This window comes from Xenopus tropicalis, chromosome 6 (genome assembly GCF_000004195.4).
Source record: "Xenopus tropicalis strain Nigerian chromosome 6, UCB_Xtro_10.0, whole genome shotgun sequence".
In the NCBI taxonomy this organism is placed as follows: domain Eukaryota; kingdom Metazoa; phylum Chordata; class Amphibia; order Anura; family Pipidae; genus Xenopus; species Xenopus tropicalis.
In genome coordinates, this window is record NC_030682.2 from 66,938,660 (window position 1) to 67,082,838 (window position 144,179).

A 144,179-nucleotide genomic window follows, 5' to 3' on the forward strand; every position below is an offset into this window, starting at 1 on the left:
CCACAGTCAAATGTAAAAAGATTTGGAGAGCAGCACAAGCATCATAAAAGTACATGGAGGTGCCAAATAAGGGATAAGAATGCCTATTGGTAGCACACTATCAGCTTAGAGGAGGCTTTATTTGGTAGTAAATCTTGTTTTTATTCAACCAAAACTTGCCACTAAGTAAGGAATTCAAAAATAACTACCTGGTTTAGGGGCACTGAGAGCAACATGCAAGGGGTTGGTGAGTAACATGTTACTCACGAGCCACTGGTTGGAGATCACTGGCATAGGTGAACTGTGAAATAGGAGGTTGGGGGATGAAGAGAAATGGTTGGGTGATTGGAACTAATGGGCACTTCCCCACACCACACAGACATGACTTGTATGGTGAGTTACTTAACTCAAAGTAAGTGTGTGTTGATAGGTGATTTTAATAAAAGTTAAGTTTTAAATTTTGGGAACACTAGAATACTTTATAGGGGCAGAAAACATCATATGTACTTGTCTGCTTAAAATATAGGGGGTCAGAATGTTTATTTTTTGTGGACGTCCCTTATTTGTGAAATTACAGTTTCATTAATACATATTTCTTCAGACTTCATATTGTGGTCTAATAATTTGGAATGTTTGGTACCTTTAATTCTGAAGTACACTAGGAAAAAGAACATGCAGGTAAGTAAATATAATATTAAAAACATTTGATTTAGGAGCAGTCTGCAGTTTTTCATTTAACTCATTTAACTTTCATTCAACTAATGAAATAAAGTTACTGAAATTTAGATGGTGATGTGAAAAGCAGTGAGTACATAGAGGTTAATTCACTCAACCATAGATACAAGGTAGAAAAATGAGTTGGACCATAAATATGCCACTTGCTAGCTGATATTATGAGCTGTGAGTTATGGAAATTGTGATTTGTCGAATACTTGTACTGCAATCAAGATACATTTAGTGAGCCAAATGATTACATTGCCAGTTGATAGATTGTCCTGCTCTGCTGCACCAGCAATTTTTCATTTTTCTAATAGAGTTTCAATGAAAATTAGCAGCTAAAAAGAATTGGAAGTCTGAATTCTTCATTTGTTCAAGATATTTTATAGCAGTAGCTGAGTCATACCTATAATGCATATTAACTATTATAACAGCAGCAATGCGTAAATGTACACAGCAATGTGTTTCTGCATAATGCAGCAATTTATGAAGAGCAGATATTTTTGATCTGGCAATGAACAAAAAGATCACAAGTATTTAAGAAAGTTTCAGTGCTAATCATTTTTAGAATTTATTTCCTACTCTATACCAGCTGATATGAGTATACCTAGCATTTCACCACTTCCTTTTTCATCTGCTAAAAATGTTTACTTGGGCATAGCTAGAAAAACAGTTCTTATAAATAATGTACATTTTATAGTAGGCCCTCAAAATGTCTTAATGTACTCTTTCCACTGAAATCGAAATAGATATATCAGGTGGACAGTTAGAAATTAAATGTCTTATCTTGAAGGCTATGCCTCTGGAAAGTTCTGTCACAAACAGATCACAGATTGCTCAAGCAGTTACAGATACATTAATCTTTTTTAGCTTTAGTGAGTCAGGTCTCAAGATACTAGAGCTTTAACCTCCTGGGAACCAAAAGATTCTGATATATCTACCCCACCTATGGTACTGCTGCATAGTGAATCTATCTATCTATTATTCAATGCAGTAAATATTAATGACAAGCTTTAAATGTATGCCCTTGTTTTCTATGCATGAAAATACAATAGATGTTCAAACCCCCTTAACCCCATACCCATGGCATAATATTAATACAGTATATACTGCTGTTAGGCTGATTTGTGTATATCTCTATATCCTAAAGATTCATATAAGAACATGAAAGTTAAATATACAGCTGATATTTCCTACATGCTTTTGGGACGCTCTCTATTAAATCTCTCTGACACACGGGTGCACGAAAAGTTCACCTAGGCACATGGCAAAGGTGGCAGCAGAAAATACATGCAGTTCTCATTTTTCAGCTAAATTGCATCCAAAAACAATATGTTAAATTGTCTGCACATGCACTTTGTGTCCCTATATCATGTGAAATGTGCATCACGCCAGGGTGAAAACTGATTCAGCAAATGCAGTCAAATGAGTCAGTTGTTAGTAGAGAGCGTGCCCATACTCTGAAATGGAGCTTGTAGAAAAAAAAACAGAATTTATAGTATACAAAGATTACTGCAGGTTAAATTAACCTTCTGATGGGTAACTACAAGGATTAAGTGTCTATGCTAGTAAATCAGCCTTTCTGTCTGCCACCAAAACAGTAAAGTTATCGCACCAACACATATATACTGAAACTAAAGACTGTAAAAATCAAAACATATAAATGTCTTTGAAATGTTTTTGCTCAAAGAAAAACATTATAAATTAGAATGCCAAAGTCTTAATTTGACATTACACCACTAAAAACACGGCACAGTGTTTTATGAACTAAAATTGCCCCCTTAACATAATTTTGGTCTTGTTTCCTAACTTGCACCAGTGTGGTAACCCATAGCAACCAACTGGCAATTTATTTTGATCAGTCTACTACAATTTAAACAGGTTATATATGGGCCATTATAAGCTGGCAACTCGGCTACCCAAGATAGATTCCGCATGTTATTTGCCCATGTATAAGGCAAATATTACGGTCTGCCTAAACAATAACTTGGGCTGCTAAAGTGATCTTCCCCTTAGGGATCTGCCAAGGCACCTATTACAATATGAAAGTTTGCTAAAATATCTCATCAGTCTGATTAAGTTCATCACCTGGATGGCAAAATCCAACAATTTAGAACAGGAAATTAAAGATGACTGCTTGCTTTGGGTAACTGGACTGGTACAGTTTAGTACTCATGTTAATAAATTAGCCCGAACATTTATCTGCAATAGGGCATAAGGAGTAAGGTAACCACATAATATCATATTATAATTGGAAAAAAAAAAGATTTAAATTTTTAAAAAAATGCTTTATATGTTTTTGCGATCAAACTAATAAAGTTAAAATCTTGCAGAAATATCTGGGGTTATATTAAATGCAACCACATGTCCTTGAGCACAAGGGGAAAACATAACACGTATGAATTTCTTTTGAACAGTTTTACAGTGTATTACATTTGTCTATGGTTAGTCACACATAGGGGCACATTTACTAATCCCCGAATCCGAATCACGAATGGGAAAAAATCGTATTGGAAACGAAAATTTCGGAAGATTGCATATATCACGAAAATGCTTACGAAAAAATCGTATTAGTCCCGATAATATCGTATTGGGGATCCGAAAGTCCCGAAATTTTCGTACCGAACAATTGTAAACAGCGGTAAAACCTTTCCGATTTTTTCGTGCAAACGTCCGAAAAAGTCGTGCGCCGTCCGAAAAAGTCGTGCGCCGTACGAAAAAGTCGTGCGCCGTACAAAAAAGTAGTGCGGACGCTCGAAAAAATCGGCGAAAATACGCTCGGAGCGTTCGTGCTTTTGTAAATGTGCCCCTAAGGAGTTGATTTATTAGTTACTGGATTATTCCAATGTTTTTCCAGACTACAGAATTTTTCATAAAATGTTTTTTTTAACATTCACTGGTTTTCAAAAAATACAAATTTTGCTACCTGAAACCTACTAAGAGTTTAATTCATTCAAAAAGTGCAAATAACAAATTTCTATGTTGAAAGTTACTAAATCATAATGCATAATAATTAATTGTTCCATAACACTGGGGAATTTTACCTCAGTGACCCAGAGAAATCTTCCTGAAAAATGTGCATTAGTTTCTGTACCTGCTACATACACCACATAAAGACAAGTGACAATATTAAAATTTGGTGGCTGGCAATTATGTATTTCTATGAAAATTATAGAGGTCATTTACTATGACTGCATACACAAGTGCTAGACACTAACTGGCACAAAAGCATGCTCTTTGGTGCTTACTGCATCCATGGTCTGGAAATCCAAAGGGCACAAGGCAGTCATTTCTTGTTGCCTGCCATAGCCAGTACTCTCCTTACTGCCGTGCCCTCAAGAATACAGGGCTGCCAAATGCAGACAGCACTATATTAATGGGGCACAAGAAAGACCCATGCCAATTTAGAAAGGTGAATGTTTGGTGGTTTGTGCCCTTAAAACATTTTGTACTTTTTAAATGTCTATGGGGCTGATTTACTAACCCACGAATCCGACCCGAATTGGAAAAGTTCCGACTTGAAAACGAACATTTTGCGACTTTTTCGTATGTTTTGCGATTTTTTCGGATTCTGTACGAATTTTTCGGATCCAATACGATTTTTGCGTAAAAACGCGAGTTTTTCGTATCCATTACGAAAGTTGCGTAAAAAGTTGCGCATTTTTCGTAGCGTTAAAACTTACGCGAAAAGTTGCGCATTTCTCGTAGCGTTAAAACTTAACGCTACGAAAAATGCGCAACTTTTCGCGTAAGTTTTAACGCTACGCAAAATGCGCAACTTTTTACGCAACTTTCGTAATGGATAGGAAAACTCGCATTTTTACGCAAAAATCGTATTGGATCCGAAAAATTCGTAAAGAATCCGAAAAAATCGCAAAACATACGAAAAAATCGCAAAGTACCGATCATTACGAAAAAAACGCAATCGGACTCCATTCGACCCGTTCGTGGGTAAGTAAATCAACCCCTATGTATCAGTATAGTATCAGTATAGTGCAGGGTTTTCTGATCAGCTTAGGTAGAGCCAGGAGTGTGGATTCACAATGTTACTATTAATTAAGAAACTATGCTATTACTAACTTATGCCAATTGCTAGTAAGGTTCAAGGTGTGAAACAGTGGCTTTCTTTGATATTTAGGGTCCTATTTAACAAAAGACATTGGAGCACTAAAATTAGTCAAAGCTGTAAAAATTCATCTTTGACAGAAATAATTATTTCCTAATAATATAAAATCCAGCTTGTTCACGGTTTGTTCTATTTTTAAAGAACCTCCATTTCAGTTTTAGACACAATTTAAATGGAATTACTCTACCAGCTCAGGCTTGACAAATTTCCATTATATTCTGGTAGAGGATGAGGAAATTCTTTTTCACAAAGTGACAGCAGAAATCATCAGTAATTTTCTAACTAATAATAATTTGACCAAGTTATTTCTGTTGTGTCCATATGAGCTGACTGAAGATTTCCTTATGCAGCTGTACACAGATTAAGACAATGGTTAAATTTTTCTAACAGGAGAAAAGCTGTTTTGCAAAAGAAGAGTGCTGGCGAAGATGAGTGTAACAACAATAGAAACTAATTTGTTTTTTCTGCATCTTGGCAAACTACTTATAGGCCTCGGTGAACAAGAAGCAACAATAAAAAATGAAAATCATATGACCTTGAATGGTTTCCCAATCCAGTGAGTTCCCTGCTTCCATTGCACTTAAGTGATCTACATGGACTGTGCTGAATATTCATTCTGATAGCAAATAAAGCAGTGAACCCAAGTGCTTACAAATAAACATAAACATTAACTTAAAGAGAAGGAAGGTAAAAACTAACAGAAAAGGGGCACTAAGTCCTCTATCAAAAGAAACACAAGATTTCTTGTCTTCTTTTGTGTATACATGTACTTTGGTATCTGACTTTCTCTCTCAGAAAAATCCTTCATTTCCGGGGCCAGAGTCTGCACAGCTCTCTCCTCTTTACCTTCTCCTGCTCCCCCTTCCCATAAGAATTTATAAGAACTCACTCCCACTTCCTTTAGAATGTGTGATGTATGCTACCAACAGCTAGAGCTGCAGCAGGAAGCTACAGAGACCAAGCTAGAATGGCAGCTGCTATCTTAAACAAACGGGGGGAGCTTATAGGGTTGTTTACTCAGGTATACTAAAGCTTTCTGCAGAAAAAATATAGCGTTCTAGGTGGCACTAATGTAGCTAATCTATTGGCAGTAAAATGCCAAAATGACTTTCCTTCTCCTTTAAACTTACATTTTAATATTAGAGGTTTAGTTACATCAAAATTCCAGTTCCAGTGGTATGTAACTTTGTTAAAGGAACAGTAACACCAAAAAATCAAAGTGTATAAAAGGAACTACAGTATAATGTACTGTTGCCCTGCACTGGAGCAACTGGTGTATTTGCTTTAGAAACATTACTATAGTTTAGTAAATGAAACTGCTGTGTAGCCATGGGGGCAGCCATTTAAAATAGAAAAGACACAGGTTACATAGCAGATAACAGATAAGTTCTGTACAATACAATGGTGTTTTATCTGTTATCTGCTATGTAACCTGTGCCTTTTCTCCTTTTTCCAGCTTGAATGGCTGCCCCCATGGCTACACAGCAACTTTTTATAGAAACTATAGAAGTGTTTCTGAAGCAAATGTGCAAATTTTACCAGTGCAGGGCAACAGTGCATTGTATTATGATTACTTAAAAACATTTTCATTTTTTGGTGTTACTGTTCCTTTAACTGTTCTATCATACAGTTTGTACTAATTTTACTATCATGCCCACCAAAAAATGTTAAAAAGGATAATGCTTTCTTTGTTATTAATAAATATGATTTTATTTGTAAATGCAATTGTGACTTAAAGGAGTAAGTTTTTATGCCTTACTCTTCTTTGGGTCTCACTCTTAAAACAATCTAGCAAAAGTCAACTCTACTTTAGATTATCAGCTTCTGCTACATTAATTAATAGCAATTACATTTGCTTTCATTATGTAAAATACCGATGATCTGTTCTTTTTTTACCATTCTACCCATTCTTTTTACATACAGTAAAGGAAATAATTTTTCACCATGAGGTCAATGAATATTACATACTATTTGCCTAAATTTTTAATCACAGATAATCTATAGATGTTTTTGCATTTCTTAAGAAAATCAGGGAAATTGAAACTATTCCATGGCTGCTCCTTGCGAGGCACATAATAAGATTACCAGTGCACAGATAATCCCTCAGCAAATGCATTTCTGCTCATAACAAATAGGGAAGGGATAGGGTTGTATGCTGGTAATCTAATTAGCTACCTCAAAGGACAAAATGTGGAGCAGCTTCAGTTTTTCTGTTTGCCCTGTTTAGCTCTAGAAATGCAGCAAGCTGAACCTTTGCATATGACCTATGCCTAGATTCCAATAGTGTTAGCTATGCCTACCAGGACCAAAGAAATGACACCTTGCCATGGTTTTTAATTTTAGTGAGGCTCGCTTGATTGCAGCAATTCTTATATGTATGTATATATGTGTATATTTATATGTACATTTTTTTTTATAAAGCAATACGTATGTACACAGGACAGTAAAGCAGAACAATAAATTAATACAACAAATAGTGGGTCATTACAATAATAGATATAAATAAATAAATACAAACTACAATAATAAATACAAATAAACAAAACAAAGTACAGTTGCATTAAAGATTCCACAGAGCTAAGTGTCAAAGAGACAAGAGGAAGGAGGTCTTTGCCCTGTAGAGCTTACAATTTAAGTGCAATCTAAGTACTTTCTTATAAGGTATAACCAAAGCAGCTCCCGCCATGAGGCAAAAAGTCACCTCTGGTAACTTTAAAGGGGAAGGAAAGGCTAAGTCACTTGGCGGTGCTAAAATGTTAAGCACCCCCAAGTGACTTGAATCGCTTACCTCGTACCCCGGGCTGGTGCCCCTATTAGGAGAAAACCGCACCAGCCCGGGCACCTGGGGCGATTAGCTTCCTCCTTCCGCCTTCCTTTCCCCTAGACTCCGAGTCCAGTGCATGCGCAGTAGAGTGAAAAAGCCGACTTCTCTGTTAAAGTTCGGCTTTTCACTCTACTGCGCATGCGCACGCAGCGAGAGAGGAAGGAGGAAGCGATCGCTGCTACCCCGGGCTGGTGCTGTTTTCTCCGTACAGGGGCACCAGCCCGGGGTAGAAGGTAAGCAATCTAAGTCACTTGGGGGTGCCTAACATTTTGGCACCCCCAAGTGACTTAGCCTTTCCTTCTTCTTTAAGAGCCAAATTTTAGTTTTTAAAAAAGAAAATTTGTCTCTGCTAGTGGACTAGCACTAGCGATGCAGCCCCCTCTGGACCCGCTCAGACGCTAAAGTTGTAAGCGTGGAGTGGGAGAGAGGGGTCAGCATAGGTGGCACCAGGCCCAAAATCGCCACTGGGTATAACTTTTTTCTCTTTTGGAGGTCTTCGTACTTTCTTGGAAGTGAAGAGCATAGGATATGACCCCTGAGCAGGGCCACCCTCAGGGGGGCACAGTTGTCCCAGGCCGGATGATCATTGCTTTAAAGGGGGCCTGTGCTTAAAAACTGTATCACGGCCGGGCCCCCTTTAAAGCAATGATCATCTGGGTCTGGGACAACTCTCCCCCCTGAGGGTGCCCCTGCTCAGGGGTCATATCCTATGTTCTTCACTTCCAAGAATTACGGCCCTTGGGTCATTGGTGGTCAGCGAGGATTTGATTGGTTGCGCCCCATGTGTGACGTCAGTACGTACAGGATGCAACCTTATAAAAACTGGATGCAGCAGCAAGCCGGAGGACATAAGAAGAGGACACAATCGAAAGAAGCAGATGCAGCAGGCAGGTGTTGGGTGGAGCAAGGGGAACCGCAGGAACCATGGGGAGCTGTAGGACGCTGCGGCGGAGCTGGAGGATATTGGGGAGGATGCTGGGGGGAGCTGGAGGATGTTGGGGAGGATGCTGGGGGAAGCTGGAGGATGCTAGGGGGGAGCTGGAGGATGCTAGGGGGGAGCTGGAGGATGCTGGGGGAAGCTGGAGGATGTTGGGGAGGATGCTGGGGGAGCTGGAGGATGCTGGGAGGGAGCTGGAGGATGCTAGGGTGGATGCTGGGGAGGACGCTGGGAGGATGCTGGAGGATGTTGGGGAGGATGCTGGAAGATATTGGGGAGAATGCTGGGGGAAGCTGAAGGATGCAGGGAGGGAACTGGAGGATGTTGGGGAGGATGCTAGGGAGGAGCTGGGGAATGCTGGGAGGGAGCTGAAGGATGTTGGGGAGGATGGTTGGGAGGATCCCAGAAAAAAATTTTTGTGAGGGGCCCCGAGATTTCTGATGGTGGCCCTGACCGAGTGACTATATACTAATTGACAAATTCACCACTGATTATATAACTGGATATAAGGAGTTTAAGGAGCTGAGTTTTTCAGCACGAAAAATGTGTGTGAGTCGATATATGCTGTGTGCGCCCGTGTCCGCGCGGGGTGGGGCGGGACTTGATACTTAGTATGGCAGCTTCGATAAGAGAACAAAGAGCAGGATGCCAGGATGGCACAAAGCAGGATGGCTGTGGTTATCAGTTCCCCACTTTTAGAGGACCTGGCTGGATGAGAAGCCCAGGTGAGCTGAGAATATATAGCCAGGAAGAATGTAGTGCCCTCAGTGGTTATATTCCATCAGTTTAGAGTGTGCATTCCGCCCATTACAGATTTTTTAGCCTCGCCAAACTTGCCTGACAGTTAAAAAAAATAAAAGGTAAAACAATGAAAACTATGAGCAAACGTTTCTCAGCCCCATCCAGAAGCCTGCTACTCTAAAGGGTCTTTACCTAGAACTTCTGACAAGCAGCAGTTGAGAACACTGCTCTGATTGGTGGGAGATTCAGTGCTTTGCTCACAGTAGCTGCTTACCAGAAGTTCTAGGCATCGGGCACAGCCTTCCAGATGGGAGTGAGTAAAATTATTTTAGGCTCCATCCACCTTTCCCTAATCACCTTTCCCTAATCTGCAGCTGCCAACATTCTATATTTATGAAGAGTTCACAGGGGGTCACGCTGAGTGTCCTTTATGAATTATTTGATTATTGAAACTTAGCAGTAGCTGCTGCATTTCCCACCATAGGCTTATACTCGAGTCAAGTTTTTCCAGTTTTTTTGGTAAAATTAGGTACCTCGGCTTATATTCGGATCGGCTTAAACTCGAGTATATACGGTACATGTCTAAGCTTTGGCACTTCTGACTATTGAGCCCATGGGACATGATGCCCCTGACTTATCAGCAAGGTCATCATGCTAAAATTTTAACTTCACCCCATATTTAAATTGTATATTTTATTCAGCCTCAAAAAAAGTTATGATTTAGAATGTCTCCACAGTACTTGGGAGTTCTATAAATAGTGGTGTGGCTAATGACACTTTTTTCACTTTTTTTCAGCTAAGTGTGGGATTCTTGTATAGATTCCATGAGGCTTGGTTGATTTGGTATATTTTTACATACTCCGTAGCTGGTTCATGTGAAGCAGATGATTAGATTACCAGTGCACAGATAATCCCAAATGGACTAACAAAGAGGGAAAGGAAAGGGTTGTATACTGATAATCTAATTATCTACCTCACAAGAACAAAGCCAGGAGTAGCTTCATTTTTCTCTTTGCCCTATTTAGCAAACAACAGGCAAAATGTATGTTTAGCACCAAGCCTATTTTTTGCACTTATGATAAGCAAGTGGGATACTGCCCGTTTGTACAACAGACCATTTTAATTGATCTTTGCTAAATATCACAGGAACAAGCAACAATTTTTTTTAAAAGTGCATTTATGTTTTAATTAAATTCCTCCTGATATAGTAAAATACATTCCCCACCTGAAACTGTACCAGCCACTGCGATTAAAACCTTAAGGATAAAACAAATTATTTTTAATGTGCCCTGAATGTAACTTTAAAATTTAACCTTAGAGTTTAGTAAAATAATTGTTTGAGCTTGTTATTCTAGATGCCATAAAGGGTACGATAAAGTATTATCCATTTCTGTATGATGCTTAACCCCTGGTATATTACTTATGTACTAGTGACTCATCATAATTTCAAGTATCACACCTCATTAGTGTGCTTTTCCATGTGGCAAGATTCTTTATGAATCCTCCTGACACACTGCTGCCTCTAAACTTTTTTTGCTACTTAAACAAAACCACTTAGTATCTTTATTACAAGGCTATTACAAATATTCAGTCTCAAATGAAGGTTTTAATTTTCCCGTTCATTTATGCATTAGACTGGTGATAGGGAAATAAAACACACACCAAGCACTTATCTTTGGAGAATATGTTAATAGGGGAATACAGTAAGATTTAAAGATGATGGCATGAAACGTAAATTAGGATTGAATGGGAACAATTCAAAGAGGATGTTTAAACTATGCAATCAAACAGCACAATCAAGCATTTCTGAGAACTCTGAATCAGTTGCTAACTGAAAATGTGAAGTAGTTTCAGAATAGTCTCAGTTTTAATCAATCAAGGCTTCTATCATAGGGAAAGGCAATCTTTAACTTTTTTCAAACCTACAATTCCAAGCAGCCAAGATGCGGAGAGTTTAGCGATGCTGAAAGTTTAGCTATCACATGAGTGTAAAATAATGTTCATCCTTGTTTTATAACCCTTTTAATGATACAATCTGTTGGGGTTCTAGACTCTATTTATCATGCTGTATAAAAAGTGGAGTGAAGCATTACCAGTGATGTTGCCCAGGGCAACCAGTCAGCAATTAGATTTCAACAAAGCATCTGATTGGCTGCTATAAGCAACATAGCAGTAATGTTTCACTTCACTTTTTACATAGCAAGACAAATATACCCCTACAATAACTATTCAATTGGAAGTTTACATAGTTCTAAACACAGGTATAGAAAGAAAATTCTTCAGAAAAGAAGAATTAGTCTTTTAGCAGGTTGTGGTTAATGATGCAAACATCTGATAGTGATACTTTTAATCTCTTTTATATTGTATATAAAGTCAAACACATTGGAGACACCACTACATATGGTCCACCTCCTAATTGAGTTCAAGGTCACACTGTCACTTTAAATTCACTGCAATTTTCTTGTAAAGATTGGCTGAATTACTGGTGATTTATTAGAAATTTAACCAAGGGTTATTTTGTTTGCAAACAGACATTTTAATCCTGTAATACTGTTTCACATTTGAGTTAGGCATTTCAGTCCATAAATGACCCAGTGTAGAACCACAAGAAAGAGAAACTATTAAACAATTATTTTCTTTTGCAAATGCCCATAGATTTGCCACACAATTTAATACTAAATAAGTGAGTGCATTTATTTCTCCTTGAGTGAATACAAACATTTAGGAACAAACCCTTTAATGCACTTCATATGAAATAAAAAATGCTGTAGCTATTGCACGTCTTAGGAATTCTATATCATAAGAGAGAAGAGGTATATTAGAGGTGAGATCCATTATATCCATTAAAGGGTTTAAATGCACACAATTATTTAGTATTAAAATTGTGTGGCAAATCTATGGGCTCTATAGGCTCCACATTGTGCCTTAAGATATTGATTAGGATAAGTTTTAGTTTAGTTAATATACTGTTTTACTGTACAGAACTGCATGCTCTGTAGTGCTATACAGGTATGGGATCCATACCTGTTTAATATAATGTTTACATGATTTTTTAGTACATTGAGGGGCATATTTACATGATTTTTTAGTACATTGAGGGGCATATTTACTAAAATGTCTGACATTTACAAAAAAATCTGAACTGAAAAAGTCAATAGAAAAAAAAACTCGAAAAAGTCGCAAATTTTAGTGCAAAAATCCTAATTGGAAAAATCTTACAGTTAGTAAATGGCCCCCTTAATGTATGGAGATCCGGAAAACCCCAGGTCCCAAGCATTCTGCATAACTGGTCCCATACCTGTACGTACATACAATTGCCTCCTCGTATACACCTGCTATATACCTGCTAAAATAGATTATTGCTAAATACCACATGTGACAACATAGAGCAAAATTCATTGGGATTTTTTTAAAGGAACAAAACAAAACCTTTGTTCCTTTGAAGATGCTTCCCTCCCATCTTTTTTATTTTGGTTATTCAAAATCCATGCACTTGGCTGCTGTCAGGTACCTGAGCTTGTAAGTCCCTAAGTTTGCCCAGGAGCAGTAACCCATAGCAACCAATAAAATATTTACTTTTAAACAGGTGACTAGTATAATAAATGCTCCCTGCTGATTGGTTGCTATGGGTTACTGCTCCTGGGCAGACATAGTGGCTTTTATTACATAACACACACTAAATAATATTTATAATACAAGGTTGATAACAAATCAATTCACATTCACATGACATTGAAGTAGAAGTCTGTGTGTTCTAAATTAGAATTGATTAATCATCAGTCCTGTAGCTTCAGCTTCTATAGAATAAACTTTCAGCTAATGTTTTACTTAATTATTACAGGTTTGGGACCTGTTATACAGAATGCTCGGGACCTGGGGTTTTCCAGATAAGGGATCTTTCTGTAATTTGGATCTCCATAGCTTAAGTCTGCTAAAAATAATTTAAATATTGAATAAACCTAATAGGCTTGTTTTGCCTCCAATAAGGATTCATTATATCTTAGTTGGGATCAAGTACAAGGTACATGTATCGGACCCCTTATCCGGAAACCCGTTATCCAGAAAGCTCCGAATTACGGAATGCCCGTCTCCCATAGACTCCATTTTAATCAAATAATTCAGAATTTTAAAACTGATTTCCTTTTTCTATGTAGAAATAAAACAGAACCTTGTAATTGATTCCAACTAAGATATAATTAATCCTTATTGGATGCAAAACAATCCTATTGGGTTTAATTAATGTTTTATTGATTTTTTATTAGACTTAAGGTATTGAGATCCAAATTACGGAAAGACCCCTTATCCTGGATAATGGGTCCTATACCTGTACTGTTTTATAATTACAAAGAAAAAGGAAATCATTTTTAAAAATTAGAATTATTTGTTTATAAATTATAAGTCCATGAGTCCAGAGTTCCGTAATTCAGAACTTTCTGGATAAGGGGTTTCCGGATAAGGTATCCTATACCTGTACCCCACTAAGCTTAGCTTTTCCACAGCAGCCAGAGCATACTGAGCATGAGCATGTATTAAGTACTTAATACATCTTGTTCAGAGTACAATAAAGCCCTACACGTTGTTACGCATTTTGTACCCCATCTGGTCACTTAATCATAATGTCCAGATGGGGGTACTAAAAGGTAGGGCTTTGTTGTACTCTGAATAAGATGTATTAAGTTCTTAATAAATAGTGACTTTAAGCCGCACATCCCTAATTCAGTCTGGTTTTGTGCTAGCTTGTTTCTCTCTAAGAAGATACTATGGCTACTCCCTTGTGGGGACTAGTGCACCTGGACCCTTCGTTCCAAGCGGTAAGTTTTATCTAAAATGGGATTGAACTTGAAAAACAGATGATCTCTCCAACCATGACAGCTTGAAGTTGCAAATCAACTAATGATATGAGTAAAAGGAATAAAAACAAGACTTGTATGTAAATGGAACCTATATTCAATTACTCTGTCATTAAAACGCTTTCTGAAAGTGTTTGACACTTTCTGAGAGTGGCTACTATATAGCACTCCCCAGTCTTTCACACAAAAGATAGAAATCCACAGGCTGGCATCTTTCACTAATTGCTGAACCTGTTGTGCTGAGGTTTCAATAATTTAATACTTCTAAAATGGTGTAGAAAGCATGTATGGCATAGGGTTGTGGCAATAATGCATTTAACTAATTTATGTTGAACTCCCTAGGAGCATAATGTCTTAACTGTGATCTCTGGGTGGATAAAGTTCGGCAACTACAGCACAAGCTTCAGTCATTGAGGAAGGTGGGCTAGAGATCCATAATTTAATTTACAAATGAAGATGCCCCCCAGGCTCTATAAAACTTTTAAAACTGACCAGATAAAAAGAAAAAGAGGCAACCCTTTAGACGCTGACCTTTCACTTGAAGCATAACAAATCAAATGATTCTTCACAGTGAGGTTGTGGAATACCCTGCTGGGTGATGTTGTGATGGTAAATTCTATTAATGCCTTAAAGAATTCTTTGGATGACTTCTTAAACAAGCATAATATGCAAGGCTATAATTGTATGTATATCTTTATTTATAAAGTGCTACTTATGTATGCAGCGCTGTACAGTAGAATTATCTCAAGATCTAAAGTTAGCTTAGAATAGGTATGTGTATATAGTTCTATATATATGCTCTGGGTTCATTTGTTGGGAATAAATTTGATGGACTATATTAATGGACTCAATTGCACAATTTCTGCCCATCTTACAGCAATACTGGAGGTACTGGAAACATGTGAAGTAAAACATGAAAACTTGAAATGTATAAAAAAATGGCATTTAAAATTATTTTGAAAATTATTATAAATTCTTTTCAATATAGTCACCAAGATGTAACTGCAATACTGTACTGTTGAACAGTGGTGCACAGCACAAGGTATAGCATACAAATGTAACACCTAATTGTAACCTACTGCATGCTGATGTAATGTGTTATATTTTGTTTGGTATATTCCAATGATGTAGCCAATTACTTGTACTATTTCTCTGTAACCAACTGGCATTGGTTAGACATGTTCCTTGATATCAGAAAAGCAAACAGCTTCTTCAAGATCATTTAACCGCTGAGCAAACTGTTTTGCAAACCTCTTTCTCTAAGCCACACAATGAGAGGATCATAGAAAAACTCAATTACATGAAAACTGTGAGGGTGTTGCATTGATCTCACCTCCTCTAAAGAAGAAATAGCTAGGGCAGAAAGGTGATTTTATAACACATATAGAGAAGCAAATTTACATTTGTTTTCACTAGGCTTTAGAGGATATTGCTGGTACACACAGCAAAAAGAGGATTTCTTATACAATGTCAATACCATTAACTTTTGAAGACAATAATAAAGCAGCAGGATATTACTCGAATATAAATATTACCAAAATGCAACTGCCAGTAACAGGCTAACAGTAACATTTGAATAGCATTGTACAAGTCCATTGTTAAAGAAACAGAAATATTTTGGCTAATATATTTTTCAGAATTACACAGAGCAGGGAAATATGGACACATAGTGACAATGTTAACTCTCAGTAGAAAATAATAGGAAACTTAGTCACACTTACCAAAGGATTCTCTTCAGGTAGCACAACAAATTTTGTGCAATTTCATAGAGACATCAGAAATGATAGTCTAAGGAGCTATGCCCACAGAAGCACAGTCACATTATTTCTTTTAAGGTTAGGTGCTCTGTGAGGTTTGATTGCTTTTTGTCCTTGTGGAGTGCTGTTGCTTAGCCAGTTAATTCTCAGTTCTGGGAGGTGTAACTTCTTTCCAAGTCGCTGTCTGCCTTGTGAACCGTGAAACAAAATAGCTGAGAGTACTGAGGCAAGAAAATATTTATCCCTTGGATTCTGTGTTCATATTGTTAGGCACTAACAAAGAGTCCAGTGCCGAACTGATTTGCCATCCTTATTCCTCTCTTCCTCTCCTTTTTTTGATTCAAACATAAATTGCTATTTATATGGCACATTATCCTTCATTGCCCTCTTGTGGTCAATAGAAAGAATATCAGAACAGTTTACTCTGATACTCTGCATAGAATAATTTTAATTTCCTTATCTTGGGTGAGTAACATAAAATGTAATGCTTGTGACAATGATTTTCAAGTGGTTGATGTAAAACCACTGGGGGCATAAGCCATTGGCATCATAAGACCTCCATTAAGGTCTGCAGACAGATTGGATGTTAAACAGACACAACTTACACAGATGTACCTCAGTAAAGAGAAACTAGGGATTTGGAGACCGATGCATAGTTGTAACATTTTCCGATTTAAATGACCCCAGGACTGCAGGCACAAATGGGTATAACAAGAGTAAAAGTAAATACAGGTATAGAATCCTTTATTTGGAAAGCCATTATCCAGAAAGTTCCAAATTTCCTTTTTCCCTGTAATAATAAAACAGCACCTTGTGCTTGATCCCTACTAAGATATTAATTCATTTTGGGAGCAAAACAATCCAAATGGGTTTATTTAATGTTAAAATTATTTTTTAGTAGACTTAAGGTATGGAGATTTGAATTACAAAAAGACCCCTTATCTGGAAAACTCCAAGCATTCTGGATAACAGGTATGATACCTGCACTTGATCATAGATACAATGAAGAATAACTCACATAAAACAAAGAACAGGGAAGGGAAAAGGTGATCATTTTGTACAAAGTACTTCAAATTAATTGTACCGCACATGTGACCAGATAGTACATACAGCGGTATGAAAACTACCCCCATTTAAATCAATTTAGGATTCAGGATTGGTATTTTAAGTAAGTTTATTGAAATAAGAGATAAAAGATAACAATAGTCAAAATTCACCCAATGGCAGGCTTGATTTAGATTTCAATGCAAGGCAATACATGAACATTTCATTAACAGCAGATGACAGTAGACTGTATTTGTGATACTAAACCAGTGGTTCTGGGTGTTGGTCACAGGGACATTAAGGAGTGATTTGCATGTCTCTGATCATGATTCAATAAGTGAGAGTCAAAGCTTCTCATTTTTTGTTTTACAGTAGTGTTTTGTAGGTAGCATGAGATCTGTGAACCACTTTTAATGGTTTTACAGTTATTTGTAAATGTAATTGCCATTAAAAGCTAGGGTTATTTATACATTTCTGCTCTTTGGCTCTTAAAACAGGAGTTAGTTCTTCTCTTGTACATGTAACTCCTAAGAACTTCCAAGAACTTCCAGTGAATCCAATTGCCAAGTCTATCCCTGAGCCACTGCTCCTTTCAGGAAAAAATAATTTATGAACCGAAAGACAGTTAAATAAGGCTTAAAAAAGGATAGTTACAATAGCACTAACCCCCAAAAGCTAAAGCACTAAAGGGTTGCTACAGTCATGTGAAAAACCAAGCACATCTAATATAAAGTTTTTTTTCTTTTTTAACATATGTGGACATACCAACATTTGATCTTCATTCAAACAAACATAAAGATAAAGGTGACATAATTCAACAACAAAAAAGGGAATAATTGCAATAATTAAATTAAAAAACAAGAGATAAGCACTTACTGTAGAAAACATAAGTACACCCATGACTCTAATGCCTGGTATTGCCCCATTTGGCAAACCCCTCATGTGTTTCTTGTAACTTTCTACTCTTGCTTACATTAACTCTCACTTCTCCATGCAGATTTTTTCAGCTCTGTGATGTTTAATTATTTTCTTGCATGCACAGCCTGTGTTAAATCCCACCAGCATCTTAATGGGAGTTAGGTGCAGGCTTTGATTTGGCCATCCCAGAACCCTTAGTTTCTTTTTTTCAGTCTTCAGATAATTTCCAACAGATTATATTACATTATACTTAAGCACCCTCTGGTACAATAAAGAATTCATGGATTGGATTCTATGATGGTGAGCTGCTCAGGCCCTGATACAGCAAAGAAGTCCAAAGCCTTACCATATCTACCAATAAGTTTTACAGGTACAGGCTCTTCTGGTGAAAGGTTCTAGGAATGGTGATATAACACACTTCAACAAAAAAGCACAACTCAGACTAAATATCTAAAGGTTTAAATAAGATAGGCTCCTTCAAGAACCTCTCTAACAATGTTCTAATAATTTGCTCATTCTAATTTTTGGTATCTGAGCTAATTATTCAACCATCTACATCCCCAGTCTGCCCGTCAAGTGACACTGGGCTTTAAAAAGTAGCAACCCTATTTACATAACTACAAAATGGAAAGAGTGAGTGATATTTTGAGCTCAAGCAGTCATAAACGAAAGCCTGCTTGAGTTAAAGGACAAGGAAAGTCAAAATCAATTAAGCACACTATTCAATAGTACTACTATCGCTATGTAGAAACAACTCTTTTCAGTGAACAGCGCCGCCATCTTTAATAGGGATGGCCACTTCCTTTACCTTACTGCACATGCATCTGTCCCCTACAATAACAGCAGCAGCCCCCCCCCCGACCTGCAGGCAACGTCTGTCCCACACAATAACACCCCACCGACCCCCCCCCCTGCTGCTCAAGCACTTGCAGGCTGTGTCTGTCAGCACCCCCCCCCCCCCCCCACCTGCTGGCTGAACATTTCTCGGTCTCCCCTGCGTGCTCCCTTCAGCACAAGCCGGCTGCGTCCTCTCGCATGCAGACAGCGCGTCGTCATGGCAACAGGTGTGCACCTGCTTGTGCTGAAGGGGAGCGCGTTAGCTTGTGTTGAAGGGGGGCGCCTGCTTGTGCTGAATAGGGTCGTTTGCGCATGCGCTGCCTACAGTCCTGGTCATCATGTCCTTGCAGGAGTGATGCATTATGGGAATCCTCTTTACCCAGCTAGGCGTTTTTTTTTCCTGTTTGGCTTCTGATCATCTGAATGATTGCAATTTGGGGAGACTTAAGGGCACTATTGAGACAACTGAAGGTAAGCCTGCAGCTTGAGATTAACTCTTTGGTAGCCTTTCCTTCTCCTTTAAAGAGCCCTTGCGGGGTTTCAGGCAAAAATACCTCATTAGTTATGTTTTTTTTCCTTGAGTGGGCTTTCTTAAATAATAAAGAGTTTGGCACTTAAAAGCTACCTCAACTAACAAGGTATTTTTGCCTGAAACTTTCCATTTAGATTGCTCGAGTAATCAAAAATCTGGCCCTAATAGTGATTGGTAGTAAGGCGGTGATTTTTTTTTGAAAGCTAAGGTACACTTGCAAGCCTATAGCCAGTGTCAAGATAGCCTAGGCTTCTTAGCATTTATGTGTAAAATTCAGTACTTATGATTTTACTTTACTTAAGCTTCTAATTCTACTTTCAATGGAATTCCGGAGTGCCTGCCTATCTTGATAACCTGTTTCCTAAAATGGCTCCCTGATGCTGAGGGTCTGGGGCATGAGCACCTGGACCAACCTTGTACAACGGGTAAGCTTTCTTCTACTGCCACTCCTTAGATCTATATATCCTATGAAGACTTATTACTATAGCCAGTGTCGCACAAGGCTCACGGATTTTACAACTCCCCTCTGGGAAACTTAGTGATTCTTTAGTGCTCCCAGGCCCAGATTGGCAATCTGTCTGTTCAAGCAAATGCCCAAAGGGCCATTCTATTTTTTTATGTTAGTGGGCCACTTGTCTACCATCTGTGGATAAGGGGATTGAATTGCCACAGATTGAACACATCTGAGTTGGGGCGGAAGAGTGGCAATTAAAGACTTCACTCTGCACTCATTTCCCAGCCCCTAGACAGTGAGTGGGGGAATGAGGTGCCCCTAGGGCACGATCACCCAGGGGCCCGTAGATAGCAGCAGACAAGTGGAAACTACATGCACTTCCACCTACCCCCAGCGACGCCCCGGACCCATGCATCTTGCATATTCCAGGTTAGTGTAAACACATGCAAAAGACACAATCACACACTTTTAACACTAATACACACGTACATTTACACTTAGATACCCAAGCATAGATTTTTAGGGGATTTGGGGTTTCACACATTCACACCATACTTGCACACAACATATATTTTAACAAGTGTACACATGCTCTTACACACCTATGCAATTTTGTAACTTTTTTAGGTGCTTTGTGGGTTTTCTTGCCTGAAAAAATGTTTTATTGCCATGGAAAATAGTGTATTTGCTAATTGCGCTGCACAGTACCTTTTGTATGTTAATTTGGTTGTTATATTACATTTTTGGTGGTTTTGGTGCATTTTTAGTCATTTTATTGTGTTTTTAGCCATTTTATTGCATTTTCAATTCTGCATAGGTGCTGTTTGCTTGTTTCTGTGTGTAAAACTTATTTGGCCAAGGCAAAATATTAAAACTATAATTATACTAGGCAGAAAAAAAAATTGATTTCAGTGGTTCTACTGGATTTTAGTTATTATATTGCATTCAACACTGTTCTTGTCTTTTTCCGCATTGTTGTTTTTGGCCCATGGAAATTATGTCTGCTATAAATACATCTGAGAGCCTTTGTATGATCTGTATTTACCAGTTTGGTAAATCTATGCATATTGGGTTTCAAACTGTTCTGTAGACCCCCAACATTCATATTTAAGATGTTTTATGTTGGTGCGTTACGATAACGCTGGTATATTTGGCATATAATAGGGTAAGATGCAAGTAAATTTTTAGAAATCTGATAAAAACTGCTACATATAGCAGAGCTTTATAGTGTGGTAGTTTGCAGTAGAAAGACATACCTATTTTGGTGTGTACTTTTGGAAAATATATTGTTTTCTAGGGTCTCTGTACTGTTAAGGGGTCTTATGGCACAAAATATAGGGCATGCTTATATTGCAGCAGCTTGAGTGTCTGTAGACATAGGGGCACATTTACTAATCCACGAACGTCCGCAAAGCGTCCGAATGCGTTTTTTTGTAATGATCGGTATTTTGCGATTTTTTCGTAAATTGTCGCGACTTTTTCGTAGCCATTACGACTTGCTCCTATGGGAGGCTTCCAAAATCATGCAAAGTCTGAAAGGTTTGCCCGCCGTTTACGAGCGCTCAATACGAAAAAGTCGCGACAATATACGAGCAAATCGTTACAGCTACGAAAAAGTAGCGACAATTTGCGCAAGTCGTAACGGCGATGGAAAAAACGCAAAAAATACGAAAAAGTCGAAAAATGTTCGTTTCCAATTCGAATTTTTCCCATTCGGATTCGTGGATTAGTAAATCAGCCCCATAGTTTGGTAAATCTATGCATACTGGGAATCAAAATGTTCAGCCATACAAAGACATATTTGTTTAACGGAAATGTAATATTTGGTGACGATTTTTTGCCAGGGTGCCACAGTCATGTTACGAGTGATCTGATAAACTTCAGTCCCACTTTACTGCTGTGCTGCAAGTTAAATTGATGTCATCCTCCCTACCTGCAACTGATCAGCAGAAGCATGGGAAGGTATGTATGTATATCTTTATTTATAAAGCGCTACTTATGTATGCAGCGCTGTACAGTAGAATTCATTAATACAGACAGGGGGTTAAAGATAATGGATAAATACAAAGTACAACAATAAATACAAATAAATACAAGGTGCAGTTGCAATAAGAGTCAGAAACACAAGATGAAGGAGGTCCCTGCCCCGTAGAGCTTACAATCTATATGGGAGGGGTAACTAACAGACACAAATGGGCAAATGTAGGTGCTGTAGGTCACAGTGGGTGACCTTACAGTATAAGTGCCAGTTCCCAGATCAGGTGCTGGGCGAGTGCTCCAAAAGGTAGTCGCAAGATACACAATGCACTGAGATGGCCTACACACCAATATCACAGCAAAAAATATATATTTGTTGGTCCAAGAATAAAATTTTAAATGGTAGAGTGAATTATTTGCTACCTACACGGTTTAATTTAGAAATAAAAAGTATACCATAAAAATCACGGCAGTATACCTTTAATATTTTCAGAACGCCTTGGTCAGCACACAGCCTGACAAACGAGCATCCTTTATGCTTACCTATGTGGTTTTGCTAACAGCATTCAAACTATGAAATAGGCAACGAAATGTTTCACTCTAGTAAACGAGCTATACGTTCACCATGAATGAATTAACTATAGTAGAGAACGATGATTTCTCATGTACTGCCTCACTTCCCGTTTACTTCCGGAAAATGTCTGCCAATCTTAACTTACCATGTATGGCACGTGATCCAAGCCGGTCCGGCCTCGGCCATGTGATTCCGTGGTTGTGGTGTAATTTTTGTTTTGGCTGGTAAACATGGGCTCTCAAAAGCGCTTTCTGGAATCGGCAGCCTTGGCTTTGAAAGACTCCTGCCCAGAGATGTCTCGCTATCTGCTGTAAGTTACTTTGTTAATGTGTGCAGACGCCATGCGCTTCAGTAGTAACCTCTTCGGCGTGGTATTCCGTAAATAAAATGTACACTATAATCAGTGTGTAGGCGGTAGTATATAGATTGGTAGCGTTTGGTTACCACCGTAAATGCTGGCTTGGCTGCTTGATATTTTATATGTGTTTTGGTCATTGGCATTATCAGGCTTTAAGCTCCTCGTTACACAGTATGTAAGTAATGTATATTTGGGTTCTATGACTTTCTAATGGTGGGAATTTAACATTAATCTGGGTGCAAATTATAGGCAATGGGAGACTGGTCTGTTACTGTGGGTGACCAGGTAAGGGTAAAACATAGAGCTGACATGACTGGGCTAAGCAGGGATTCTAAAGTAGCAGTCCTTGCAATGACTGTGGATGGGATAATAAAGAGCACAGTTCTGAGATTAACTGACCCCTTGCATTGTGCACACCTCAGATTCAGGCTGTAAAGCCCTGTATTGTGTAAACATGTAATCCCCTGTACTGTAGGAGCAGTGCCAGCATTGTCACTGTATGTACTGCCAGTCCTATGCTGCCTATGTGTATGGCACACACAGGCAGCGTAGGGCAGGCATAGTATGGCACACAGGCAGGGTAGGGCAGGCAGAGTATGGCACACACAGGCAGTACTCTGCCTGCCCTACACTGCCTGTGTGTGCCATACTCTGCCTGCCCTACACTGCCTGTGTGTGCCATACTCTGCCTGCCCTACGCTGCCTGTGTGTGCCATATTCTGCCTGCCCTATGCTGCCTGTGGGAGGCAAACCTGCCAGGGATTTGTTCTGGGAGTTTGTTAGCATTTGGAAATTCATTATATGGTCCCTAAGGTGTGTAATTATATGCTGTGCTATCAAAAAGTGAGGAGGAGGCATATGGATTTAAGGGTATGTCTTGACATAATATAATTCTTTCACATATGAATGAAGGGTGATAACCCTTCATTCATTCATGAGCACCAACCATTTGGGTTCTTGCTGCGCTGCCACCATAAATGTGAGTATGGTCTTAAAAGCACTTGTGATAACATGGGTGTGGTTTCAGAAAAGGGGAGTGGTCAAAACTGACTTCCATTATCAGCCCTTCACAATGTAGGCCAGAAAAATTCCGGCCCTCGGTGCCACAGAAGTTGGACAGCCCTGGTCTTCGGTATAGTATGGTGCCATCCAGTAAATATTGAAAGAAGCACAAAATGGTGAAAAGATGCTAGTGTGTATGTACATTACTAAGTTAAACGCTTATTTTAAAAGAATTCTGAATGTTTTACAGGCTTTTTGTTTTAAACTGTAATTTGGGTTATTTTACATTTTTATGTTTTTCTTTTCTTTTTCCAGATCCATACGGATTAATTCCGAAAGTAAGTATAATAAGGTGTGAAAATTTTAAAAAAAGAAAAAACTAGAATGCAAATATCCCACACAATTTTTATCTTTGTAGCTGATTTTTATCATAACCATACCTAGTCTATTGAGGTCAATGGAGTCCTGGTTATTAAAGGAGAAGGAAAGGCAAAGTCACTTGGGGGTGCCAAAATGTTAGGCACCCCCAAGTGACTCAAATCGCCTACCTTGTACCCCGAGCTGGTGCCCCTGTTCAGAGAGAACAGCACCAGCCCGGGGTACCTGCAGCGCTTCCTCCTTCCTGCTTCGCTCGCGCGTGCATGCGCTTGCTGAAAATACCGCCCTATGCCTCCTACATGTGCCTGCACCCAAATGAATGGAATACGCTCGGGTGCAGGCACATGTAGCCCAAATCCGCATAAAAACACGAGATAATAAGTCTGACGCTTTTATGCATATTTCGGCACAGTTAGGAGGCGTATAGCGGTATTTTTGGCAAGCTTTTTTCTGCTTGCCGAAAATACACGCCACGTCTGACACCAGCCTTAAGGTTGATGGCAGACGAGGTGTAGGGCGGATATTTTCGGCAAGCGGAAAAGTGCTTGCCGAAAATACCGCCATACGCCTCCTACATGTGCCTGCACCCGAATGAATGGAATACGCTCGAGTGCAGGCACATGTAGCTGAAATACGCATAAAAACACAAGACTTTGCATTCTCTCGCGTTTTTATGCGTATTTCGGCTACATGTGCCTGCACCTTAAGGCTGATGTCAGACGTGGCGTATATTTTCGGCAAGTGGAAAAACATTTGCCATATGCCTCCTACCTGTGCCTGCACCCGAATGAATGTGATATGCTTGGGTGCAGGCACATGTAGCCAATATCCGCATAAAAACGTGAGAGAATGCAAAGTCTCACATTTTTATGCGGATATTGGCTACATGTACCTGCACCTGAGCGTATCTCATTCATTCGGGTGCAGGCACAGGTAGAAGGCGAATGGCAGTATTTCCGGCAAGTGTTTTTTCCTCTTGCCGAAAATATACGCCACGTCTGACATCAGCCTGAATTTGTATCTTTTTAATCTGTAGTGCAGGAGATCAAAGGGAAATGAGGGACTTTTCAGTAAGAATCCGGGACTGTGGATTGAGCTGTCAAAAGGGGACTATCCCGTGAAAATCGGGACAGTTGGGAGGCATGTTATAGGGTTATTTAAAGGGGACCTGTCACCCGAAGAAATAATTCCAATTTCTTTTCTATTGTGTTTGTTAAGCAAAATTAACTTCACATACTATATAAATGATATAAATCATGTTTCCTTCAGTCTTGGAAATATACAATCACAGCCAGCAGGCAGCTGCCATTTTGTGGGCACTGTTATTAAGGCAAGCTTTGTATCACCCTAAAATGTGTATGTGCCAGAATGGGTGACATGATGCCCTTGCCCATGCACTGGCTACACAATTAGATGGTGAGAAGGGAGGGGGAATGTGAGTGCTGAATGGAAAGAGGCATAGAGGCGGGGCAGGCAGTATATGATTGACAGCTGGGATTTTAAATGCATTTATAATAGGTTTGAATGTGTTACTATAAAAATGAATTTTGGTTTCATGTTTAATTTGAAAAGGGCTTTTATTATACAGCTTTTTGTGTCTGGGTGACAGGTCCATTTTAAATAGCAACTAATCAGCAGGTGGCATTTACTGGTCACCTGTTTGGAAGCAAACATCTTATTGATTGCTATGCACAATGACAAATTTGGTGCACTTTATTATACAGTATATGGGGGTATAAAGTATTTTGAAGAAAAATAAGTGAATGCATTATATTTTTTTTCATGCAGAAAATAATGGCTCCATAGAAAATATATGCCCATTCTGTTTCCAGCTCTTCATGCCTGATAATTATAAAGTTCGCTTAAAACCAAAACTGAAAATATCTCCATCCATTGAAAGACTTTTAAAAAAAGAAGCAAAGAACCACCGACTCACCTTGAAGCAAACAAGACTTCTGAGGAAATATAAACTTGCAAAGAGCATGCTGGTAAGACTTATTTTGGTAAAGGCTTGCTAAATGTTTCATGGTGATCTTAAAAGGAGATAGATAAGGGTACTGCATATGCAGACAATGTTCAGTATAATACTGTTTATGCTTTGTATTTATGTATACATTACCCAAAGTATAGAACAACATTTTCTATATATTTCAGTTCAGTTTTCAGGTCATTTAATCACATAAAACAAATATTTCATAATGCACATACAGGTATAGGACATGTAATCTAGACTTTTGGGTTATTGGATATGGAATCTTTATGAAATCTGTAATTTGGATCACCATACCTTGTCTGTTAAAAAATAAACTAATACATTTCAACATTAAATAAAAGTTGTATTGCCTTCAGTAAGGATTAATGATTTTGCTGTTCAAAGTACTGTTATTATTGCAGAGGAAAAGGAAGTAATTTATAAAAATCGAATTTGATTTAAATTTAGTCTGTGGGAGGTTGCCTGCCAGTAATCTGAGCCTTCTGGATAACTAATCCCATGCCTATACTGCAAATCATTTTTATACGTTATATGTTTAAGGTAAACTGACAGGGAATTCAGGTTTAAATTTAACTAGACACAGTTCTGCCCATTCGTTAGCTGATATAACCTAGCATTTATGTGTGTCCTTGTCGCAAATGAGACATTGTGCAAAAGGATGGATTTAACTTAAAATGGCAATTTTTTATTGGGGGTACATGCATTTTAAAAATATCTTTTTGATAAAACGACTTTATATAAAAGTGTTCTACACGTGGGTTGTTTTTTGTTATATATCTTTATATAGACCTGCAATGTTCACAGGAATAAGGGATGGTTTTGTAAGCAGCAGCTCATTATGTAAGTATCTGCCTCCCAGTAGCTTCATTTTCCCTGTTTGCCCTGTGTAACTTAAGAAATAACAAAAAAAACACATTTTGTTTTTATAGGCAGAGGTATGTTCAGTACAAAAAAAAGTGTATACTGCCTCTATAATACCATATTGATCTTATTTTTATATCTTTGTAGTGTTGGTGATGATCAACATGTTTTATGTGCTTTGAGTTGCTACCGAGATGCTGAGTTTATCAAACTATAATCAGATAGTGAGGCTGCATCAGTCAAAAAGCAAAACCACTACTGCAGAAGCTGATTAATAATCAACTCTGATTCAGGTGGAAAAGGATCATATATTACCATGCTTTTTAAATGTGAATTAAAACTAAATAGCCTTGTGGCAAATGCATTTTGAAGGTTTTTGTTTTTTTGTTAAAGGGGTACATTATCCAGATCCTTCCTCTAAAGGTAGCATATATTAAAGTTTTTATCTAATTAAAGTATTCCCATATGATAGAGAAATAAGTTTCTGCAGTTGAAAAAACTATAATGAAGGCATTGAACCTAAATAAAATCTGTTCTCTTCAATGTCCAGGCTAAAACATGAATTGGGCATGCTTTAACTTTTCCCCAAGGAAGCTGTAATTTTGATGGGCAAATGTTTGCTTATTTGACATTCAAACATGTAACTATTGGGTAACTTTCAGTCACAGACCAGGATCATTTGACTGTTCTGGTGGAATTTAAAGTGTAGCTACATTAAGAGATACAGCTGAACAGAGCTCTGTTTGAATTATGTACTGGACTGCGTCTGTATTATGATAAAGATCCATATTCCATATGAAGTAAAGACTGGGTTTTAGACAGGCATGAAGCCAGAAGCCTCTTCATCCTGCTTTTGTCACTCTTGGTGACAGGAGTGAATCAGCTTATTTCTGTGCTTGTTTCTAGCTTCTGTACTGTGCAATCACCTGCTGTAAGGAGCATCTGATAAAAGGAGTGCATATTCCCCTTTCCTAGCTGCTTTACTAACTTGCAAACTTTTTACACAGTGATGCACTCCTGTTAGGAGATGCTCCCATCAGATCAACCTGCACAATATGGAAGCAAGTTATGAGCATGACAAAGAGCTGATTCTCTTTTCTCATAAGATCTCATAAGATATTCCTGCAGTGGTACAGATCAGCGAGTGACTGCATGGTAAGAAAGATAGTAACTAGTAGGGCTGCACTGAATCAAAATTTTATGATCCAGCAGAACCTCAAATCCTTTGCAAAAGATTCAGCCGAATACCAAACCAAATCTGAATCCTAATTTGTATATGCAAATTAGGATACAAAAAGGTTAGAGGCAACTGCTCAAAAAATGTTGTGCAAACTGTTGTGAAAAATGTTCAACTTCCATGTTTATTTGACAAAAAGTCATGTGATTTTAAGGACTGGGGCATGCATTCGGCTGAATCCTGCTGAAAAAGGACTAAGCTTGGCTGAATCCCGAGCCCAAACCTGGATTTGGTGCATCCCTAGTAACGAGCATGAAAGAATTTTTGTATCCATGTCATCTCCCTTGCACCAGTTCAGATGTGATGGTGGACCTTTCATTTAAAAAAAAAAAAAAAAGTGTTGGACTGACAGAAATAATTAAACTACAAATGATAAAAAATGTGGAGGGCCTAAACAGAAAGATTAGTAATAAAAAGTAACAATAACATTGTAGCTTCACAGAGTAATAGTATTTTCGCAAGCTTTGAAAGCTGGAAAAAGTCAGAAGGAGGCAAATAATTCAAAACCTTTAGGCTGATGCCACACGAGGCGTAGGGCTGAAATTTTCGGCAAGCGGAAAAGCGATTGCCGAAAATTCAGCCCTACGCCTGCTACTTGTGCCTGCACCCGAATGAATGGGATACGCTCGGGTGCAGGCACATGTAGCCAATATATACGCATGAAAACGCGAGAGAATGCAAAGTCTCGCGTTTTCATGCGTATATCGGCTACATGTGCCTGCACCCGAGCGTATCCCATTCATTCGGGTGCAGGCACAAGTAGCAGGCGTAGGGCTGAATTTTCGGCAAGCGCTTTTCCGCTTGCCGAAAATTTCAGCCCTACGCCTCGTGTGGCATCAACCTTAACTCCTTTAAGAAAAGTGTTCTGGCAACCACAAGAGCTAAATAGGGATTTTTTGAGGAGAGGGTGCTCATCACCATAAGGCTTTGGATTTTTTTTTAATTTCACCTGTTTTGTTTCTTGAACTTGCTGTTTTATCAACCCTCCAATTTATCAAATTGGCTCTTTAAAAAATAAAGCCTAATTTAAATGGTTTCTCAGATTTTAAAAAAATAAATAAATAAATAAAATCTATTTATCCAGCTTTCATTAAGCAATTTACTGCCCTCTGATACCAAGAGTCCCACACCCTTTTGATTTGTTTTTTTATTTGAGAATATCATTACTTTTAACAGTAATGCCCTTTTCATTTTTACTTTTAGCTTGCCTGATTGCTTTTTTTATGTAATTAATTAGGGCCTTGTTGGATGGCTGTTGGATAATGGATGAGGTGGCAGTATGCATTAGCTCTGTAGCCCTGTTTGCATTAGGACTTAATTAAAATTCATTTTTATAGGTGTACCCAATTTTTAATCAGTATATTGTGAAATATAATGCAATATGGAGGAATATTAATCATCTATTAAAGTGAGTGGGGGTGAACACATCTGCTCTCCTAGATATTCTTGGAACTATAACTGAATGGCTGATTCAGTGATGTTTAGCTATGTCTATAACCATATTATGAGCTAGAGGGGATGTTGCCTTCATTCCACAAATCCTATGTCTATACTATTATGTCTAGCAGTATGCCGTCCTGTAATTTTTGTTGAACAGCGCAACAATGGGAATATTGCTGTGGGTGATTGCTGTTTGTGGGGTCCCCCTGAGCAATATTATTTACTTTGTCACAGGGGCAATAAGTGCCATACCTCTATGATTTTTACATAGTATTCATGGCCAGCCCTGCATTTTATAGCACATGTATAAAAAAAATGCCTCCAGCTATTGCCTCTGTAATGTGTCTATCCTGCATCCTATTCCTTTAAATGCGCCAGCAGTATGCTTGAACTTTAGGTTGTTTAATCGCCAACAGTTTAGATTCTATTATACAGAAAGTGTGTATGTGTTTTTTTTTTATCAGTTGTAGTTGTATTTCATCTGAAGTTTATTTGCGTCCAACAGTGTCATGGCCCCCATAACTGCTTCTGTTCCCAGGATGGTGCAGTTACTTCCAGCACTTAATATACCACAAGCCCTGTGTTACTTGCCTTCCTCTGTAAATCTGTCCTAGTGCTGCTAGCAGTATGTCTATCCAGTAGCTGCACTGCTTGTCCACACCAAGAACCCTGGCCCTTTTAGATTTCTTACAGTGTATGCAGCACTGCGAATGGCCATCCAGCATTTTGCAATTTCTTTTTTTAGCTTCAGTATATTATGTCTGTATTTTCTATTTTCAACTCTGTTTGGCTTATTTGTTGGTATACTTTTTTTTTGTAATACATTTGACTTTAACAATCTTTCCACATGAGTTACTGGTTTGGTTTGTTATGTAATCACTGATATGCAAAAATAATGTCAATATGCATGCCGCCTTTGATCAATTTTAATTTGCCTAACAACTGTAGAGTGGGATTTCTCTAACATCAAGCACTTCCTCACTTCCATGTGAGGGTCAGGGACATTCAAAGTCACATAGGCCTGGAGGAAAGTGTTGTTACATCATATTTCATAGCAATGAATTAATAGTGCAAGTAACGCACACAGTTCAGATGTTATTGATTTATAGTTTATGTGCCCTTTACACATTATTTGCAGTTAATGCATTTTGCGTGGAAGTTTGGTTGACTTGTATGCCCTTCCATTTGACTGTATACTACATGGAGTGAGGAATGTACCATTGTCTGACCTTTGCTCTCATAAAAACTGCTAACTAGATTATTAAAATTCTGTATTACCTGTTTTTTTCTTTCTGTACTTTACAGGTACTTTGAAAAATAAGGATGCTTATATATGTAGTTAAAATAAGGAACATAAGGTTAGCAATGTGGACAAAGCCAGTTTATCACAGCCTTTCCTATGCACTACACTGGTCTAGACTGAGGGTCGAGGTTCTATACCAACCCCCCCTCCCCAAAAAAAGTCTGTTTGCAGACACCTTTGTAAATTAGTCTTTTAAATGACATAAAAATGGAGCAAAAATAATATTTTAAACAAAATTTTTCTAACATTTTAAAAATGGTGTAGGGCTCAGTGAAACACTTCCCCCTGTATCCGATCAATTCATCAGCTCTGTTTTGTTTCACACAATTGCCAATTAATACCTCTTGTAGGTGTACCATTGTGGGCTCATTAGCATATTAATGGAGATTAGGAGCCTGTCAGAGGACAAGGATCTGTGTAACACGCATATGTTAATAAAATGTTTTACCTCACATTTGCATTATTTTGCTAGTTGTAGCTTAAATAATGAGGCAATTATAGCATTTTGAGTGATTATATTGTATAAATCCATATTTAAAGGAGAAGCAAAGCCTCTAGACTCTCAGATTTTTAGTTTTGGTACTAGTACACGGCTCCACCCTAACATGGCTGACACTTGTCCCAAAGCATGCACACTAGAGGCCAAACTGTGAACTGCGCTATTGCACATGTTTCTAGTTGAAATCCATGATAATAATGGAAATCACATGGCCAAAGATGATGGTGTGGCTTTACAGTTCTGGGTGTATAATGGGCCACAGTTATGTTGGTGAAAGTGTAACTGATGTGGTTGAGGAGTGAGGATGTAGATGGATTTACTTCCCCTTTAAAGGAGAAGGAAAGGCAAAGTCACTTGGGGGTGCCAAAATGTTAGGCACCCCAAAGTGACTTTAATCGCTTACCTTGTACCCCGGGAGGTGCCCCTGTTAGGAGAAAATAGCGCCAGCCCGGGGTTCCTGTAGCAAGCGCTTCCTGCTTCGTTTTCCGGCAAATGCCAGTGGTCGGCGCATGCGCAGTAGAGTGAAAAGCCGACTTTTCTGTTAAAGTTCGGCTTTTCACTCTACTGCACATGCGTGCGCGAGTGAAGCAGGAAGGAGAAAGTGCTGCAGCTACCCTGGGCTGGTGCTGTTCTCTCTCACGCGTTAATACTTTAGCGTTTTTTTTCGCAGCAATTTTAACACACAAAAGCGTGCAATAAAACTTATCAACCTCTAGTGAATCAACCCTATGGTGCTGTATTCATCAACTGAGAGATGAGAAATTGTTGATAAAACATTGTTCTCCCACATCGGCCTATAAAAGAGGCAGGGAATCTCTAAAAGGAAGACTCATTAGTACAAGGCTGGGACAGCTGGGAGTCACCTGATAGCAGACTGACAAAATAACACACAAAATGTTTGTAAAGTGCTGTTTAAAATGTTGTGTGAAAGAATCTAAAAAGTGTCATTTTAAAATACTAATTCACAAATGTGGAGATATAGGTTTGTAAATAAGGTGGTAAATCGCCAAATCTATCTCCACTTTTATTTTGTATCATTATCACCACTTTTGTGAATTCTCCCCTATGGGTTCTTACTAAGTTCTGGATGCAAGTTTGGCAGAACTTCGCAGTATGCAAGGAAAAAAACATGAATTTCAGGAGGAGTATCATTCCTATATTTGAGCAAGAGGATTAACCTAATAACTTTCCTTCTCCTTTTAAGAGTGCAAAGAAAAAAAAAAGAAAAAAGTCATGTGCATTATATTGGGAAATTTAGAATTACATTTTCTTTCATTGTATATTTATTTTCTGGATGAAAGACCCTTTTAACTAGTAACCCCCACATATGCTCTATATACAGTTGTCAATGGTGGTCCACTATTGAGTTTTTCTAAATAAAATATATTTTATAGAAGTGCAATATTATGTGTATTTAACTGTATCCATACATAAAAAAAGAAAACAAAAATAAGCCAATAATTTACCTAAAAACAGGGGGCAAACAATAATAATTCAGATTAACCTATTAGTAATTATACTGTCCCATTTTCAGATCTACCAGGCCTCTCTGTATAAAAGTATACCAACATTTGAGATGCAAAGAAAAAACAAAACAGAAAAACCTTTTGCAAGATTAAAGGGAAAGTAAACCCTTCGGAAATTTTTTCCTTTGCTGATCTGTCTCGCAGTTCTTCCACAGGATTGCCGACTCAAGGAAAAATACAGATCACTGCCACAGGCTATGGAAAAAAAAAAAAAATAACAGAACCTAGCACAATATTGCTAACACTCAGTACAAACACCAGGGTGTTACAACACAATTCTGTGTGAGTGTTAACAATATTGTGCTGTAATGGGAACATTTCACTCGTCTAAAATTATCAATGGTTAGGATTGATGACTGAATGAGCTTTTCCCCTATCTAGTATTGACGAAGGGGTGTGGCATACCAAGTAATATAAATGTTAGGCATTGCAGACGAGTATGACAATCTGCGAAGTGAACTAAATTCGCTGCTCTTATTTTCATCCACCATGGCAACCTTTGCATCGGTATGCAACCTTATTCTTTCTTTGTAAACTCTGTTGTCCAGTTTATTTACTTATAACATGTTTTTGTTTCTAGGAATGAATTATGATTGGATCTTTTGATTTACAATGGATGTTTTTCTAATAGAGTAAAATATGTTTATATTTTAAAAAATATTTTTTTTTCATTATAAAGCAGAGTAACAATAATCAAACTGTATTAAATAGGAGTAATAGCAGAGTTACAAAAATAAGACAATGTTTTGTAATACTTGTAATGTTTTATTGACTGGATAAACGAGATAACCACCTAAAAATGTTTTGCATTAAGAAAGGAAATGTAATTTTAAAGCAATTTCCCAATTCACATTAATTTAAAGAAAAAATAAGTGGTTTAAAGTTTTTTGTAAATGTTAATTCTAACTGCAAGCAGTATTTCTTAATCTGTTTCTGTTCTGACAATTGAAACAATCTATCAGATGTCATTAAATCCAGGTATGCTACATTGGTTTGAGATTGAATCAGAGACCAGACTGCTATGAATGTAAACGTCAAAGCCAATACTGCTTTTTTTTATTGCAGTCACATTTACAAATAACTTTAAAACTGATTTGAATTAAAAGGTTTTTTTTTGGTAGAAGTCCCTCTGCAGTGCCAGTAGCTCCAATAATTAAAGTACAGGTATGGGATCAGGTATCTGAAAACCCATTATCCAGAAAGCTCTGTATTACAGGAAGGCCATCTTCATAGACTCCATTTTAATCCTATCATTCTAATTTTTAAAATTAATTTTCTTTTTCTCTGTAATACTAAAACAGTACCTTGTACTTGACCCAGACTAAGATATCATTAGTTCTGGTACTTGTCTTTTCAAGTTCCAGACTTTTGTGAAATGGTACAGTCAAACAGTTAGATAAAAGTAGAATACGGTTTAAATACTGGTTAGAAATTAAGGAACTCGGCATTTTGGTTGCTGCCATCAATTAATAACTATGTCTGCTTGTTCATGTTTTTGAACAAGCAGAATATCCAAGGCTATTGTGATACTAATATCTACAGTTAGTATTAGTGATTGTATATACAGTTTATGTATGCAAGTGTATAGATTGGTAGGTGTGGGTTGTGTGTGCTGGGTTTACTTGGATGGGTTGAACTTGATGGACTATGGTCTTTTTTCAACCCTATGTAACTATGTAACATGTAAAATAGCAGTTATCACATTAAGTCTGAGGGTGGCTTTTGGCCCATTTGTTTCCAAAAGAAATACCACCGATACATTATCAGGAAGGGTTTAACATCTAAGTGTTGCACATTCCTTTACTGTGACTGAGCAACCCCAAAGTTTTGTCTGTGCGCAATATTATTGTATTTAAGAGATGTGTGTCATCCAAATGCTTCCTACAGATTAATGCTAGCCTAATGCAGTAAAAATTCACTTGTATTTCCAGATGGTTACCTGTAGTACGTGTAGCAAAGTCTCTAAGTATGCTGGTGAAAGCAGACATCTTCTTGCAAATGGCCCGGGTACCCCAAAGACCTTACGAGTGAATGCATCCACAGATTTAAGAATAAGGACACCTGGTTCAAGCAGAAAAACAAACCTTTCTCACAGTGAAGAGAAGCTGAGTTCAAAAGGCAAAAGTCCTGTTTTAACACCAAGGTACAAAATGAATTTATTTAGACTTTTCTAAGGTTTTGATCTATTTTGCCCCAAATTAATTAAATTTTTGCAGATATTGAATATAAACTCACATAATGTTATGGCTGGAGTTTCACTAGAAATTCATGTAAAGTCTAGTATTTACGTTGCTACATTCTGACATCAGAACACATGATTATTAGTTATTTACTATGTAACTAGTTTCAGAAACTTCATGTCACCCAGACACTTTTCTTGAGACCTCTCAAATATGCTGTGACTATAATTGTTGTGTAAAACCCCCAAAAAAACAGTTGCTAATTTGCTTAGATTACTTCCAACCACAGGATGTTAACCATCAAGGCAAACTTGCCCTAAATAGACCTTATACACAAATGAATATATCACAATAGATAACCCAAGAGGCTTTGTTCTGCGCTCAGATGATTTTTTTTTTTTTTATGTATAAAAGGTGTACAGAAAAAAATGTTGACGACTTTTACAATCAAACTGTATTCTGTCTGGTTATTTTGTAGATCCTGTGTGTCGGCACAGTCCTCTCCAGCCACCCCTGCAAAGTCTTCAAAAAAGGGGAAATTTCAATTTTCAAAGTTAAAAATGCTCCTTAGTCAAGAAGAGAGAGAACCAAGTAAAAAGGGCAATTTGCAAAACTTTCTGTCATCTCTTGCATGAAGCTGAATGATTTCCATGCTTTTCACAAAGCAATAAACAAGAAGTGAGCTATTCTGTCAAAAACCAGTTTGGGTTGTACAGCTGTCAAAATATTTATTAAAAAGTTGTACTTTTTTTACATCATTGTTTTGTACTTTTAAATCTTCTCCCAACATTAACTTCAGTAGTTTGCCTTTAAAGTGCATATAAAGAAGATTGAAAATAATTAAGGAAATTATATATATTGTAAGAGTCAGATTACCAAATGGGTGCAGTTGTCTCAGCGTCTAGCAGTGACTCCCTTTACCAGTGGTGCAGTAGCATTCTTACTTATAAATAAGCAGCATCCTAATTTCCAATACTGACAAGTGAAATCCCATCTAGAAGCTCAGTCAACTGCAAAAAAATAAATCTTTTTTTTTTTTTGCCCAGGACATTACTGTCAATGCCTGATAGGAATACCATTAAAGGGGAAGTATACCCTTTTCAAGATGAGTTTAGTAAATAGTGCTTTTGCTGAACATACATTTTGCCTATTGTTTTAATCAAGCAGTGAAATAGCTTAATTAGATTAAACAAATAGCACAAGCTCTATTCATTACTGGTCCGTACAATACATATTTTATAAAAGCTGCTGAAAATGTGCAAGCTTTAAGAAAGAAATATAATTACATTCTGTGATAGTAAAATATTTTAAATATTCAAAAGAATAGTTTGACTTTACAATGGCTTTCTACATGTGACAGCATGCAAAGAAAAAAAGAAGTCCTACCTTTAAGACAGGATTAAGTATACAATGATCTACACAGAGATAAGGAAATATTTAGGGACTAACACTATGGCTGAAACATTCTACTTACAAAAATAGGAGCATGCAAACTGCATAGACCAGGGGTCCCAGGACCGGAACTAGCGATAGGCAGAAGAGGCACTTGCATATATCATTGACATTGCCCCCGCCGCTGGTCTTTGCACGGCACCCCACCCCCGTGATGGCAATGCACATGTGGCAGTACAGATTTTCTGCAACCAAAACATGCCTCTAAGCCAGAAATTCAAAAATAATTAGTTTCTTTGAGACCACAGGGAGCAACATCCAAGGGGTTGGTGAGCAACACATTGCTCCCAAGCCATTGATGGGGACCACTGGCATAGACTATTGACAGTAGTATTATTTACCCTCTAGGTAACAATTAAGCCTGTAGCTAGCCAGCTAGCATTTTACCAGTTTGTTTTACATGCCATTTTGTGATCTTAAAGTTACGTTGTGTTTTCAGCCCAAATTTAAAAAAATTCTGATGAGTTACCCCCTCAAAAAAATGACCCAGTGAGAAAGATTTTTTATGAGTGCAAAGCTCGTTCTAGCTGTTCCCTTGAAACTGCTGTTGTAAATGCCAATTTAGAAAAAGTTTTCCCTTTTCTTTAAAGGACAAAGGAAAGTCACTTGGGGGTGCCAAAATGTTAGGCACCCCCAAGTGACTTAAATTGCCTACTTTTTACCCCGGGCTGGTGCCCCTGTTCAGAGAGAACAGCACCAGCCCGGGGTAGCTGCAGCGCTTCCTCCTTCCTGCCTCGTGTGCGCGAGCATGCGCAGTAGAGTGAAAAAGCAAAACGTTAACAGAGAAGACAGCTTTTCACTCTAATGCGCATGCGCCTGCCCAGGGATTTCGCCGGCAAAACGAAGCAGGAAGGAGGAAACGCTTGTTGTACTGTGAGAAATGTGTTAGTTTGAGGTCTAACCAGTACAGTCTAGGCCTGTTAAAATAGAAGAACAACGCATGCAAAATACATGTAGTATACATACTGATAAATAACCAGCTTAAGCCTGCTGACAGACTGTTAGAAAGTTAATCTTTCAGCAAAACAGTTATGTCAGACCCAAGGCCAAGTAACCTTGGAGTTGCTCAAAAAGCGAAAGGTAATTGTTCTGCAGTGGTCCAGTCGTTTCCTTGATCTCATTTCAGCTTAAGTGTGTGGCATTATTTGAAAAATAGGCTGCACAAATGTCAGCTGAAAAAATTAACTAATGCAATATCAGTCCTGAGCAGTTTTGTGTCCGGTTTGCATAGGGTTTCTGAAGTATGTGGCATGTAAAGACCCCAAAATAAAAATATTGCATATGAATTGTCATGGTGGTTATTTCAGATAGTGAAAAGCAAGACTGTATTTTATGTTTTTGAAAACTAACCATTTTTGATTTGACATAATGTTTAAATATGTCTTTTTGTTTCAAACTACCCCAAGTTGTCATTATGATGATATCATATCATAAACACATCTACAACATTATAAAATGCAACTTATATTAGGCATTCTTATTGAAAACTCTGTAATTGATATTGGTAAGTGTCCAGGAAGTCAGTGCACTTAGAGGCACTTGATTCTGCAGCAATATGAGCAAAGATGGAAAGATACCCAACTCAAAGGATGGCATCCTGGCCAAGGCAAACTTACACTTAATTAGTTAATTTTTATTTTGTTTATTTTGTCTTTGTAATTTAATAATAAACTAAATAATAAACTAAATAATTGAAAAAACAACAACTAAATAATTGGTTGGTAGTTTATTGAATAGGTTCCAACATTCACGCTACTTAAAATTAGGTGTTACGATGTAGTTCTTTCACCAGTTCTATAAAATAAAACTCCTTCATACAAAATAACCAAAAAAAACTGGTATCAATACTCAGAAGTCAAAGATAACTGTGTTGGTCTTACAGTTGTGGACCAACCATTAAAAGGTTTATGAGAAAAAACTCCTATTCAACTGACAATGTGCAATCAATGTAACAACACAGTTTCAACATCATCATCATCAATGTAAGTCTTCATTGTATTCATTTACAGGAACATGAAACAGTACTACAAATATCTAAACAATACTGAATGTGGCTCATGTCAGATGATCTGAAATGAATCTTGAATTTTTGATCCACAAGGTAGTTTAACTTGGATTGTGACAACAGCTGTGTGCAAAGGTATTGGCTACATCAAAATGGCAGTTCTCATGAATGGTTTGGTTGACCAATGTGATGTTTATATAGCAGTATGAACACATTACTGGCACATACAACCTAAACATGAATACATTAGAGACTCATTTATTAGGGGTTTAATTTTCTCATTCTCAACCAAAAATAGCTTTTCTCTTAAGGGTCAAAGTTTTACTATATATCATTTTTTTAACCTCTTCTCAACAACGTCTTTCATTTGTTTAAATTAAGATTTTTCCTATTTCTCCCCTCTTTTGAGAATGTATTTACTGTTAAAGGGGTGGTTCACATTAAAATGAACTTTAAGTATGATGTATTAATATTCTAAGGCTGACTGTAACTGTGTTTCATTTTTTTAGGGTTTTTACCTTATTTACCTTTTTGTCCAGCAACTCTCCAGTTTGGAATTTCAGCAACTATCTGGTGAGAGGCTGGAAGATGAATAGGAAAGGGCCAGAATAGAAAGATAAGTAATAAAAAGTAACAATAATAATAAAAGTGTAGCTTCACAGAGCAGAGCTTTTTTAGCTGCTGGGGCCCATCTGACAATTCAAGACCTATAAAAGATACAGATGAAGACCACTTAAAAAGTTGCTAAGAATAGTCCATTCTATAAAAAACGAACTTAACTTACAGGTGAATGACTGCTGTAAAACCTGGTCAGCTCTTTTAAAATTAAAAGGTTTTTTTATGCCCGAGAAAATAAACTCAATAAATATTAAATACAAAAGGCTTAAAAACCTATTTGAGCACTTAATTGGATTTTTGGTGGTTGAAATATTATCATGTTATTGCTTTGAAAGTATGTCAAATGAAACTGGAGTTCAATTTCTAATCATATGGACTTTGACTTTCTTATGACTATATTAGTAGCGTTCCTTTTATGGTCCTCATTCAGACTGGGTCTGGTTTACTTGAAAGAATGCTGTATTGGGCAAGAATCTATGGCTCTGTACCCACATGCTTTTCAACCTTTGTCATGCAGAGTCTTGTAGTGTATTCCACTATACAGCAATGCAGGTTTAATTGATTTCATTGTACACTGTGGGTTTGTGTCCACAGGAGCAGACACCAGTGCTGAATGTAGGAAAATTGTTCATAACCATTTTTTTTTTATTTGCTTTAAGCATTGGTGTCTGCTTCAATTAAGAGCCCAATGACTATTATGCTAGCATTAAATACAATAACAATGTAGCCTGGAATCAAATCTTTACTGCGTCTAGCACAGAACATGATAAACCACAACTGCCCTGTTTTGCCCCAACCATTTGATACTAAATCCATTTCATTGTTATGCTGTCTGCAGTAAAGCAAAACTATTGAACTAGTTGCATCAGTTGCAGAGTACAAACATCATCAATTCAAACACAGATATTATGAAGCAAAACATAAAACTCATTCACGCTTGGTTAAATTGCAGTTGCAAATTTCATAATAACTTGGCCCCAAATTACACTACAACCTATTCATCTACAAACACAGAACTGCAAGATTATATAATCCATTACTGCCATTAGTAGTCTATGACTCAACAGTTTTTAACAAAGTACACATCTTTATATATACACTATATGGGTTGCAATGTGTTTTATTTTAGTGGGTGAGCTTTAGCTTTTAGGGAACTGTATGAAAATGGAAATTTCAGGAGCTAAACTACAATGTAAGTGTCCTTACACAGTTCCATATGCATCTAAATGTTGAATCTATAGACTCAAACTATTTGTTAACAAAGTAGATCTGTTCATATACAAATAGTGTTTGACTAACATTTTGACAGAATTTAACCTAAAACAAGTAGTAGTGTGGATTAAAGAAACAGTTTCCAAGATGCTTACAATGTGTTTAACAAACCACCACAAACCAGGTGCTGTATTCAGTCAACATAGGTAGCCAGTAAGTACATTCCCCAAATAACACTTGTAATTTGATGATAACTAAGAATTCAAAGAAAGATTTTCCAATTAAAGGGGCAGACTATCACTTATTCAGCATATTCAATGAATAGGACTTTGGCTGAACTTTTTTGTTTGTTGTCTTAACCATAAAAATGCATGTTTTTTCTTTTTTGCTATTCTTGAGCTAAACAGGGAACCTGTGGTTACAGCACAGTATATCACCCCTTGTTTTGTTAGCAGGAGTCCAGTATGCAGAAGAATTATCTGTGCAATGGTAATCTAACCTCTCAAATTGTTGTTTATTCAAATACTATTTACAGTTTTTACATCTATGCTGATAAATTGTTTCATTAAGGAATTGTTGAGTGGTACTGGGTTTCTTCAGTATTGGAGCTGATATGCCATCGCTTCCCTGCCTTTAATAAAAGCATTTAGAAAATGTTATAGATCATTTATCAGACACAGATTTGTTTTTTTTAAAATTTACCTCATTTAGTGCTTATTTAAGAGACTAGGGCTCATTTAATAATAGGTAAACTAATATGTGCATTACTGCACATTAGGTAATGAAAGCAGAGATCTGATTGGTTGTTACGGATAAATGCATTTTATCATCTTTGTTAGTGACTGAAGGAATGGGCAAAAAGCAAGAGTAAGGAGGTGAACTACAAAGTAAAGGGAATTGTAGTGCCATTGTAGTAATTATTTACTTTGTTTTCTTGTGTGCCTTTCACTTGCTTTCCCTTCTTCAGAATCTACCTGATGGTTTATTTTAAAAACACTGAAACACATGTTATTACATACAATTCAGTGTCAGGTGCCTTTCATGTAGGTTTCAAGACAAGCAGTAACCCTAAAACACGTTAGAAATTATTTATTTAATTTCCTGCTACACTGTCAACAATATACAAAAATAATAATAATCGACTTATTTAATCCAAGACCAAAGCAGCCATCAGAAAATAGGACCTAGGTCCATTTGGTCAATCATCACTATAAATATCTCCACTGTAGGGCAAACGGACATGACTTCCTGTGACATTGGGAAGGCGAGACAGATCAGGTAGGCTCTGCAGACGTAGTCGAAGTTCTTTCCTTACTTGGGATACTCTTGCCAACTTACGTTTGTATTCCTGTGTAAAAGGAATAAGGGAATGTTAATAAAGTTCAGTGAGATGTAATATATTTCAACACAAATAGTTCACATTATAGGTTAGACTTAATATTGGACATAAAGTACTTTTGCTAGACAGACATTTTTGGGGGTTGTGGGGTTAAACAGTTTAATTTTGATCAAGTAATATCCTAACCAAACATAAAATAATTTCTATAAAAAATATATCCAACATGAATTTTTTTTCCAAATGTATTTAAATCAGCAGTATGAAACAAAGGCGTGTTTACATGAATTACTGTGATCTTTAAGACTACACTACTGCCCCACAACATGGCTTATATGACTGCATCTCCTCCTAACTGGTCATTTGGATTAAATTTCACATGGTAGGATTTTGTATCCAGATTATTACAGATTATGAATGGGGTTTGAAAGTGACAGGCACTGCCAAGTTGTTTCCTAAATTAACATACTGTTAATGTATAATGCTGAAGATTAGGGATGACTTGTTTTTGAAAAAGTTCCTAACTTAGTAGAGAAGTAAAGCCTACATTTTCCCACACCGTGTATAAATTGGGCATATCTCCCCCACCTAAATGCCATCATTTGTACTGCATATCATATATCCCCCTCCCTTTGCAGCACCATCACTTTTTCCTAAAAAAAATAGCAGCTTTCACCCAGCAGCCATTATTCCTCTGACACATCATCAGTGAGAGTCCATCTGCAAACAGCACATGTGCTATAAAGTTTTGATTGAGCACTGTAATAGTTAAGCTGAGCTCAGGAGAGAAGGTTAGGGGAAAAATATGAGCAAATAGCTAGAACATAGTTTCTATAGGAACTAGCAATGCCATCTCTTTGTTGGCTGCTACACTGGAGGACGTAAGAAAAACTGAGCATGCCCAGTAGCCAACAACCAAAGCAAATTCCTGAGGGAGGGGGCCGAGTAAGTTAAAGGAGGAGAAAAAAATCTAAATAAAGGGGATGCTGCAGCCTTACTATAGACATTTGGCAGAGAGGCAGGTATTAAAAGATTTCAAAGAGGCTTTTTACTGATTAAATTTTTGTGTGTGGGGTTTACATGTCCTTTAAGCATTGTGCCATTGTTTATCCTACATGCATGTAAAATGCTGGCACTTGCTGCTGATAAATATATATTTGTGTGTATGTTTATTTGTTTCTCTATGTATGCATGTAGCAGCTAAACTTGATGTTGGAAAATGCTCATGTTAATTGGAAAAAATTATACATCAATGGTCTTGGTTAAATGAGGCAGCATTCTGTGAGTGATCTGTCAACTATATTTTGTTTTATAATTAGGTATATTCTTACTGGAATCTATGTGAAACGCCAGATTATAAGTTGTTTTGTGCCCTGAATACACATTAGCTTAAGGTTTGCTTTAGATTTAGTTTACCACTTGTTCCCGTAAAAGGGAAACTATTATTATGGTAAAAAAACCTGGTTAACTCTAGTGACTATTTAATTTATCCTTTTCTCAAATACTCTCCTTACAGCTGGCTAAATACTGAATATTTGAAAGAATTTAAAAATGTGCTTGCAGTCACTGATTTCACCTGGCCTAACAAGCTACTTTTAGCATAAATAATCTGTTTTAAATACCAATCAGTATGATTACTTGCAGCAGTAAAGAAAAGTTAGGCTGGAGGGCTTCATTCATTTACTATGTCATAACTCACATTTAAGTAAGAAACAATATCCTCTTCAGTTTGGTATGATGTTTTAAACTACAACTCTGTTTTCCAAAAAGTTTGGACACTGTGTAAAATGTTAATAAAAAGAGAATGGGATGATTTGCAAATAATTTAAACCATATTTTTAATTGTAAATAGTACAAAGACAACAAATCAGATGCTGAAACTGTAAAATTTTGTTTTCTGAAAAATATATGCTCGTTTTCAATTTGATGCCAGCAACATGGTTGAAAAAAAATTATTTTCCACTGTGTTGTACTACCTCTTTCTTTTAACAACATTCTGTAACTATTTGGGAACTGAGGGGACTTGTTGCTAAGTTGCCTGATATAGGATTTTAGCTGCTCAACTGTTTGGGGTCTCCATTTCATAATGCGCCAAATGTTATGAATAGGTGTGGATTGCAGGAAGGCCAGTTTAGCACCCAGAATTTTTTTCTTACTACAGAGCCATGCTGTTGTAATAATTGTAAAAAGCAGATTGACAAACGTTGCTCTAAAACCTGTATACATTTGTATATCGTTCAGCATTAATGGTACCTTCATAGATGTGCAAACTACACGTCACATGCACTAATGCACCCCCATACCATCAAGTATGCTGGCTTTGAACTGTGCACTGAACAAGCTGCATGGTCCTTTTCCAAAAACAGTCTGAACTTTTGAGACAGTTTTCTACTTTACCTCGGTCCATCTGAAACGAACTTGGGCCCAGAGATGGCAAAGGTGTTTCTGGATCACGTTAATATATGGTTTATTCATTGCATAGCAGAGTTTTAACTGGTATTTGTGGATACAGAAACAAACAGTGGTTTCCCAAATTCTTTGCAATTTTATGTTGAGGAAACTTTACGCTTCAATTGCTGAATTGTGTAACCCTATACATCTTTACTTTCGAGAGACCCAGCCTTTCTGGGATGCTTTTTAGAATAGCAAAACATATAGCAGGCAGGCACTCCGGAAAATCCAAAAAGTTGTAGAAATCAGCAGCCAATAAGGGAATTAGTATAGGCTATAGCCTATGATTAAGTACCCTATGGTACGAAACGCATAAGGCTTCCCTGTACTTTTACATATGGACTAAATAAACTTTATACCTTTTTATACTAATTCCCTTATTGGCTGCTGATTTCTACAACTTTTTGGATTTTCCGGAGTGCCTGCCTGCTATATGTTTTGCTGTTCCCATGATGGCTCCTTCAAGCTGAAAGGTCTGGGGCATGAGCACCCGGACCTATCCCTATCACGGGTAAGATTTACCTTGTACACAAAGATTTGTGATCACTCCTTCTATTGTATATGCTTTTTAGAATAACAAAAATGTTGCCGGTGTCTTGTTGCCCCATATTGCCCCAACTTTTTTGAGACATGTTGATTGCATTAAACTCAAAATGAGCATATACTGTATATATATTTTAGAGAACAATTCTATCAGAATCAGACATTTCTGATTCTGATTTATGTCCTCATACTGCTTGCAATTAAATATAGAGTTCAAATAATTTACAAATCTAATTCTTTTTTATTTACATTATTATTTGTACAGAAGTACATATATAAATTTAGTTTGCCAACACAACTGCACTATGGAACTGGGCAAAGAGAATTATATTTGTGTGCAACTCTTCTTAAGATTAGCAAGCTTGCATATGGTGTTTATCAGAGGAAAGGTCAAAATAACAATTTAACATCAAAAATACTACATGGTTATTTTCTCTCACAGAAATGCCTAACCAGTGGGCCCTGGCTGTTCTTACAACATTTACCCAAATAAAGGGGTGAAATAAGGCATTTTAAGCAGCTTATTGGCCCAAAGCTTGGGTTCCACCACTAAACCAGTTACCACACACACAACTGGATATCAGTGCTAGGTACATACAAGGGTAGAGCGAAACAATGCAGGACATGAAAAGTAACTACAGTTAGGTCAGATTTCAAATGCAATATCAACAGCAAGACATATTAACAAGGAACACAAACTCTAGTGAAAGTATGGATAACAACGAAGGAAAGGCACTGAGCCAGTATATTCCCAATAGATTAGTTTCAACTGTGCAAGCTAGAACACTCTTCTACACTGTAGAATGTGTTACCATACCTGAGTAAACAGCCCTAGAAGCTCTGTTTGTTTAATGTAGCAGCTGCCCTATTAGATTGGTGTGACATAACTTCCCTCTTCTGCCTGATTCTCTCCTAGCTTTGGGCTTAAATTTCAGCAGGGAGAGGGAGAGAGAAGCAAACTGAGCAGGCTCAAGCCCATGCCCTAGAGCAGGGATCCCCAACCTTTTTTACCTGTGAGCCACATTTAAGTGTAGAAAGAGTTGGGGAGCAACACGAGCATGAAACATGTACCTGGGGGCGCCAAATAAGGACTGTTATTGGCTATTTGGCAGCCCCTATGTGGACTGCCAGCCTATAGGAGACTCTGTTTGGCAGTACAACTGGTTTTTATGCCTCCAAAACTTGCCCCCAAGCCAAGAATTAAAAAATAAGCACTTGCTTTGAGGCCACTGGGAGCAACATCCAAAGGGTTGGAGAGCAACATGTTGCTCACGAGCCACTGGTTGGGGACCACTGCCCTAGAGGAAGAACTCTGAAGCCCATGTGTACACAACAGAAGCAAAGAAATGCCATGTTTATTTTCACAGGGGACTAAGAACAACAGGACTGTGAGTGTAAATTGGTATATTTACATAGACCTTTCAGATAATGCTTACTTGTTTTAACTATTCCTTCTACCTTAAGAAATGCTGATATCGTATTCCCTATAAATACAAATTATTCATGGTATTTTGGTTTTGCCATGCTATTTTAACACAGTGTTTTCTTTCTTTTGGTGATATTTTAATCAATACCTATAGCAATGTATTTATTAACCCTGTTTACAAGGGTCTTGCCTCATATTTGAAAATAAAATATATTAATATGTGATTTTTTTTTGGGGGGGGGGCATTTTCTATACATTGCAGACCTACATTGCAGATCCGCAGCATAAAGAATTTTGACTTTATATGTCTATAACTGCTGCTTTACTATATATTGGTTATGAGAAAAAACAGGTTGAGTATGATACAGTAAGTCTGCAGCTGCCTTGCATTCTTATTGACTGTGAATATAAGTACTTATTTGTATGTATGTATGTATTTGAGTATGTATATTTTTGCACATGTACCTGTATGCAGGAGTAGATATACTAAAGAATGTGTGCCATGTTTATTTGTGAATATATCTGCATTCATCTTAAAAAAACAAAAACAATCATCCCTAAGCTACCTCAAAAAAACAAAAAAACATCTAAGGCTCTAAAACCTCTAAGCTTACACAGCTGGCATTTTTGGTGATGCTGGTCTGGGGTTGCAAAAACATTACATTATTAAAATGGCTATGGAATAGTATACTGGGTTCTTCAATAAATATGCTCCAATATATTCCAATGCTTCTGCACATGTGAATATTGAAATTATTTGTTGGTGCTGTGTGCATTAGTGTCATATGCCTTAACTTAAGTGTGAATTTGCATGTGTAAGTAAACTGGTACAAGAGGGTATGTGGTAAACAAAGACCTTAGGGTTGATTCACTAAAGGTTGAAAAGTTTTATTGCACGTTTTTATGCGTTAAAATTGACGCAAAGAAAAACCCTGCGCGATTCGCTAAAGTATTATCGCGTGTGTTAAGTCGCATATCGCATGCGTTAAATTTCGCAATACCGTATGCGTTAATTTTAACATTGCGTTCATTTGCGCGCAGAAATAATACTAACACATGATTCACAAACACTTAGACGCGCTAAATATTGCATTTGTCTGTGCGAAAAATAACACCTACTTGAGACAGGCAGTAATTATAGAAAAGTACAGTTAATGAGCTTTTGGCAATAAAATATGGACTTTGCAGTGTTATTTATTCAAGTATGTGTTGGCCCTAGAGTGATGCATCCTCCAGTTTAAAGGGAAATTATCATTTTCTTAAATGTAGTTTTACGAAAGTAATGCCGTGTATGGCCTAACATGGCGTGCGTTTTTTCGCATGCGGCGACTATTTGTGCGCAATGTGTTCATTAGCACGTGTTCCGTCAAATACCACACGAAAATAGTCTTAGCGACTTAAATAATGCACACAGTATCGCGTCTAAATTAACGCAAGAATCCTTTTAGTGAATCGTACGTTAAGACGCAAAAAATGCATGCTATAAATAGTGCTCGAAATATCGACCTTTAGTGAATCAACCATCATGTGTGGCTACGCAGATGATAGAGGTAGCATACCCATAGTTCCGGTAAAAAATTAGGGAAGGAGGTAGGACAAGAGCAGTATAGTAACATATGAAGAACAGGATACCAGAACAATAAGATGTAAAAAATATTTTGCACAGCATCCATGTAGACAAGAATTTCCAGAAAGAAGCTAAATTTGCTGCAATATAAAATAGTTTTGGTTTAGAATGTTATTTCTTTTTTGAACTATACAACAGAAATACATTTTAAAACCTTAATCAACTCATGCATAAAAAAATGTAGGCTCAAAGGCAAGAATGCTAAAGTACTGGTTCTTCTTTAGGTCACACTCTTCAAAACACAGCCACTAACTGGTGGGCAAAAGGCAATGAACCAGCTGAAAGCAGATTCATATGTGCCAGTCCAATTACAAGACACATAAATGTGTTCTGCCTACCCTAATACGCTGATGAGACTACTTCTTCACCCCTGCAGCCATGCTGTGAGTGCGCATACAGTTGATCCAATATTGTCACCCACTGACAAACTGTCAGCCAGAAACAGCCACCTCAGACCAGATGTAATAGACCTGGCCCTTGCAGCAAACACAATTATTATTGCCCCTAGCACTATACCTTACAAAATATAGCCAGCTCTTCCCATTCTTTATACATTAGCATAAGACTGTTACTTGCTCAGTAAGAGTATTATCAAAGCTAGCCAGGTTCGGGATTAGATAATATGCGCAGATGTATTGCCATTGTAGGAAACCCCTCATGAGATCTTTTTTATTTAATTGCAGCACACCAGCTTATGCTTTCCTGTGTAGATAAGCTTGTATATTCAGATTACTACATCTTTGCCATTTGTGTACTAAGGTGGAGAGCTGACTGTCAATTTACCAGTGTCTGGCAAGTGGTCAAATATCTTAACCCATAAATTTTTCGTAGACCACCAGCTTAACATCAGCAAATAAGGAACCAAGTTGTTATTACAGAGCTTCTTTCTATGATTCACAAAGATGAATACAAAAATAAGCAGATCAGGTTAGAGATCCCCTAAAATTATCAGATATAACAGGGATCATATATATATTGACAGTTATGAACTAATCAGTCTACAACCATATTATCCAAAAGATTGCCTTTACTAGGATCTTTACTATATAGACTCTAAATTTTAGAGTATTTATATTGTTAGTGTGTGTGTAATTGCATCATTGCCTCCTTATCTATCTCTCTCTCTGTCTATATTTCTGTGAAGGTCACATATTCACTAGTGCATTAAACAGCTCTTTATACTTAACAATTTCTACTAGAAATCAATTGTCATACAATTGTATGGTTCCTCATCTACATTACATGCAAATAGATTTCCACATGACCATTTACATCTGATTTCGAAATAAAAATTATCTACTATTTATATCTCAAATCATATTATGGGCAAAAAGAGTTACTTTTATGGACCCCTGAATAAAGTGACTGCTGCTTTCTGTTACACATACTGATTTTAACTTTGGCCAAAAGCTCTATCTTGGGTCTCTTTTGACAACAAAAACTGAATTTAAACTAAGTAACTCTTATCTTCTTACGCTTTTTTTTTTTTAAACTGTTTCGAAACTAAACGTGCACTCCTGCTACACAGATAGCAACTGGTCATTTTGTAAAGTACTACAATTACCCAATCCAAGGCCTGATTTAACTCTAACTGAAAATTTGTGGCACTTTATAAAAATTGGGGTGCCTAAGTATTACTTTATTAAGATTTAGAGCAAATCTGACTAAAACTGTTCTTCCCAAACAGCGGGGTTAACAGCCTTGGGAGCCCCACAGTAGTGTCTGGGGGTGCGCATCTTGGAGGTCAGTTAGGGTGAGATTAAGAGACAATGATACACTAACCTAAAGCTCAATTAGATATATATTTGGGGTGAACACATAATTGTTGTCTAGATATTCTATGATAAAATTACAGATATTACAGTAATGGTTTCATATACCTGCAACCATTTATCACCTATACAAAAGTCAAAAAGCCATAGGGCTACAATAACAAGCCGAAATAAAAAATCATGTTCAATCATGCAGTAACCCATAGCAACCAATCAGCAGGTAGTATTTACTGGTTATTTGTTCAAAAGCAAGCACCTTATTGGTTGCTATGGGTTAGTGTACCTAGGCTAATTAAATGTCTTTTATGACATAAGGGGGTGAAAGCAGTTGTTAGTTTTAGTGCAAAAGAATCTTATATTGTGGGAACTGAATACGGATACTTGTTCTTTTTCTCTATCAATGTGTTCCCAATAGTGTTCTTGACGCCTGGCCAACAGGAGTATATCATTATTATTATAAACATTATTTTCCTAGACACACATTTAGGACCAACACCACCAAAAGAAAAAAAAATGGACGGGGGTTATACATTTCAATGGTAAAAACCTGTACTTCAGAAACACAACTATAGTTTAGATGCTGTGTGTAGCCAAGCAGGCAACCATATTAGTTGAATTTGGGCAGTAAAGCCAAAATTATATATGAAACAACATATACTCCTTGTAGAATGCAATGGCTTTAGTTTACAGTTGAGGCCAAATACTATTCCTGGCTCACTGCAGAATGAATATAGGACATTGGTTGTCAAGAAATCATTAATTTGAAGGAGGTAGATTAAAAGATACAAGCTTTAAACACACAAACAAAAATTATTTTCACCTTATGTTTATTACTGGTCATTTAACTACCAGCGATTCTATGAATACAAGTTTTTTAAGTGGTAGTTCATGTTGAAATGTACTATATTGTAGACTGAGTTTTTCTTAGCAACTTTCTAGTTGGTCTTTTAAGCTTGTACTTTAAATGCCATTTGGTTTTTGATTCCAGAAGTCAAAAAAACTATTGCTTTTTGAGACTGCAATGTTATTTTGAAAACCCTAGCAACCAGATACTTACTGAAATACTAAACTAGAGAGCTACTGAACAAAAATAAAGAATTCAAAACAAAAAAAACAAAAACAAAAAAAAATAAAGAGTACAAACTGTCTCAGAATATTACTATCTACATCATGCTAAGGGTGATAGAAGACATTAGAATCACTGCAATTAAATTACGTTACTTTCTGAGATTCAGCTTAATAATGGGGAAAATGCCTTCTTTTGCATTTTCCCCACAATTAAGCCGAATCACCACAAGTCATGATTTTGCATTTCGTCCACAGTACCACAGATTTAGCTGCAGGCAACAAATCTTAGTGTGCCATTACCCTAAGGGCTCTGGCACATGGGGAGATTTGTCGCCCGCGATTTTTTTACCGGCGCTTTGGCGACAAGACGAATGACAAAACGGCAATGGAACCCCAATGGAAATCGCCAGCGCCAAAACATACAAGGCTATTTCTGGTCGCCTGTTGCTTGAAATCACACACAGACCCTTTTCTGAGCGACTTGAAGAAAATAGCCTTGCCATTCACAAGCACTGAAATAGAGTACAGCGTAGTACACGAGGAGATTAGTGGCTACGATTCGCCGCCTACGTCTTGTCGTACGTAATGACGCACGTGGTTTGGGCGGGGATTTTGAGCAGGTTTTCCCTCCGCGCCAAGTCATGAGGAGCCATTCCGTGCGAAAACACGCCAACGACAACACACTGAGGAAAGCACTCCTATTTCCACAATGCCATTTGTTAAACTCCATTTTGATACTGAGCGCCTCATCGATCTCGTGCAGGAACGTCCAGCATTATATCTAACTGACTTGCCCATATATCACAACAAACAAAATAGAAATAATCTTTCTATTAATTTTTAGGTGAACTACTCACTTTAAGTAAATAGGAACTGTGTGTTGCTGCTTCAGGAGAGAAACAGGAAAAGGGTATAGAATTAGGGAACCTCCCTCATTGCATATCTTTTTTATATTTGTAATTGAGTGGTCAGTGTAATACGGTTTCTTTTTAATGGAACCAATTTAATGTTATCTGTTGACTTGAAGCAGTGGTCTCTGTGGCCAAAGAATCATAAAAAAAAACAAACTGCAGTTTTATAATTAGACATAATTATATTTTATTTTGAGCATACAAAAAATGAGAGGGGGATTGATCAATGCACATTCCCTGATCCCATTTCATAAGTAAATTATCTATGCTAGTGCATGTATTTACAAAAAACGGGTTTTTAGTTACAAAATTATGATCATAAGATTGGTAAACCACCATACCACGTCAAGATAAACCCTGTATGGTGGTCCTATCTATTTACTGCTGGTCATATTTTTCAAAGGCTGGCACTCCCATGCACTGTTGCCATTTTTGACCTGGGGACTGCTTTGAGTCAGAGGGCTTAGTCCACCCCCGTGAGGGGGTAAATACATGCACTAGCATAGATAATTCACTTATGAAACAGGGGACCAGGGAATGTGCATTGATCATTCCCCTCTCTTTTTGTATTCTTGTAGTTAATTTGGCCAGATCAGTTGCACTTCCATTGTATTTGTATACTCTATCCCCTTCTGTGTATCTATATTTTATTTTGATTAACATTACTGGATCCCAGCAATGCTGTACTGAATGTAGAAAGTCTGATCTGCACTTTGAGGTTATTTGAGAAGTTATTGCTTCATTTTTCTGGAGGTTAGAGAAATAGAAAAAGAAAAAATGTAAAATAATTTACGTAAACTACAAATATACCATAATCTATAAATGAAATGCCCCTCATGCAAAGTTATATGGTTTAGCTGGAACAGATCAATTTTATATATGCTATACAAAACTACAGACTAAAATGATTTAAAAAGAGGAAGCGGCAGCCTCTTTCACTTTTGGATCTGACAAAAAGGCACTGGCTGATGACATTTTTAGTATGGTTGGTCTGTCAGTTGCCCTTCCATGGTGGTCATACATTTTGAGGTGATCAGACAATATAATCAAAATCACTCAAACAAACAAAATTCATGCGTGTACGGTCACATGGTCATATGGTGTATGCAAATAATTTATATTACTCCCAGCTCTAACACATTGCATAAATATTTACTTAAAAACAAGAGACAATACAGGCATTGTAGGTTTAATATTTATTATGCTGTAGCAGGGCTGGTGCGATATTGAAGATGACACCATTTTTGCGGATATGTCCATCACCACCTGCAACACAAGCTAGACAAAAGGTTAAAAGCACCTGCTATATGGCTCTTATACCATTTGACTGACCCTCAAAATAAGGACAAAACTGGTGGGTCAGAAAGTTACTGCTTGGTAAAAAATTGTTCCTGCAGCTCTCACATATTACCCCAGTAAAAACATGTTGTATAAATGTATACAAAACATGTGTATGTATGTGTATATATATTCTATATATCTATATCTATATATTATATATCTATATATATATATATATATCTATATATATATACATACATATACATACACACACACGTAAAGGATCTTGGCAGCATTTTGCATCAGAATTAATAATTAATCCTTAAGAATAGCTTCTGTGACAAATGCAACTTCACTTGTTAAAATCGTAAATTGCAAATAACCCCAAAGCTTAAATCAACAGCAGCCTAAAGCATACTAGGCATGTGCAGTGTCACACTCAAAACATGGCCTGACATGATCAAAATATGTAGTCCTGCTGTGGACATCTTTGAATGCATGGATCATTGCAATGATAGGACTGCTAAATCTCTGGACTAGTGCTGTAAGTTCAGGCTAGTGCAGTATACAAAATACACCATTTATAGCCACATCCATTTTCCAAACATTACTCACCTGCCAAGAACCTGTGTCTCACAAAAAATACTCTAGGGGAATACGGTATTTTAGATAAAACATGCAAAAGTTTACGCACATCCAGCTGCTGTTCTTTCTCATCAAGGACCTCTTTTTGACTTCGCAAAAAGTCTGACAGCATTCGGGTTAGTTGTTTCCGATCATCTATCTCTGCAGCCAACCTGCCGTTATAGTCTGCTAACAACATACAGGCATCATCTACCATCTTTGAAAGCCGATCACCAGAGTTCTTATCTAAAAAATACAAAAAACAAAAACATTAACCAGACAGTCTGTAAAAATTATAAGGATGTATGAAATCCATAATTTTTGGATTAGGCCAAATACCAAATCCTTCAAAAAAAGATGGATGTATACTGAACCGTACCTAAATTTGCATATTCAAATTTTGTGCTAAAGAATCTTTGGAAAACAAATTCATAAAAAATATCAGGGATTCTGCTGAATCCCGAACAAAATCTTGGATTCGGCCTATTTCTAAAATAACCTTCTCAGTGAATAATTGCAATTGATTCACCAACCGGTAATCTTGTCAAGAAGAGACACATCTTGGACCTCTACTGGTAATGAGCTTATTCTCTGATGCACTGCTGCATCCCCAGAAGCAGCGTTTTCAAGTTCTTGCAATGCACGGATGAGATCCGATGTCTATGAAAAAAAGAACACAAGGTCATTCCTAAAAATTCTAAAGAATCAAGCACAAATCAACAGACAGCTACAAGGACAAAGGTAGGTAGATGACACGAATCATGTTCTTTGAATAAAGTTTCTTCAAAAACAGGTTTTAGATGTGCATTGATGTAACACTGAAGTGGGTTTTGCCCACAATAAATTGTAATTTTTTAAATGTTCTCTTATTTATATACTATTGACACAACTCTGCTGTGTTTTACGGAAAATAAACATTACTCTCATCAGTCTCATCAAACAGTTTTTTTTGGATTTGGTCGAACCCCCACATCCATCCCAAAGGATTTGGGCAAATACGGAACTGGATATGCTAATTGGGACCCGGAAGGTGTAAATGTCGGCGAAAATGTTTTCACTTACGTGTTTCCACAGACATTTAACCCTTCCGAATCTGAACCCTGCCAAAAAAGGCCAAATCCTGGCCGAATACCGAACCAAATCCTGGATTCCGTGCATCCCTAGTCCCTGAGCCTATCACATTCAAACACACTATGGTCAACCTTTTCCAAATATTCAATTATGATAGAGCATCTAATTAAAGCAACTGTTGAGTGCTTTTTAAATTTTAGACAAGTGATTAGACAGGGGCTAAAATAATGTATTATAATGGCAAATTATTATTCCATAGAATATATATAGTAAATATAGGACATTCATGGAAACAAGTTTATTCAAATTTAAATTTTTTTTTAAAAAATAGAAATATTAGAGTTTTAGTAAATCTGCCTCCAAGTTTGTCCAGAAGCAGTAACCCATAACAACCAGTCAGCAGGAAGCATTTACTGGTCACCTGTTTATAAGGAAACATCTTATTGGTTGCTATGGGTTACTGCTCCTGGGCATACTTTGTGCCTTTTATTCCATATGGGTGCTTCTTTATAGTTAATTATCAGGTTAACATTCAAAATCCTTCCTTCATGTTCAAAACAAGATTTTGGTACTATACAGTCATTCGGCTATAAAAGATATGAGAACACACCTCTGATCTATGCTGGCGATGTTTAGAATAAGCGAAAAAAACTTTTGAAAAAGCAAAAAATTTTTGTGTTGTGCCCTAAAATCAAAACCTTTATTGTAAATTTAAGTTAAAATCAACAGCAATTATCACAGTAAATACATAAAATCAATCAACTATGGATATAGTTGATAGCGTTCCAATTAGCTAACTGATTCAAATGCAGCAAGGAGTGGCAAGGGAGGACGACTAATTAATTAGTGGGTGGGTAATAAACACTATATACAAAAGAATGCAGAGGTGTAGGGGTCCTCAAAATTCATTCCGGATAGTAACCCAAATTACTCACTATAGTAGATGATTTCAGTCGCTTATTAAATAATTAATTCATTTACAAACTCACTGTTAAAGAGTTAATTCACCTGGTTACAGTGATTAATTACTCACTTAATGGATAGTTCATCCATTCATTAGCTCACTCATGAAGGGTTAATTTGCCCAGTCTTAATCACGGACAACAATTTATTCCTTATTGGGCATTTCCCTCCTTCTTAGATGAATAAATAAGTGAATGATCGTGAATAGATAGATAGATTAAGTATGTATGTAAACGATTAAGTAAATAAATAAATGAATTAATTAATAGCCAATATCAAGTGAATGGGTAGCAATAGGTTCCCGCCTCAGCTGTGCGCAGCTTCGGCATTACAATCAATAACTTAATTTGTATTTATTGTTATACTTTGTATTTATCTATTATCTTATTAACCCCCTGTTTGTATTAATGTATTCTACTGTACAGCACTTTATAAATAAAAATATACATACATATACATAGACAATACTACCGTCTGCCCCTCACTGCTTTAAATTCCCATCGCGTCCACTACGTTCGTGACTAGCTCTGAATTCTCATTACACCGTTTAGTACCTTAGAGGTCACCACACAACCCTCCAAAACCCCTCGTTCCACCTCAACACGCGGCTACATAGGTCGCGTTACCACCCGGACAGATCAGTCCTTTCCCCTAGTGGGTCCAGACCCACTTGCCCCCCTTTTCCACCCTCACAGGCTGCACCTGCCCTACGCGTTTCGTCATGCTACTCGTGACTTCTTCAGGGGCTATCAATGGTTGGTGCTTGGGAAATGTTTGCTATATTTACCCTGTACAAGATGACGTTATGCTTTGCTCACTAGCGCCATCTATTGGTTGCAAACGGAAATTGCAGCCTGGCAAGGGGAACAAAATGAGATTAAAAGAGATACTTTTGTTACATATAGCAGCAATCTGAATGAGTCAAAATCTATTCTGTTATATAAGTATCACATCTATGCTGCACAGTTTGTCAGTTTCTGGAAATGAATGGAGTAAAGGTGAATCCCTCATTTAGACCCAAAGGAGAACGAGACTTGAGTCTATAAATCCATTCATACTCCTTTTTTAATAATAATTTGTCGCCTTGTCTTACACCTAGGGGCACATTTACTAAGACACGAATCGAATCCGAATTGGGAAAATTCCGATTGGAAAACGAACATTTTGTGACTTTTTCGTATTTTTTGCGAATTTTCGGCGCCTTTACGACTTTGCGGAAATTGTCGCGACTTTTTCGTTACCAATACGATTTGCGCAAAAAAACACGAGTTTTTCGTAGCCATTACGATGCGCTCGTATCTTGTCGCAACTTTTTCGTATTGAGCGCTCGTAAGCGGTGGGCGAAACTTTCAGACTTAGCATGATTTTGGAAGCCTCCCATAGGACTCAATGGCACCCTGCAGCTCCAACCTGGCCCAAGAAAAGTCACCATACTGAAGCTTGAATGAATCCGAATCTTTCGTACTCGGCGCGAAAGCTGCAAAAAAGTCGCAACTTTTCGCGCAAGTATTAACGCTACGAAAAAATCGCCAGAACATTCGGAATGGCAACGAAAAAGTCGAGACAATTAGCCGAAAAATCGCAAAATACCTATCATCACGAAAAAAACGCAATCGGACGAATTCGGCCAGTTCGTGAGTAAGTAAATGGGCCCCCTAGTTTTACTTTTTCAATCCCGAAAAATACAATAGCTCAGACATCTGAATTATGGAAGTCACGGATGTGTCTTGCTAATGGGGTATTTTTATTGTTATGATAGTCCCAATATGTTAAAGGATTCTCTTACGTAGCTCCCTGAATGTTTTACCCACATAGATCATAGGGCATCGACACATCCCAACATAAATGACCCCTGGTGTACGGCAATTGATAAATTGTCTGATCTCATAAACAACAGAGGAACCCGGTCTTTGAAAGTATTTCCTTGGTTCCATATATTGGCACGCTAAGCAGTTATAGCATTTGAACGAGCCCACAGTTGGAGTAAGAAAGTGAGTGGGAATATTACGTTGTTCATTAAAGTGACTGTGAACCAGCATGTCCGCCAGACTGGCAGATTTTCTGGCCACCATAACTGGCTTATCTGGTAGTACCATAAATCACGATCACCTCTTAGTACATCCCAATATTTACTCATGATATTCTTGATAGTGGCCCATTGATTTCCGAGTGTTGCTGTCCCTTGGCTGATTCCGTCACGTCAAACAGCAGTGTTTGGCGATCTGAGTTTAATGCCCTTTGATAAGCTCTCTTTAGGCATCTTCTGGGATACCCCCTCTGTAAGAATCTGTCACGTAAATCAAGGGCTTTAATTTTAAAATCTTCAATATCTGAGCAGTTTCTCCGCAGTCTTAGATATTGGCCTACGGGTATCCCTTTTTTCAGAGGTGTAGGGTGAAAGCTAGTAAAGTGCAAAAGGCTATTAGTTGCAGTGGGCTTCCGGTAAACCGTAGTGGCAATGGAGCCCTCTTTAGTTCTTTCTAACTCTAAATCCAGAAAAGGCAATTTAACATTGCCGAACTCACTTGTGAACTGTAGGCCTATATCATTGTGATTTAAGAAAGACATCATACTCTGGAAGTCCTCCTTAGTTCCCTGCCAAATAATCAGGATGTCGTCGATATATCTCTTCCACAGTTTCATGTGTTGGAGATAAGGATTACTTAGGGTATTAAAGGGACAATAACACCAAAAAATGAAAGTGTATAAAAGTAATTACTATGTAATGTAATGCTGCCCTGTACTGGTACAACTTGTGTGTTTTCCTTAGAAAGACTACTATAGTTTATATAATAAAGCTTCTGTGTAGCCACGGGGGCAGCCATTTACAGGAGAAAAGGCCCAGGTTACTTAGCAGATAACAGATAAAACCCCATTATATTCTACAAAGCGTATCTGTTATCTGCTATGTGCCTGTGCCTTTTCTCCTTTTTCGCGTTTCTGTTGCAAACTTACCAGTTTTACCAGCGCAGGGCAACTGTACATTATATTTTAATTACTTTTAAACACTTTCATTTTTTGGTGTTACTGTTCCTTTAAGAGCTGTTGTGCGTTCCCACCACCCCAGAAACAAGTTGGCATAGCTGGGGGCACACGAACTTCCCATGGCGGTTCCCCTCGTCTGATGATACACTTTACAGTCAAACTGGAAATAATTGTGTGTCAGAATGAAGTGCAGAAGACCAATCACAAACACAGCTTTTTTCTCCCCATATCTGTCAACTAGAAAGGATTAAGCTGCTCGAAGCCCCTTTTCATGCGGGATGCTGGTGCTTCTACATCTATGCTCACCAAATGACACATGGGGTCCATTTGTATCCCCTGTATTTTCTGAATTATATCCTTTGTGTCTTTCAAATATTAGGGTAGAGTGAGAACAATGGGGGCTAGGCACAGATCTACAAATTTACTAACGTTCTCCGTGAGCGATCCATTGCCTGAGACTATAGGACGCGCCCTCATTTTTTTGGTTTGCTTTTGAATTTTTGGAAGGCAATAGAATGTGGCTATAGTTGGATGTTGATTGTACATAAATGTGAAATCTTGTTTGGATATGATTCCCTCATATTTTCCTTCCTCCAATAATACCCTAAGTGTGTCTAAATAACATAACGTGGGATCTCTTTTCAGGATTTCATAACTGTTTTTATCCATTAGGAGGTCCAAAACCATGTTTTTATAGTCAGTTTTGTCCATCAAAACGACGTTACCTCCTTTATCAGCAGGCTTAATTTCAATGCTATCACAACTCCTTAATTCATCTAGTGCCTTTATGAGATCAGGGTTCAGATTTCCTGCTGGATTTTTGGTTTTTATTTTTTCAATTTTAGTCGTTACCAGATTTACGAATGCATCAATATGTGAATATGCCGTTATGTTTGGCGTAAACTCACTTTGTTTTTTGTAGGAGCCTATACTCTTATCATTGACTCCCTCTCCCCCACTTTGTAAGTCTTCTAGAATCCGTAAAGTGGATATGTCATCGGCTGTAAGACCCATTTTCCTCATTTCTTGCTCATCTTTATTTCTAAAAAACTTATGTAGTGCTAGTCTACGGGCGAACAAATTGATATCTTTTACCCATTCAAATTTGTTAAGGTTCCTGTTAGGAACAAAGTTAAGACCTTTTTGCAGCAATTCAACATGAGAGCTGTTTAGTTTAAAGGAAGAGATATTAATTATTTGTAACTGCTGTACAGATTGATTCCCCTGTGCAACCTGTGCCTTTGGTGCGGAAATCCTTACCTGCTCCTCCTGCCACTGGTCCGGCGGTAGCCCCAAGTGGCCCTGTCTCTTAATTTTGGGCTGGATTCCTTTATAACTGTCTCCTCCGGGGGTTCCCCTAAAAAAGACAATTCCTTCCTCCTTGGTTTTCTCTTATCTGCTTTCAAAATTGATCTAGGTCCCCTTTCGTCACTATCACTAGTTCTGTGTCTATCTTCATCTGAAGAGGATTCATAATCAGAAACCATACCTTGGTGTCTCTGAGAGACCTTCCTTGAGAATTTGGTGTAAACATTACCTTTCTCATAGTCAGTTGTATCTCTCATGAACTTTTTATGCTTACGTTCTCTAATATATTTACGGAAGTTCTCAATAGGTGACTTAAGTTTTAGCTCGAGGGACTCAAAGGCAGGATTTTCCCAAAGGGATTGTACCTCCTTAATTGCCTTTTCTAAATTTTGATTTGATGTCTCCAGGATATCTATTTCATGCTCCAAAATACCCATCCAATCAAGGGATGTTTAGAATATACTGGCTACCTAATTCACATATTCACCAAAAATTTGCTTCTAGTATGATAAGATATTAGGGGGAGATTCTTGAAACTCCGATGTCTAACAATCCAGTTTATGTATTAATGTTTTATTTAAATAAACCTCTCCTGCTTCTTTTCAACACCCGAACCGTTCCTCTTAAATGCAGCAAAACTACTATATGATGGAAGTTACAAACTTTCCCTACAGTCAAAGACTGGCTGTTAAAAATATGGGAACTATACCGTTTTGAGGAATCATCTATGATTACAGCTTCCCATATAGCTAAATTCACCACTAGGTGGATCAGATGGGCTCTTTTTAAGGATTCAGTTACTTACCATACAGAAATCAATGATACCTGGACCCACTGGCCACCTACTGGTCTACTAGTTAACAACCTTTATAGTCACCCTCCCCCCCCCACCTCCATTTCTTTTCATTTCCTCTTCTTCCTCCCCATCCCCACTAATTAATTGTTTTTCAGTGTATAAACAATAATACTGTTTAAATTGGTTGTTGGTTCCTGTGAGTTGATAGACTAGAACAAATGATTTCCCTTGTTACTACAGCCACGGATCTAAAAAATGTGGGTAGGTATAAAATAATTTGACAAGGTATAAAATATAAATAAAAACAGAAGGCAATGATTTGAAAATCATGTGAGCCCTGTATTTAACTGGGAATAGTACAAAGACAACATATATCAAATGTGAAAACTGAGAAATTTTGTTTTCTGAAAAATATATGTACATTTTGAAACTGATGTCAGCAACACATTTTTCAAAGAAGTTGGTTTAATCACCACTTGTTTTAAGTGTTTGGGACCAAAGAGACCAACTGCTGTAATCTTTAAAAAGTGTTAAATGAAGAATGTTGTCCCATTCTTGCTGATATAGGATTTTAGCTGCTCAACAGTTCTGGGACTCCTTTATTGTATTTTTCATTTTACAATCCCCAAAAGCTTTTATGGGTGGCAGGTAATGACTGCAGGCAGGCCAGTTTTGCACCTGGATTCATTTACTATGAAGCCATACTGAAGTAATATGTGCAGAACGCTAAGCAGGACTTCTCTGAAAAAGGCATTGTCTGGATTGTAGCATATGTTGCTCCAAAATCTGTATACGTTGTGTATTGTTCAACACTAATGGTGCTTTTCCAGATGTGCAAGCTATACATGCCATGTGCACTAATGTATCGCCATACCATCACGGATGCTGGCTTTAGAACTGTGTGCTCATAACAAGCTGGATGTTCCTTTTCCTCTTAAGCCTGAAGGACACAGTGTCAATGGCTATATCCAAAGCTATTGTGATACTAATATCTACAATTAGTACTGATGTTGGTATATATAGTTTATGTATGTTAGTGTATATATGTGTATATAGTAGTGTATATATATAGGTCAGTATGGGTCTATGTGGATTATGCTGGTGTTCACTTGGAAGGGTTGAACTTGATAAGAATTGATGATCTTTTTCCACCTAACTTAACTATGTAACTAAATTAATATACCTGTGGAGGTTCCTCAGGTGAGTTTTTTTCAGAACAATCATCATCATCCTCTTCATCCTCCTCCTCCTCCTCTGCAACCTTAACTTCTTGATAGGGGCGCTTCTTTGGTTTCTTCTCACCATCTGATAAAGAAAAATTGTTTATGGTAAAGAATCATACTGTAACATGCACTATGTGGCAAGGGACTAATGTGTATCGGAGAGATGTTTTTTTAAACTTGGCATGTAGTCATTCCAGTGGCTCAACCAGTTCTATAAAAACTAAATTAAACTGTGTGAGAATTTGGGATACAGAGGGATTGTATTCATGCAGCTGGTAATACAGACCAGATTTGTTTTAGTACCTATTAGAAGTTTTTTTTATATAGAGCTTTTTATGCATCTTTTTCTTATCTGAAAGATCAAGATCAAGGAAAAACAAATGTTCATTGAACACGTAAGGTACAAAGGTACTTCTTTGAGGTGGTGTGGTTAAAACGAACCAGCAATTTTGAATGAACATCACACTCGCTGTGCTGGTCAATTTTTCTGCTAGACTGTCGTGAGAGTGCCGACTCTCTAGGCTGTGCACAGAGTTTAATTATTGGAGGAGGTAAGGGTGTGGTGGTGGAACTTTTTGTCGAAAAGTCTGTATCTTGTTCCTGTGTCTACATGTGGGAGTGGATACAGTGGCACAATGGTGTGTAGTTCTACACTGAAAATGGAAAATGCAAAACATAAATATCCAAACCTGTCACAGACCAGTACATGTAATGAAGCAGGAGATGGTCACCTTTACAAATATGCCAACAGCGACCAATCAGTAATTAGTTTAAAGGTTCCTACGTACTAAGCATGAACATTACATCTCATCTAGCCTTCTCTAGTGGGACATGATGCAGCTTTTCATGCAACATGCAAAGAAGGTGAACTGGAAAGACAACCCAATCTTGTATTACCTGGATTATTTTCCAGCCACTCAAAAGCAAGAGAACATTGTTTTGATGTGTTTTTATAAGACTAAGAGCAGTGGCCTTGCCTACTACATGATTATTCCACAAAGTGAGTGAGTAGCTTGGGTTGTCTTAAGCTGGGTATGAGTTGAGTAATGAAAGAAACAAGTGGCTCTCTGCACAGCAGTCTGTATTCAGATCAGCAGAAACACTGACTATCAGTTAAGAAAAATTGTATTGCAATAGTGGCCGTTTGTTTAGTACCTACCCCTCTAAATAATCTGAATTACCAAGCAAGCTCTGTTTCATTGTACTGTACTTATTTTAGTTCCAATGATCACTCAAAAAGTGAGCTTTTTCAAGTGCTAAGTAACTTATGAAGTTCACTGGGAGATTCCTATTCAAATTAATAAAGGGGCAATTTTGAGCCTGCTCATGCCTAGCATGTAATAAAACAATGCAAAGTTAAAATGTTCAATATCTTCACATATACATTGGTAATATATATAAAAAAAAAAACCTTTACATGACTTGACAGTATCCCTTAGTTACATAGTTATGTACGTCTTATGACACTAACACTCAAATACCCAAACTGGTCATTGGATGAATTTGCAAGTCTGTAATTGCCACTGCCAGATAAAGGAAATTGTGAATCAAATGAAAATTATTCCACCCTACAAAACTACTGTGCACTGCTAAGCAACTCAAAGCCAATTTTTGGCAAAAAGCAAAGACAAGAAAGGATCACCTAACACCTACAGTAAGATAATGTAGGGAAATACTTACATAAAGCTATCTTAAGCTGTTCCAGCACATCGTTTTCATACACAGCCCTTTCTTCCCAAATAGATAGGACTCTTCCCAAGTGCTTCTTGCAACTTTCATCTGTCTCACTGCCAAATACATATATACACATATTATTTCATAAGAAAATTTTAATTGCACATAATTTGCATTTTTTGGAACTGCTCAAAGGTGGCATTTAACCTTTGTTTAGATATGGCTTCTTTATTGTTATTACATACACAATCCTGGTAATAAAATGATAAGCTGCTATATATTAGAGTACAAAACATTGTGCAGTATGAACAAGCTAGGATAAACTTACTAATTTGAATTGACAAGATCTATATTTGGCCATGATTGAAATATAGAGAATAGATCATTTCTTTTATGTGTGTGTTTTGCCATATAGGAATAAATATGGGAACTATAAGCAAACTGATAATCAAAATTTCATGACTGACATTATAATTAAAGACTTATTTTTAAAGTATAGATTTACATTTATATCTAAATAGGGTGCTGTACAAAGGGTTATAGTATGTATGTATGTATGTATGAAAAATAAAAGTTTCTTGAGAATGTACTTTACAAACCTATTTTGATATAAACAGATCATGTGCTATAGTTAATAAATAACTGCACAATAGAGAACATCATGAGGGTTAATAAAATTCTAGTTTTTAGTCATGTTTTATGTGCACAGTACACTTCTACTTTATCATATATTTAGCAATATATTAAAATGCTATATAGGAATAAATGTGGGAACTATAGACAAACTGATAATCAAAATTTCATAACTGAAATTATAAGTGAAGACATTTATTTTTAAAGTACATGTATGGGATCCCTTATCCGGAAAGTTCAGAATTACAGAATGGCCATCTCCCGTAGACTCCATTATAAGCAAATAATTTGAATTTTTTAAAATGATTTCCTTTTTCTCTGTAATTATAAAACAGTACCTTGTACGTAATCCTAACTAAGATATAATTAATCCTTATTGGAGGCAAAACAAGCCTATTGGGTTTATTCAACATTTAAATGATTTTTAGCAGACTTAAGTTATGGAGATCCAAATTACAGAAAGAGACCTTATCTGGAATACCCTGGGTCCCAAGCATTCTGGATAACAGGTCCCATACCTGTATAGATTAACATTTATATCTAAATTGGGTGCTGCACAAAGGAAGGGGGGGATATTGTATGTTGTATGTATGTAATAGTATGTATGTATGTATGTATGTATGAAAAATAAAAGTTTCTTGAGAATGTACTTTACAAACCTATTTTGATATAAACAGATCATGTGCTATAGTTAATAAATAACTGCACAATAGAGAATAACATGAGGGTTAATGAAATTCTAGTTTTTAGACATGTTTTATGTGCACCGTGCACTTCTACTTTATCATATATTTTCTGATATTTTAATAAAAAAAAAACCTTTGTAGAAGAAGAGGAAGAAAAAAAAGTTCTGGTTGGTAAAAAATATATCATTAAGTAGGGCTAAAAATATACTTTTATTTGTAATGGGATTCTAATAATTAACGGCTAAAGGGACAAAGATAATCTATTCTTTTAAAAGCATAAAGAAAAGGTTAATTACTGGGGGTGATAATTTATTAGTAATCCTCTTCCCAGTAAATATGATTGCTAACCTCAGACCCCAGCCCAGTAATCCCCTTCTCTGAAACATGCACTGGCATGGGGTAATATTCGACTGTGCACTACTTTCTGTCATGTCCAAGGCATCCCTTTCAGCAGCACTGGGCCAAATAACCTGAATAGGTTCTTGGGACAAGACGGTGTGGAACTAGTTCCCCAGACTGGTGTGTTTGGTGTGTCGCTTACTAACAGGCTGGTGGCTGGTTGAATCAACTTGCTTTCATTTCAACTAAAAAGGGATAAGTATTCTTTACTAACTTTATCAAAACCATTGTGTTTTTTTACTGTTGGGTTTTATTTATTTTTTTTCATAAGTAATTGTTGTTTTTGGAGCTAATTTACAAAGTTTGTGGGATCCATAGGCTTACAGCAGGTTACATTCCCTTGTAATTACCCTCAGCTTGAGGAGGGTGGGGTTTGATTAGTTCACCTTTACAGACTGCATAAATAGAACCACAGGCAGTCCAGTGGAGCTTGCTCTGGTGGTAGGTGCTCTGTAAGTGTTTGCTCTTTAAGTGGGACTCTGTAAGTGGAGTTATAAACTCAGGGAGTTAAACACTAAGGGAGTTAAAAACAAGGTAAAACAAGGTATTTACTACAAGTCCTTACACCTATTTTTGTTTAACTGTTCTTGTAACTGGGAGAATGAGTGGTAGCAACATTGAAGGTCTGACACAGTGCACAGCCTGCCACATGTATGCAGTTGTGGAACAACAGTTCCAAAGTGCATACCTCTGTTGTGGATGTGAGCGAATTGCCACTTTAGAGGCTCGCGTTAGAGTCCTAGAGGAACACGTCGCAACACTGCGTTCAATCAACAATCTTGAGAGGGGTCTCTTGTTAACTGAACAAGAACTAGTGGGGTCAGATAGTAGGGGGGGAGGGGAGCAGCAAAAGGATGATAGGGCAGTAAGCTGGGTGACAGTTAGAAAATCTAGTGTGGGGAAAAGGAAAAGGGAGGCTGCTCCAGGGTTTGCGCATCCCAACAGATTTGCCAGATTGTGTGAAGAAGATGGGAGTGTGAACTCTGGATTGGCGGTTCTAGGTGAGGCTGATCTCTCTAACAGCCGGGAGACCAGTTTCACTAGTAGTGATGGGGAGGAGAGCAGAGCTAGGCCTAAACAGATGGTGGTTATAGGGGATTCGATCATTAGGAAAGTGGACAGGGTAATCTGTCGAGCGGATCGCTTCAACCGGACAGTTTGCTGTCTTCCTGGTGCCAGGGTTCGGCATGTGGTTGATCGGGTTGACACATTATTGGGAGGGGCTGGGCATGACCCGGCTGTCTTGGTACATATCGGTACTAACGACAAAATGAACGGTAGGTGGGGGACTTTAAAGAGTGAGTTCAGGGATCTAGGCTCTAAGATTAGGCAAAGGTCCTCCAATGTCATTTTTTCGGAAATTCTGCCGGTGCCACGTGCAAGTTTAGGGAGACAGCGGGAGCTTAGGGAGCTAAATGCGTGGCTAAAGTCTTGGTGTAGGAAGGAAGGGTTTGGGTTCCTAGAGCACTGGGCTGACTTTTCCTTGGGGTACAATCTATACAGCCCTGACGGATTGCACCTCAATGGAAGGGGGTCTGCTGTGCTAGGGGAGAGAATGGTTAAGAGGTTGGAGGAGTGTTTAAACTAGACAAGGGGGGGGTGGGTGAGCTAGAATTCCATGGGAAAATTAGTGTAGACGGGGTAGGGGGACTAGCAAAGGGTTGTGGGGGAGGAGTGAGGGGGGCATATAGTTTATCAGATAAGGAGCTTCCGTTACAAGGAAAGCAGTCTCATAATTGCCTTAGCTCTAATTCTCCCTTAGCTAATGTAAACATCAGAGGGAGAAGTAATAATCTCCGCTGCATGCTGGCTAATGCGCGTAGCTTGTCGGGTAAATTAGGGGAGCTGCAAGCTATTGCATGTATTGAAAATTATGATTTAATAGGTATCACTGAGACCTGGTGGGATGATAAATGCGACTGGGCTGTGAATTTAAATGGTTATACACTTTTTAGGAGGGACAGAGAGATTAAAAAGGGTGGAGGGGTTTGTCTTTACGTAAAGTCAGACTTAAAGCCATGTAATAAAGACATTACCAATGAAAACGTCGAATCTCTTTGGGTAGAAATTTCAGTAGGGCTGAAGGTCACAAAGAAAATGATCATTGGTGTATGTTATAAACCACCCCGTATAGATGAGGGGGATGAGGCCCAGCTATTGTTGCAAATGGAGGAGGCTTCAAAACTGGGTCAAGTTGTTGTTATGGGGGACTTTAATTATCCGGACATTGACTGGAGTAATGGGGTGGCTAAGTCAGAAAAAGCTAGTAGGTTTGTAAATATGCTAAATGACAACTTTTTATTTCAGGCAGTTCAAGAACCCACTAGGAATGACGCTATTTTGGACCTGGTGATTTCTAATAATAATGAACTTATCTCTAACATTTGTGTGGGTGAGCATTTGGGGAACAGTGATCACAACATGGTCTCCTTTGAGATAATGCTGCAGAGACAGCGCTATAAGGGAGTAACTAAAACACTCAATTTTAGACGTGCAGACTTTGCCAGTATAAGGGCATCTCTGCAATGTGTCAACTGGGAAAGGCTTTTCATGGGGTTAGACACAGAAGGAAAATGGAACATCTTTAAAACATTGCTTTGTAGGTATACACAACAGTATATCCCCCTAGTAAGCAAGGAGAGGCATCGCAAAGCAAAACCTTTATGGCTGAATAAAAGTGTTATTGTCGAGGTTGGTAAGAAAAAACGTGCTTTTAGGGCATTCAAGTTAGCTGGGACAGCGGAAACTTTCATCAGGTACAAGGAAGCAAATAAAGCATGCAAAAAAGCTATCAGGCAAGCTAAAATAGAGATGGAAAAGGATATTGCAGCTAGGAGTAAAAAGAATCCAAAATTATTTTTTAATTATGTGAATAGTAAAAAAATGAAGCAAGAAGGGGTGGGAACTTTATTATCACGGGGGGGTACGTTGGTTGATGAAAACGGGGAAAAAGCTGAAATTTTGAACTCTTATTTTTCATCTGTCTATACATCTGAGGAGCCAGATAATGAAGGCTTCCCTTGTAATATGCCCAGTTCTAGTAATTTAGCTACTGACGCGTGGGTCACTCGGGAGGAAATTCAAAAGAGACTTGAACATGTAAAGGTAAACAAAGGTCCAGGGCCGGATGGGATTCATCCCAGGGTATTAAATGAGCTGAGCGCTGTGATTGCCAAACCTCTTCACTTAATTTTTCAGGATTCATTGAGGTCTGGCATGGTGCCAAGAGACTGGCGGATTGCTAATGTGGTGCCGTTATTTAAAAAGGGATCCCGTTCTCATCCTGAAAACTATAGGCCTGTTAGTCTGACATCAGTAGTAGGAAAACTTTTGGAAGGGGTAATAAGGGATAGGGTACTTGAATACATTGCAGTTCACAATACTATTAGTTTGTGCCAGCATGGTTTTATGCGTAACAGATCTTGCCAGACTAATTTAGTTGCCTTTTATGAGGAGGTGAGCAGGAACCTTGATGCTGGAATGGCAGTTGATGTCATCTACTTGGACTTTGCTAAAGCGTTTGATACAGTACCTCACAGAAGGTTAATGATCAAATTAAGGAATATTGGCCTAGAACATAATATTTGTAATTGGATAGAGAACTGGCTGAAGGATAGAGTACAAAGAGTGGTTGTAAATGGAACATTTTCTAATTGGACCAGTGTGGTTAGTGGAGTACCGCAGGGGTCAGTCCTTGGTCCTTTGCTGTTTAACTTGTTTATTAATGACCTGGAGGTGGGCATAGACAGTATTGTTTCTATTTTTGCTGATGACACTAAATTGTGCAAAACTATAAGTTCCATGCAGGATGCTGCCGCTTTGCAGAGCGATTTGACAAAATTAGATAACTGGGCAGCAAACTGGAAAATGAGGTTCAATGTTGATAAGTGCAAAGTTATGCACTTTGGTAGAAATAATATAAACGCAAACTATCTACTGAATGGTAGTGTGTTGGGGGTATCCTTAATGGAGAAGGATCTAGGGGTTTTTGTTGATAACAAGTTGTCTAATTCCAGGCAGTGTCATTCTGTGGCTACTAAAGCAAATAAAGTGCTGTCTTGTATAAAAAAGGGCATTGACTCAAGGGATGAGAACATAATTTTGCCCCTTTATAGGTCCCTGGTAAGGCCTCACCTTGAGTATGCAGTGCAGTTTTGGGCTCCAGTCCTTAAGAAGGATATTAATGAGCTGGAGAGAGTGCAGAGACGTGCAACTAAACTGGTTAAGGGGATGGAAGATTTAAACTATGAGGTTAGACTGTCGAGGTTGGGGTTGTTTTCTCTGGAAAAGAGGCGCTTGCGAGGGGACATGATTACTCTGTACAAGTACATTAGGGGGGATTATAGGCAGTTGGGGGATGTTCTTTTTTCCCATAAAAACAATCAACGCACCAGAGGTCACCCCTTTAGATTAGAGGAAAGGAGTTTCCATTTGAAGCAGCGTAGGTGGTTTTTCACGGTGAGGGCAGTGAGGTTATGGAATGCCCTTCCTAGTGATGTGGTAATGGCAGATTCTGTTAATGCCTTTAAGAGGGGCCTGGATGAGTTCTTGATCAATCAGAATATCCAAGGCTATTGTGATACTAATATCTACAGTTAGTACTAGTGGTTGTATTTATAGTTTATGTATGTGAGTGTATAGATTGGTAGGTGTGGGTTAGATGTGCTGGATTTACTTGGATGGGTTGAACTTGATGGACACAGGTCTTTTTTCAACCCTATGTAACTATGTAACTATGTAACTATGTAATGAAAAGAAGCTTCAGCCTGATGTCTTAGGTAAGCAGTTATATTCACTGGGGGGTTCCTGACAAATTGACACCCTAGTGATTATGAATAGAAGATACTTTCTGTATATTAATACAATTAATAATCAACCTTGTTACTGAAATATTGCATATGACATGTAACAAAATTAACAGATGAAGTACAGGTTTGGGATCTGTTATCCGTAAACCCGTCATCCAAAAAAGTTCCAAATTATGGGAAGGCCATTCCCCATAGACCCCATTTTAATCAAATAATTAAAACTTTTTAAAAATGTCCTTTTTCTTTATAATAATAAAACAGTAGCTTGTACTTGATGTCAACTAAGATATAATTAATCCTTATTAGAGGCAAAACAAATCTATTGGGTTTAATTAATGTTCTGACTATTTCTTAGGTAGACTTAAGGTATATATAGATCCAAATTACAGAAAGATCCCTAATCCGGAAAACCTCAGGTCCCATACCTGTACCAGTTTTGGTACAGAATAATAAACACTAAACTCTAAAAAAAAGTATTGTGGTCACTATAGCTTGAAATGCTTGTCAACAGAAAACTGTTTGTTTTATGTTTTGGTTTAAAAATGCTAGTATGGGAAAATCAGATATAGCTCAGTGGTGCTTATTAAAAAAAAAGGGGATTATAGTATATAATGTCCACTGTGTGTGAATGTGATACACCTTAGACTGTAATAAACACTGGTGCAGTAAAAATATATTTATTTAAAACTCTTTAAAGGGGATGTAAAGTCAAAAACATACTTTGGACAATCCTGAGGCCAAAACCACCAAAGATAAATTAATGGTGATCCCCATATATTTTGCTAAAACTAAAAAAAATTTTGCCGTTTGCAGTGGTGGTGTGTCATTAGCTAAGAACCATTTTGACAACAACTCTAATGTCTAGGGCAGTTGTTGACTACACAGTAAAATATTATGGTTCTAGCATTGCTTATCCTACTGTAAAACACCCTCTTATATACAGTGGTGTGAAAAACTATTTGCCCCCTTCCTGATTTCTTATTCTTTTGCATGTTTGTCACACTTAAATGTTTCTGATCATCAAAAACCGTTAACTATTAGTCAAAGATAACATAATTGAACACAAAATGCAGTTTTTAAATGAAGGTTTATGTTATTAAGGGAGAAAAAAAACTCCAAATCTACATGGCCCTGTGTGAAAAAGTGATTGCCCCCCTTGTTAAAAATAACTTAACTGTGGTTTATCAATTTCAATTTTCAATTTCAATATCAATTTCTGTAGTCACCCCCAGGCCTGATTACTGCCACACCTGTTTCAATCAAGAAATCACTTAAATAGGAGCTACCTGACACAGAGAAGTAGACCAAAAGCACCTCAAAAGCTAGACATCATGCCAAGATCCAAAGAAATTCAGGAACAAATAAGAACAAAAGTAATTGAGATCTATCAGGTTATAAAGCCATTTCTAAAGCTTTGGGACTCCAGCGAACCACAGTGAGAGCCATTATCCACAAATGGCAAAAACATGGAACAGTGGTGAACCTTCCCAGGAGTGGCCGGCCGACCAAAATTACCCCAAGAGCGCAGAGACAACTCATCCGAGAGGCCACAAAAGACCCCAGGACAACATTTAAAGAACTGCAGGCCTCACTTGCCTCAATTAAGGTCAGTGTTCACGACTCCACCATAAGAAAGAGACTGGGCAAAAACGGCCTGCATGGCAGATTTCCAAGGCGCAAACCACTTTTAAGCAAAAAGAACATTATGGCTCGTCTCAATTTTGCTAAAAAACATCTCAATGATTGCCAAGACTTTTGGGAAAATATCTTGTGGACCGACGAGACAAAAGTTGAACTTTTTGGAAGGTGCGTGTCCCGTTACATCTGGCGTAAAAGTAACACAGCATTTCAGAAAAAGAACATCATACCAACAGTAAAATATGGTGGCGGTAGTGTGATGGTCTGGGGTTGTTTTGTTGCTTCAGGACCTGAAAGGCTTGCTGTGATAGATGGAACCATGAATTCTACTGTCTACCAAAAAATCCTGAAGGAGAATGTCCGGCCATCTGTTCGTCAACTCAAGCTGAAGCGATCTTGGGTGCTGCAGCAGGACAATGACCCAAAACACACCAGCAAATCCACCTCTGAATGGCTGAAGAAAAACAAAATGAAGACTTTGGAGTGGCCTAGTCAAAGTCCTGAACTGAATCCTATTGAGATGTTGTGGCATGACCTTAAAAAGGCGGTTCATGCTAGAAAACCCTCAAATAAAGCTGAATTACAACAATTCTGCAAAGATGAGTGGGCGAAAATTCCTCCAGAGCGCTGTAAAAGACTCGTTGCAAGTTATCGCAAATGCTTGATTGCAGTTATTGCTGCTAAGGGTGGCCCAACCAGTTATTAGGTTCAGGGGGCAATTACTTTTTCACACAGGGCCATGTAGGTTTGAATTTTTTTTCTCCCTAAATAATAAAAACCCTCATTTAAAAACTGCATTTTGTGTTTACTTGTGTTATCTTTGACTAATAGTTAAATGTGTTTGATGATCAGAAACATTTTGTGTGACAAACATGCAAAAGAATAAGAAATCAGGAAGGGGGCAAATAGTTTTTCACACCACTGTAATTCTAAAGTATAAAAATATATTCAAGCACTATTGGTTACCCCCATGAAATAATTAAATTAATCCCCAACTGCAGCTAAAATTTCAACATTTTCCAACACCCAGAAAAAGAAAAATAATTGCTATACCTGGAAACATGTTTGAATGCATCAGCAATAACAGGTGCAAAGTCTTTCGTGAATTCAGGTCCTTTCCTTTTGCTGTTCTGAATTACGTCGTTTGCCAGGTACAGGAAAGTGAGCTTTCTATTTGGCTTTGCTGTAAGCACAAAGAATATTAATTTAGTGTCACTATACTCACCAGGATAATAAGGTACTGTAGCTGATAATTTTTTTCTGAATAATAGTTCAGGTATTACTATGCATATTTGGGTACATATATATTTAACATGCCAGTCTTCTAGTGCTATTTATTTATAATTTATTTTTTTATTTTATGAGCTTTGTTATTCAGAGAACAGTATTTACTTCTTGGCTAAATAAGTTGGAGTTTTTATCTGTCACTCTAAAGAGAAAGATCATTTTCACTATATATGCACACATAGGCAACCTATTAATCCTAAAATGACAATGTTATTTCTCAAAATTCAAGTGTTAATTTTCGACATGTAAATGGTGTTTATTATTGCACTGTAAATTTGTGCTGACAAAACAACTGTGTTGGTTTTTGTTCAATGTACAGTACAGGTCACATACATTCGTTGAATATTCATCTATACCTATAGCAGTCTATATGCAGTTCCAGGTGTAAATTAAGAAATTACATCACCCAAGTGCACTTTAATAGGCAGATACAATTATATATGAACATCAATTATAGAACCGGGAAAGGAACAACCCAACTTATAAGAAAAGGTGACCATGGCTATTTTGTGGAGAAGTGCAAGAACAGAAAGCACAGAGGCAGCCAAAATAACCAAGACAAAGTCAATATTTTTAAAGAAGTAATCACAACCACCTCATACCAACAAATGTTTTTTAGTTTGTCTGCCACCTCTTTGATAAATTCTATTCTATTGCTATTTAGGAAGGATTTAGGGAAGGAAGATATTTCTTTTTTGGCAGGAGAAACACAAAATGCATTTCATGTACTGACAGCAGCACTTGAAACAAAAGCTGGTTGGAGATGTTTCCTAGTTTCTAACAATATCAATTTGTTTCAATGTAGACTTTTCCCAGAAGTGAAACCTATGTTTGAAATGTTCAAAATGTGATTGGTGGGTTACTGTCATTTCCAAAACTAACACAGATTTAACCTTTACAAGACTTCAGTTCTAGGCCAAGCTATAGAGTGAAGGCAAATGTTCACTGGTTAAAGGACATTTTCATCAGCATCAAAAGCATTTGTCTTTGCCTATAAACTATGTGCTGTTGATTAAGACTATATTAATTGCAAATAACTGGTGTGGAATAAATATAAACAACATAATTGATAATATAAGTGACCCGTTATATCTTGAACATACGTGTATGTATAAAAATAATTTGTATGCATGAAAAATAATTTGTTTTACTTATATGATATTGTTGAAATATGTATATCATATGCTTATTTCATACTGAATCCTTCAAAATTATTTACAAAAAGCATTATGCACATCTTACTAAATTCAAATCTGAATTTCCCTTACAAATTACAATTTTAACTGTATACAGGCTCTCTGACTATAGTAGGTCACTACAACGTGGTCCATAATAATTTGAGGTGTCTCAAGGATATATAGTTAAAGCTCAATTTCAGCACTAAGCAAACTAAGTCTGGGTTTTAATATAAATAAGTATTGAACACGTCAATATATATTTCTAATGGGGTAATAACCCAAGTAATCCACATATACAAAGAAATCAAAACAAATAAGTCTTTAAGTTATGTGTTGTGGAATACTGTGTAGTGGACACAGTATTGAACCTGTTGAAATCTGTCAATATTTAGAAAGCAGTCCTGCCCCCTATCATTGCAAATTAATATCAGCTGTTGCAAAACATACTGATCATTTAACCCTAAACCGGGCACAACCAGGTGCCTCGCAAGATTTTTGACAGAGGAGTCAAAAGAATAAAGAGAAGAGTTGTCCAAGAGCCAAGGATCACTCATGAAGAGCTTCAGAAAAACCTTGAATTAGCAGGTACAGTTGTTTCAAAGAAAACAATAAGTAATGCACTCAACCGACATGGCCTCTATGCAAGCTCACCGCGCAAGACACCACTGCTGAAGAAAAAGCATGTTGAAGCTCGTTTAAAGTTTGCTGCACAACATTTGGACAAGCCAATGAAATTCTGGGAGAATATAGTCAATCAGATAAGACCAAAATGTGACTCTTTGCATGTCACTGCACACACCATGTTTGGAGGAGCAATGGCACTGAACATCACCACAAAAACACCATACCAACAGTGAAATTTGGAGATGGGAACATTATGTCATGGGGCTGTTTTCTAACATATGGTATTGGCAGACTTCATATATTTAAAGGAAGAATGAATGATGAAATGTAGCAGGACATTCTTGATAAGAATCAGCTGCCATCTACAAGGATGCTAAAGGTGAAATGAGGGTGGACATTTCAGTAATACAATGATCCCAAACACACAGCCAAGGAAACTCTTGATTGGTTTCAGAGAAAGAAAATAAAGCTGCTAGAATGGCCCAGTCCATCACCTGATTTGAATTAAATTGAAAAATCTATGGAATGAACTAAAGGTCAGAGTTCATAGAAGAGGCCCCCAGAACCTTCAAGATTTGAAGACAGTTTGTCTGGAAGAATGGGCCAAAATCAAACCTGAGCAATGCATGCGACTAGTTTCCCCATACAGAGGCCCCTTGAGGGCTTTTCATCAAGTGTGTTACTTATTTCCTGTGTCATTCTACTTTACTATACATAATGTATGGACTTATTTGTTTTGATTTCTTTGTATGTATGGATTACTTGGGTTGTTACCAACATGATGTAAATTCCAATAGCCCCATTAGAAATGTATTTACTGAGAAAAATGTTGATCTGTTCAATACTTATTTTCCCTGCTCTATCAGATCCATCTTTGTTATGTGTAAATTGATTACTTACACATATTCTGCTAATGTCAAGAGTGCCTTACAGAATTATTTGTCTTAAAGGGATACTAAATTATACATATTCCATGTCCTGGGATGGCTTGTTTTAAAAAACCAAAACTAACATTTCTGTATAGGGTTGCTCTTGGACAGGTATGAGATGTCCTATCCAGAATGGATCCGCAAATTGAATCTCCATACTGTAAGTCTACTAAAAAACCATTTAAACATTAATTAAACCCAATAGGATTGTTTTGTCTCCAATAAGGACTGATAATAACTTAGTTGGCATCAAGTACAAGGTACTGTTCTATTATTAAAGAGAAAAAAGGAAATACATTAAATATTTCAATTATTTTATTAAAATTGAGTCTATGGGAGATGGCCTTCCTTTAATTTGGAACTTTATGGATAACAGGTTTCTGGTAAGGGAATATAAAGCAGCTACTTCAACTGTGGCCAAGAGTGTTAGCATAGGGGGAGATGTCAGCCCTGGTTAAATCTGGGCTACCGTGGGTAACAAATTGCTGGTGGGAAAACATACATGGAGCTGTGTTTTACAAAGTTTTTCACCAAATCTCCCCATGTGCCATCACTCTAAGGTTAATCAGGCCTGGAGATTTTTTATGCTATACCACCAAAAATAGTAGTCTTGCCCAGGATACCAGGTCTTGGGAGAAACAGGGACATTACGAATTAAAATGTGTCAATATCCGTTTTCTACTAACTATAAACTGTTAACATTTTCATCTTTTTACTACCACTGTATAAGTTTTGGATTTCCTATAAATGTGCTTAATGTAGCAGAATTGTTTATTTTTACAAAATGTTTCCAATTATGTGTTTGTTTACTTACTGAATAACACAACAACTTTCTTCTGTTTATATTATATGGACTCTGGTCTTTTTTCAATGCTATGTAACTATTTAAGAGCAGAGGTTTTGGCACATTTTACCGTGCCACTGTTACCGTCATGAGGGTATTTTTAAGGTAAGTTCTCATTGAGTTCTGGTTTGTCCATCACACAATGTGACTGAAAAGCTGGATCTATAATAATGATTTTATTTTTTAATGTATTACTGTTGAGTGCACAGCTGTTCTCACTCTCACTCATGGGGGTCACTTACACAACTATTTCAATAATATATATTATTTTTTATATAGCGCCATCAATTTACGTAACGCTTTACAAAATAGAGGGGTACAAAAGACAGAGAAGTTAACATGAACATATAAACAATTCACAAAAATGGTTTGCAGTTACGTTGGATGAGGATCGGAGACACTAGAGGGAAGGCCCTGCTCGCAAGAGCTTACATTCTAAAAGGGAGGGCTGAGACATAAGCTCAGGGTAATTAGCATGGTGTTAGAGTTTATGTAGGAGGTGATGTGTAGCATGAAGGTTATGTCTGGGGGTGTACTTGGGGGTTAGGGTGGTTAAATAGAGTGGGGCGGCACCAGTGAGTGCTTTGAATGTGAGTACAAGAATCTTGAACTGAATCCTGTACGTGACAGGTAGCCAGTGCAAGGATTGGCAGAGAGGGGCGGCACTTGTGGAATGGGAGGAGAGGTGTATGAGTCTGGCAGCACTGTTCATGATGGATTGGAGTGGGGTCAGTTTAGACAGAGGAAGCCCACAGAGCAGTGAGTTGCAGTAGTCTAAGCGAGATATGACAAGGGCATGGATGAGAATTTTGGCAGTCTCATGAGTGAGGAAAGGTCGAATGCATGCAATGTTTTTGAGGTGGAATCATCAGGATTTAGAGAGTGTTTAAATGTGGGGAGTGAAAGAGAGAGCAGAGTAAAATGTGACTCCTAGACAGCGAGCTTGTGGAACTGGGTTATATTAATATTTTCCATGTAGACAGAGATGTCAGGCAGGAGAGTTGGAGGGTGGGAAAATGACCAGCTCAGTTTTGTCCATGTTGATTTTTAGGAGGCGAGAGGACACGAACGCAGAAATTGCAGTTAGACAGTTGGAGACAGGAGCTAAGAGCGAGGGCAGGTCTGGGGAAGAAAGGTATATTTGGGTATCGTCTGCATATAAATGATAGTGAAATCCAAAGGAGCTGATTAGTTGAGGAGAGGAGGTGGAGGCTAAATGGGAGACACTGGAGGATCTGTTGGAAAGATAGGAGGAGATCCAAGATAGAGCCTTATTTTGAATCCCCAGTGAGCATAGAATATGGAGCAAGAGAGAATGATCGACAGTGTCAAAAGTTGCAGAAAGGTCAAGCAGGATTAAGAGAGAGTAGTGGCCCTTTGCTTTGGCAGCAAGTAAGTCATTCGCTACTTTAGTGAGGGCAGTTTCTGTAGAGTGGTGGTGGTGAAATGAGTCAAGTAGGGAGTTAGATGTTAGATAGTGTGAGAGTTTGTTATGTACCTGTTGTTCAAGCAGTTTTGAGGAGAAAGGGAGTAGAGAGATCGGCCGATAGAAAGGAGTGTAGGATCCAGAGAAGGCTTTTTAAGTATGGGCTTGATGATTGCATGTTGAATGAGTGTGAGAATATGCCAGTAGAGAGAGAGGTTAAAAAGAGAGGTGAGAGTTGGAGTGAATATAGGTGAAAGAGAAGGAATGAGATGAGATGGAATATGATCAAGAGAGCTGGTGGTAAGGTGAGCTTTAGACAGAAGAAGGGAGACAGTCTCCTCGGTAGGCACAGGAGAGGATGCAAGAAAAGTAGCAGCTGAGGGAATGTTTGATAGTGTAATGTCCTTAGGGTTCTGATTTATTCCCGTGAGGATTTTTTGAATTCTGAAAGTCCTCAGAAGTGATAGAGGAGGTGGCAGTAGGTTGAGTGGGTGGATGTAGAAGGGAGGTGAAAGTGTTGAACAGTGGTTTGGGGTTGCAAGATTGTTTGGATATGAGAGTGGCGAAGTAGAATTGCTTTGCAGAAGACAAAACATCCCTGTAGTTGTGTAATGCATTTTTGTAGTGGTCGAAATTAGTCCTGGAGCTGTTTATTCTCCAGCGGCGTTCAAGCCTGCGGGACTGCCTTTGGTGTTGTTTTATGTGCCAGAGTTGTCTGTTGGTGCGACATGGGTGGTGCGTGGAGAGGGGAGCAAAGTTGTCCAAGACAGTGGTGTGATGTGATGTGATGAAGGTTCGTTCGTCTGGCGGAAGGATTTGGAGGAGGAAAAGTGGTGTGCGAGAGAGAGAGTGTGAGTGTAAGGAGATGGTGATGTGTTACATTTAATTAAAAGTCTGAACTGAGAAATTCCGTATGGGAAAAAAGTGTCAGAAAAGTAGCGAAACTCAAAATTTTTGAATTGTCGCACTGAAACTTCTACTTTTTAAAATTGTCACACAAAAAACAGCTTCTAAAATCTGATCCTACAGGGAAGAGAAGCGACAAATGCCATTGACTACTTCATGATCTTAGCAGGTTTTAGCTAGCAAATTGTCGGATTCAGATTTTTAGCCACTTTGACGTGTAGTAAATCTCGAAAAATGCAAGACTTTGTTTTTCTGCGACTAGTAACGCTAAAAAAATCTGAATTGGAAAAAAAAACCCAAATCCAACTGTTTGTATATTGGCCCTCTTTGTGTAAAGCTGCATAATTTAAAAATTAAGTAAAAATAAGGTTTTATAAAAATATGCTCTATCAAGGTTGCTTTTCCAGCAGAGGGAAGCCCTTGGGGAATTTACCACCTTAGGACCTCAAATTCAAAAGCAGATATCTGTGGGACCAATCAGTGAAAAATATTATACCCACCATAAATAACGGGAGGATTACCTTTGAGCAGACCCTACTAAAAGAATGTTAAACACCTAAACTCTCCAATTTAACCTAGCAACCAGCCACTGGTTTGAATAAGAGACTGGAATATAAAAAGTATCAAAAAGTAACAACAATAATACATTTGTAGCCTCACAGAGGCTGGAAAGAGTCTGAAGAGAAAGGCAAACAATTCAAAAACCATACAAAATAAAGGAAGAAGACCAAGTAAAACATTTCTAATATTCTCCCATTCTTTCTCATTATAAAAGTTCACCTGAAGATGAACCACCCCTTTTTCATGAACAGGTTCTCCTCCCTGTCCTTCCGAGAGCCATGAAATATGTGGCATATTTATTGTTTTACTGCATTTATTTAAACTCACATTATATATTTAACACCATACTGAATTTGTGAAAAAAAACTGGTGAATTTTTATATTGTAGTTTGATTTCTTATCATGCACTTTTTATGTGACTGGATTAAAAATGTTACTCCATTTATTATGCTGCTTATAGACTGGGATTGTCCCATACATTAGGTAGAGAAAATAATTTATTATGTTTCTTTCTCAAAAGTCTAAATTGGAACAGAGCTCCTTGATAGTGCCACCCTGCAAAGCAGAATGCAGCAAGAGTCTAGCCAGCATCAAAATGATGCAGTTCTAATGCTTATCTAAGCCTGGGTTAGAGACACACATTTTTATTGATGCAGCTCATTACTGAAGTTACAGGCCACTGTCACTCAATTGTTTGCATCAGTAATGGCTATGGTTGCCCTTTCATAGAAAAGGTACCAGCCTCCCTACATTTTTGTGATTTTATTAATAACACTGGTATCAAGTATGCTTTTTACCACCCTGGCTGGTAAAAATGCCAGCCAGGCAGCAACCCTAGCAATGTATAAATGATTAATGCTAATGATGCACTCCTTATCAAAAAAGACTTCTGTGGTACTAAATAAAGTCTTGAAATAAATAGAGTCTTGAAAACTAACTATTTATATAGTTAATATCTTGGTCCTAACTGACACAATTAATAAGACTTTTTAACAGAGGCCCAATATTTACAAGGTGCTGAAAATAGCACTTACCCTTCCTAGTGATACCATGGTCTATAAAACATCATAGCAATGAGACAAACAGTTTATTAAAAAAATTATGAATGAAAAGTGGAAAACTAAACCTGTGGGGTCAATGCAACAAATCGCTAGCACCAGGGTAGCTTGCTGCTATGCAAGCTATTTCCAGCATCAGCTTGAAATAGTAGCCAAACAGACACAGTTTACCTGTTCTGGGGAACAGGTGGTGACTGGGGACACATTTACGAACATCTTTGCACCACAAATAGCTTAATCTTAAAAAGAAGGAAACTGAACCATACACAAAAATTATGATAAAAAATACTTTTTTAGTGACTACAAAAATGCTGAATTTTGTAGTTATTGGCGGCAAAAGTTGTAAACTACTGCAGGGGTCCCCAAACGCCGGGCTGTGGGCTGTTGTAAACTGGGTCACCTCTGGTCCCAATTACCTGTGATCCCAACTCCATGACAACTGCTATGCGAAGCCCAGGAAGCTTTCTACTGATCGTGAAAAGGACCATAGTACTTAAAGCTCCATATTAAGCGTCAAGGGATGTCACCACTTAGGTGGGAGTAGGAAGAGCAAGGGGGCTGGGCGTATCTAGTTGCAGGGAAACAAGTTCAGGTCTATACCCACCACTCCTGGTCCTCAGAACAATTGTCTTGCTTAAACCCAGTCCATGCTGCAAAAAAGGTTGGAGACTACTGGCCTACTGGATTTTCCGCCTGTGTGTGTATATTATCTACCAACTTAAACTGTATACCAGTGGTCCCCAACCAGTGGCTCGTGAGCAACATGTTGCTCACCAAACCCTTGGATGGTGCTCTCAGTGGCCTCAAAGTAGGTGCATATTTTTTCATTCTTGACTTGTAGGCATGTTTTGGTTGTATAAAAACCAGATATACTGCCAAACAGAACATCCTGTGGGCTTCCAGTTCATATAGGGACTGCCAAATAGGCAGTAACAGTCCTTATTTGGCACTCCAGGAACTTGTTTCATGCTTGTGTTGCTCTGCAACTCGTTTTACATTTGAATGTGGCTCACGGGTAAAAAAGGTTGGAGACCCCTGCCATATAGTCTACTTTGTGAGCTAGAGAAAGGATAAACTGAAATGCAGACAGTATTTGTGGACCCCTGACATCACATCAGTTTGATACTTAAAAGGCACAAAATGTACATAATTCCCTTACAATTGTAGCTGTAGATGCTTCTCCATCTACCACTGACAAATGTGCATCTAATCTTTTTATCACCTGTAATAAATAGTAATACAATACTTGAATGGCAAGTCACACCATTCCATGTCAGGCTTGTAATAAATCAGCCATAACCTTTATGTTTCATTGTATGTCTCATTGCTCTATTAACACATTGCTTGTATGTTGCAATACCGCAAGTAGGTCCTCTAATATGCCTCTAAGTTTTCAAAAGCTACACATCAAGGTATTATTACAGTGGATAGTCATCACAATATGTTGCCCACAATGTGTATTTAAAATCAAACTTATTTGGATTAATAAAGCCAGGGCTTTGTATCCTGCCCTGGCCATATTTTGACTTGGCAATCTCCTGACAGGTTTAACTCATTTATCTCAGGCAAGCCAAGTTTAAATTTTTACTTGGATATTTTTTTGTACTTCATCATACGTCTGAATTGTGACTCTCTTTAATACATTCTTTAACAATTATAACTACAGTAGCACATTGACACAACAAATTGAACTAACTATACTGAATGCTACCTGATGATTTTTTAATATGGGCTCTGGATTAATGACACAATGATCAAACAAGGTTATTGGTGTGCAATTTATATTTAGAAGAAAAACTGGAACAATCTGACTATTGTCTACTAATGCACGATTTCTTGTGTAACTCTGATCTTGGGTTTTAGCTATCTATTCTTCTGTCTCAAATGGAATATTACTTTGTACACGGTCAATCTGACTACTATGATGTGTTATGACACCATAGTGTCACCATGGGGGTTTTTGGTACCACTTTCTGTACCTATTGGTATGGGAGTTTTAGTTTCAAATATCTAGATAAACTTCAAATTAAATAACTTAGCCTTTTTACTTTTGCATAGTGCAACTTTATTTGCAGTGGAGGCCTTTGGCATCCCTAAACAGAAAATGTGACTCGGTGTGAACTGTCATTTATATAACATGAACCCAAACTAAAAAGCATAATTCTTTTACTTTTTATTGCTTTCAAGATATAAATAGTAAAATAGTGTATTTCTCAACTCAGTGCGACAGTTGTATTAGAAAGAAAATTGCATGGTAGAAAACCTCAGTGAATTCTTTAGCTTGTTTTCCTCTTCTTTTGCCTGAACCAAAGGCCAATTAATAAATCTAGCCCTCAAAGGAGAATTAAACCCCCCCAGGTACAAAAGCCCCCTTAACTGACCTGCACTAAAAATGGCCCTATAGAAAACCCCAAGCTAAAAAACAGAGCAGCACACCATACCACATTCTAGTCTTGGTGGCTTCGGTTGCTTCTGAAATAATTTTCTCACCTTCAGATCCGTTAGTCTACATTTTACATAAATATTGTGAAAAACAATATTGTGTTAATGAATTGTACACATATAAATATAGAAGGAATGTACTTTAAGAAGTAATGTTTCAGGCTTATTTATTGAAAACTTCTGGAAAACCCCCACTAGTGCCACCCATCTTTGCCACTTCCAGAGTCCTCCTTTCCCAGGCTGTGCAGGGGGCCGGTAGCGATATATATATGATAGGAACCAATCAGCTGCTAGGCTGACCTGATTGGGAACTAAAGCTGTCTTTACTTGTGTGATTGCTTACTCCCCTCCTACCATGTTTCTGCCAGGGACAATTAGAACTCGCCCACCCTTCATTTAAAACATGGACAGGGACCTGAGAGGATCTATAGGGAGCTCCAATAAGGGGCCATATTTACAGATAGTATTACTTTTTAGACCAAAGTGAAACCAGTACCATATATTATTCATAATTGCCTACACGTTTTTTTTTGTTTCTCCTATATGTGTCCTTTAACAAGAGTTAAATAAATTAATACCAATGGTAAACGTATCCTTGTCTGTATCTAAACAAACATTTTAGCACATTTACTCTACCATAACTGTACAGTCTTGTAAACGTGAACAGCAGAGTCTAACAGAAGTTCAGTAATCCAGAGCAACCGTTCAGCAGAATTATTAACTGACCAGCTTTTTGGAAACAAACATCTGATATGTTGCTATACATAACTAGTCCTGGGCTATTTTTTTTGTTTATATTACCCTTTATATAGGTATAAATCTGCAGTGGCAGATTTGGAGATTTTAAAAATGTTATCTTCCTATTAATTTAAATGGCAACTGCCCAAAATCGATAGGTGCACATTTCTTACAGTTTATTAGCTCAGATGGCATTCACTACTGTGTTTTAGGTGATAATCTTTGGTTTGTGTGGCACTATAAATGCCAAGCAATGAAACTGAGAGATTGCTTAGTTATTTAGAGCTTTAAAGTGATACTGACACTAAAAAACTTCTCTTCAAAATGAATGTACATTAAAAGTTACCTATACTGTAGGTCATGTTGATAATTTTTCGCTGATAGGGCTGCTTTTGTAAGGAATTGTTACTTGAAGTTCCTCAACCTGTCAGTTACAGTTTCTAATGCTAATAGTATACTGGTGGACGAATATGGCAGCCCCCCTTATAGAGGAACATGGGTGATCAAATGGGTAATGTAAAAGCATGTAAATACTTTTAAGGCAAAATTATAATTAGCATGCAAAGACAATGTTATGATAAATGTAAAAATGATTTAATTTCTGCTGTCAGTTTTTTTAAGAGAAGGTTTAATCCCCAAAACCAATCTGGCTAGATGGAAAATTCCAATGGACAATGAGTGCATTGGCAGCGAATGCAGGTATCTCTCAGCAGGCTTGTTGTGGTCCCAAATGATAGGATCAGCCTAATGGTCGCATCTCAATGTTTCTGACCCAAATCCACCTATCATCACTATGTATTTGTAGTTTGCTTTGATTGATGAACAGCTATGACGAGGGTGTGATATTCAGTCTTTCGGTCAACATCCCAGTTTCATAGGCCCTAGCTTGAACATCAGCTGTGAACAGAATTACAAGCAGAGGAACACTTGAGCTGCTACCTGCTATGTGAGAATGTACAGCACAAAGTACACTATATGGGCAAAAGTATCTGGACATCTGCCTGTGCAATATTTAATTCCCAAAGCAAGCGCATAGATATAAAGTTCATACTCCGTTTGCTGCTAAACTCATCTAATTTAGACAATATCTGTGTGATCTATAGACAAACTATCTTAAGCTTGTCACAAAAAACAGACAGCTGTATAGTGTTTCATGTTCACCCTTTTCTAAGTAATATTTTTAATTTCAGTTATACCCTATAACTTTCAATTTCATAGCTCTGTGCAAATAGTAGTAAATGAAAACTACTAATGGAAACCTACATTTGCTGAAAACACCCAAGGAGATGTACCCTCAATTTGGAGCGCATTACTCTTAGCATAAGACATTAGATATGTGCTGCAGCACACAGACAAATTTCTAGCACTGTTTTAACTCAAGAAGTCATATTCCCAGAGGATTCTAGTGAGTTTTTGAAAATAGCAATTATACCAATTACTCTCTCTACACACACCACTTACATTAAAACATCTAATGCTCTTTGAAGGTCTCAGATAATGAAATCCACTGAGGGTTTTCATCTTAGTCAACTGACAAACATTAATACCTACCACATAATTTTAATACCAAAGGGAGGAAACAACATTCAGCCTAAAGGGTTTGCAACAAGCACACAGACTTGTATTTTTGTTCAGTAATCTTATAATAATGAATACTGAAAATAAATTAGAGCATTTGTCATATTTAAGGATCAGCATCACCAAATGGATTTTTGTATGCCATTATATATAATTTGCTGTTACCCTGCACTGAAACAATAGTATTTGCTTCAGTCATGCTACATTATAGATATATAGATAAGCTGCTATGTGCTATGCCCTAAAGGGGCACTAGTTCAAGCAGAAACTGGACTACAGGGCATTTTACATAGCAACTTTGCACAATACAAACGATCTTAGTTCATGCAAAGTAAGATGAGCATGATTTAAAGGGGTTGTTCACTTCTGATTTAATTTTAGTATGATGTAAAGCAGAGATCCCCAACCTTTCTTGCTCGTGAGCAAAAGTCAAATGTAAAAAGACTTGAAGAGCAACACAAGCATCACAAAAGTTCATGGTGGTGCCAAATAAGGGCTAAGATTGGCTATTAGGTGGCCTCTATGCACATTATCAGCTTACAGGAGGCTTTATTTGGTAGTAAAAAGTCAGGAATTCAAATAGAACTACCTGGTTTGCAGGGCACTGAGAGCAACATCCAAGGGGTTTGTGAGCAACGTGTTGCTCAAGAGTCACTGGTTAGGCTTAACTGATGTAGAGAGTGTTATTCCAAGACAAATTTGTAGTTGGTCTTCATTTTTTATTATAGGTGTTTTTTTTTTTATTTTACTTTTTGTTCCACAGCTCTCCAGTTTGGAATTTCAGCAGTTATCTGTTTGCTAAGGTCCAATTACCTTAGTAGCCACAGAGGGATTTGAGAGAGAAACTGATATATGAATAGTAGAGGGATTGGATAGAAAGATAAGTAATAAAAAGCAACAATAACAATAAAATTTAAGCCTCACAGAGCAATTGTGTTTTGGCTGCTGGAGTTGAAAAGCTGGAAAGAGGCAGGAGGCATAATTCAAAAACTATTAAAAAAATGATCAACTGAAAAGTTGCTTAGAATTAGCCATTCTATAACATATTAAGAGATAGATTAAAGGTGAATGACCCCTTTAAATGCTATTTAGGGATCTATCCAGAACTATAGAATGAAAACCTTTATAAATAGGACATATGTGGCCAAGATTGATTTTATTTATATGTGGATGGACAGACAAATTTAAAGTGAAAAAAACAAAACCCTTCAATTTATGGTGTTACTGGTCCTTTAACACACATTTGATTAGTGCAACAGGAATATTCTGTAGATGAGCTGAAATAAATCAAGCAATGTAATGCATCTTCATTCTCAAAACTTAAGGAAAAAACAATAATGAGTCAGCAGTTTGTGTCATAATCTTCGCAATTTGATCATTTAAAAAGCAGGTTGGTGCATTATGTTATTTTGACAGTCGTAATTCCAAGCATTTACGTAAGAACTCTGGGAAAAAGAAATGACAATTAATGCAAGTGCAGCACCACGGCCCCTGTGCATTTTATTATCTAGAGGTTTAGGTTTCTAAAGGTGGCCATACACACTAAGATCTGCTCGCTTGGCAAGGTTGCCAAGTGAGTGGATCTTCTCCCAATATCCCCACCTACGGGTGGGCGATATCGTGCTAATTCGGACGTTTGGCCCTGGGGCAAAACAATCAAATTAGAATGAGGGGTATAGGCGTCCGTCGGTTCAGGGACTGCGTCAATGAGCTGATGCGGTTCCCAATCTGACTAAATTTCAAACCTGCCCGATCGAGATCTGGACGATTTCAGGCCAGATGTCAGTCGGGCAGGCCCGTCGTTAGTGCCCATAAACGGCCCGATAAGCTGCTGAATCGGTCTAAGGGACTGATATCAGCAGCTAGAATCGGCCTGTGTATGGCCACATTAACCATGTAAGGGTTATGCTAGATATGTGTTTTTTTTGTTCCATCCCCACACAATAAAATATGTAATACAAAAATATTGTCTTTGTCAAATACTTAATATTTTCCTTTTCCTTTCTTACTTCCACTGAAAATTATTATAACACATTTGGACAGGAGACTAAATGCAAATCAAAATTGCATTTTGCACTTCATCAACATAGTTATACTGTGTTCTTCTAAAGGCAGCTCTCTATTTTAATGTCGAGCGCATAAAAATGCACCATGTTGCATTTTTGGAAAAAAACTATTTTAAACAAGTGTGCCCAAACATGCATTTTAAATGCAGGTTAAACACACAAAAAAAACACATATTTGAGTAGCATAGCATAGCTCCTTCAACTATTTCCAAAGCAGTGCCACCCCAACAAGTGGCCAGATGATAATAAAAGTTTATCACACCCTTTGCTACAATAATTTGCTACACCCCTTTTGCACCCTTTGCTACAATAATATGTAATATTGGTTACACAACAACTATCGCATGTGCTTGGGCACCTTTGTTGAGCAGATTTTCCCCATATACCTATAGTGATAATTTTGTTTCTCACTGAAAAATATACATATAAACATAATTTGTGTAGTTTTGTGCGTGGGTTTCATTGCGCGCAACTGAAAATAAGGCCTGTTTTTTTTCTGCGACAATCCGATAATAACGCACCGGTCAAATGTTGAATATTCCTATTAAAAGCAGGACCAGCGTCACCATTTGTAGAAAGAGATTACAAGCAGGTAGGGAAACGATTTTCTTCAGTAGGGAACCTGTTTATTTGCCGAACATCTGCTTTCCCGAGGGTGCCTCTTCGAGGGACTGTAAGACGCCGCAGTCCGGAGCTACAATGTGCGTCGCTTGAGGGACGTCACACAGCCATTTCTATCTTCATTAGAATGTAAATACTATTTGTGTAACAGCAGCAACAATCTCCTACAAATGCAACGTTACATCCAGTTCTAACGCTTCTACGTTACCCTCCTATAACTTGGCGTTTCCAATTACTGAGGCTGCCTGGCTTGCCTTACCTTACCTTTCCGCAGCTCCCTGTCCCACACGGTGACGATGACCCGTGAGTGTTTTCTATGGTGGATGAGCCACAGGGACAGGGTCTGCACGCTTTGCTGGGAGTTACTCAGCTCCGATAGCTTCTTCTCCAAAGCCGCCTCTGAGAAAGCAGACATCCCCCACCACCGCTCTTCGTCTCCAACCAGCGCCTGTTCCAGTTACCCTATATGGCTCTAGCCACTTTCCCACTAGGGAGATCGGAGCTTTCGCTACGCACCCCGCGCTTTTCCCTGGCGCCTCACTGGGCCCACCTAGATAACGCAAGCAAAGATACAGGGCACCTTCATCCACTAGTGACCTTAAAATATTACTAAATACTCCCTGCTAAGGAACAACATTTACATTCAGTGTTCTGTTTACAGTTATGTTCCACTCAGCATTCAGAGGAAGCCGAGGCGAGGAAAAGCGGAATTTCGTCAACCACATTGTCTAAGGAATGCGGAGCAGCCATGTTGCTACACCCATGATACTTTTAGCTGCTTCCAAGCATTGGTAGTGCCGCCTTGCGGCCGCTTCCAGTCGCTCCTTCCTCTCTCTGAGTTACAACAATATGCACGGAGGGGCAGGTTTATAAACATGTAAGATTACAGCTCTCCATATAAAAATTCATCCACATTCTGTTTATCCCTGTGAGATTTTTTAGAAGCATATCAACGAATTAAAGTTAGAGTTTGCTAAATTTGCTAAATACACTTATAAAAATACCATAGGGTGAATTTTTCTGTGGTGAGTTCTAATCTTACAATTTGATAAATCTGCTCCAAGTGTAGTGTGCTTCCAAACCTTACCTGCACTCTGGCTAAGAAAACACCCTCTTCAAGGATAGGTTTCCCTACAACTGTAATAACGTAACTCATTTTTAATAATGGTCTGCATTTGAAATGACTTAACTTTTAACTCTCTTCAGTTTCTCTTTACAACAGTGATGTTTATATACCTTGTTGGTTGTATGGTGAACTGTACAAGCTGTAATTTGATATGTATACTCAGTAAACTTGAACTGAAGAGAGAGAAAGAAGGCAAAAAAACAGAAAGCCAGCCTATTGTTTGTAATTTGTGAATGGTACCTCGCTAATGGAGGTGTACCTAACTGCTTGTCTAATGTAGTCCAGTGGATCCCAATAAAACAAGGTAATGCAGTGTTACAAAATATGCCAACTAAAAGTTCATTTTTATAAGTAGCTTTTTAAGCAGTGTTTTATTACTGTGGAGTATTCTTGCAGAATTATGTGATTGGAAACAAGAGGCTCTAGCCAGCAGCAAGTAAAGAAGTCTCCAAAAAAAAAAAAAAAAGGCCTAAACTGTGAATTTGCCTATCCAGGACAGTGCAGGGAATCCCCGAGAGTACTAGAGAAAAAGGCTTTGGTAGTGATGTGCGGCTCAGGAAAAACTCAAATTGGATCTGACTCTAACTTCCAAAGCCTTTACCCATTCCAGACCCTCTGACCCATGGATCCCACAGGTTTTGGGTCAACCCGCACTAGGCAGTAGCTCCCCCAGCAGCAAGCACCAAATGTTTGAACAAGAGGGAGCTCGGATTTCCCAGCTTCCTTATGGGAGACTGAACATGATGACAGCAGTGAGCTACATTATTGATAGTACTAGGTCGCCTAGTACATTTAACCCAGCTAGGATATTATCCCTGATTTCCTTGAAAGTTGGTCTCACTTAAGCTGGCTGGATTTTTGAAAAATCTTTTCATTATCGTAGAACCAAGCTTATCTAGTTTAAAATAATAGTTTAAAAGTACGATTTGCCCATTAACGAAAACTATAATTTCAATTGATATCGTCTAGTTGAATCTAAGAAAACTGCCTGCTTGATCCTACAAACATTTGGATAATGGGCAAAATTTAACTACAAAAATTTTCAAACCCGCCCAATCAATTTTATGACTAATGTCGGATGAAAAATTGTTAGATGTAAGATTGTTACTATCTAATGCTTGACTACCGTACAGTAAATTAAACAATTTGTCGGCTCGGCCCGCCCCTGACCAGCCCACATGTGAGTTTCTACTCTAAAATGTAGAGAATGTATATACTTCCTGTGTCTGTTTATATACAACACCCCCCCCCCCCCCCCCATTATCCAGAATGCTTGGGACCGGGGGTTTTCCGTTTTTTTCTGTAATTTGGATCTCCATAACTTAAGTCTGCTAAAAATAATTTAAATATTGAATAAACCCTATAGGCTTATTTTGCGTCCAATAAGGATTAATTATATCTAAGTTGGGATCAAGTACAAGATTAAAAATTACAATTATTTGCTTATAATGGAGTCTATGGGAGATGGCCTTTCCATAATTCGGAACTTCCTGGATAATGGGTTTCTGGATAAGGGATCCCATACCTGTACTTAGATATTTAAGAGTTAATTCCAACCCACAGACTTGGGAGCTCTGATCTTTAGCTTTTAGGCTGCATTATAGCATATCAAAATATGCAGCAGCCAGAATAACAGTACAGTTTTTGTAACGATGTAGGGGTTTATTATCCAAGGCAATTGGAAATGTGTTAGTATACATGAGTAGTGATGAGCGAATCTGTCCTGTTTCGCTTCGCCGAAAATGTTTTGACGTGTGGTGAATTTTATTGCCCGTTTCGCAAAAAGAATTGCTGTGAATCTATGTCTGCCGAATTATTTCGCCCATCACTTTAAATGAGTTCAACAATCTGGTTATTTAATTTTATTGCTATAACACTATTTAATGTGTTTGCAAAATATATCTTAATTATGAACAAAGGTAAAAAATATTTGCATAGATATAAATTGTACATATTGCACATTTGTTTTCTGAAACACCATTTATTAGGCTGCAGATTGTTATGATTGTTATGCTGAACAATTGCTGTTCAAACATGTCACCACAGTAAAAGAAATCATAATAATAATGCACAAATTAATGGTTAATCCCTAAATCTGGTATGTGCACGGCCAACAAGACCTTGAACTGAATATGTTTAGTGCAGCTCTTCACTCAGATCTGCCAAGAACATTTTATAAAGATTTTTTGTGTAGTAGCTCCACCTTCTGTTAACATTGAGAAACTACATTTATTGTTTTGCCAAAAGAATCTGTTTTCAGCAGACGACAGAAAACTACATTCTTGGCAGTCAGTGTATACACCACATATAGGGGCCAATTCACAAAAGGTCGAAAAAAAGTGTTTTTTAGCATGCGTTAAAAATATCATCACTTCTTATATTTTGAGAATTAACGATTGATTCACAAAAAGACACTTGTTTGAATAAAGAAGTGATTTTATTGTCATTATTTATCTTTCAATGTCATATTTTTAAGCAATATTCTAAAGCATGCATTAAATTTATACGTTATTTTATAGCACGCGATATTAGCGCACGCTATTACGCACGTAACCGTTACGTTCTGAAAACTACCGTTCTGAAAATGACAGGTTCCATGAAAACTCAAGGATGCATCACAATCAGATACTTGATTCTCTTCTTCACAATCCAACAAAAATCCGACTGCAAACTCCATCTTGTCTTCACAAACGCTCACAAACCACGATTTTTTTTTAGTAACGCCCACTCCTAGGAGGTGTTAAGTTTCACAGTAATTATCGCAACATTTTATGCTTTTGACACTTAAAATATGTCTCTGAATTATGCGTTAGTACTATTTTTATTACAAAATTATCGCAATGTGATGGACATAGCGCTTTGCGATAATTGAGATTTTTGCGCATGCGATATGACTAGTAACGCATTCGGAATGACTTTGATGAATCGTTACTTAATTAAAGATCACTTTTTAACACATAAAACTATGGGGCACATTTACTAACCCACGAACGGGCCGAATGCGTCCGATTGCGTTTTTTTCGTAATGATCGGTATTTTGCGATTTTTTCTGAAAATTGTCGCGACTTTTTCGTTACTAATACGATTTGTGCGAAAAAACGCAAGTTTTTCGTAGCCATTCTGAAAGTTGCGCAAAATCTGGCGATTTTTCGTAGCGTTAAAACTTGCGCAAAAAAGTTGCGATTTTTTCGAAGCGTTAAAACTTACGCGAAACGTCGCACCTTTTAAGTTTTACCGCTACAAAAAAGGCGCAACTTTTCGCGCAAGTTTTAACGCTACGAAAAAATCGCCAGATTTTGCGCAACTTTCGGAATGGCTACGAAAAACTTGTGTTTTTTCGCGCAAATCGTATTGGTAACGAAAAAGTCGCGACAATTTCCGAAAAGTCGTAAAGACGGCGAAAAAAATCGCAAAAAATACGAAAAAGTCGCAAAATGTTTGTTTTCAAATCGGAATTTTTCCAATTCGGTTCAGATTTGTGTCTTAGTAAATGTGCCCCTATGTGTTAAGTGTTAACAACCTCTTTTTAATCATAGTCATTTGGGCAACAGACCTTCGTTTTTTACCATATGTTTACTGTAGTTGGACCTAAGTTTGGTCATAAGCGATTTTGGGTGCTTTGGCCACAATGTTAGTAATTAGTACATTAGTAACCCAGGATATGGGACAAAACACAAAAATCACCCCTGTTTCAGGGAAGAGGCAGGATGTTGAATTATTAAAGATAATAAATGTTAATAATAATAATAAATAAATGTTAATAATAATACATTATACATTTTAGAAATGTATTCAGGCACATAACTTTTTGCATATACCAATGACGCTGAAGTAATTTACTTGACGTTGCAACATCCTGGGAATGTATTAGGCACAGAGTGGTATGTGCAAAAAAACTGGCCAGTCTGCCGCACTCTATAACAGCAGTACTGTATTCAAGAGTCAGGGTGGGCAGAGGCACAATGATTTCCTCCTTCTCACCCCCTATCTATCCCCTAACTTGTGCGTCATTCTGGATTTCCAATCATATGCTAGGTGCACAGTGCAGACAGGTCCTGGATTCAAGTGCATCTAATGACACTAAGGGCTGTGCTTTTGCCCTTTAGGGTTTTTTGAATTCTTTCTCTAAATTACTCCTCCTGTCTATATGATTTGTCAGGAGTAATCAGACATAGTTGTCATTTCACAACCATTTCTTTTGTTCTAACATGTTATTCCTATACATTCTTTTTTAAAGGTTGGATGACAATATTGACTATTAGGACAGGGCAATCTAAAAAAATACTTTAAAATAGAGATTTTTAGAAGTTGTCACGCCGATTCCGGCTTGGCAGTGAAAGGAAGAGCTTTGACTACATGACAGGTGTGTAGTGGGCTGCTACCCTTTAATCAGTTGAGGCTGCAATAAGGAAAACACTTGATGAACTGATATATTTTTACTTTGATAACAGATAAAAGCTTGTTTTTACAACGAAGGGTGGCATTTAAATGTTAAACTGATGTTAAACTGTAAAGAAGCACCCATATGTAATAAAAGGCACAAAGTTTTCCAAGGGTGTAATAACCCATAGCAACCAATAAGATGTTTGCTTTTAAACATGTGACCAGTAAATTCTTCCTGCTGATTGTTTGTAATAGGTAACTATACTAGTAGCAAAATTTGAACCTTTTATTAAATTACAGGGCTCATTTACCATCACCTCTGACCAAGTAGTAACTCCAGGGTCCCTTCTTCACCTGTATCTATTGAAGCGCCCTGCTTCAATAGATACAGGTGCAGATGTCATATTCCTGCCACACACCGAATCTGAGGTGAGCAAACAGCGGAACTGACGTGAAAATATTTGGCACACTGTGCCTGATTTACGTGCAGTTGCGTTCATTTTGATGAATTGGCCAGTCATAGTACACAAGAGTCAGACGTCCTTTTCAATGCCGTGAAGTCAGGTTTACTTTCAAAACCCTGTCACTGGTCATTATGTTTGTACACATCACCATAATTAGTATTTGTGTTATCAAATCTGTCCTTATTCAAATATATACAGGTACAGCTTATTTACAATACAATAATACTAATATATCTTTAAAGTAGAGAATACATTTTCCAAAGCAGTCTAAGTATTAATATTCCTTTTTACCGCCACATTTTATGTTCTCATAAATGTATCTATTGATTAAACTGAAAGAACACATACATATTTCATTTGTGGGTCTTTCATCATAGAGAGCACTTCGACAAAATACATCTGTTTTGCACTGTAGCTATACAGGTTCTAATAAATAGAAATATATTAAATCTGCTAGAAAATATCATGTAAAATATCATTACAAGTGTTAAAATCATTAATTCCAACTTGTCTACTTTTTTTCTCGTGACATAATACACTACAAAATAAATTATTAGTAACATTTTGTAAGCACAAAAACAAATGTAGTGTGAATTTGTCATTGAAACAGGCAGCCACTTTATAATATAATTATTTTCTTTAATGTAACACAAACAGTACTCCTGCCATTTCTGGTCTCACGAGAAACAAGAACCAATGTATCCAATTAACTGAACACCCAAGAACATAAGGGCAAACAAAATGATGAAATTGGAAATCATCTAGAACAACTTCATGTTTTGCAGTTTAACTCTATTCCTAGCAGCACTTAGCAAGCATGTTGATCCATATACTCATAATATAATTTTGTGTGTCAAAGTTAAGTCTTTTTCTAAACACCACAAAAATGAATTATATAATTTTAATTCAGTTTGAAATAATGTAATTGTACTCTGTCCCTATTTTAGACAGATTGCTTTGTTCTGGAATTGTTGTCCCTCATGAAAATAGAGAGGTTTAAGAAAGCCCCAAGGCTTTTCTTTTTAATAGTAGGTTGAAATATAATATGGTCCATAAAATAGCTACTGAAGAAAAAGAAAATGTAATTTACAAACACAGAGTCAACTTAAGGTATCCCATGTTACAATCTTGTACACCATTTGAAATTATTTTTTTTTATTTCTAATGCTTAAGGGGTAATGCATTTTAACTTCTGGCACTACCTGATTACAATGTATATACAATTTGCAAAAGTGTGATCTTTTTTGACGCCTTAACAGCAATTCAGGTCTTGCTTGTAGTGTCTCAATAGAAAATACATACACAATATCTCCTGGAAAAAACCCTTATGTCATATTGAAAAAAAAATGTTCTGAATTTGTTTATATTTATATAGTCACATAGGATCAGTAACTTCTCAAGAGGGAAAAAAAATAGCTCACTAAACAATTTCTAGAAATGTTTTTGGCACCAGATACCGTATATACTCGAGTATAAGCCGATCCGAATATAAGCCGAGGTACCTAATTTTACCTAAGAAAACTGATGAAAAACTGTATGGACTCGAGTATAAGCCTAGGGTGGGCTTACATAATACTACAATTACATGATGCTGAGAAGTGCATGATGCCCATGACTAGACAGGCCCAAAAATTCTCTTTGTAGTGAAGCATCTGGCACTTGAGCCTCCTGGTGCACAGCCCTGATAGTGGATCTACCTACCAAATCTTGCACCCAAGGGGTCCAGCTTACTTACTAAGAGAGTGCATCAGGGTAGACTTACAGTTTGTGCAGGTTCACAGGGGCCTTATGCAGCCATGGAAAAGCCAGGTTTGCCTGGTGTGCCAAAGCACTGTGGTGCAATACACTGCAGGCCGAGTTGCTCTTTGGCTGGGAGCAGCCACTTTAACGGCCAGGTTAGAAAATCTGGTCGGATCGGGGACCGCATCGGCTCGTTGATGCGGTCCCCGATCCGACTGGATTTTCTAACCTGGCCGATCGAGATCTGGCCAATTTCAGGCCACATATCGGTCGGCCAGGCCGCTCTGCTCTCCCCATACACGGGCCGATTAGCTGCCGAATCGGTCCAAGGGACCGATATCGACAGCTATAGTCGGCCCGTGTATGGGGACCTTTAGCCACTTTAGGCTAATGTCATTTAATACCATGTATCCAGAGTATTGGGGTAGTGGTAGACGCTTTGGTGCTGGGTTCTAATTTTTAAGTGGTTTTATGAAACTTTTGTCTGTTTAAAGGCTTTTTGTAACCAATAAAATTGTGCCTGATTATTATTCCTAGGTTTGGCTCTTTATATAAGAAATATTCTGTTATTTTCATGAGTTATATTAAAGTATATTAAAGTTTGCATGCTTCAGCATTATTCTTTCACAAATAGTTTTGTGTTCTATAGTGTTCTCCCCAGAAAAAAAATTTTGACTGGTGGGGGAAAAATATGCCTCCCACACCTCTGCCACCCTATAATAGTAGTATTTATAAAAGCTGATCGGACTGTGCAAATGTAATGTGCAGTTGTCCATGTGCTTTGTCCATCGCCCACTGGTGCCTAAAGTCAGCCCTGTCTTTAGATTTGAGGAACTGAATTTTCATTTAAAGCAGTGTAAGTGGTTTTTCATGATGAGGGCAGTGAGGTTGTAAAATGCCCGGCTGGGAGATGTGTGCAATATTCCCACAGATTGGGGCAGATTTATCTTTGTAAAATGAGAGCTCTCTACAGAAAAATTTGCCCACTTTGTATTCATTCCTATGAGATTTTTATAAACCTTTATGAATCAGCCAATATCTGCCCTCCCCAATATTTGTCTGCCAGACATAGGCAGATTTTCAGTAAGGATAGGGAAGGCTAAGCCTCCCCAAACCTGCTTGGCACCTTAAAAAAAAGTCACGGACAACCCCTGTGATGTCACACCCCATCTCCATGACGTCATGCCTCACCTCCCTGTCCGGAATTCCTGGGCAGGAGAGGTGGCAACCCTACACTTGCTCCAGCCCTAAACTTACTCTTTCCCCCAAATAAGCTAATTGTGCTTTTATCTATTTTTTGTTGTTGGTTTTTTGCACTTACTTTTTTTTCTAACTTTTGTCTTTGTTTTATTCATTTCTAGTTAGTTACAGTGGAACCCTCATGAGGCTGCATAGATGTGAAATAAAATAATGTTGTGTTTCAGTGCCAGTGTTATAGTGTGAGGGCATGTCTGAATATCTGGCATCAGTACCCACTGCATCTCACTGCATATAATGTGCTGGCTTGTAAATATAGACTGCATTTGACTGTATATAATTTGCCTGGGATGTCAGTACCCATTTCCGTTTTTTTTCTATAAAACTAACTAAAACACATTTAGACTTACCACAAACACAAATGGATGGAGAACCCCTCAAGAAAGTGCATGTATGAATACTTTTACATCCTAAACATTTTATGGCAATAAAAACACTCTCATCCGCACTTTTGCACAGTATCCCTGAAAGTCAGTGGTAACTGCAAAAGGTAGTTGGGAGGTTCATTATCACCCATCTTTAGACTCTCCAAACAAAAAAATCCCCCCCTCGCCTATGCTGCTAGAGACATTGATGTTCACCCCTCCCTATTAATATATCAGCCTGATATCACCCACCTCAAGGTAAACATATCGGGAAAGACCCTAACTGGCCTGCTTCCAACCCTAACTGACCCGGCTTCTCCCCTCTATTTATAGACCTGCACCCACCCTGCAATGACGTCACAAAAGGGCATTCCGGCAGTATAAGGTTGCGGATAGGGAGGGTGAGCGGAAGAGCTCAACCCGCCTGCAACCCGCAAGTGATGTGCCAAGGTCAGCCCGAACCCGCGGGTTCCACAGGCCCGCGGGCCGGCCTGCACATCACTAATCCACATGTATGCCCAGCTTTACACAATACATCTTTCATGCTTACATGCTACTGCTGAATTCACTTATCTCATTGTTCTATATAATCTGCTCCCCTGTGCAAACACAAATCTATAAAAAATACAAATTGCTGGGCACTGCATTTCTGAAACACCTGTGCAATACTACCTTCATTTTTACACAGTATTACTACTAATTATACACAGCACTACACTTTTTTATTTGCCTTAGTCCCTTGTTTAAAAATAATTCAATAAATTTGGTAAATTTGGTCTCTGAAGTAGAGGATAAGATGAGATTAAGGGTCTTACACAAAGCTACATAAAAATTGACATAGAAGCTGAAATGAGAAATAATTAACTGAAATTTAATTTTAGTTTATTCCAAATGCACTTTATTGTGCATTATATTTTAATAACATGTAATATATGATTTATGCAATTTGATGACCAAATACTAAAAGTTTACTTTGAAAGATTTGACCTTTTACTGCTATTTCTTCTTTTCTAGTATTTTTGGAAAGCTTAATTAAATTAATTTAAATTGAGAAGAAAATGCAATATATTTTCTCAAATTTCTTTATTTTAGGTTGCAGGTGGGGTGGCTCCAAGCAATAAAATAATGTCATACTGACCTATTAAGTAATTGTCATAATGTTGAAAAATAAAGCTTGAAAAACTAAATAAATACTACAGGTCTAGTTCCCTGACAAACTTTTTTTTCGTCCTCAAAAACTTTTTACCAGCCAACTACAATAATTTGCCATACACAAAAATAGACAGCTTCAATCACACACCGGAACCATTAACCAATTATTAAATTAAAACATATGTGTCTAAAACAATACTCCTGGTGCGTTTTGTGCATCTCAGAATGTCTGTAATCATTAAGTAAAGATATAAAGCCTCAGTCTGTGCGAATCTGCATTATTGGGGGTAAAGCTAGTCATATATAACCCTATTTTGAGCACAGGCACGTGATTCAAACATGCAGGATAGGCCTTCGCAAATGGGAAAAAATGCGCTTATGACAACTTGCCACTGCCAAAGGTGTATGTTATGGATGCCAGAGGTTCTTTTGCATTGAACTAGAACTTAGTTTATTGATGGAATGCACAGGATATGCAGGGTTAATACTCACAGCACTGAGGTATAGTTGTACAATATCAGATGCAGTTGCAATATAAGCAGAGCAGTGTAGCACCACGGTGGAGACAGATGAGGGATAATAGACAGGAGTCCCAAGGGTGTCCACCTTAACTGGCCTGGATCCCTACAGCCAACTGTGGTTCAGGGTTTAGAAATTTTAGCTTGAATACTATGTCTGAACTGCGCTCCCTACAATAAGACAGCAGAGCCTTGGGTGTACTAAACCCAATAAATTCTTCTTTGTTTGAGCACACAGCTGCTCTTGCTAAATAACTTTGAGCTAAGTCACACTCCTAGAGCGTGCTATTACAGAGGTTTAACCTGCAAATGACTTCACCTCATTCATGGGGTCCCTGATCCCCGACATAGAATCACTAGATGGATTGCTTCCTCTAGGGCAAAGGCTTCTGGGCCTAGCTGGATCCCAGGTTCAATGTAGCACCACCTTCTGCTGGTGAGAGGAAGGCGAAAGAGGAAGTGCCCATGCCCTGCATAACACTATATTACAGTGTGCAGGAAGTGGTCATCCTATCTAAGGGCCAATAATTGCACAGATGCAAATATCTAAGTTGAAACATAACATTCTGCCTAGTAACAGCAAACTAAGACATGTATGGCTAAGACCATAGGGAGTGTTAACCCTATGGGTCCCTACACATACATAAGCCCATAAAAGCAAACTCTGTCGACTGAATAGGCAGCTTATTGACTGTTGTATGTTGGTGCATTGATGCTGCCCTCGTCCGACAAGATCCTGTAGTACCACTACTCTAGCCAATAGGAGCCCCCTTCCCCAGTGAATTTATAGACCTCACTGTCAATCAAAATATAATATAAAGACAGAATGAAGAGAGAGAGATGCTTAGAGGGGGTAGTAAAGAGTTAAGGTAGCCATACATGGTGCGAGCCGGTCGTTTGGTGAGGTGCCAAACGAACGGATCATCTCCCGGGCTAACAGTCAATTAAAACAGCTGGTATATCAGCCATCAGACTGAGGATTGCATCAACGAGCCAATGTGGTCCCTGATCCAACAGGGAAATCAAACCTTTCCGATAAAGATCTGCCCAATTTTAGGCTAGATATCAGTCGGGTAGGCCCGTCGGGGGGGGCAGATAAGCCATACCTCCCAACTGTCCAGCTTTTAGCGGGATAGTCCTGATATTTATAGCACTGCCTGCTGTCCTGGATTCATTGTTAGATGTCCCACTTCTCAGCATTGCCATTTAATTGATTGCTGTGCCTACTCTGCTCCAGGAAAAAAAGCCTGCCCCCTTAACTCTTGAATCTCCCCTGCTACACTCAAGCTCACAGGTTTACCATGATGTTTAATTGTCCTGGGAGGAGCATTTGTGACAAGCAAGGGTCAACTATTGGCATTGGCGCACATTCCTCTCTTTGCTCCTGCTCACCGGGTCAGGGGCTGAGGGTGCGCACTGTCTTTTATCAGGCAGAAGAGGCTGCTGTCTTTATTTGTGTGCTGGACAGTTTCACCTTTCCACCCCTAACATATAGCTCACTCCTGGGAATCTCTGGCAGAGCACAGCTTGCATGTGAATAGAAGACAGAGGTATCACTGATCCGTTCATAAAATATAGCAGACATTTAAAAGGGGCCCTTATAAGTTTGGGAACCTTAGGCTGGCCTTGTTAATATGGCTAGAAATTCTTGTGATTGCTTTCAAAGAATAGAAGGAAATAACATAGATTTATGTACCACTGGAATTGGCCCTGTTTATATATTTTTTTATATTTACTGGGATGCCTGGGGCTAATATGCCCTTTATCAATTTAATGTAGTCATACTGGCACCTTTGAAGTTAATATGTCCTTTATTCTTTTTATTTAGTGATTATACTGGCACATCTGGGGCATGTAAAGTGGGTGTGGCATGTGGGGGCATGGTCACAAGGCAGGCGTGGCCAAAACATTTTTGCCGTACTACCCGCGTCACATATTTTTGACCCTCTTTCTCTTAATGAAATCTTGGGGTGTATGGATAAGCTGGCGAATCAGTCAGAAGGACCTGAATCAGCAGCTGAAATCTGCCCTTATATGGCCACCCCTATTTGAATATTTCAGAAATAGTTCAGAATTTTTAATTAATAATGGTTAGAAAGTTTCTCATTCAGTGAGATATAGGTTATATAAAATCTTTGAAAAAGTTCCCCTGTAAAAAGATTTCGGCTGGTGAAAATTTGATGTACATTGCAAATGGAAGCTCAAGAAAGAATACTACTACTACTGCAAAGTAATGTACAGTACCTTGATATGTCAGTTTACAAGCTCTATAGGTGCAGTCACATATGTGTAGTCACATCACGAAAAAGTTGATGTATTATGTTGCTTTTAATAGAGGCAAAAAAAAAAACAAAAACAGTACATCAGCCGTGCTTTATCCTCTTTGGATGGACTGGTACTTACAGCATGGCAGATATACAGATGCACCTACACAAGTTTTTAACCTTCTTGTCTGGTTTAGAGAAGAGAAAATGGACAGCTCTAAAATCAGCACTGTGAGACATATTTTGTCCCACAATGCAACATTCCTTCCTAGATTATTAGCATAACTGAGCTAAATACTGTACAATTACTGCTTTTGTATTAAAAATGAATAGCCAGTGACAGAAAATAAGACATAATGAGCATATTATAGTTACATTATATTTTCCTTTCTTGTTAGATGTAGTGCCCTATATATTCATATCATGACCATCCAGCAAGCTTATGAAAGTATTAGTTAAAAATTACAGGTGAGCTAGACCCCTGGAATAGGTTTTAGACACAGCTGAATTAACACAGCTGAACACAGTGCTGTGTCACTTACAGTACATCTGCTATATTAATTATTAGGATTAGTGCTATATAAATAAATGATTAGGATTAGTTTTACTTTATAATTATTGTTAAAATTGTGCATAAAATGAGTTAACAGATTAATGTAATTGCCACTCTATATAAGATATTAGAAACTTGATAATTTATTTATGGATCACAAATGCTTGACTATGTGCTCTGCCTAAAGAGTTAACCTGTAGAGACATTGGTAGGGTTTCCCAATACAAAATATTTCACCTCAGTGCCTTGTGCACTTTCTAGCCTGTGCATCTAAATAATGTGCAAGCTAAGGGTATCCCAGAGGATGCCCACGTACTGCCCACTACCTGCCCGTCTGAATGCAGCACTGCTTAACATAGGCAGCACTGTATTCAGAGTAGGATGCATCTCTTTGCACTCAATTCTAAGAACTGTGTCTTAGGGTGAAACTCATGGGGCAAAGTTACAAAACTGGTCACTTTAAAGCCAGTTTTAACTCTTTGTCCATTGTCCCAGCTTCTTAAATCTGACTTATTGTGTCAGTTTTCTACAACAGACACCACAATATGAAGCTGTTTATTGACTTCCATGTATAAATAATTCAATTTACACTCATTTAAATAAAATTCCATGTAGGGTAAGGGATTGATTACTGTACTAGAGACAAAGTTGCTTTTTGTCTGACAGCACAATCAAGTGCTGCATGATCCTGTATGCTTGATGTTGCTTGCTTTGCTAGCATGTGCTACTTTGCCAGAGCTACAATCTGGTCTGTTTCATTTTCAAAGCTTTGAACATGAGCTGCCAGTGCTGGACCTGCTTTCATAGTTTGCTGTCATTACAAACAGGCAGCACGTTTCAAAACAAGCAAGGACTGATAAGGTTTGATATTGGTTACAGAAGCATATGTTCTCTTGAAAAAGCTGTCTCCTCAGGACAAAAACCTGATGTATAACAATGGAGATCTTTGTGTTGGAAGTAACTGTATTACTGAGTTCTTGCATGCCTGTCTTTCAGAAACTCGCCAATTACTAGACACCTGTACAATGGAACATTAGACTACACATCTCTCAGGGCATGCAGAGTTCATTTTCACTTTTATTTGTCATACAGTAGGTACTTCTTTCATTAAAAAACTTATTTTTTTTCTTTGTAAGTGACAGCAAAGGCTGTATATGTGACTAATTAACTCAGCATGATGGTCTCTTTTATTAGTGTGTCAAAAGGCAACAAACCGTTATTTTTATGTATTTATTAATCTATTTATTAAAGGCTTTAACAGAAGGTGCTCAACCTGATCAACAGTTTTATTAATTTATGCAACAAGGCATATACAGGTATCAGATCTGTTAGCTGGAAACCTGTTATCCAGAAAGCTCCAAATTACAAGAAGGCCATCTTCTGTAGATAAGTTTTAATCATGCAAGTAAAAATTTTAAATTTGATTTCTTTTTTTCTTTGTAATACTAAACCAGTATCTCCTAACTAATCAATCCTTACTTGAAGCAAAACAATCAGGTCACATACATTTAACTAGCTTGTGGGACCAATGAATTTTAAAGACGAACTTAAGAAGTAGGCTAGAAATGTTGTACATTATGCTTTGGGCTTCTGTACCAACCCAAGGCAACCACAGCCCAGTAAAGATCTGTACCTCTGAATATACTCCAGTAGCTCCCCATCTTAATTTATTCAGATTATATGGTAGATCTGAAACCAGAATTTAATAATCAGCCCTGTAACATCAGCTTATATTACAGGCCAGCCTCATTTTCTGCTTGATGATTTGCAACAAGCCCTAAGCTTAGCTTCTCAACAGCTGCTCTGAGCTTGTGAGTGTAACAGACACTTTCCAATATGGGAAGCTCCTGAAACTTTAGGCTGGTTCACTAAGTTCAGTATATGAAATAAGGCATTTTTAGCTAAATAAATTTTTAGGATTTAGTTTTCCTTTAACGTATATGCGGTTATGTAATGAGATGCACTAAGTTTGCTCAGGAGCAGTAACCCATAACAACCAAACAGCAGGTAGAATTTAATGATCACCTGTTAAAAAAGCAAACTTCTTATTGGTTACTATGGGTTACTGCTGCTGGGCAAACTTTGTGCCTTTTATTACATTTAGGGATTAATGTATAAATGGAAAACTTCACTTCTAAGTAGGCATAGCTTTGATGTGACTGTTACACCCATCCCAAATTATAACTTTTTCCTGGTAGAAGATACCAAGATATCAAGAGACAGCAAATCTTCACAGATTTTACTCTCATTCCTGGAGCTGGTGTGAAGTAAAATGGAGAAAGCAAATAAAGACAACAGGATTAAAGAGACATTAGTAATAGTCTTTAGTCATTTTTACTTTATTAAAGCATGCTTTGATCAGGCAATTGGCCCATGACATATTTCTGCTGTGGATATGTAACTTACATTGCAATTTGATGGATACCATCCTAAGTTTTATATTTTTCCCACACCATTGTGACGAGTAACAGGAGATCAGAGGTTTTATTCCTAGCTGACAACAACAATGTAATATGGATGGAATGCTAATGAGTGACGAGGTGCTGAAAAAGAAAAACAGGGCTATCGCTTTCGCAACACTGATACATTAGAGTGCTATGTGATACGGATTATTAACGTGTCTGAAGTGTTAAAAAGACAGGCTATTATAAATCTCTGTATGTCTTCTGTATCAGAAAGCTCCCCAATGTAAACCAGCATTCCAGCAATAAAGTTATTATTTTAATTATATTATTTATATATATATATATATATTTATTACATAGTATTTTTTTAAAATAACTTTAATTTTTACTAATTATTCAAAATATATGGATATCAAAGTGTGTTGCATATGTAGTGTACATATGTATGTATATGCACACTACATGTACAAAGTATACAGTATATGTATGTGTGCATATGTAGTTTTTATGGATACAAACTCAGAAATGTGGGCAATTACATTTACAAAAAAACACTGACAGTTTCAGAATTCAAATGAATTAAATTATCTTTCATTATACAGAAACTATCCTTGGGTGGAAATCCCCTTGAATTTAAGCTTTAACATTTTTACAGTACAATTTTAAAATCAAAAGGGGGTGGTATAACAAAAAGAGGCAGAGTTTGAGTGGATTAAGATAACATTGGTGTATTAGCATGCTTCCTGAATGGAGCAGTGCAGGCAAAGAAAACAGTAAATAAGGATAATATAACTGTTGCACATATTAAAGGAAAAGGATATTTTATGTTATTTAAAAAATAATGTCATTAAAGAATGAAGCTGCATTTATAAAAGTCTGCAGGATGAACACAGTTGCTAACACCAGTTTAGCTATGTTAGGATGTGAGGCCAGTGTAAGACTCACTGCTTGTATTATATGGTCAGGCTTTCAAATCTATCAAGCAGGTTAATTTCCAACACCATGTATAATGCTTTAGGCCACTTTTAACATCAGTACTAAACAACCAGTATGCAACCATCAAAGATTTGAGTCAACACTGCAGAATAAGACATCAGAAATCTAATTTCTACACACTATAAATGTCAACATTAAAGGACTCATTTATTAAGTGATCACGCAACTTTTGCCAAATTGGCGCCATTCATTACTTGCGTCTTTTTTGTATTTTCGTGTTTTGGCACCAAGTGGTATGTCTCTTCTCAACCAATATTATTTTTAGTTAGACCACTTCCCTGTGCAGTTATTGTTAGAAAACAATATTATGATTAGCTTTTACACTAAAATCTCTTAATGGTTATCTAGATAAGTAATAATAAGGAGTAACAATTTCAAACACAGATAACAGGCACAATAGGTTAATCAATTTCCTGAAAACTTTAAAGCTTCCGAACTATCAAAATTTGTGATACTTACTAGTTACTTGTATGGCCAACACCAGCAGTCATAAGCATTCATGAATAATTTGTACCTAATAGCACTGTTGTGTTATATGGATATATTTTTTATTGAAATGAATAGGAACCAACCATCTGCAGTGGTGGGTGGTTTAATTGCAACTATCCTTCCTATGAAGGCATAAGGTGGACAGTATCTCTGAAGAATAATAAAAAATTATAAACACTGGGCTGCATCTGGGCTGTAACTCATGGCAACCAATCAGATGATTGCTTTCAGTGTTTAACCTGCAGAGCTGGCTGGAAAAATCTAATCATCAATTGGTTGCCATGGGTTACTGCCCAGGTGCATATTTGCCCAATGTTTATAAATAAGCCCCACTTGTGTCCTTACAGCAGAGATCTTAGAGTTTTGATGACTAGTAGATCGTATGAAGCAACCCAAACTCCTTAATATGCATGCATTTTTAAAACTTTGTTCTTCCTATTTGGAGAAGTAAGCATCAGGTCCATGATACATGCTTATATCACTTTAGATGTAGAGGCCTCAGTTTGGCTTCCAGTTCATCATATTTTTATGAAAAAGGTATTGCAGGTAACATGTATCAGCCACCAGGGGAATGTAAAATCAATCATTTGTAAAATATTGTTTTGTATTAAAATAGAGAAAAGCAGACACAGGTATAATTAACCTAGAAAGGAGTGTATCAAACTTTTTTTTTATCTTTGCTCTGCTATTTCTATCCCAAACATTAACACATTTTATGCTACCTCTCTCACTCTCTTTTTCAGCTGTATCTCATATCCACCTACCTAATTCTATTTTGCATTCCTTACCCTCACAGCAGCTCCACAAATATGATGGAAACCCAGACCTACCAGCCTAGATCAGTGGGACATAGTTCAGCTTCCTGCATCTCTGATGCTTGCTATGATAAAATATACTGAAATACTGAAGTACACAAAACAAGAAGAGCTCATTTGTTAACACTGTGCACACATGTACTTGGGCAGTAACCTATAGCAACCAATCAGTGATTAGCTTTGTTTAGCTACTGCAGGGAGAATAATGATGCAAAAATTTTATTGGTTGCCTTTGGTTACTGCAGAAATATCATTTTGGCCGCTGTTAGTAAATAAGCAACAGGTTAGTGACAAAGTGGGTACAACCTTTTAGAATGTTACCTCCAATAGGAGGCCCCTATAACTATATTGTATTGTATATAACTATATTTTTAGTATTTGTATGAACATTATATGACTCATTTACAATGTAGAAGGCAGGGTGCAATTTGCAAAACTTTTTTGCACTTTGCACCCTTCCTCCAAGCCTAAGGGGGTTATGTAATAAAAGGTACTAAGCTTTCCCAGGAGCAGTAACCCATAGCAACCAATCAGCAGGTAGCATTTTCTGGTCACCTGTTTAAAAACAAGATCTTATTGGTTGCTATGGGTTACTGCTCCTGGGCAAACTTTTAAAATACAATTTTAAAATAAAAGTGCCTTTTATTACAGATGGGGGTTAATGAATTGCCACAATTGCCTGTGGCTACCCCCATGAATTAAGTGAACACCCTTACATCCCTTAGTGCTCTTGGTTCATAGTCAATGACCCCCTTATATGTTTTATGTGTACACCTATCTACTGTACATTGCTGCAGAACAGGCTTGGTCTAGGATTAAAAATAGGTCCTGGCATTTCAAGTTTATAGAGGCCCAAATAGCCACCAGCCCACAAAATAGTTATTCTCTAAGGCATCTTAAAAGCAGCTCCTCTGACATTTGCCAGAATCCACAGATTCCGGGCCTGCTGCAGAATGTGTTGGCCCTTTATAAATACACTTTAATAATAATAATAGGGTTATTGTAATAACAAGTGTGAAGCATATTTTAATGTAGGTAACATTTAGAAACCTTGTTCAGAAAACAAAACAGGATTCTTTGTTAATTTTTTTGTGATTTGCATTGTTGTGTAATATCTGTAATACTGACAACTTTTTCTGTATATATTTTATCATTATGCATACATTTCAAGGAATATTTTAGATGTGAATGTTTTAGGATAATAAATATTCATACAAATTAATTGTTAGCATGATCATATAGGTGTTGCTGTATAAAATAATGGATTGTAGGCAAAACATCTATTAAGTCTCAAAGGCACCCAAGGCTAGTGTGATGAAATATAAATGATTACATCTCTTACTAAATGTAAAACGGTTACAAAAAAAGAAAAACCCTTAGGGCTACCAGCTGCAGCTACTGTAACTGACATTTGCTCAAAGAGGATATTTCAGAGCTAGATGAATTGCTTTATTGATATCCGAAAGCGTTCTGAAATAGGTCCAGTATTTTTAATGCCAATGAAATATTTCGCTGATTTATATATTAAAGTAATTTGTACATCACAATTTGTAATATGAGTTCCTAGCAAGTACGTAAGTCATGCTTTCTTCTTTTCAACACAGAGAATAATATCTGCTTTAACTATGGTTAGCCCATGTTTTATTACATTTGATTTCCAGTTATAGCTAGTTTCAGACCTGGATTTGTGGGCCCGGGCCTAAGTTGGCAAAGACCTGTGGGAGGCATGCCACCTGCTGGCTGCATCTAAACTGGGAAATGGTCGGGAGGTTTTGACAGTTGTCTGAAACTCCCACCCAGTCCCCGGCGCCAGCAATCAGTAAAAGCCGTTTGCAAATGCAGGTTTTGCGGGTAGAGAGAGACATTCAATAGCCTAAATTAGTACAGTATTGTACAGTATATAACACTTTGTGAAACTTACAAAGGGTTTCAGTAAACACAGATTGCTATTAGTATGTAAAGGTATAGGAACCTTTATCCAGAAAGGTCGGAATTACGAGAAGGTCATGATCAGTTTTAAGCACATAATTCTATTTTTTTTAAAATAATTTTATCTCTCTATTCTTTTGGAGCAATTGAACTGCGTTGATTGACACAGGACACTGAGAGAATCCTGGAGCTACCACCTGGTCCAGATGTGGCAGTAGCTCCAGGGTTCCCCTGTGTCAGTAGGTGCAGCAGAACAAAAGACAGGAAGAACTGAGCAGTGCCAAGTGCAACTATGTGGAAGTGCAAGGAGTACATTTTGACACAAGTACCTTAAATAAAAGTGGTTTTACCATTTGCAACTGCACTTGCAGATGTTAATGAACCCTTTAATGTATGGTTTTCCAAATAACTGGTAAATCCCTTACCTGGGAAACCCAAGGTTCCAGTCATTCTAGAAAATAAATCTTATATCTACACATTATATACATAAGTTTTGTAAGTGCCCTGAAGAGCTAACAATCAATGAAGATTGATATATGCAAAATCAAAATAGAGGGTGGGTGGATCAAGTGCATAAGCTTGGAGAATATTGTACCTGTGAACATTACTGAAGTATTTCTTAACCATTTCCTTGGGGAAACCCAACTAAAAATCAGATGTGCTTTGCTGTACAGGGGTTCTCAACCTTCCTAATGCCATAACCCTTTAATATAGTTCCTCATGTTGTGGTGACCCCCAACCATAAAATTATTCCTAAGACCATCGGAAATATGTGTTTTTCAATGGTCTTAGATGACCCCTGTAAAAGGGTCGTTCAACCCCCAAAGGGGTTGTGATCCACAGGTTGAGAACCGCTGCTGTAAACCCACCCTAAACTGCATGGGGACACATTTTTGGGTCCTAAACCAAGTTTCATTGCAGCTACTAACAAATAGGCCATAGTACTATAACTACAAGACCCCCTAGTTTATGCCAGCCTAGAACTAAATGTCTAGATCTAGTCTAGATTCAGATGAAATAGATCAGGAATATATTTTCTGAGATCTAGTAAAAGTACTGCTTGCAAAACGAGATCTTAAAAAAAATATGTAATATTTACCTTATTTAAAAGAGAAGGGACATACATATGGAAAACTCTGCACTGGATATGCCCTTTGGCACTGTAAGAAAGTGAAATTTCAAATAATACTACACAATAAAAGTTAAACACTGCCATAGTGGAGCAAAATCTTAAAGTAATGTGCTTGATGTTGGGTGTGTTAGCAACTGGTAAAAGAGAATTAACCTTACACGAGAATGTCAGATGATAAGATCATTTGTAAGACAAATGACATAGATTAAGAAAACTATTCTGATCCAGTGGTAAACTATAAAATGTAACATAGTATGAATGTAACATAATCTGTCTTTCAGAGCTATTCTGGTCTAATTAAAGTGCACTTCAAAGGCCAGTCTGAACATTTGTGAACAGGAAGAACACATCTGATAATGTCTACAGAAATGGTTGTCTTATGTTTCCCTGCTAAAGACATTACCAACATTATACACACTTTCATTTGATAATCATAGGTCTGTGCAGCTTTTTGACATCCCTGATTGTGGTAACTGTATTTTCTTGTATAAAATATCTATCATAAAAAAGCAAGAGGAAATAGGTCAAATTCACTCAGTAAATATAATGATAAATACAGAAAATGATAAAAGAGCTAATCTTGTATCTGGGATCCATACCTCACGATTAATGCAGGACATTTATAGCCTGTTTACTTCCAATGTATTCACAATTAAAAAAAAATGTTAAAAAATCTGCATATTAAAAACTCGATTGAATAAAACCGCTAGAAAAACTTGAAAATCTTGAATTGAGATTTTTTTGCCTAGGACAACTAGCTTTTTGAGTATTTTGTGCTTAATAAATACCAAACATTTAAGTTTTTGATATTTTGATAATTCAAAAAAAAACTTCAGTTTGTGTCCAAAAGAATGTAAAAGTTGAGTATGGCAGTGCTAGAAAAATGTGTTATATTTCCTAAAGATGGAAATTTGCAGCTTCATATCCTAGAACAATCCAAATGTTAAAATCTGGAAATGATATTGACAGTACTGTGGCTTAATGGCTAGCACCGCTGCCTTGCAGCACTGGAGTCTTCAGTAACTGATGACAATGATGAACATTCTCTGTAAAGTGTGGCATAAACAAGTTGGGGCTAAATTCAACCCAGGCCAACCCTATTCTTAGCAAGTCATAACCCTTTTTGGTCTAGTATTATTATTATTCTTTACTCTTCTATCTATATCAGTACAGCAGTAGGTACAATGTTGGGGTGATCCCTAAGGGCTGTGACACATGGGGAGATTAGTCGCCCGCGTGTGCCACAGCCCTAAGGGCTGCAAGAGCCCACAACTTTGTGCTCACTTAAAGGAGAAGGAAAGGTAAAAACTATGTAAGCTTTATCAGAAAGGTTTAAGTAAATACAGCCATAAGCACTTACAGAAAAGTTGCACCGAGTCGAGTCCTCTATCAAAAGAAACACAGGATTTCTTGTCTCATTTTTTGTAAACATGTTCTTTGGTATCTGACTTCCTTTTTCAGAAAAATCCTTCATTCCAAGGGCCAGAGTCTGCAAAGATCTCTCCTCTCTCCCTTTCCTGCTCCCCCCTCCCATAAGAATTCATAAAACTAACTCCCCCCACCCTTAGGAATGTGTAATCTGAGCTGCCAGCCTCTAGAGCTGCAAGCAAGAAGCTATGAAGACCAAGCTAAAATGGCACCTGCAATCTTATTCAAACAGAGAAAGCTTCTAGGGCTCTGTATGATAAAGCTTTCTGCAGAATATATATAGTGTTCTAGGTGGCACTAATGTGGCTAATGTGGCCTCCAAGGATTAGACATGTAATGCAGCACTGGTGCAAAGCGTCTAGCCTCCTGCTGCTCCTTGTGTGTCAGAATGCGCTACAAATTAGAGGGAGGGTTGGGGGATGCTTACACAATTTGCAGCCTTTTTTTACACTTTGCACACTGTTCTCAGTAATCCTTTAAAAAAAATCATGAAAATGCTTGCCAGATGTCGCAAACTGCAGATTTTAAAGGGTCAAGGGGCTAAGAATGCAAATCCTATTCTGCTTTTGATGTGCTTTACCTTGCCACATTTTCTACAGAAGATAAGATTTTAATTACACATTAATAAAAATGCAGTTTCATACAATGCATTCTATATTCACTTTCCCTTTTACTGTAAAAGAAAAATCCTAAACAGGAAATCACTTAAAAAACACCAGAGGGCATTCAAAGACTTCTGTACCCTACTGTTAGATACTCATTGAGCTTTTAATCACTATTACACACTGTTTTCTTTTGGAAACTGTTGCAATATTGTGTCTTCAATCTAGTCACTTTAGATTGAAGATGGATTGAAACACATACAGTATGGGGCAGATTCATGAAATCACAAGTTTGAATCCCGAATGGGATAAATTCGGATTGGATACGAAAATTTCTGAAGATCACAAATATCACGAAAATGCTTACGAAAAAATCATATTAGTCAAAATTTTTGTATCGAAAGATTGTAAACAGCGGGAAAACCTTTCCGATTTTTTTCGCTCAAGTGTACGAAAAAGTCATGCAAGCTTACGAAAAAGTCGCGCAAGTGACAAAAAATTTGGCAAAAATACGTATTCGAATGAATGCTCCGAGCGTTCGTCTCTTAGTAAATCTGCCCCTAAAGGGGGTCCGAAACGAGGTTATTATCGGTGCTTGTATGGCCAGCTTTAGTGTGTTGCACTGGCTACAATGAACAAGGGGAATGCTAAAAGCAATTTTTCAGCTGCTGTTGAATTGTAAACCAATAATTGTATCATTGCCTCATCTTCAGAACAAGAAGGCATACGTGTTTGTTCCCTTCCAATAGGCAAATTCCATATTTGCTTCTTGTGCTGTGGCTACTTCAAAGAAGATAAAAGGGGCAATTTAGATATGCCCAGGGGCCATTTAATAATCCTTTTGCTGAATTTGACCTGGTATACATCATATGTCAAAATCATCATCAACATAATTAATCAATAATCATTCTGCAATATTTGTTACTAGAAGGATTTAAATTTGACATTCATTTTTACATATCCCTGAACATCAGCATCTTGAGAAATTATATTGTGGAGTTTTTACAGTACAGGTTATTAGTGTATAGCAGCTCTGAAATCAGTGCAATTTTTTTTGCAACAACCCCCTAGATGAACTTCTCAGCTGCTGCCCAAAGCATACTGAGCATATAAGTGTCAATGGCACTTCAAACAAAATCCAGTATGGCTGTGGTAACTGTGAAGGCCTGGATCATTACTGTTATAGAGATGCTGAACTTTTAGGCTGGGGCGATAAGTTTGGTATATAAAATAGTCATTTTTAGGGTTTAGTTCTTCTTTAAGGCTAATTGCACAAAGGGCAGTATCTCCACCAATGTATTCCAGCTGAGAAATGCTTGGTTTAAACCATTACGTGGGGGTGCAATGAGGCTGTGACCACTTCTAGTGGCTTAGAGATCCTCAGGCTTAAAACCACCTGTTTTATTGGTTTTACACTGTTTTCATTGAACTCTGTGGGACAAGGCACAAGTGGTTTTAAGCTTTCTCTGTCAGTTGAAATATGCCCTTAGCTTTAGGCCCATGTTTACAGTTGCTACATGTCTAGCATTTTTCTGGTCTAACTGCTAAAAAATATACTTAGGGGGGATTAATTAACATTCACATTTTCTTTGTTTATATTTTTTTAAAACCAAAACTAAACTAATTTCCACGAATGGCAGTCAATTATCAAAAAATCCAAATTGAAAAAGTATAAACGAAAAAAGTAGCAGGAAAAAAAACATGAAAACCGTGACTTTTTCATATTTTCACACAAAAACCAGCATAAAAAAAACCTTAAAACATCTAAAACCACGAAGCAAAGAAAGATCTTCCAAATTGTAAAGGGGACATCTGCCATTTACTTCCTCATGATCTCAGCAAGTTTTTGCTAACAAATTTTTGCATTTGGAACTGTTGCGGTTGCATAATTAATCGCAAAAAAATAGCATTTTTTTTCTGCAACAAAATAGAGTTTTCAGTGACAAAAAACCCAAACCAAAAAAGTCGAGCAATAGTAAATGTCAGTATTATTTAGGACACACAGTGGGGAGAAGTTGTTGCTTGATAAACCCCTCCTAAAAATACCTTTTACTAAGAAAGTCTTGTAATTACCACAAGCATGTCTGTAAGCTCACCTCATTACATGTAAATGTAGCAGTCAGATGCATAATAGAATTGTATTTATAATGTTTGCTCTCTGGTCCTTTATAGGTTTTATAGGTAGTGGATTGTCAGTATTGTACCTGTTATGTTTAAGTTGTTGCTGTTGTGTTTATGTGTGTATATAGGTTCTTTACTCTCTCTTGTATATATGCATTTTTTTATTCTTTATAAAATACAAAGAATACATTCTTTATAAATCAAAGAATCAAAAAAGTAACTAAGACTTGTTTTCACTATCCATTTTGTGGGATATATATATATTATTGGATGAAGGCTCTCTGTATTATTACACCAGTTATGCCATTACACCAGTACATAAACTAATCATCAACTGGAGTGGTTTGCTCATTACTTTAATTTAGATTGTGTTAGAGTAATAGGATGTAAAATCAAATATGAAATAAACTACACTTTTATTACTAATTAGCAAGGTAAATGTATTCATAACTACAGATTCAGGTTGAGTTTTTAATATTTCATAAATGGGATGTTTATGTTTACGTATACTACTATCTTCTCTGATCACATATTTCTTTTGTGCAACCCACACATGCAACAATATAACAAGTCATCAGTTTTGACCATAGTATATGGTATACTTGCAAATTAATTTTACTGATAGATTTTATTTCAGTAACAAGCACAGTGATTGTCAGCTGGATTCATTGTTAGGATAGAATGAATCTAACAGGCAAATATAAAGCACAGTGCTCATGGGGAAAAGGCAAAACTATTACATTTGTTATTGCTGCAACTTAGATTTAGCCTGAATGCACTAATTACTCCCCCAGGGATTATAATGTATCATTCTTTCTTCTTTTAATTGTTTTTAAAGTAGTTTTGTTGGTCTCTGGTGATCAGCTATTCATAGCAACAGAGTAAATAACATGCTTGGTAAAGTTGAGAAAAGACATTTGTCTATTAAGTCCAGTCACTGCTAGTCCTTTGTGCAAAATTAGAGAAAGGCAAACAAAATCCCCACAGGTCAGCTGCCAATATAATGTCAAAAAACTTCCTTACTCTAACTTAGGCAAGTTGAAAAAAATAAGTCATTCTTATGTATCTTTGGTAATTAAATTCAGTCATATTTATCTTTTTCTAGAATGGCATCTAGCTGATATAATTTATAGGTATTCTGGCACCTCAATCCTATACACTGTCATTGCTTTTACAGTACATAAATGCTTCCCCTACCAAATTAATTTACACTATGTATTTCTAATAATGTGAACATTTCCTGTCATTTCCTGACAGTCAGTAATGAATTGACACTTTTATGAGAAAAGTTCAGCAACTCTGCTGCTGGTCCTGAATCTGCAGTGTTTCGATGATAGGAAATCCAAGCAGACTGTCACCTAGCACAAGCAGTAGTAGTGTCTGTATTAATCAATCATGCAGTCACAGGAGAGAACCTCCTTTCTCCCACTTCTAAAATTTCCTGTACAGTACTCTGGCAAGGTCCTACTGCCACAACGAGCCTAATTAAAAAAACTTTAGTTGAGTTCGTCCCCACCATAACTTTATAACTACTGGTTATTAGTAAATAAAATATTTAGAAAAATAGAATATTTCAAATATATAGAAAAATAATTAATTTAAATATTCATAAAATATACAAAACATTTCCATTGTATTACACATAGGGGCTGATTTACTAAGACACGATTTCGAATCCGAATTGGAAAAATTCCGATTGGAAACAAACATTTTGCGACTTTTTCGTATTTTTTGCGATTTTTTCGGCGTCTTTACGATTTTTGCGTAAAAACGCGATTTTTTCGGCGTCTTTACGATTTTTGCGTAAAAACGCGAGTTTTTCGTAGCCATTACGAAAGTTGCGCAAAGTCGCGATTTTTTCGTAGCGTTAACACTTGCGCGCAAAGTCGCGCCTTTTTCGTAGCGTTAAAACTTAAAAGGCGCGACGTTTCTCGCAAGTTTTAACGCTACGAAAAAATCGCGACTTTGCGCAACTTTCGTAATGGCTACGAAAAATTCGCGTTTTTACGCAAAAATTGTAAAGACGCCGAAAAACTTGCGTTTTTACACAAAAATCGTAAAGACGCCAAAAAAATCGCAAAAAATACGAAAAAGTCGTAAAGACGCCGAAAAAAATCGCAAAATTACCGATCATTACGAAAAAAACGCAATCGGACACATTCGGCCCGTTCGTGGGTTAGTAAATGTGCCCCATACTGTACCACAGGATGGGATAAAATTGGGCATTAGCCTTATGGTATAAATGTTTTTTAAAAAAAATATTATATGCATGCAAAACATGAATAAAAACTTTCCTTTATTGAAATACCTTAATAATCTATGAATGTATGCAATTGCCAACTACTTCCCTGTGGATGTACATTTGTTGGACAGGTTACAGTCAAAACTTCTCACTAGGTTGCCTGCCATACCAGCCCAAATAGTTTGCAGCTAGAGAACTTAATGAGCACAAAAACCAAAAGAGACTTGCCTAAGAATTTGTAGCATTATTTTGCTACATATTACTATTTACCCTGCCCATGATGTAGACTAGGATTCGAGCACAACCTACCTGGCTCAGAGGGTAAGGTCAACCAACCACTTTGCCATACTGGTCCCTTAGCCACCCATCCATGCTCTGGAGACCCAGTCTAGACAACCCAGCTCTGAGGCCAACTGGCCATTTTACTATGTTGCTTCCATAGCAGCCCTTCCATGCTGTGGAGATCCAGCTCAGAGATCCCAGCTCTGAGTGTAGGGCCAACTGGCCACTCTACTATGCTGCTTCTGTTGCAGCCCTACCCCCCCCCTTTATGTAGAGACCTCCTTCCAGCCACACAAGCCTAGCTCATAAGAGCCTAGCTCAGAGGGAAAGGTCAATCAACCACTTTTCCTTAGGTTTTGATAATATGGTCACTGTAGTGATAACAAGCCACAGAAATAAATAACTGATAACCTTGTTTTGACAAGATGGTGGCTATTAGTTTCCCATCTGCTTGTACCCTTACTCCTTGATTGCTCCCTCCAGGTGAGGGAATGTTATATTGACAATGGGGAACTGCTTCCTGCCCAGAAAATCAAAACTAAGCTCTATGAAATAAAGCCTAGCATTGCTTAGTGATCAGGCTGACTTCCATGCTGCCAGAGTGACTACAGTGTGATGAACTGTTGTAAAAAACAGCAAGAAAGTAACAAGCAGCCTGTCCAAATAGCTCTACCCCCAAAGCAAGCAGTATAGTGAGGAGTTAGTGTGTATATACTGCAGCTAATAACATTATATAAAAGAAAAAAACTCCCAGCAGTATAGAAAGGAGTTAGTGTGTATATACTGCAGCTAATAACATTATATAAAAGAAAAAAACTGCCTCATGTTTCTACCTGCTCAGAAGATAGGAAGTAAACTGCTTCTCTTGTGACATCACATCCCTCTCCTTCTTCACCCCTAGCCCAGCTTTCCCCCGCCTTGAATCTTTGCTTCTCACCCAATTACAGGTATGTCAGATTCTGCCAATCTTTAAACATAAATCAGTGTAATCTGGATACTAGTCATTCGGATCCCTTGTCATACAGCCCCTGCTTTTATTATAGCTCCAGGGCTATTTCGGTTAGAGTGATAAATATGTGGGAAGTATAGATTAGTACAATTATTTTCCACCTTGAAATGGATCATTCCAGTGCACAAATTAAATTGTTAAATTTAAAGGCTTAGTAATGTTTTACAGAGAGATAACTACTGCATAGACAGGCTTTGGAACTAAAAGCCTGGTACAGGTATAGGACCCGTTATCCAGAATGCTCGGGACCAAGGGTATTCCGGATAAGGGGTCTTTCCATAATTTGGATCTTCATACCTTAAGTCTATTAAAAAATCAATAAAACATTAATCAAACTCAATAGGATTATTTTGCATCCTGTAAGGATTAATTATAACTTAGTTTGGATCAAATACAAAGCACTGTTTTATTTTTATAGAGAAAAAGGAAATCAATTTTAAAAATCTGAATTATTTGATTAAAATGGAGTCTATGGGAGACAGGCTTTCTGTAATTCGGAGCTTTCTGGATATCGGGTTTCCGGATAAGGGATCCCATACCTGTATTACTAGTCTAAAACCTGCTAATATCTCAGGCAGCTCTTAAAGAAAAAATGAATGGAAATAGTGAAATACTCAGATGACCACTCTGAATAGGTTCATTCATTTTAGGGTTTAGATCCTCTTTAGGGTGAACTATGGCTATTTTTACAATGCAGAGTTCCAAATGTGGTTAAACTGCACACTTTGCTGGTCTACAAAACTTTCTCTACTTTTCGTTGCAGAATCACATAAAACTTTGCTCCACACAGTATTAAGGATTAAGTAAAAATGTATTTCAGTGATGTGTTCTTTATTACTTCTCAGCTATTTAGATCAGCTTTGAGGAGAGACTAGATCTTTGCTGTCTCATGGTTTATCAAACTAATCTCTACCATAAAAAGCTATCACTCTTTTTAAATGTGGGCCGTGCAGTGATTTCTCTGCTTAGTTTCTTTATTGTAGGACTGTTCTGTTTTGATAAATGACCTGATCTGAATGGCACAATACATTATATCTTTCCTAATGATAGACTTCTCCATGCACAAAGGCTTTTTAGTGTCTTCTATTTAAATACAATTTTCTTCATCTGAGGATTTCTGCTGCTATATTTTAATAAAGTGCTTTGTCTTTACAACTGTATCTTCATTTGCAGTTTACCCAGTGTCTAATGGTCCTTACAGTGTGTTTCTTGAACTTAAATTTCTACACAGAAACAATCCATTCAACTTATTGTATAACTTATGAATTTTAATTCTGAATGTTACTTTAAAGCTAGATGTTATTTGAATAATTATTTATTTGTTTGAGTCAGTATCATTGACAGTCAATGAAACTGATCCAAGCAAAATCTGTGTTAATTAGAAAGTTGTCATTTAATTTCTTTACCAAGAAAATTACACTAGACCATTTATATCCTACATGACAGGTATTTTATTTTAGTTCCTGGTATGCAGCCTGACATACAGCCATGTCTTGGGTCTAAAACCCATGCATAAGATTAGAGTAAAAGTGCTTAGCCATATGATGGTTTTATTAACCCTATATTTTGTATTTGTTAATGTACATTTGTTATTGATCTATTTTAGCACCCAGCTGTTTAGTTGCATGCCTGCTGAGTGCATAATAATGTTATGTTTTATTTTTTTTTTAAAAATGAATTATAACAATATTTTTGTATGCCATGTGGTATCCTCATAGGACAGCACCCCTTCCTAGTGAAACTATTGTAAATAAAACATGTAAGGGTCCTAAATATAGGTTTTGAAATTAAACTCTACATGCAGTTTGTGTCAAATATTTGTATAAAGTCTACTAATATTAAGTGAACAAAAAAAACTAAATCATAGACAAGTTGAAAGTGTCCTTGTTAAGTTAACAGTAATTTATAATTATAAACAGTATGTCAGTTGCTGAACACTTTATTCTTTGCTAACAAATGGTGGAGCTGTTGTGTAGGACACAAGGCCCGGGGGATTTTAGAAAAGGAAGGAATTCTGAATATGAAACATTCAAAACTCATTCAAGTGTTTTCATTTTAAGGGTGATGAAAGACAGATTCTGTTCTCTGGCCATAAGCCATGACAAAGATTCATTTTACTGGATTGAAGATTTGACTAGGAAAACTACACGCTATCCAAACTGTTAGGCAGATGCATTTATTGGCTGCAATCTATCACAGTTTAAAGAGAACTGTCATGAACAAAATGTCTAATTTGTGCATTTTCGCATTTGAGAATATTTTGCATTGTAGAATAAATATGCGCTATTTTTATTTTCTGTATCATGGTCTGTGTATAATATTTTAATGTAAGAAAAAAATAAAATTGCCTCCGTGTTTACTGCATTGCAATACTGATTGGCTAATTGACTTGAGGCCTCAAGGAATAAGTGCCAGCAGTATATACCATCCCATAACAACATCTAAAACTCTTATCGGATTTGTTGGTGGAACAAAGGGAACAAAACCTAATTTTGTCTGCCTTAGTGAGTAATAACTCATCTGTTATTCCCAGTAGACAAACCACTGGGACTACAACCCTAGGTGCACCCAGGTAAGTTGCTAGGGTTTAGGACATTGAGCATTTAAGTCAGTAACACGTAAAAAGTATAGACAAATTGCCAGCACTTGAAATACTTAGATGATAGAAAAAACAAATCCAGAACACAACAATTCTTTGGCACAAAACAATTGCTAGGTCTGGAAATGTGAATCATTGACAGAAGGTCAATGACGGCTGAATGTGGCAGGAAATAAAAAATGCAATACATAGGAATTAAGGAAAGTGGAAATTGTTACAAACTAAGAGGCAAAATAATTAATCTCAATGTTAGTAAATTTCCAAGATACTGAAAAAGTGTGTCAAATTTTTTAACTGAAAAATCCAATACATCTACAACTGCATTTTGCAATCTATTGCACCTCAGTTGCAGTTGCTTTGGATCAGTGGGGCAGAGCCAGTACTTTATTCAGGGAGAAGTGATATGAAGCACATTTCTGATCTGCATGAAAGTTAACTGAAGCTTTCACATTAGGGCTTCTGAAGGGCTCCGTCATTTTAAAATTCCAAAGGGCCAATTACTCTAAAATGCTTGTCAGTTTGTCAGTCATTCAAAAATATGAGTTGAGCTGTAATTTGTTATAAATTGAAGATCCCTAGAATAGAAAGAATGTGAATTTGTTAGAAAAATATATTTTTGTAATTGAATACTGAAAGCAGCAAACAGATATTTATATTAATACAAAAATGGAAACAATTACATTTCTGCTTTGAAACAGAAAAAAACATTAGGTTTCTGATTACATTTACATATTGTTATTTTTTTCACAGATATTGGTTGCTATGGGTTACTGCTCCTGGGCTAATTTAGTGAATGTTAATATTACATATGTGGGATTGTGTTTTGTCTTTCATGCTTCCTTTACTGGAAGTAAAGGAAGATGAAGGTTTTTCTTGCAAATATAAAAATCTGGAGGAAGAGAAGGGTGTGCAGGGGCAAAGTAGAATGCAGGGGCCAGTTTATAATCTAATCTAAATTTACCCCCCTTTAAAGCTGGACTTCTGTCCATATATATATATATATATATATATATATATATATATATATATATATATATATATATATATATATATATATATATAACCTGGAGGAGACCCAAGCAGACATGGGAGAACTCAGGACAGTAGTTCTAAAAAGGCAGAAATTAAACCATTGAGTTGTTGTGCCACCCATGTTATATGAAATCTTCATTACCACTATGGTATGCTTACAAATATTTCTGAGACTTTTAAACATTTTTAAATCATTATGTATTACTGGAAATTTAGAAATAACACTTTCTAAAATTTTCACAAATGTTGCCATCTTAGGAACAGAATTGTAGCAGCAACCAAGTTGAATATATTTTTTTACAATGTCCATGTTGTATGTACCTGCCTTGCCAGTACCTTCTTTATGCTTAATAAATGTATCTCTTAAAGGAGATATATAACATAAATGAAAAAAAATCCCCTAACATTATAGGAATTAATAAATAAAATATGATACTGGGTTCACACTGAGCTAAAAATCATTACTGGCCCCTTTATTGGAACTCCCAATAGATCCGCTATCAGTTCCTGCCTGAAGCACAGTAGAATGTGGATAGCCTATCACAGCCTGCATTCACACAAGCAAAGACAGGCTTCAGTTTCCTATCAGATCCACCTAGTTGCTGTTTTGGTTCCTATCCTACAGTACCAGTGCTAAGTGCTGCACACTCACAGCCAGGAATAGGAGTCAGCAGGAAGTAGAACAAATGGGCAGCAGTAGCAGGATTTTAGGAGAAGCTTTCAATAAATCAGCTTGAAACACAACTTTTCACATTTCTTCTATATATAATAAGTATAATGAACTGGCACATTCTTGTTTTTATTTGCTCTTTTTAAAATTGTAAATATAATTCAAATTAAAAAAAGAAAATATTATCATTATATTGAAATATCCATAAATGATCATTGTTCATACCCTCACCCTCCTCATGGTGTAATCTTGCAAAGTGTAAACCTGGATGGAGTTCAGCAGCATTGTTTTTTACTTCCCTGTGCCATAAAGGTGAATATATTGATTGCAGCACTAAAGTTTGTCTCTTAGATCACAGTGGCTATTATGCAATATTATTAGGCATTTATGTATAAAACCATACAAAACATTAATCTAAGCAATCATTATTTAACATTAATAACAACTTCCCTTTACAAAAACTAGCCACAAATACAGGATATAATTAACTGATATGTCAATGCAAATTGATAAATTTAATTTTGTGTGTTCATGGTTCTTTAATGCTGCTAGCTAACTGGACAAACAGAAGAGTGTTTTTTTTAAAGGATAGTAATTTTATTTGGCTGGAAGCATTGACTGAGATCTGAAGAGGCATGTAAATGGTATCCTTCTCCCAGGGAGGGCTGCACTCTGAGCAAAAATGCTAATCATTCATTTCCCTCTGCAGGCAATGTCTCTGTTTAATAGCTGATAGAGCGTCTCCAAAGGGTTTTCCTTCCTCTTTGTTTAGAATGACATATAATGGGCTTGGCCTTATCACCGCCTCTAAATGCATTTACGAAGCTCTAAGCTCACTAGGGAATAATGCTCATTCTAATGAATTGATTTTAAGCATGGTATAATTTAATTCATCAATTTAACATGAAATGAATATGCAAGAAGGCCTTTTGTGGATTCCAAAACAGAGAAAGAACATTGTTATTCATTTAAGGGATTTCAAAAATAGAACAAACCTCCCGCTATCAGTATCTGACACTGGATTCCTATTTATGTCTAAATGAGCTCACAAGCTTTCTTGTATACTGAAACATGACAGGTTTCAAACTCAAAATAATTATACACCATAATATATTTGGAAATACATACAGTACTGTTCTACACTTGATCAGTGCTGTTCTTAGCTTTTTAGGTCTGCACAACCACTCATTGATTAATATAGAAAACAAGAGGAAACAAATTTATGCTTCCACACTAACATTTATTATAAGGGATGATCCAGTTCATTCTGTCACCTGAGGCCACCCCAAGCTGTATCAGTGTTTCATCACATCATGCATCCAAAACTCCCTTTTAACTTGTAAAATTATAAAATTTCAAACCACTGGTCCTGCACCAAGGTAAACTACCTTAATGGCGCTATTTCCACAGGAATGCATTGTTAATAAATTGTTTTCAAATCTTAAATCTATATTATCTATAAACTAATACAAAAAAGAACCTGTTTGATTCTTAGAAGATGACTTTTGAGCTGACTAGTTGACTATGATTTCTTAATATTTTTATATTACAGGTATGGGACCTGTTATCCAGAATGCTCGCACCTGGGGTTTTCCGGATAAGGGATCTTTCTGTAATTTGGATCTCCATAACTTAAGACTGCTAAAAATCATTTAAATATTGAAAAAACCCAACAGGCTTGTGTTGCCTCCAATAAGGATTAATTATATCTTAGTTCGGATCAAGTACAAGGTACTGTTTTATGATTACAGAGAAAAAAAAATCATGTTTAAAAAATAAGAATTATTTGCTTATAATAGAGTCTATGGTAGATGGCCTTTCCGTAAAGCAGAACTTTCTGGATAACGGGTTTCTGGATAAGGGATCCAATACCTGTACTGGACATATTAGTGAAATAAGATAGATCCATTATGGGAGGTTTTCTATATGCACCCCCCCAGCACAGCATCTGTGCAGAAGTGAAGAATCACAAGAGGGATGATTCTGAGGTGAATATCTATTTAGCTGCACAATTTTTGGTAATTATGTATGTAACAAAGATTGTTCTACTAATGAGAACTGTTAGATTTGTGAGTGTTTACAAAGGCAAACAACCCCTTTGGTTTCTTCAGCTGACACGCACTGTGAACCTGGTTGATCATTTATTGGGATGCCAGGGTGCGCTGGTGACTCATCTTTACACTTCTGCAGCTGTAAGACCAGCTGCCTTTGTGAGGCACACTGGCAGACCAGCAAGCCCGAGTTGATTTCTTGCTATCCATATATAACAGAAGATAATAAATATGACCTAAAGGTGATCAAAACTAGAAAATGAGTATAATTATACAAATAAGAAAATATAGTGCTTCTTCGTTTATTAAAAAAAAATAACCCAAAGTTAAATATTGTGTGTGGCAGCAATATATGAACCTTTCAGGAACTAGTGTTTATTCTGTAAACTCACACTGAAAAGGAATTTCAGGTTTTATTGAGCAGTTTACTGAGCAGTTGTGCATTTATGGCTGCTTTAGTTCCTTTCCAGCAGGAAACTTAATGTCAACTGAAGCCCGCAACTAGTGTGTCCCCTTTGAGCAGCAATGCCTGCTGTTAAATGCTTCCAGGAACTGTTGATTAGTTGTGCACTTTGGCTTTGAGGGTTTTTTTGCCCATTCTTCTTGGGATGTTGGTGGGGTTTCTTGCATGAAATACCCACTTCAAATGCTTCATTTCTACAGGATTAGGGTCAGAACTTTGACTCTGACCATTCCAAAACATTAACTTTCTTCTGTTTTAATCATTCTTTGGTAGATAAACATGTGTTCAGGGTTGTTTACTTGCATGACCCACTTTCACTTGAGCTTCAGTTCATGGACTTATACCCTGATGTTTTTAACTCATTTGCTTAACTGGGTTCTCATTATATAGTTTATGTTATACAAAGTATATGCAGAAATATTAAAAATGTAAAAGGGATTCAGAAACTTTCAAGCACCACTGTATACACACTAAATATTCTTTACAAATGAAACCATTTTCATAATATAAAAATGCTTATTTTAAACACAGAATTTAGCACTGTATTATGTGGGTTGTTCTTTATTAACTTTTTCAAAATGTTCTCTTTTTCACTTCTGTTTAAACTTCAGCAATACATAAATATACTTTGAGAATGAGGTATATCAAATTAAAATTTGCAGTGCATTACCCTTGGGAAATATTTCAGCATGATTAGCATCTAAAACCTTTGATGAAAACAAAGTGGAACAGAAAAGTGAAAAGATGGCATAGAAGTCACTGCTATAAGTAACAGCTGACAAGGCTTGTATTTCATTTTGTTGATAACTGCACTTTCAACGAGTCACAGGATGAGAGGCAGTTGAAATGCTTCTTTCATAATATTTTTTATTGTGATCTTTTTATTTTCCTGTGATAACTGTTACTTCCGTCTGGTTGGTTGCATTATTCAGGAAGCCATCAGTGGTCTAAATGATTAGAGTATTTTTTTCTTGTTTTAATCAGAAAATGATGAGGCTTGAGGCCTGCATGAAAAAGTGAAGAGAGATGCATTCTGTTAACTTTCAACAGCAGAACACGAGAAAGGTGAATTTATCTTCAGAGTAGTCGTGTTAAATTCTCCTCAAACAGACTTATTTCTTCAATATTTCTTCCTTATTTAAAGGTTTACTCTTCAAAATGTTTGTGAATTATCAGTGATACATTCATTTAAATACAGGAAATTTAAATTTTTGTTAAACAATGATTTAGCATTTAGAATCATACTGTGCATGTATAGAACTGTTAACTGTATAATTTAATAGATAATGTTACTTTAAGATCACATAAAGAATCATTTATGCAGTTTGTGTAGTTGCTGTGTGAAAAAATTCTATTCATCGCAAGGCACTTTTATACAGTTGTGCTCTGCACTGCTCGGTCTGTCCTGCCTTCTGTTCTCAGTTAAGCACACTGCATTTATTGATACATGGGAACCCTGGAGCTACCACCACCTCTGAAGGTGGTTTCCACAGCAGCCTGTGTCAGGTACAACAAACTTATGCCTACAGAATTAGACACGCATGCTTTTCAAAAGTGAACGAAAATTTTCATCCATTGCATCTGATTTTTAGTGAAGTGGAAGCACAACTAGGTAAATTTGGATGCATCTCCCCAGTGACCATAATTACTCTGCAACAATGCTGTATTGTTGGTAATAAAAAATGGATATTGTGCCTGAAATTGCACTTTGCACTTTGCTTTTAGATCGTAAATGACATCTAAAGTGAATGTTGTATTATTAGTAAATGTGGGCACATTTACTAATCCACGAATCCGAATGGGAAAAATTCGGATTGGAAACGAACATTTTGTGACTTTTTCTTATTTTTTGTGATTTTTTCGTTGCCGTTACGACTTTTTCGTAAATTGTTGCCACTTTTTCGTAGCCATTAAGACTTGCTCGAATTGTTGCGACTTTTTCGTAGCCATCGCGCCGAGTACGAAAGTTTCGGATTCATTCAAGCTTCAGTATCGTGACTTTCCTTGGGCCAGGTTGGAGCTGCAGAGTGCCATTGAGTCCTATGGGAGGCTTCCAAAATCATACAAAGTCTGAAAGGTTTGCCCGCTGTTTACGAACGCTCAATACGAAAAAGTTGCGACAATATACGAGCAAAAAGTAAGGGCTACGAAAAAGTTGCAACAATTCGCTTAAGTCGTAACGGCTACGAAAAAAGTCGCGACAATTTACGAAAAAGTCGTAACGGCGAAAAAAAATTGCAAAAAATACGAAAAAGCTGCAAAATGTTATTGCATAAATGCAATATTTTTTCTTTAATCTGTTATATTTTTTTTGCTAAATTAGGCCAAACAGCTCCATTGTTTTAAGGTACTTTAAAGTGTCCTAATGCTACAGCTTTGCACTGTTCAAAAGAAGTGGTCAGGGATCTAGAAGGTAGTCTTTACTTCTATGGTTTCATATACCTGTATATATGTTTTATGCAAAGAGGGGCTTGGCCACAAAATTGTGCCTGAACTCAAAAACAATCATTTCCAGTCTGAGAATTTCCCAAAGAATTTCATAGCATAGGGATGCCTATGGTTCCAAAGTTTTAGACACAGTACAGAATGCCTTTAAGTATTTCTTATACATTTCATTCTCCTAATTTTACCATAATATTTTTACCTGACTTGTTATCACCTATAAAGCAAAGTGATTTCCTGTCTCCTGTCTTCCTAAAAGAGAATAAATCATTACAGTTAATGTAACCTTATTACTGAATAGTCTTGTATGTTATTTTCTAAACATCCACCAAATTACCACATGTTGGTTCTCCCCTTGTGTACTGACAAAAAAAGTTTAGTTTTTCAAATCATGAACTAGAATATAAAGTAGCCATGGGAGGTGAGTCTAGGCCTAGAAATTAAAATAATTTTTATACATCTGGGCAGCGGATACATGTTTGGTTTGCCAGGGTAAAAAGGGTAAACTAAGTTATCTAACTGGGCATCTCAAATCAGCTTAAGTCAAAAACAAGCAATAGATGGCAGAAGAAATACAGCAGTGGATTGTCCAGCAGACCCTCAAATAAGCAAACTTGTATGATACACGCTACCTAATATTTCTGAGGAACCTTTCAAATTTATAATGCTTAAGTGATCTTTTAGGACTAGAAAGGCAGTGCAAAGTGCAAAAAAAACCTGCATTTCATTGTCAGTGTAGCAAGTGGCAGTGGGTCCTGGAACCATAAATACTTTTTATACAGTGAGAGGCAGTGGAATCTAGCAGTAGAACACCTAATACATTATATTTACAGTACATACATTCAGATATTGTTGGTAAAGGGTTCCAAATTTTACCCCCTTCCGAAATCAGGTTACATCTTGGCTAATACTATAGGTGAGGCTTCTCTAACAGGGAAATTTAAACTGCTGTCATTTGCTTCTGTCTCCTGCCAGTTAGATGGTGAATTATAATGTAGGCAATTCATGTGGCCATGGGCGAAGGCAAGAACACCCCTATTATAATCCACTGCTTCAGCCCAATTATGTAGCAGTTAACTGCCCTTAAGAATTTACACACATATATATATACACATGTCTATCATTTGTAAAACATACAATTATAGGCGTAAAGGGCATGTATAATAGTTTAAATAGTTTATAATATATAAAGTTTGTCACCAGACCATTTAAATAATAAAATGAGAAGTTGGCTTCTTATTCAAATGCAGTACCATTGCTTAAAGGAAGGATGGTTCTCCAAACTCTGGCACCCTGCACCAAACTCTACTTTGGTAAAGTATTAGTAAAGCAAGCTATTTGCACCGAAACAGTTCTCAGAAGTCTAATTTGTGTTCAGAAAGGGGTAGTAAACATTACAGCTCTTATTTTCAGTTTTCAAATTCTACACTAGAAATATTTAATTTTTAAACTTGCTTTGTATTTCTTACTTTATTATTATTTCAGATTTTAAGATAAATTTAAAAATGTGAAAACCACTGAACTTATGAACTTAAGGTTGCAGTGAATTTGGACACTGTGAACTTTAGAAAGCATCCCTTGGGTTAATGTAATAAAAGGGACTAATGGTATTATACTATATAAAGTGCAATGTTTTCTGCAGGTCCAATCACCTATAGCAGCCAGGTTAAAATTACTACCCACCTGTTCAAATGAAAACATCTTATGCTATAGGTTACTGCACCTGGGAAGACGTAGTGCCTTTTATTACAAATAGGGTTAAGTTGTCCAGGTGCAGTAACCTATAAGCAACCAATCAGCTGGTAGCAATTAATTGTCACCTGTTTAAAAGCAAACTTAAGTGTGGAGGGGTATGGACCATAGGGAATAGTGAACAGCTTGACAAAGTATAGCTATTTATAACATTTTTGTGACTTAGCTTGTATAACATCAATATTGCTGTCCACATTATTAGGTTAATTCACATCTTTTAGTATAATGAAGGGGTATTTTATCAGGTGCCCGTAAATATGAACTCATGTAATTGTGTATAACAGCTGCCCTTTGTGTGTCTGGGACATTGAAGATTTTTACTATTCTTTCCCTTCCAAAACCTTGGAATACTACTATATATAGAAATATATCTGTGGATGTGACTGGATCGCACGCACAGGAATAGCATTGTCGAAGTTCCTGTAGCATCATGGTCTCCTGAGAGGCATCTGTGCGGTTACATTAACTTTTAGTCCACCTCGTCCACAAGATAAAAGTATGCAACATATAATGTTAGCTCACTAAGCAGGAATGTTATTGGGCACTTAAAAAGCTGTTAAAAAAAGCAAAAGACTAAAATGTGCATGATTTAATTAAACACTGGGGTCCTAGGTTTAATTCCAGCCAGGGCTCTATCTGCAGGTTTGTATGTTCTCTGCATGGATTTCCTCGTGATACTTTCCTTCCACACTCCAAAAACAAGGACTGATGTTTATCGCTGTAAAGTGCTACAGAATATGCTGACACTATATAAATACAGGGTAATAATAATACATATAACATGGATTAAAATTTCATCCAAAGATTACTCTATACTTTCTATTCTAATTTTGCAATCAGAACAATCTATAAAAAGCCCCTAATAATATTCTATGCATTTACTTAGCCCAAACATAAAGAAAGGTAATCGGAAATGTATTATGTTAATAAATGCTCCATTTAGTAGCATATTTTTGCCATTGTGCTACCCCTTCTGTTTTTACAGCTATGCAAAGCCACATTAAATTGTCTCCCATATTTTCTTTCACATTTTATTTTCAAAGACGAGTAACACTATCCTTAGGATGCCATTAGTGATTAATGACCTTCCATCAGACTATACATTAGCTTTCTCTAACTCACACAGTTGCTGCCTTTTCAACTGGCTTTTGTCTGTTATTAGATTGGACAAAGTTAGCAAGGCATAGGTATAAAAATGACAGAGATTTCCCATTTGCACATGTCTAGGTTACTACTAAGATCTACAGTTCCTCAAATATATCATGCGGTGATAGATGATATAAAATGTGGTGCAATGTGGCGTCAGTGGAAAATAGTTTACAGAACAGAATAACATGCATTGTCAAAGTATGCATTTTGGTTCTTATAGCTGAAAATAGCACCACTTAAATAAGCTACACTTTTTTAAAATGTTTATTATTTCAGTTTGTGATAATTTTTGTTCTGCATATAAAAAAAATTTGGATTTCGTTTTTGGTAGATCCAAATAATGGAATATACATATATCTGTATTAAACATTAAAATGCTTAAAAATATATTGCCAAATTGTTACTGACTCTAGCCTGTGGAATTACTGTACTGATTTGTAATTTCAGCTGGGAGTCAAATGTCCTCAGCAAAACAATTTACTTAAGCATATTTTGCATAACAATGCTGTTATTATAAGGTCTTCAATGCTCTTTCTGTTGTTGGGGGTGTCTTTTGCCTCTAGCCCCACTTTTGCCTTTAGTTTAAGCCCCCTAGTTTTCCTCAGACAAATCCCTAAATAGATATAAGCAACAACAGGAAACAGCCTGAAGACCAGCAGGCAGCAGACTCCCAAAAGCCACAAAGGTCATAGGTCAACAGGTAGCTTTAGAAATATCTAAAAAAGAAGAGGCAAGAGTTGGTAACTGGAAAGCCGAACAAAATAACGGCACACAAGAATATATAGCAACTAGCAGCAAAAAAATTTTTCATTATTATTTTTAAATAATTCAAGAAAAAATTAAAACTCGAAAAAATTGCCATCTTAAAGCTGGCACATTTCTGTAGAAGTCAATGGAATGGTATATTTGACTGCAGAAATGTGAGATTTTGCTGATTTACTGATAAAAAGATTAGTGTTTTTTCATTAATAAGCTAGCAATCAAGATTTTTGATTGTAAAACAGTTTTTGCAGAGAAAATGGTAAAGTTAAATAGGATGACAGGCGGCCTGGGACTGGTGCTCTAAAACTTTTTGTATTATGACAGTGGATGCATAGAGGTAGCATGATGCATGCAGGCAGACAAACCAGAATGTCAGCTCACTTCCCATCGTGGAAGGAGAGTAAAAGTCAGGATCAGAGAAAGGAAAGGACATTGATAGTATAGATGAATGTCAACAAGGAAACAAGTGAAAACTTGCAAAACATACATACCACACAGCAAATCAACTAGATTAAAAACAGAGACAGGCTACAGGGAAACAAGGACTAAAGGCATAGTTGGAAAAAAAGGAGCTGTTGAGCAGCCAGGTTTAAAATTTTAACACAGATATACAAAAAATAAAAATGTCAAATAACAGGGATGATAGCACTGTAAAGGTCACACAATATGAACAAGTCCTTTTTGCTTTACAGGCTGCTAAACAGGTAGCAAATCCCATGTTGGTTGCAAACTCATAAAAATACATATAATATCATCTGGAGAGCACACAAAGTAGCTTATATATGTCTTTCTCATACATGCACCAAAGGAAGATTAGTTTGGTCAAAAACTGAAGTGCATGCTTGAGATTCCTGCAATAAAAATTCTATGGTGAAGTCATAAGCTACTTTGTATGCTCCCTGGGTGATATTTCATATCTATTTGTAAGAGCACTGTAAAGATGTCGAACAGGCACAGAGAGATCTCTAAATTAGTGCAATATGGTTACTAGCGATCTAGGGCCACAGAGCCTGTTTTCCTCACAGGTTTTTACATTGATACCTAAGACACGACACCTAAGATGTCAATTTCTGGAATTGGGGTAAAAACTGTGATAGACAAATAATCAGTCCCTACAATTTAAACATTTACAGTAACAATATAAGTTTAATGTTTTTATAATTGTTTAATTTAGAGATTATGAGGGTATTTGAATACCTTTTATAGCAGGAAAGACTGTCTACATGCCTTTCTGTTTTTGCAGCCAAATAGAATAAATTTGTATTTGTATTTTACTCATAGCAAAAAAGTGGATGTCAAAGAATTCTATTTTTCTGGAATAACTATTGTAATAATCAGCAATAGCTCATTGTGATTTATCTTCTGCATTAAATAGTAGCCATGCTTGTAATTACCGAAAACGTTAACATTTTACTGTTGTTAATAATGTTATTCTATAGTTTAATTTAAAATAGCAGTTTATGACACAATTCATTTACTGTAGCTCAATCTATTTCATTTGCAATACAGTAAATTAATGTTTCCTTTTCATTTTGTTTTGCCGCAGAAGCTGTTGAATCACTGAGCTGTGGAAATGATCACCATTTTATAATTTCTGTAATCTGTGATCCTACGCTTTAGTTATTGTTTCCTACTGCATGGCTCATGTAATTTGGAAAATGCTTATAAAGTAAATATTCATATTCAAATCATACATTTGGAGCCAACAGACTTTCAATGAATAAAAGATGGGTAGAGACAAACACAATTATGGACTCTAGTAAAAACTTCCTGTAATCAGCTATATAGTTACACCTTTGTATCTTAAATTGACCATAGATATATTTGCCTGATTTGGCCAAAGAACTGATGGGCTCAAATGAATTCATCTGAATGGCTCAGGCCCATGATTGGGTTACATGGGGGGGGGGGGGTGGCATTGCAGAGTTATTAGCCATGGCCTCATTGCCTGGACCTATTTCATTCTTTGAACAAGATAACTTTCTACCTGACATGATCTGAACCTTTGTCAGATATTTATTGGGAACCAATCATTTTGGTCCCATAGAAAAACCATTAGATTGTAAAGTATAAAGGTCTCCATACACGTGAATATTCGCTCACTTGGCGAGATATCGGTCGGGAAGGCCCGTCGGTAGTGGCCATACACGGGCCGATTTAGCTGACAAATTGGTCTAAGGGACCAATATCGGCAGCTAGAATGGGGGACCTTATGGGGACCTTAACTTTCCACTGACAGCTCAGTAAGTGGAGCCTGGTGCTGTTACCAGCAACTATTTAGAGGTAAACAGTCTAGCACTGAAAAAGAAAGATTTTACTCATTGCTAATATTACCCTATAGACTTTATGGAACAATACTGTTTTACATTTTAGATACCCTTAGTGAATACAGGACTGGAAGTTATTACACCCCCCCCCCTCCAATAAGTTTGATTTTAATGTTGATATTGAGATTAATATTGATCTGAAGATTAATTGAGCAGAACGTAATATTTACATCTAACAATATAATTCTATCCAACAACATTAATGATAGACTTTTAAAGAGAATATAGAAGAGTTGCACTGCAGAGTTGTCGGACACCATGACTAGCCACTTAATTTTCAGTCCTCCGTTCCTTTGCAGTAATTGTTGATCAGGAGCATGTGCACTTGAAGAAAAGAACATTTTGTATGTGCGTGCTCCTGGTTGCTGCCATAGAGCAAAGGACTGGAACTTGAATATTCAGTCATGGCAGCCACCAAACCCAACGCTGCTATGCAATTTTGTACTTTCAAAAATATGCCCCTTAGTGTTCACATATTTTAGACCTGTGGCACAGATAAATTAAATCTGTGACAAGGTGCAGAGTGCACTATTGGTAAATAAAAGCCAGCCCTGTTCTTACTGCCTCCTTTTGCCCAGCATTCATGAATTCATCAACAAATGTTCAGCAAGCTAAAGTAGTCAAATTCTATTTTTATATGGATGGCAGGATATCAGGATACACAGAAATCTATCAGGAAGCAAAAACAAAAACAATGCTGAAAATGAAAGAGTATTGTGTTAAGTTAAACGCAAGTCTATAGGGTTACTTTAAAAATGAGTAAAATCTTTCTTTTTCTCTATGCTAGACTTTTTACCTTCTCCAAGAAGGAAGTATTCCTTGGGTTTAAACCACTAAAAACTGTGAGTTTACATGTGAATATAAATAATTGCATTTGTATCACAGCAAAGGCTGTACTGCTGGGCTTGGAAAAATACAATAAATATTATTCATACACAAAAAAGGACAATATATAAAAATTAAGTCTGCTGCAGGATGTTATAATTCACTTTTCTTTTTGGTAAAGTATGTTCCAATATTTTCCTTATCTTTTAGTAAGTCTCAGTTTATTTGCGAAGTTTAAGTTTAGTAGTAAAAGCTGCATTTTTGTTACAGCATAAGAATATATATACAGGTATTGGACCCGTTATCCAGAATCCTTGGGACTAAGGGTATTTCGGATAAGGGGTCTTTCCGTAATTTGGATCTCCATAACTTAAGTCTACTAAAAAATCAATAAAACATTAATTAAACCAAATAGGCTTGTTTTGCATCCAATAAAGATTATTTCTATCTTAGTTGGGGTCAATTACAAGGTACTGTTTTATTATTACAGAGAAAAAGGAAATCAGTTTTAAAATTCTGAATTATTTGATTAAAATGGAGTCTAAGGGAGGCGGGCTTTCTGTAATTCGGAGCTTTCTGGATAACAGGTTTCCAGATAAGGGATCCCATACCTGTAATATATTTCTATTTCTATTGTGGATTACTGTCTATTACTTCAAAAATGTAACATACATATTATCTGCTTTAGAGTAGAAGTACATAGTACATAGTAAAAATACTGCTCTAAACTAGAAATAACAAAATGAGGGCATTTGAAATTATTATTAATTAATAATGAACAAACATAAAATGTAGATTTTTTTTTATTCTGCTTCATTTGTCAATGATTTATGTGAATAAAAAATAAATAAAGGCATGTATAACATAAAAGGGGAATAAATATACATTGCAGGCAACTATGCTATCAAATGATTAAACTGTTATCTGCATTTGCAGGTTGGTTAGATTCATCAATGTAAAAAGGTTGTTATGTGTAATTCCATTAAAGTCAGTGTAGAAAGCAATAGGTGGGATCCTTTGTGCTTACTTCCAGAATTGTGTAGCAAAACCCTTTAAAGTTCCTTTTCTAAATATCTATTGAAAAGATTTACAATAGAAATCTATAATAATTTTAAGGACAGTCCCCCAATTGTTTATTTAGATAGAAGGCTGATAAGTGTAAAACTCCAAAACGTAGAGCCTGATAAGAAGGTTTTATTAATGACCTGCCACATACGGCATGACTGGATAATTAAAGTTTTTTTTCCACCAAAGGAATAGAGTGGACAAATTTCTTTGATAGTTTGATAACCATGGGACACAGGTTGAAACTTATTGATACAATCAAACCTCATTTGATTTGCTCTCGACAGACACTCCTATCAGCTAATTTCACCTGTGAATAGTTAATTATCCCTTGAATGCATATGGGCTAGCCATTAATAAAATTTGACTACAGCCTGTCATTTTCCTACTTTAGTCAACGTAGTTTACTTTATCAAAGGAATCTCCCCTCATTCATTCCTCTGCAGTGTAAGCCATTGCTTTCTGGAAAACAATAGATAGAAGTCATGGATCAGGGTGTATTGTAAGACTAAAATGAGTTGTATAATAAAATCTTTTTTTTATACCGTATGGGTTGTTTGTAGATATGACTGGTATATACTGTATATATATATATGGTATATTTTATGCTATATATATATATATAATTTTGTAGGTACAACCAGCACACTCCAGCGCACTTATAATTACAAAATCGTAATTCATCTACCATTTGTGTTCAACGTTTGATCCCTCAGTTATTGGACTTTTATCAAGGGTCCTAATGAGGAAGGAAACATTGAACACAAATAGTATATAAATATTTTTTTACATATGCAGAGTGTGCTGGTCCTGCCTACAAAATTGTAAATACTTTTGACTGTGCACCTTGAACCTCAAACAAAAAGCAGTGGAGAAACTTTAAAAATAAATAAATATATATATATATATATATGTATATACATACTTACTGCAACTTGCAAGTAAACACCAGGTTATAACTGCACCAATATACAGATCTCCAAAAGAATAAAAGTTTCAGAGGCTAAAGATAGAAAAATAGTAGTAGTAGAACTAGCCTGATCAGAAATTAATTTTTAATGAAGCATAAGGCTAAATTCATCTCTCACAGAAAATGAACCAACAAAGGTGGTTATTCAGTAATTGCAGAATGCAATGGTTATTGAACTGCCATGAAATGTGACTCTTAATTAATTACAGATATGGGACCTGTTATCCAGAATGCTCAGGACCTGGGGTTTTCCAGATGAGGGGTCTTTCCTTAATTTGGATCTTCATAGCTTAAGTCTGCTAAAAAAATAATTTAAACATTAAATAGACCCAGTAGGATTGTTTTGTCTCCAAAAAGGATTAATTATATTCTAGTTGAGCTTAAGTACATAGTACTGTTTCATTATTAGAAAGAAAAAGGAATTATATTTCAAAATGAGAATTATTTGAGTAAAATGGAGTCTATGGGACATGGCCTTCCCATAATTTGGAACTTTCTGGATAATGGGATTACAGATAATGGATCCCCTGTACTTAGCCTTGTATTCTTAATTTCATATTGTATATATACTATTTATTTAAAATCAGTCCTACTCAGTACTAGCTTACTGAGATACCTTAATCCAGTGCTGTCCAACTTCTGTGGTACCGAGGGCCGGAATTTTTCTGGCCAACGCGGTAGAGGGCCGATAATGGAAGCCAGTTTGACAACTCCCCCTTTTTAAACCACACCCACTTAAAACCACACCCATGTTATCACAAGAGCTTTTAAGACTATACTCACATTAATGGTGATAGCGCAGCAAAACCCCAAATGGTTGGTGCTCACTGTAGGGATATCCCCCCTTCATTCATATGTGAAAGAATTATATTATGTCATATTAAGACACAACCTTAAATCCCTATGCCTCCTCTTCCCCTGTGGATAGCACAGCAACCCCCAGCACATAATTACGCACCTTAGGGACCATATAATGACTATTTTCAAATGCTATCAAACTCCCAGAACAAACCCCTGCCAGGTTCACAGGCAGCATATGGCAGGCAGAGTATAGCACACACAGGCAGGGTAGGGCAGGCAGAGTATGGCACACACAGGCAGCATAGGGCAGGCAGAGTATGGCACGCACAAGCAGGATAGGGCAGGCAGAGTATGGCACACAAAGGCAGGGTAGGGCAGGCAGACTATGGCACACACAGGCAGCATAGGGCAGGCAGAGTATGGCACACGCAGGCAGGGTAGGGCAGGCAGAGTATGGCACACACAGGCAGCATAGGGCAGGCAGAGTATGGCACACACAGGCAGCATAGGGCAGGCAGAGTATGGCACACACAGGCAGGGTAGGGCAGGCAGAGTATGGCACACACAGGCAACATTGGACAGACAGAGTATGGCACACACAGACAGCATACTCTGCCTGCCCTACCCTGCCTGTGTGTGCCATACTCTGCCTGCCCTATGCTGCCTGTGTGTGCCATACTCTGCCTGCCCTATGCTGCCTGTGTGTGCCATACTCTGCCTGGTCTATGATGTCTGTGTGTCCCATACTCTGTCTGCCCTATGTTGCCTGTGTGTGCCATACTCTGCCTGCCCTACCCTGCCTATGTGTGCCATACTCTGCCTGCCATACCCTGCCTATGTGTGCCATACTCTCTCTGCCCTATCCTGCCTATGTGCCATACTCTGCCTGCCCTACCCTGCCCTAACCTTTTAGAAGTGAAAATCTGTTCCTCCAAATATGCCCTCAGTAGCTCTGCACTGCTGTCACTTGCCTGAGGTTAGGGACCAACTCAAAATATATTGCATATAGAATATATATATTATACAAGACTAATTAGTAATTAATTCAGAATTGTATTACATGGCAGCTTTGAAACCAATGCAATTTGTAACAGAATTTAACAATCAGCCCTGTGCTGGTATGACAGGCCAGCCTTTTTTTCTGCCAGATGATTTGTGATGACCCCTAAGCTTCCCAACAGCTATCCAGAGCACAAGGAACATGTGCAGTGTCACTGACACTCCTAAAATCCAAGATTGTGACACCCTATGAACAACTTTGAAGACCTGAATCTTTAATGCTATAGAGATTCTTAAAGTTTAGCAAAATAAAGTAAGTTTAGTATATAAAGTATGGCATTTCTACCTATATTTGTTTTAGTATATACTTCTCTCTTAAAACTTTAAATTCTTAAATGTATTGTATCTATATATATATATATATACTTCCAATAATATGAAATGTCATGGCTTGATGTGATCTTTATGGGATTTGTGCAATGTCTAATGTTGACAAGCCTCTATAATGTATTCATAGGAGCGCATATATATGTAGAAAAGTGCTTGTGACATAAATGTAAATCACTATATTACTTAAAGTGCCTACAAAATGAACAACATTTAATGCAATGGTTTGTCTCAATTCCTTTCAAAACCCCACATAAAGTGACATTAAGCTCATCTGTAAAAACAGGATTGACTTAGATGCTGAATAATATATTAAAATTGAATTCATGGTGTGCAGAATGATTATGATAATGAATGAATCAATGTCATGTAAGCAGGGGAAATATGTAATGACATTGTAACAGTTCCTCTGTATACACATTAATTTTTTTGTTATCACCAAAATGATATGTTCTAAAATGATATATTTGACTGTTATACTAACAATGTCAGTGCTATAGTTTGCTATAATATATACTATAATATATACTATACACCAATGCACTGTGCATATGTAAATATCATTCTTAGGAATTTTCTGTAGTAATCCCTGCCAAATGTAGATATTCTTTCTTAGGATACCTGGTGTATTATATCTATTTGAAGTGTCAGGGCTTTTTGTTATAGAATGTACATAAATAAAATGTATTTTCTTATGACAAAATGCTGAAACGTTTCTCATTTCTTTTACTTAGAATAAACCACAATGTATGCTTCTATGTGTGTCCTTTAAAAAATTGTTAATTAGTTTTAAATAAAATCCCATTTAGCTAGTTCATAGAATACTAAATACTTGTTTATGGATTTGAGACATTCTTTAGAATTAATTATAATGAAGACTAGTGATAAAATGAATGACTTCCCATCTAATATTTCATACTCCTCATTAGTGATGAGCAAATCTGTCCCATTTCGCTTTGCCGGAAAATTTGCAAACTTTGAAAAAATTAGCCAGTGGAGAAATGTGAAATTTCCCTGCAAATCCATGTCTGGAAAAAAAAATTTGCTCATCACTACACCTCATTACTAGTTAAACTTCCCTGGTAAGGATTAGAGTTAGCAGTGAAACAAAGAAAGCTTTCTCATAGAGATGTATCAATGTTATCCTGTAAAAAATTCAAGCTGGGTCAGTTTTGTTAGGAATAGTGATTGACAGAGGTTTGAAGTTTGTCTCAGATTTCCCTAAATAAAAGAGAGGATTCTGGTCCACTCAAGGATATCTATTTTTAACATTAAAGTTCACCTATCATTCAAAAGTATTTCTACCAGCAAAGGTGTGGGGTAATAGAGGCTGGACTCCCATTGGGGAAATAACCCCCCCTTCATAAGGGCTACACTGCCTAGACTGACAGGAAGCTGCATGTTGGCAGCCATGTTGGGTGCATTCACATGTGCATAATGAGCAATTGAATAAATAGCAAAGATTTTCAGTGGAATAAAAACAACAACATTTATTGGCTCAAATTAACATTTGTTAATTTGAGCCAATAAATGTTGTTGTTTTTGTTCCACTGAAAATCTTTGCTATTTATTCTTATACTGATTCAGGACTTATTCAGTGGGATATAACTAGTAGATTCCCTTTCTGAAACCTATTCACTAATTATAATGAGCAATTGCCCCAGCTTGCATGATGAGCATACATGTAATGTAGGATGTACATTATACATGTAGATGTGCAGGCTGATCTTATATCACACACATGAGCATAATATGCAAACTGAGGAACTAGCTCATTATACATATGCATTATACATATGCCACATCATGGCCTCACACAGTTAGTGCCCTCTCGATGTGGGAAGTGTAGTGCAAAATACTATTGGTTTCTCCAACTACAGAGCAGCCTTTATTAGTCCACACACCTGGTGGGAACGTTTTTGTATAATATGCTCTTTTCTTTTTGCAATGTAGTTTTTTAAGACAAACTTTGTATCATAGTAACATAGTAAATTAGGTTAAAAAAGACACATCCATCAAGTTCAACCTTAATGCCTATATATAACCTGCCTAAATAGTTGATACAGTTAGAGTTGTTTAATTGAGGGCCGTAGCTATTATTTAGCTGCAATATTCATTATTCTATCCCACCTACTTTACGCTGGTATGTTATCATCTGGTTGATTGATTTAACTTAACTAACTTAACTAACTTTAACTAACTTAACTAACTTTAATATACTGCTACCATTCAGGCAGGTGGGGTTTCCACCTGTATAAAAAAGGTTGTTTGTAAATTGAAACCAAAACTTATCATGTTATTGTATCATTCAAAAACTATAGGCTATCTGGAATTCATGGGACCTATGTTTTTTTGGATAAGGTTTTTTTCCTGTAATTTGGATCACCACATTTTAAGTCTACTAAAAAACATTTAAACATTAAATACACCAAACAGGATTGTTTTCTCACCCATATGGATTTATGCAGCTTCATTGGGGGGAGGGGGGCAATTAGTATGAATAGTTGTGGAAGCCCCGCCAAAAGGACAGTAAATATGAGATTATGAGTAAATGCATTTTATAGTTGTAAATTAATAAAGGCCCTAAAGGCATTTAAGATTTGGCATAAGAATGTATTTGCTATACTTGATATTCATAAAACATATGACGGGATCTATTATCTGGAATACTTGGGACCTAATAAGGGGCTTTTAGGTTACTTGTATCACCAAGTAACCTAAAAAATATGTCATAAATATGTTATTAATAAACCAACAAGGATTGTTTTGCCACTAGTATAAAGGTATGCATCATAGTTAATTTCAAGTACAAGATACTGTTTTATTATCATACAGTAAAGGGAAATAATTTAAAAAGACTTGTGTGACCTGTAGTTAAGAGTGTAGGATGTAAACAAATTTCAATATAAATTATGTATTGAACACAAAAGAATGAAAATTCTGTGCTATAGAGTAACAGGGGGAGATTGATTCATTTTGTAAAATAAATTACAAAATAACTAGCATATTAAGAAAAATGTGTATGGTTTAAAAAAAATTTGCTTGCAAATAAAAATCCCATTTATGTTCAATGAGGCTGAAAAATCGACAAATCGGCAATATATGGTGGAAAAAAACTCAAACATCAAGATTAAGCTACAATTCCCTTGACATCTAAGGCACCTTTAGTTTTGTGCTTGTTTGTATTTTAAAATGTATTTGATGTATTTTAAAACAAGCTTTCTCTGGTTGAGCTACAGTATATGTGACACTGGAATGTTACAGATGAAAGTTATATCTGTGATAAATTGTGATAAAATGTTTTGGTACAACTAAGCAGTAGCCACCTAGCATAATCCCAAGTAGTTATTTCTTTCTGGGGGGGAAAACAATGAACTGGGTTGGCTCTTATACATATGCAATTCTTTACCCTATTGCCGTGTTATGTCTCTGGTTATCCAGTTAACACAATTAAAACATACCAAAATTCACCACCAGATGATGCTTAGTCTATGGCAGTGCTGTCCAACTGGCGGCCCGCGGGCCCCCCTATGTGTGCCCCCCCCCTGTCTGACTGCTGTGGCTGCTTACCATGCCATACTCTGACTGCTCCTGTTACTCAAAAGCAGCTCTTGCCCCAAACACTTAACTACAGACTTGGTGTTTCAGGGTGAATGGATGCTCTCCTCCAGGACAGCTTGAACCTGTTATGGGTCAAGCTGCACATCTGGAAAGCTGACTCGGAGAAAGCTGCAGACTAAGCCTAGTGTTTAGAAATGCATATTTGGAGTCTTTGAAGTAATTCACCACCAGGTGGTGCTTAGTCTATGGCAGTGCTGTCCAACTGGCGGCCCGTAGGCCCCCCTATGTGTGCCCCCCCCGTCTGACTGCTGTGGCTGCTTACCATGCCATACTCTGACTGCCCTATGCTGCCTGTGGGAGGTGAACCTGGCAGGGGTTTGTTCTAGGAGCTTCTTAAAAAAAAGTTTTGGAGAGCAACACAAGCATGAAAAAGTTCCTGGACGTGCCAATGAGAGCTATAATTTCCTATTTGGTAGCCCCTATGTTAAGCGGAAGCCTACAGAAGACTCTGTTTGGCAATTACACTGGCTTTTTTATGCAATTAAAGCTTGCCTCCTAACCAGAAATTCAAAAATAAGCACCTGCTTTGAGACCCCTGGGACCAACAAGGGTTGGCGAGCAACATGTTGCCCATGAGCCATTGGTTGGGGATCACTGCACTAGACTATCAGAGTCATTGTTAATACTGATGGTTCAAATTTACCTTATTTTTATACCTGCAATGCAGTGACTAAAAAAAAAAGACACAATTTCTTCACAAAACTTGCCACCAAGTCAGGAACTGAAAAATAACTACCTGGTTTGGGGGCACTGAGAGCAACATCCAAGGGGTTGGTGAGCTACTTGTTGCCCCCGAGCCACTGGTTGGGATCACTAATCTAGAGGCACGATACACAATCCAAATGCTGTCTGGCCACAGTGTATCAAAATTTAATAACTAGCTGGCTGTATCGGTAGCTTGAGATTTTATTTCGCTAAAGATGCATTAACCTCTACTGTGACTGTGTATAAATTTTTTTTTTAATCCATTAGAAGAATACTCAGCTGATCAGATGTATCACACTACAAAGGTTGTGGCACATTAATTCTGGCAGTTGGCACTAAGCATTTAAGTGTAATGTTATCCATCCCTTGTGTGTTTTGGCAGACAGCAGTGAGGCAAGATAGACAGATTCATGATACACTTATCACACTGAATACGTAGATTATCATTCAGTTGACTGCTCCTGTTACTCAAAAGCAGCTCTTGCCCCAAACACTTAGCTACAGACTTGGTGTTTCAGGGTGAATGGATGCTCTCCTCCAGGACAGCTTGAACCTGTTATGGGTCAAGTTGCACATCTGGAAAGCTGACTCGGAGGAAGCTGCAGACTAAGCCTAGTGTTTAGAAATGCATATTTGGAGTCTTTGAAGTACTGTAGAAACAGAGCTATTGTGAGGGAAATGTCAACAAAATGTGCCAGAAATTATATGAACACAGCAGTTGATTTTAGATCTGAAGGTCAGTTACCACTCTCCTGTTATCTCTTGAAGGACAGTCTACATACATGTCATGAACACATAGTGTAAAAAAGAAAAGCAGATTTTACTCTATTAGACAACAGTGATTATTAGCAATGCATCTAGTAACTCTAGTAACCTTTGTATATAATGTGTTGCTAAGGTCAGAAACTACTGTTGATAGCATGTTGGTACATGTGCACAGGCCTGTACTTGTGGGGAGAGCCCTTTAGTTGCTGCTTTCACTTCAGCCGTAATATCTTAATATCTATAATCACAAATGGAAGGGCTTTTTCAAATTCTTAACAAATTATGTTATTATCAATATGCAATAATAATACATACGTTCAGCCTTCATTATTTGATTTCATCTTTCCCTCTCTACTGGAATCTTTCCCTCCCAACTAAAGCATGCACTTGTCACTCCCATTCTGAAAAACCCTCTCTTGATCCCTCCAATCTTGGGAACCTCTAACCTGTCTCTCTGCTCCATTGCATCTCAACTACTTGAGTGCCTAGTTTATAACCGACTAGTGATGTTCCTCTCTGACAATAATCTGCTGGACACTGTACAATCAGTTTTAGACAACATCACTTCACAGAAACAGCTCTAACCCAACTAACTAATACACTCTTATTGGCTAAAGCCAAAAAAACACTTCTCACTACAATTAATCCTAGATTTCTCATCTGAATTTTGCACTGTGGATCACCTTCTCTAGTTCCTCCATTCTCTTTGTCTTGGCAACACTGCCCTTTCCTGGCTTTCATCTTACCGCACAGACTGCTCTTTCAGTGTCTCCAACAAGGGATAGGATAGTTGAATACATTGCAGTTCACAATACTATTAGTTTGTGCCAGCATGGTTTTATGCGTAACAGATCTTGCCAGACTAATTTAGTTGCCTTTTATGAGGAGGTGAGTAGGAACCTTGATGCTGGAATGGCAGTTGATGTCATCTACTTAGATTTTGCTAAAGCGTTTGATACAGTACCTCACAGAAGGTTAATGATCAAATTGAGGAATATTGGCAGAACATAATATTTGTAATTGGATAGAGAACTGGCTGAAGGATAGAGTACAAAGAGTGGTGGTAAATGGAACATTTTCTAATTGGGCCAGTGTGGTTAGTGGAGTACCGCAGGGGTCAGTCCTTGGTCCTTTGCTTTTTAACTTGTTTATTAATGACCTGGAGGTGGGCATAGAGAGTACTGTTTCTATTTTTGCTGATGACACTAAATTGTGCAAAACTATAAGTTCCATGCAGGATGCTGCCGCTTTGCAGAGCGATTTGACAAAATTGGAAAACTGGGCAGCAAACTGGAAAATGAGGTTCAATGTTGACAAGTGCAAGGTTATGCACTTTGGTAGAAATAATATAAAGCAAACTATCTACTGAATGGTAGTGTGTTGGGGGCATCCTTAATGGAGAAGGATCTAGGGGTTTTTGTAGATCACAAGTTGTCCAATTCCAGGCAGTGTCATTCTGTGGCTACTACAGCAAATAAAGTGCTGTCTTGTATAAAACAGGGCATTGACTCAAGGGATGAGAACATATTTTTGCCTCTTTATAGGTCCCTGGTAAGGCCTCACCTTGAGTATGCAGTGCAGTTTTGGGCTCCAGTCCTTAAGAGGGATATTAATGAGCTGGAGAGATTGCAGAGACTGCAACTAAACTGGTAAAGGGGATGGAAGATTTAAGCTATGAGCTTAGACTGTCGAGGTTGGGGTTGTTTTCTC

The 144,179-nt window shown here is 37.2% G+C and overlaps 2 protein-coding genes across 3 annotated transcripts; one reads left to right on the top strand and one right to left on the bottom strand.

The window, feature by feature from the left end:
* The first annotated feature begins 22,423 nt into the window (after nt 1-22,423).
* c18orf21 (chromosome 18 open reading frame 21) lies at nt 22,424-37,782 on the top strand. 2 transcript variants are annotated; one of them, NM_001102910.1, is made up of 5 exons: nt 22,424-22,577; nt 23,943-23,965; nt 25,794-25,993; nt 34,796-35,007; nt 35,523-35,797. In NM_001102910.1, the coding sequence occupies exons 1-5, from the start codon at nt 22,498-22,500 to the stop codon at nt 35,677-35,679; spliced, it is 672 nt and encodes a 223-aa protein (NP_001096380.1). In that variant the 5' UTR covers nt 22,424-22,497; the 3' UTR covers nt 35,680-35,797. The 2 variants fall into 2 exon arrangements, with proteins under 2 accessions (NP_001096380.1, XP_017950002.1); XM_018094513.2 differs by lacking the exon at nt 22,424-22,577 and adding an exon at nt 22,712-22,800 and having other exon boundaries at nt 35,523-37,782.
* A 425-nt stretch (nt 37,783-38,207) lies between these two features.
* rprd1a (regulation of nuclear pre-mRNA domain containing 1a) lies at nt 38,208-88,583 on the bottom strand. The gene is made up of 7 exons (XM_002941320.5): nt 88,077-88,583; nt 72,608-72,737; nt 63,397-63,503; nt 61,677-61,798; nt 53,904-54,030; nt 53,441-53,616; nt 38,208-41,679 (listed from the first exon to the last, which is right to left on the bottom strand). Exons 1-7 carry the CDS (start codon nt 88,225-88,227, stop codon nt 41,530-41,532), a joined length of 963 nt encoding a protein of 320 aa, XP_002941366.1. The 5' UTR covers nt 88,228-88,583; the 3' UTR covers nt 38,208-41,529.
* Between the last annotated feature and the right edge of the window lie 55,596 nt (nt 88,584-144,179).

Excerpts from the sequence above, each read along its gene's own strand:
- rprd1a (XM_002941320.5), bottom strand. The coding sequence starts at position 88,227 with ATGTCTGCTTTCTCAGAGGCGGCTTTGGAGAAGAAGCTATCGGAGCTG. Across the intron at positions 54,031-61,676 it reads CACCTGAGGAACCTCCACAG|ACATCGGATCTCATCCGTGC; the intron begins GTATATTAATTT and ends TTTTTTTCATAG. Across the intron at positions 53,617-53,903 it reads TCTTCTTGACAAGATTACCG|ATAAGAACTCTGGTGATCGG; the intron begins GTTGGTGAATCA and ends TGTATTTTTTAG.
- c18orf21 (NM_001102910.1), top strand. The coding sequence starts at position 22,498 with ATGGGCTCTCAAAAGCGCTTTCTGGAATCGGCAGCCTTGGCTTTGAAA. Across the intron at positions 22,578-23,942 it reads GAGATGTCTCGCTATCTGCT|ATCCATACGGATTAATTCCG; the intron begins GTAAGTTACTTT and ends TTCTTTTTCCAG. Across the intron at positions 35,008-35,522 it reads AGTCCTGTTTTAACACCAAG|ATCCTGTGTGTCGGCACAGT; the intron begins GTACAAAATGAA and ends GTTATTTTGTAG.